Source organism: Pristiophorus japonicus, chromosome 5 (genome assembly GCF_044704955.1).
Source record: "Pristiophorus japonicus isolate sPriJap1 chromosome 5, sPriJap1.hap1, whole genome shotgun sequence".
NCBI classification, from domain to species: Eukaryota; Metazoa; Chordata; class Chondrichthyes; family Pristiophoridae; genus Pristiophorus; species Pristiophorus japonicus.
The window spans coordinates 4,289,374-4,411,269 of NC_091981.1; the positions used below are offsets into that span (position 1 = coordinate 4,289,374).

At 52.1% G+C, this 121,896-nt stretch overlaps 2 protein-coding genes across 3 annotated transcripts in view; both read left to right on the plus strand.

The window, feature by feature from the left end:
- lars2 (leucyl-tRNA synthetase 2, mitochondrial) overlaps positions 1–8,651 on the plus strand; it is a 123,212-nt gene extending 114,561 nt beyond the window's left edge. Inside the window, exon 21 of the mRNA XM_070880318.1 lies at positions 7,494–8,651. Within this exon, the coding sequence (XP_070736419.1) occupies positions 7,494–7,673 (180 nt within the window). The 3' untranslated portion in view covers positions 7,674–8,651. The remainder of the gene's footprint in view (positions 1–7,493) is intronic.
- A 35,493-nt stretch (positions 8,652–44,144) lies between these two features.
- On the plus strand, positions 44,145–115,357 carry limd1a (LIM domains containing 1a). Of its 2 annotated transcripts, XM_070880319.1 has the most exons (8): positions 44,145–46,405; positions 81,249–81,350; positions 90,340–90,407; positions 94,113–94,175; positions 96,747–96,877; positions 108,669–108,720; positions 112,597–112,665; positions 114,610–115,357. In XM_070880319.1, the coding sequence occupies exons 1-8, from the start codon at positions 44,713–44,715 to the stop codon at positions 114,742–114,744; spliced, it is 2,313 nt and encodes a 770-aa protein (XP_070736420.1). In that variant the 5' UTR covers positions 44,145–44,712; the 3' UTR covers positions 114,745–115,357. The 2 variants fall into 2 exon arrangements, 1 of the variants encoding a protein (XP_070736420.1); XR_011593294.1 differs by lacking the exon at positions 96,747–96,877 and having other exon boundaries at positions 114,610–114,640.
- The last annotated feature ends 6,539 nt before the right edge of the window (positions 115,358–121,896 follow it).

Genomic DNA, 121,896 nt, shown 5'->3' on the forward strand with positions numbered 1-121,896 from the left:
TCGACCTCAACTCCACTTTCCCGCCCGATCCCCATATCCCTCGATTCCCCGAGAGTCCAAAAATCTATCGATCTCAGTCTTGAATATACTCAACGACTCAGCATCCACAGCCCTCTGGGGCAGAGAATTCCAAAGATTCACATCCCTCTGAGTGAAGAAATTCCTCCTCATCTCAGTCCTAAATGGCCGACCCCTTATCCTGAGACTGTGACCCCTGGTTCTAGACTCCCCAGCCCGGGGGAAACAACCTCTCAGCATCTACCCTGTCAATCCCCCTCAGAATCTGGTATGTTTCACCTCTCACTCTTCTAAACTCCAGAGAGTATCGGCCCAATCTACTCAATCTCTCCTCATAGGACACCCCTCTCATCCCAGGGATCAGTCTGGTGAACTTTCGCTGCATCACCTCCAAGGCAAGTATATCCTTCCTTAGGTAAGGAGACCAAAACTGTGCACAGTACTCCAGGTGTGGTCTCACCAATACCCTGTACAATTGTGGCAAGACTTCCTTGCTTTTGTACTCCGACCCCTTTGCCATAAGAAGGGGAATGAGAGAAGATAATTTTCGAAAGGATATACTTGCTTTGGAGGCAGTTCAGAGAAGGTTCACTCGGTTGATTCCGGGGATGAGGGGGTTGACTTATGACGAAAGGTTGAGTCGGTTGGGCCTCTACTCATTGGAATTCAGAAGAATGAGAGGTGATCTTATCGAAACGTATAAGATTATCAGGGGGCTCGACAAGGTGGATGCAGAGAGGATGTTTCCACTGATGGGGGAGACTTGAACTAGGGGGTACGACCTTGGAATAAGGGGCTGCCCATTTAAAACTGAGATGAGGAGAAATTTCTTCTCTCTGAGGGTTGTAAATCTGTGGAATTCGCTGCCTCAGAGAGCTGTGGAAGCCGGGTCATTGGAATAAATTTAAGGCGCAGATAGATAGTTTTTTAAATGATGAGGGGTTATGGGAGCGGGCAGGGAAGTGGAGCTGAGTCCATGATCGGATCAGCCATGATCGTATTAAATGGCGGAGCAGGCTCGAGGGGCCGTATGGCCGACTCCTGCTCCTATTTCTTGTGTTCCTATGTTATAAAGGTGGACAGGGAGAGAGCGGTGGAGGATGGAGACGGACTGTGGGAAGGGCAGGGAAGCTGCCTCAGTGGGCTGCTATGTGGCAGAGTCTCTGAGTGAGAGAGATTAGATACCTTCCCTCCCTGAGGCCCTGACCCCAGGGGTGGGCAGGGAGATGGATTCTATCTCTTCTCCCCCCCCCGCCCTTCCACTTTGTGGGGGAATATGGTCACTCTACTCGACCCATATGTTCCGTTCCGCATCACCAACATCGCTGTCCTTGATGGGCAAGGAACGGGGCAAAAGGCTCAGAACAGTTGGCCTCACGAAAAAAAAAAAGGGCTGTTGCCATAAAACTCGTGTGTCTAATTCTAAAATGTTCCTCCCACTCAATCAAAGCACTTCCAAACTTTGACTCACCACTTGGCTCGGCCAGTGGTGTGTCCTCGCTCATGTAAAATCGCGAAGGTCTCGGATGCTTTTGTGGTCGGATATTTTCACGGTGCAAAGGCTTGCGCTGATGTAACGAGGTGAATTGCCTCTAATCCGACAGAAATGTTCAGCTTTGTGTGGGTTGGGTGAACCTTGTCTGTTCAAAAATGCGGAACTGACTCTACATTCGCAGCAGATCTGCCTTTTCAGCGTTGGCAACGTGATTTTTTTTTTAGGATAAGATGTTCCAGCTTGAACAATTCAAAGGCAGCTCCCGAGCTAAAAGCAACCACCCCACTCCTCCACTCCCTTTGTTTAAAAAACACACTAATATTCACCGTCTCGGGTCTGAGTGCCGCCTGCTCCCAGTGAGCCGAGCCTGGCCGGGGGCTGACATTCTGCTGGAGTTTGGGTGTGACTATTACTGTCTCTGCAAGTTCCGACTTGTCCAGAGAATTTCTGCTTTCCCTTCACTGTCAGCCCTCGGGACTGTTGAAAGCCGATAATGTTGTCCTTTCTTGAAACACACCTCTGACATTCCACACGGTGGGTGTGGATCTGACCCGAGACACCAGGACGGGCTTGTTGGTAAATGGCCTGTCTAGCCCTGTAGCCAAGTTCTGTGCCGCGCATACTATCAACTCTTCACCGCCTCGTACACGTTCAAATCTCACTCTCGGGTGACTCGGATAGGGAGCAAGACTGACGGACGTCTCAAAGCGCTTTATAACCAACAAAGTACTTTTTGAAGTGCAGTCACTGTTGTAATGTGGGAAACACAGCAGCCAATTTGCGCACAGCAAGCTCCCACACACAGCAACGTGAAAATGACCCAGATCAGATCATCTGGTTTTTTTTTTAGTGATGTTGATTTGAAGGATAAATATTTTAAGAGTGGAAGTAAGTCTTCCTTGATTCCGAGGGACTGCCTATGATGATGGGAAACTACCCTGCTTTTCTTCGAAATAGTGCCGTGGGATCTTTTACATCCACCCGAGAGAGCAGACGGGGCCTCGGTTTAACGTCTCACCCCAAAGTCGGCACCCTGAGTATTGCACTGGGAGCCTAGATTTTTGTGCTCAAGTCCCTGGAGTGGGAGTTGAACCCACAACCTTCTGACTCAGAGGCGAGAGTGCTGCCCACTGAGCCACAGCTCAATATAAACACAGGAACAGGAGGAGGCCACCCAGCCCCTGGAGCCTGTTACGCCATTCAATGACACCATGGGCGATCTGTGACCTAAATCCGAACACCCGCCTTTGCCCCATCAATCCACATCGCTGAATATGGATATCGATTCAATGCAGACCCTGCACCCTTAGCCACGCACACAGACTCGTGCCAAGAGCCACAGATCTCGTGCTGCGCAAATGTTTGAGAAATGCAAGTGTTGGAGCAGAACTTGCCTTCAGCTTGGTGCCGTTGTCTCAGGCTGGCGCTCGCTCTCTCGCTCGCTCCCCTTGTTAGTTCTGTAGGTAAACACCTGTCCAGACCAGAACAATCTAACTTCAATCCTCAACCTACACTGAGTTAGCTGGTCATAACTGGGGGCTGGGCCAGCAATTTACCTCAGTGCCCTGGATTTAGGGAGTGTTTGAACCTGCCAGGTGTCCTTTCCCCTTCATCATCATCGTAGGCAGTCCCTTATATCGAGGATGACTTGCTTCCACACCAAAAAGGGATGAGTTCACAGGTGTTTCAATGAAGGACCTAATGTTCCGGATCCCGAACTACATCCTGAAGGGTGGAAGATGCCTGTGGGTGGATTTTTTTAACGTGGGGTGACCGTTGCACACCAGCCACCACACGGGCTTGACAGAGCGAGGTCTTGGTCCAGTGGCAAGGGTTAACCAGGACGACTGGAGACCAGCTCTGCTGCACGGACCTAGTGCGCTCACATATCACAGTGTGGGCTGGGCCCGTGCTGCCCCTGGGCCCCTGGCCCCCTGGCCCCAAACTCCTTCCCCCTTGATTGTTGCGCTGACTCGCCGTGACGAGCGTGCGTGGGCTAAATTGGCGAAGGGCCAGGAGCAGAGTCTGTTGCCATTCCCTGGAGTTGAATAATCTGACGTTGATTGACAAATGAGGATTGGGCAGAGTCGGAACGGTCTTGCAGCATGAAACAAGCATCAGACGGGGGGGGGGAAACATTGTGTGAGAAGGAGTGGGAAGAGAATCCGAATGTGTGCAATTTGTCTCTGTTTTGTTTGACAACACAATGATGTCCCCAGGTGTTACACAGAAGCGATGATCAAACAAAATTTGACACTAAACCACATGAGGCAGGTGACCAGAAGCTTGGTTAGAGAGGTCGGTTTTAAGGAGGAAAGAGAGGTAGAGAGGTGGAGAGGTTTAGGGAGGGAGTTCCAGAGCTTGGGGCCCAGGCAATGGAAGGCACGGCCACCGATGGTGGAGCGATTATAATCAGGGATGCTCAGGAGGGCAGAATTAGAGGAGCGCAGACATCTCGGGGGGGTTGTGGGGCTGGAGGAGATTACAGAGATAGGGAGGGGCGAGGGCCATGGAGGGATTTGTAAACAAGGATGAGCATTTTAAAATTGAGGTGTTGCTTAACCGGGAACCAATGTAGGTCAGCGAGCACAGGGGGTGATGGGTGAGCGGGTCTCGGTGCGAGTTAGGACACGGGGCAGCGAGCACAGGGGGTGATGGGTGAGCAGGTCTCTGTGCGAGTTAGGACACGGGGTAGTGAGCACAGGGGGTGATGGGTGAGCGGGACTCGGTGCGAGTTAGGACACGGGGCAGTGAGCACAGGGGGTGATGGGTGAGCAGGACTTGGTGCGAGTTAGGACACGGGGCAGTGAGCACAGAGGGTGATGGGTGAGCGGGACTTGGTGCGAGTTAGGACACGGGGCAGCGAGCACAGGGGGTGATGGGTGAGCGGGACTTGGTGCGAGTTAGGACAGGGGGAAGCGCCCTGGGAGGTTTTACTACGTTAAAGCTGCTATATAAGTGCACAGTATAAGTGTGGTGGAGAACAGGATTTGCTGTGGTATGTTCAGAATCTGTGTGTGAGGATTTAATAATAGAATGTGCAGCTGCAGTATCAGGAGAATTGAAGGGTGAGTGTGAGCATGACCTCATCGGCCTCATTGCTGGTTCACTGTTAAATTCCACGGAGCTGTCAGTCTATTCTGATGCAGGTGACAAGTGAAGTGAAGTGAACCTGCGATGATGTGGGATGAGCAGCACGTTGGCCAGGGAACCCAGGAGCTCTGTTGGGGGAAAGTATAGAGTATAAAAGCAGAGAAGTCCTGCTACAACGGTACAGGGTATTGGTGAGGCCACACCTGGAGTACTGCGTACAGTTTTGGTCTCCGTATTTAAGGAAGGATATACTTGCATTGGAGGCTGTTCAGAGAAAGTTCACGAGGTCGATTCCTGAGATGAGGGGGTTGACTTATGAAGAAAGATTGAGTAGGTTGTACACATTAGAGTTCGGAAGACTGAGAGATGATCTTATTGAAACTTATAAGATAATGAGGGAGCTTAACAAGGTGGATGCAGAGAGGATGTTTCCACTGATGGGGGAGACTAGAACTAGGGGACATAATCTAGTCCATTTAAAACTGAGATGAGGAGAAATTTCTTCTGAGGGTTGTAAATCTGTGGAATTCTCTGCCCCAGAGAGCTGTGAGGGCTGGGTCATTGAATATATTTAAGACAGAAATAGACAGATTTTTGAGTGATAAGGGAGTAAAGGGTTATGGGGAGCGGGTGGGGAACATAAGAACATAAGAATTAGGAACAGGAGTAGGCCATCTAGCCCCTCGAGCCTGCTCCGCCATTCAACAAGATCATGGCTGATCTGGCCGTGGACTCAGCTCCACTTACCCGCCCGCTCCCCATAACCCTTAATTCCCTTATTGGTTAAAAATCTATCTATCTGTAACTTGAATACATTCAATAAGCTAGCCTCAACTGCTTCCTTGGGCAGAGAATTCCACAGATTCACAACCCTCTGGGAGAAGAAATTCCTTCTCAACTCGGTTTTAAATTGGCTCCCCCGTATTTAGAGGCTGTGCCCCCTAGTTCTAGTCTCCCTGACCAGTGGAAACAACCTCTCTGCCTCTATCTTGTCTATCCCTTTCATTATTTTAAATGTTTCTATAAGATCACCCCTCATCCTTCTGAACTCCAACGAGTAAAGACCCAGTTTACTCAATCTATCATCATAAGGTAATCCCCTCATCTCCGGAATCAGCCGAGTGAATCATCTCTGTACCCCCTCCAAAGCTAGTATATCCTTCCTTAAGTAAGGTGACCAAAACTGCACGCAGTATTCCAGGTGCGGCCTCACCAATACCCTATACAGTTGTTGCAGGACCTCCCTGCTTTTGTACTCCATCCCTCTCGCAATGAAGGCCAACATTCCATTCACCTTCCTGATTACCTGCTGCACCTGCAAACTAACTTTTTGGGATTCATGCACAAGGACCCCCAGGTCCCTCTGCAGCGCAGCAAGTGGAGCTGAGACCATGATCGGATCAGCATGATCTCATTGAATGGCGGAGCAGGCTCGAGGGGCCGAATGGCCGACTCCTGCTATTTTTTTATGTTCTTATGAAGCTCTGAGGATGACTGGAAGGGCTGCAGACAACGGAGCCGCATTGGAGCAGAGTTACAATACCGAGACCAAAGGCAAAACACTGCGGAGGCTGGTAATCTAAAGTAAAAACAGAAAATGCTGGAAACACTCAGCGGGTCGGGCAGCGTCTGTGGGGAGAGAAACAGAGTTAGCGTTTCGGGTCGGTGACCCTTCGTCAGAACTGGGAAAAGTTGGGGATGTGACCGGTTTTTAAGCGAGCGCGGGGGCAGGGAAAGGGGGGAGGGGAGGGAGGAACAAAAGGGAAGGTCTGTGATTGGGTGGAAGGCAGGAGAGATTAGAGAGACAAAAGGGATGGTGGTGTGAGGCAAAAGGAGATGGTAATGGGACAAGTTAAGGAACAAAAGGTGGGTCTAGAGGGGGTGTAAATGGGAATGGCAGAATCAGCAACAGCTGGCGTGGGAAAAAATGGGAGCAGAGGTTATGAACTGTCTTCTGGACCTATCGTTTGTTTGTTTTCTTTCCTGCCTCTGCACTTGATTGAAACCTGTCACGTCTCTAACTTTCCCAGTTCTGACGCAGGGTCACAGACCTGAAACGTTAACTCTGTTTCTCTCCCCACAGACGCTGCCCGACCCGCTGAGTATTTCCAGCATTTTCTGTTTATAATTCAGACCGAGGGGTACGGTAGCACAGTGGTTATATCACTGGACCAGTAATCCCGAGACCTGGACTAATGATCCGGAGACACACGTTCAAATCCCACCACGGGCAGCTGGGGAATTTAAATTGTTAATTAAATAAATCTGGAAATAAAAAGCCAGTGTCAGTAATGGTGACCATGAAACTACCGGATTGTCGTAAAAACCCGTTTGGTTCGCTAATGTCCTTTAGCGAAGGAAATCTGCCGCCCTTACCCGGTCTGGCCGATGTGTGACTCCAGACCCACAGCAACGTGGTTAGTTATTAACTGCCTACATTACAACAGTGACAACACACAAAGTATTGGCTGTAAAGCGCTTTGAGACGTCCGGTGGTCATGAAAGGCGCTATATAATTCCAGGTCTTTCTTTTGAAATGGCGCTATATAAATCCAAGTCTTTATTTCCTATAAAATGGCGGCTCACCCCCATCTTCTCCAGGGCAATTAGGGATGGGCAATAAATGCCAGCCTTGTCAGCGACGCCCACATTCCAGGAAAGAATTGTTTTTACAAAGATGCTGCCTGACCTGCTCAGTATTTGCAGCATTTTCTGTTTTTAGCACAATACCGAGGGTATCTTTGGGGATGCACGTTCAGTCGGCTGGTGTTAACGACCTGAGTATATAAAACTGGCTGTGTGATGTAAAAAATGTTGGCGACGAATATTGTCCAGTTCGGCTGTTGTGTCGCTCAGCTGTCTCCCATCTCTCTTTCTCCCCCGACAGATCAACAACAGAGTGTGTGGCTCGGTGAGCATGCCTCAACAAGCGGCCAGGAATACAGAGACAGTACAAGAGCTGATCCTCCAGAGCGAGCTGGGGGTCACGCAGTTACAGGGCCGGGTCATCAAGAAAGCCGTCCTCTCTCCCAGGACCGCCCTCATCAACTTCCTGGTGGAAGATTAAAAGAGCTGTTGACCTCTGTGGAATATTCCTGCTGCCTCGGGCGAGTGCTTCGGAGTGAAAGACCAAAGATTCTCGTGCCACGAGTGCGTGGATTTTAAATCATCGTTTCAAGCAGCGAGAGTAGGCCCCCAAGAGCTGCCCCCTCCAAGGCTCCCGATAAGTCATCACCATAGGTGGTCAATCGAACGAGGATGACTTGCTTCCACATGAGTTCATGGATGTTTCACTGAAGGACCTGATGTTCCAGTCCTGAGCTCTAGGGGTGGAAGATGCCTGTGCGTGGATTTTTTTAACGTGGGGTGACCGTTGCACACCAGCCACCACACGGGCTTGACAGAGCGAGGTCTTGGTCCAGTGGCAAGGGTTAACCAGGACGACTGGAGACCTGCTCTGCTGCACGGACCTAGTGCGCCCACATATCGCAGTGTGGGCTGGGCCCGTGCTGCCCCTGGGCCCTCGCCTCTCCTGGGCCCCGTACCCTCATTCACCGCACCCCCACCACGATCTCTCCCGGCACCAAACATTCGCCAAACCTCCGTCGCGATCACCCACCAAATCTCAGCCATGATCCCTCATCACTCCTCCGCCCCGATCACTCGTCGCAAGTCCATCCCGATAAGATGGAGCTGGTGGCTCCAGTTTAAACGTTGCTCCTTCCGCTGATGTGCGAACCCTTGCTTAGAGTCAGGAGCCACAGGGGCAGTGCACGCCCCATCTCTCCGACAGAGTGCCATTGACAAAGACATTGACCATTCAACCCTCCAGACTCGAACAAAGGGCGAGTGATGGGGGCTGGCCGGCAACGATGGAAAAGCAGGCGAGGTTATTGGGTCATGAAATCAAAGTGTTTTAGCCCCATCTGTGGTGCAGCTTAAAGAGATTGTTTCCAGGCTAACTTTCACGTTCCAGGCATCTTCAATGCACAATTAATAAGTTGCACATTAAATGCAATAAAATACTATTCATTTTAATAGAAAAGTAATGATGGAGGGAATTTTTAAATGTAATTTTACTAAAAATGCAATGTAATGCCTTGCTTGTTCATGCAGTAGGAAGATGAGCAAAATCAGGTTAGACCACACGGAGCACTGTGTACAGTTCTGGTAGCCATATTATAAAAAGGATATAGAGGCACTGGAGAGGGTCCAGAGAGGATTTACAAGGATGAGGGCTGAAATGCGAGGGTATAGAGACATAGAAAATAGGAGCAGTAGTAGGCCATTCGGCCCTTTTAGTCTGCACCGCCATTCAATATGATCATGGCTGATCCTCTATCTCAACACCATATTCCCGCTTTCTCCCCATACCCCTTGATGCCTTTTGTGTCTAGAAATCTATCTGTCTCCCTCTTAAATATATTCAGTGACTTGGCCCCCACAGCCTTCTGTGGTAGAGAATTCCACAGGTTCACCACCCTCTGAGTGAAAACATTTCTCCTCATCTCGCTCCTAAATTTCTTACCCTGTAGCCTGAGACTGTGACCCCTGGTTCTAGACTTCCTAGCCCCGGGGAAACATTCTCCCCGCATCCAGTCTGTCCAACCCCGTCAGAATTTTATACGTTTCAATGAGATCCCCTCTCATTCTTCTAAACTCTAGTGAATACAGGCCCAGTCGACCCAATCTCTCCTCATACGACAGTCCTGCCATCCCAGGAATCAGTCTGGTGAACCTTCGCTGCATTCCCTCTGTGACAAGTATATCCTTCCTTGGGTAAGGAGACCAAAACTGCTCACAATACTCCAGGTGCGGTCTCACCAAGGCCCTGTATAACTGGAGTAAGACGTCCTTGCTCCTGTACTCAAATCCTCTTGCAATGAAGGCCAACATACCACTTGCCTTCCTAACTGCTTGCTGCACTTGTATGTTTGCTTTCACTGACTGGTGCACAAGGACACCCAGGTCCCTCTGTACATCGACACTTTTTGTGTTTCATGCACAAGGGCCCCCAGGTCCCTCTGTACTGCAGCACTTTACAATTTTTCACCATTTAAATTATAATTTGCTTTTCTATTCTTTCTGTCAAAGTGGATAACCTCACATTTTCCCACATTATATTCCATCTGCCAAATTTTTGCCCACTCACTTTATTGAGTCTTGTGAACGTCACATGACTGGCTATGCTCAGAGTGTGCATACATTACAGGTAGCTCATTGTACCCTAGTAGTTCATTGCATCCTGCAACACAACCTTCACAAAACAAAAATATCACATTTACATGGTCAAGAAAGTGTTTGCATGTGCCCTCATCCTCTAATAATGAGATAGCAAGAATCCAGCAGTTGGTTTTTCTTCGTAAAGCTGACTGCAGTGCTTCAAGTTGTCTATATTTAATATTTCCTCGGTGTTCTTCACCAGTATTTGACTTGTTGATTCATTAATCTAGTGGTACGGTAGCATAGCGGTTAATTTATTGGACCAGTAATCCAGAGGCCCCGGACTAATGATCGGCAGACACAAGTTCAAATCCCACCACGGCAGCTGGGGAATTTAAATTCAGTTTATTAAATAAATCTGGAATAAAAAGCCAGTGTCAGTAATGGTGACCATAAAACTACCGGATTGTCGTAAAAACCCATCTGGTTCACTGATTCCCTTTAGGGAAGGAAATCTACCGCCCTTACCCGGTCTGGCCGATATGTGACTCCAGACCCACAGCAATGTGGTTGACTCTTAACTGCCCTCTGAAATGGCCCAGCGAGACACTCAGTTGTATTAAGGCGGCTCACCACCACCTTCTCAAGGGCAATTAGGGACAGGTAATAAATGCCAGCCTTGCCAGCGATGCCCACATCCCAGGAACGAATTTAAAAAGAAATGAATAGCTGTTACAAATTTCTCATCAGAAAAGCCTAAAGTTTTACACTGTTTGAGGTTCCTTCCTTTCCCCTCAATCAACAGAACAAACACACATTATCTGGGTCATTATCACATTGCTGTGTGTGGGAGCTTGCTGTGCTTGAATTAGCTGCCACGTTTCCTACATTACAACAGGGACTAGACTTCAGAAGTGCTTCGTTGGCTGTAAAGTGCTTTGAGACGACCCGTGGTCGTGCAGGGCGCTATGGAAATGCACATTTCTTCCCTCGGCCCAAAGTGTACTCAGCAAACTGGCTCCGTGCTTATTTCAGTAAAGTTGCAGAATTGCCGCAAAGCCTATTGCGGGTAACCCGAGCCATGCTGTTGGCTCCTCTGCGTAAGGCAGGGAGGCGATCAGTTTCTAAGTCTTATCAGTCTGCAAATTGGGCTGAAGTGTGAAATGCTGCAGGGAGCAGTCTCTGGGGGGAGTGAGGACTTGGATCACATTCCTTGGCCTGTTGCAGGAAACCCAGACCCTGTGGTTTGTAATCACCTCAGCACTCCCCCACGTACGCATTGTCTCCAGCTGCACACCCGCCAATAAACACAGCACGATCAAAAGGCCAGTATTCCTTCCGATGGCCAAACCCCCAAAATCTGACATTGCTTTTTGAAAGGGAATTGTTCAGCAAAAAAAAAGGAAAAACTTGCATTAATATAGTGCCTTTTGTGACCACCGGACATCTCAAAGCACTTTACAGCCAATGAATTACTTTTGAAATGTAGTCCCTGTTGTAATGTGGGAAATGCAGCAGCCAATTTGCTCACAGCAAGCTCCCACACAAAGCAACGTAATAATGACCAGATAATCTGTGAGTGATGTTGGTTGAGGGATAAATATTATCCAGGACACCGGAGAAAACTCCCCTGCTCTTCTTCAAAATAGTGCCATGAGATCTTTTACCTCCACCTGTGAGAGCAGGCCTCGGTTTAATGTCTCATCCGAAAGACGGCACCTCCGACAGTGCAGCACTCCTTCAGTACTGCCCCTCCGACAGTGCGGCACTCCCTCAGTACTGCCCCTCCAACAGTGCAGCACTCCCTTAGTACTGCCTCTCCGACGGTGCAGCACTCCCTCAATACTGCCCTATCAACGGTGCAGCACTCCCTCAGTGCGGTGCTCCCTCAGTACTGCCCCTCCGATAGTGCAGCACTCCCTCAATACTGCCCTATCAACGGTGCAGCACTCCCTCAGTGCGGTGCTCCCTCAGTACTGCCCCTCCGATAGTGCAGCGCTCCCTCAGTACTGCCCCTCTGACAGTGCGGCGCTCCCTCAGTACTGCCCCTCTGACAGTGCAGCGCTCCCTCAGTACTGCCCCTCCGACAGTGCAGCACTCCCTTAGTACTGCCCCTCCGACAGTGTAGCACTCCCTCAATACTGCCCTATCAACGGTGCAGCACTCCCTCAGTGCGGTGCTCCCTCAGTACTGCCCCTCCGATAGTGCAGCACTCCCTCAATACTGCCCTATCAACGGTGCAGCACTCCCTCAGTGCGGTGCTCCCTCAATACTGCCCCTCCGATAGTGCAGCGCTCCCTCAGTACCGCCCCTCCGACAGTGCGGCGCTCCCTCAGTACTGCCCCTCCGACAGTGCGGCACTCCCTCAGTACTGCCCCTCCGATAGTGCAGCGCTCTCTCAGTACTGCCCCTCTGACAGTGCGGCACTCCCTCAGCACTGCACTGGGAATGTCAGCCTAGATTTTTGTGGGACTTGAACGCACAACCTTCTGACTCAGAGGTGAGAGTGCTACCACTGAGCCATGGCTGACACATTCTGTATTCTGCAGCGGGTTTTATTTTCCCAGGTTTTATTTTGTTCAGAAGCTGTCATTGGGACGGCCAGATCCCACCAAAAAATAAATCCCCATTCCTCTTCACACTGCATCCGCCACGCAGCGTCGGAGTCTAACCTAGCTCGATAGGCTCTGCGAGGCCCCATTCTGAGCGTGGACATGTCATCGCGCTTTGTGGACAACTGGTCCAATAAGCGGTTTCCTCTCCATCATACAAAGCCCCAGGAGCTGAGGCTAAACAGAAGCCAACCGCTGAGGTCAGAACTTGTTTCTCAGCGGCAAATGCCTTTCTCCTGTCTTGTTACATTACAAACATTTTCCATGAGCGATGATGGTTTTCCTATTAATACCAGCATTGCTCACGGAAGCATGATTGTGAGGTTTAGCTGCAAACTTGGCCTGCCCATTAAAAGCCATAAAAAGAGAGAAAGATTTGCATTTATATAGCGCATTTCACGACCTCATGATGTTCCAAATCGCTTTACAACCAATTAAGGGGATTAAATGTAGTGTCTCCAAATTTGCGGATGACACTAAGTTAGGTGGCAGTGTGAGCTGCGAGGAGGATGCTATGAGGCTGCAGAGTGACTTGGATAGGTTAGGTGAGTGGGCAAATGCATGGCAGATGAAGTATAATGTGGATAAATGTGAGGTTATCCACTTTGGTGGTAAAAACAGAGAGGCAGACTATTATCTGAATGGTGACAGATTAGGAAAAGGGGAGGTGCAACAAGACCTGGGTGTCATGGTACATCAGTCATTGAAGGTTGGCATGTAGGTACAGCAGGCGGTTAAGAAAGCAAATGGCATGTTGGCCTTCATAGCGAGGGGATTTGAGTACAGGGGCAGGGAGGTGTTGCTACTGTTGTACAGGGCCTTGGTGAGGCCACACCTGGAGTATTGTGTACAGTTTTGGTCTCCTAACTTGAGGAAGGACATTCTTGTTATTGAGGGAGTGCAGCGAAGGTTCACCAGACTGATTCCCGGGATGGCGGGACTGACATATCAAGAAAGACTGGATCAACTGGGCTTGTATTCACTGGAGTTCAGAAGAATGAGAGGGGACCTCATAGAAACGTTTAAAATTCTGATGGGTTTAGACAGGTTAGAATCAGGAAGAATGTTCCCAATGTTGGGGAAGTCCAGAACCAGGGGTCACAGTCTAAGGATAAGGGGTAAGCCATTTAGGACCGAGATGAGGAGAAACTTCTTCACCCAGAGAGTGGTGAACCTGTGGAATTCTCTACCACAGAAAGTTGTTGAGGCTAATTCACTAAATATATTCAAAAAGGAGTTAGATGTAGTCCTTACTACTAGGGGGATCAAGGGGTATGGCAAGAAAGCAGGAATGGGGTACTGAAGTTGCATGTTCAGCCATGAACTCGTTGAATGGCGGTGCAGGCTCGAAGGGCCGAATGGCCTACTTCTGCACCTATTTTCTATGTTTCTAAGTACTTTTTGGAGTGTAGTCACTGTTGTAATGTAGGAAACAGGGCAGCCAATTTGCGCACAGCAAGCTCCCACAGACACAATGTGATAATGACCAGATAATGTGTTTTAGTGATGTTGATTGAGGGATAAATATTGGCCCAGGACACCGGGGAGAACTCCCCTGTTCTTTTACGTACACTTTGAGAGGGCCGACGCGGCCTCAGTTTAACATCTCAGCCAAAAGACAGTGCGGCACTCCCTCAGCACTGCCCCTCCGACAGTGCGGCGCTCCCTCAGCACTGCCCCTCCGACAGTGTGGCGCTCCCTCAGTACTGCCCCTCCGACAGTGTGGCGCTCCCTCAGTACTGCCCCTCCGACAATGCGGCGCTCGCTCAGTGCTACCCCTCCGACAGTGCGGCGCTCCCTCAGTACTGCCCCTCCGACAGTGCGGCGCTCCCTCAGTACTGTCCCTCCGACAGTGCGGCACTCCCTCAGTACTGCCCCTCCGACAGTGCGGCACTTCCTCAGTACTGCTCCTCCGACAGTGCGGCACTCCCTCAGTACTGCCCCTCCGACAGTGCAGCACTTCCTCAGTACTGCCCCTCCGACAGTGCGGCACTTCCTCAGTACTGCCCCTCCGACAGTGCAGCACTTCCTCAGTACTGCCCCTCCGACAGTGCGGCACTTCCTCAGTACTGCCCCTCCGACAGTGCAGCACTTCCTCAGTACTGCCCCTCCGACAGTGCAGCACTCCCTCAGTACTGCCCCTCCGACAGTGTGGCACTCCCTCAGTACTGCACTGGAGTGTCAGCCTAGATTTCTGTGCTCAAGTCCCTGGAATGGGGACTTGAACCCACAACCTGCGGACTCAGATGAGGTACTGTCCACTGAGCCATAAGAGTGCTAATATTCCCTGCTAGGAAGTAATCCCAATAGGTAAAACTAGGAAATTATCTAATTTTAAATTCCTACAGTTTGTAAGTTTTACAGTCAGAAGAAAATTGTGTAATGATTGGCATTTTTTGTCAAGTTTGTTTTGAATGTGTAACAAAATGCGGTACTTTGGACCATGACTGACACAAGGTATATGAGACATAGAATCATAGAAACGTACGGTTCAGAATGTGATCTTTTCTTTACATGACACAAACACAGACTACAAAATTGCTCGACAGGATCTTGGTCCTGTGACCTTGTCACGTGATCCTTTTATTGTATCAGCAGTTGCATTACCGTAGTATTCCACAAGGTGGAGCTCTATATTACACAGAAGGAGGCCATTTGGCCGCTCCGGTCTGTGTGGGCCAAAAATGAGCTATCCAACTTAACCCCGCTTTCCGGCTCTTAGTCTGTAGCCCTGTAGGTTACGGCACTTCAGGTGCACATCCAAGTACTTTTTAAATGTGGTGAGGGTTTCTGCCTCTACCACCCTTTCAGGCCGTGAGTTCCAGACCCCCACCACCCTCTGGGTGAAAAAAGTTCTCCTCAACTCCCCTCTAAACCTCCCCCCAATTACTTTAAATCTATTCCCCCTGGTTATTGACCTCTCTGCTAAGGGAAATAGGTCCTACCTATCCACTCTATCTAGGCCCCTCATAATTTTATACACCTCAATTAAATTTCTCCTCAGCCTCCTCTGTTCTAAAGAAAACAACCCCAGCCTATCCAATCTTTCCTCATCGCTAAAATTCTCCAGTTCAGGCAACATCCTGGTAAATCTCCTCTGTACCCTCTCCAGTGCAATCACATCTTTCCTGTAATGTGGTGACTAGAATTCCAGCTGTGGCCTAACTAGCATTTTATACAGTTCCGGCATAACCTCCTTGCTCTTATATTCTATGCCTCGGCTATTAAAGGAAAGCTATTCCATTTGGCTTCTTAACCACCTTATCTACCTGTCCTGCCACCCTCTGGGATCTGTGGTCATGCACAAATAGGTTCCTCTACACTTCTCAGTATCCTGCCATTTATATTGTTGATGGTGGATTTTTCTATATCCCTTTGCAATCTCTTTGCATCCTCCTCACAGCTTCCTTCCCACCTAGCTTTATATCATCAGTCCCCTTATCTAAGCCATTGATATAGATTGTGAATAGCTGGGGCCCAAACACTGATCCTTGCGACACCCCACTAGTTACAGCCTGTCAACCCCAAAATGACCTGTTTATTCCTACTTTCTGTTTTCTGTCGGTTAACATAGAAACATAGAAAATAGGTGCAGGAGTAGGCATTCTGCCCTTCGAGCCTGCACCACCATTCAATAAGATCATGGCTGATCATTCACCTCAGTACCCCTTTCCTGCTTTCTCTCCATACCCCTTGATCCCTTTAGCCGTAAGGGCCATATCTAACTCCCTCTTGAATATATTTAACGAACTGGCCTCAATAACTTTCTGTGGTAGAGAATTCCACAGGTTCACAATTCTCTGGGTGAAGAAGTTTCTCCTCATCTTGGTCCTAATTGGCTCACCCTTTATCCTTAGACTGTGTCCCCTGGTTCTGGACTTCCCCAACATCGGGAACATTCTTCCTGCATCTAACCTGTCCAGTTCCATCAGAATTTTATACGTTGCTATGAGATCCCCTCTCATTCTTCTGAATTCCAGTGAATATAAGCCTAGTCGATCCAGTCTTTCTTCAATCCTCAATCCATGCTGATATATTACCGCCAATTCTGTGAGCCCTAGGGCCCCAAATTCACCGTCCCCGGCTACCGCGGAGTTTGGGCGGTCAATCGAGGTGTCGCCGCGGTCGGGTACTTTTCCCTCCTCGAGCCATATTCAGCTTGGAGAGGATTTGATCGGTGTGCCCTTCCGCCGGAGTAAAGGAAGGTTTCCTGCGGAGAGGGAAGCAGCGTGCGGGCTGTTAGAAAGGGACTACCACAGCGACATTCGCCGAGGAAAAGGTAGGACTTTTCCCGGCAGTGCCCCCACAAGGTTTTCGATGTGGTGCTCGAACGCGACACTGCTGGGGCCCTTTGGTCGGTAAAAAGTTTTATTACTTATTAGTGTTTTTATTTCATTTTCCAGCATGCGCTGTATTTAGCTTTTCATATAATTTCATTAATTGTTTGGCTCCATTAAACCTGCTGAGTGCTGTCAGAGGTTTGCACATACCCCTGTACTTTTGAACAGTTTTCAGGTCTGACTCTTTAGTGGAGACCTGTGGGCTGCAGAGACCTGCTTGGCAGGGTTCACCCTGAGGATGGGAGGAGTGTTGGGAGGGCGACACCTGGTCAGAAGCAGGGCAGCACGCAGGAGAAGGCATCGCCATCAGCACCGTGCTGACGGGCAGCGGGCAAGGGAGGCAGCAGCCGTGATTCGTTCATTCTGCACCAGACCAGTGCGCCCGCCATCTTCACCGGCCCGAATCAGGCTTGTGATTGGCTGCTTGGGGACAAGGGATATCCCCTGTCCACTTGGCTGGTCACTCCGCTGCGGAACCCCAGGACAGCGCCAGAGCATGTGTACAATGATTCTCATTGTGCCACCAGGTGCATCATCGAGCAGTGCATAGGCATCCTTAAGCAGAGGTTCCGGTGCCTAGACCATTCTGGTGGCACCTTGCAGTACTCTCCTCAACGGGTCTCCATAATTGTCGTGGTCTGCTGCTGGCTGCACAATCTGGCCATCTTGAGGGGACAGTCGCTGGAGGTTGAGCCAGCAGTACCACCTGAGGAGGAGGAGGATCCCCGTCGCCCCAGAGCTAGGAGGCGTAGACCCATCACCACCCTGGAAGGGCCAGGTGCAGACTGGCCAGCACGCTCCTGGGAGGGTGAGTCCTCACACATATATGGAGGTGCCTGACACCTCCCCTGCAATCTCCCTCCATGCATTATGTACTGGCAGTCTGCCAGGTCTCCCCACATCAGGAAACAGTATTCTTCTTCTGTTCCCCCACACCCGTCCATCAGTGTCTCCAGCTCCCTATCAGTGAACCTGTTGGCTCTCCTTGCCCCTCTTACACCAGCCATCCTTCCAACCGCCTTCCCCCCTTAGGGCCTTGCTGCAAGCCAAGGCTTTTAAAAAGGTCAGGGAGCAGCAAGCTCATTAGAAACCCTTACCGGCATGCTGAATTTCTCAGTGGTGATAACACTCAAATTAAGACAGCCACACCACTGAAAAATCCATTTTGGAAGGGTTCGTTAGCGCTGGAACTCATTTGTTCACTTTTGGAGCTGAATATAGGGTGGCCCAGCCAGGAAACATTTCGGCGCTAATGGCCACAAAAAGCTTGGGGGAGCACCAGCTTTCCAGCGGGACTGAATTTTGGGCCCTAATCTTGTATAACAACCTCTTGTGGGGCACCTTGTTGAAGGTCTTCTGAAAGTGCAAATATACTACTTCTACCAGTTCCCCCTTATCTACCCTCAGAATCAAGGAAGACTTGCTTCCACTCTTAAAATGAGTCCTTAGGTGGCTGAACAGTCCAATACGAGAGCCACAGTCCCTGTCACAGGTGAGACAGATAGTCGTTGAGGGTAAGAGAGGGTGGGACAGATTTGCCGCACGCTCTTTTCACTGCCTGCGTTTGATTTCTGCATGCTCTCGGCGATGAGACTGACTCGAGGTGCTCAGCGCCCTCCCGGATGCACTTCCTCCACTTAGGGACTCCCAGGTGTCGGTGGGGATGTTGCATTTTATCAGGGAGGCTTTGAGGGTGTCCTTGTAACGTTTCCTCTGCCCACCTTTGGCTCGCTTGCCGTGAAGGAGTTCCGAGTAGAGCGCTTGCTTTGGGAGTCTCGTGTCTGGCATGTGGACAATGTGGCCTGCCCAACGGAACTGATCAAGTGTGATCAGTGCTTCGATGCTGGGGATGTTGGCCTGGTCGAGGACGCTGATGTTAGTGTGAGTGTCCTCCCAGGGGATTTGTAGGATCTTGCGGAGTCATCGTTGGTAATTTTTTCCAGCGACTTGAGGTGTCTACTGTACATGGTCCATGGCTGAGCCATACAGGAGGGCGGGTATTACTACAGCCCTGTAGACCATGAGCTTGGTGGTAGTTTTGAGGGCCTGGTCTTCGAACACTCTTTTCCTCAGGAGGCTGGAGGCGGTGTTGAATCTCGTTGTCAATGTCTGCTCTTGTTGATAAGAGGCTCCCGAGGGATGGGAAATGGTCCACTAACTGGCCTATAATTCCTCTTTCTCGCCTTCCTTTCTTGAATAACGGGTTTACATTTGCTACCTTCCAATCCACAGGCCTGTTCTAGGATCTAGGGATTTCTGGAAGATGACAACCAATGCACCCACTATCTCTGCAGCCACCACTTTTAGAACCCTAGGATGTGGATGTAGGCCGTCAGGTCCAGGGATTTATTGGCTTTTTGTCCCGTTCATTTCTCCAGTACTATTTCTTCACTACTATTAATTACTTTAAGTTACTTGCTCTCATTAGACACTTGGCTCCCTACAATTTCCGGTACGTTCTTTGTGTGATGGGAGAGACTAAATATTTTTTTAATGTCTCTGCCATTTCCTTATTGTTCATTATAATTTTTCCTGGCTCTGCCGAGATACGTCAAGATAAATTAAGGTATTGTGGAAGGAAATCTCCGAGAATAATTTGACCTCTGTTAGGGTTAAAGGTATTTGAAAATTGCCCGAGTGTTAATTCTTGGAGTGGATTTAATTTCTTCTGCCTTGTAATAAAAAAAAAACATAATTAATGTTAAGCAAACAGAGGCTGAAACAAAGTGAAGTTTAATTGTATGGACAAGGGAATTTTGCAGACTGAAAGGAGCTCATTAGAAGGATGAAAGTAGCCAGTGTTACGATGTTGGGCCGTTTTACTCTGTCGGAGGCAGGGGCAGATTTTCTCCGTGTGGAGTCTGCAATGCGATGTCTGGACCTGCCAATACACCATTTAAAAAATATTACCAGCAAAACCCCCAACCCGTGAAATTGCACATGGCACATCAGCAAACGTACTATTTTAAACAGGTAGAACATTATACCATACAGTAATGTACCTGAAGGAAAGAATATTGCCAGGCTACGGGGAACGGGCGGGGGAGTGGGACTGGCTGAAGTGCTCTTGCAGAGAGCCGGCATGGGCTCGACAGGCCGAATAGTCTCCCTCTGTGCCGTAACCGTTCTGTGGGGGTTGAAATTCATTATCGCCCCGGCTTGGGGGGGCCGGTAACATCTGGGAGGTACAAAAGCCCCGCCCCGTTCGATCAATATGGGTTACCGCTCCCGAAAGGAAAGTGGCGCGGTAACTGGGCGCGTGGGCTGGTTGGTAGGGCTTGCCTTCGTTGGCCGAGGCATGGGGTGCAGGGGCGGGGAGCGTGTGTAGGCCACTAGTTGGGCCATAGCGTGGGGTACAGGAGCGGGGAGGATGTGTAGGCCACTAGTTGGGCCATAGCGTGGGGTACAGGAGCGGGGAGGATGTGTAGGGCTCTAGTTGGGCCATAGCGTGGGGTACAGGAGCGGGGAGGATGTGTAGGGCTCTAGTTGGGCCATAGCGTGGGTACAGGAGCAGGGAGTGTGTGTAGGGCACTAGTTGGGCCATAGCGTGGGTACAGGAGCAGGGAGTGTGTGTAGGGCACTAGTTGGGCCATAGCGTGGGGTACAGGAGCAGGGAGTGTGTGTAGGGCACTAGTTGGGCCATAGCGTGGGGTGCAGGAACAGGGAGCATGTGTAGGGCACTAGTTGGGCCATGGCGTGGGGTACAGGAGCGGGGAGGATGTGTAGGGCACTAGTTGGGCCATAGCGTGGGTACAGGAACAGGGAGCATGTGTAGGGCACTAGTTGGGCCATAGCGTGGGGTACAGGAGCGGGGATCGCAGCCGTGACCCGGCGAAGAAACCGCATCAGGAGCGGCAACGAAAAGGTACTTTTTTTCCCCTGTACTCGGCCACCTCCCAGTTAATGTCGGCCCCGGTAACAGCCGGCCGCCCGATACATGAGCCCGGCAGCTGTCGGTGTTTTTCCCCGGTGCAGGGGTCGAAGGCCAATTTCGGGGCCGGGGCGACGCACGACTTCCGGGCACATGAATCAGGAAGGCCAATGGAATGTTGGCCTTTATTGCAAGGGGGATGGAGTATAAAAGCAGAGAAGTACAGGGTATTGGTGAGGCCACACCTGGAGTACTGCGTGCAGTTTTGGTCTCCATATTATTGGAGGCTGTTCAGAGAAGGTTCACTCGGCTGATTCCGGAGATGAGGGGGCTGTCTTATGAAGAAAGGTTGGACCTATACTCATTGGGTTTCAGAAGAATGAGAGGTGATCTTATTGAAATGTATAAGATTCTTAGGGGGCTTAACAGGGTTGATGTAGAGAGGATGTTTCCCCTCGTGGGGGAATCTAGAACTAGGGGGCATAGTCTCAAAAAGATGAGGAGGAATTTCTTCTCTCTCAGGGTCGTAAATCTGTGGAATTCTCTGCCCCAGAGAGCTGTGGAGGCTGGGTCATTGAATATATTTAAGGCGGAGATAGACAGATTTTTGAATGATAAGGGAGTAAAGGGTTATGGGGAGAGGGCGGGGAAGTGGAGCTGAGTCCATGATCAGATCAGCCATGATCTTATTGAATGGCGGAGCAGGCTCGAGGGGCCGTATGGCTGACTCCTGCTCCTATTCCTTATGTTGCCAGCGCTGTGTCCAGGCGGTAAGACATGTGCTCCCGTTAGAACGGGAGACGTTTATGCAACGAATTTTTAGCCCATGACGGCGGTACCACAGGTAATGGCAGAAGTATTGAATAACTACTTCACCCCAGTTTTTAAAGTAAAGAAGGTAATGAAATAGACACTTCACTAGACAAAACGCTTAAAAAGAATATCAATACAGCTGGGATAGAAAGGGAGAAAATAATTGACAAATTAGCAAAACTAAAAGAGGATAAATCCACATGCACTCCCGCATACTTAAAGAAATTAGGGAGAAGATAACAGAGGCCTTGTGTGTGTGTGTGTGTATATATATATTTTTTTGTATATGTGTGTATGTGTACATATATGTATATAATATGGATTGTGCCAGAGGACTGGGCGTCGTCTAATGTTGTTCCTATATACAAAAAGGGAGATAGAACAAAATCTGGGAACTGTAGGCCAACCAGCTTAACGTCCGTGATAGGATAGATCCTGGAATCTTTACTGAAAGAAGTGATAGAAGAGCATCTGGAGACAGAAAATATAATGAAAAATAGTCTGCATGGATTCTGAAAGGCCAAGTTATGCTTAACTAACCTGACCGAATTCTTTGAAGAGGTAATGGATCGAGTAGACAAGGGTAATGCAGTCGGTGTCACATACTTGGATTTTCAGAAGGCCTTTGATAAGTACTCCACGGTAGCCTCACAACAAAGCTAAGGGCATGTGGAGTTGGGACAAATAGCTGAATGGATAGCATGTGGCTAAAAAATAATAGAAAGCAGGGAGTAGGGCGAAGAGTAGTTATTCAGATTGGAGGAAGGGAGAAAGCGATATTGCACAAGGGTCGGTGTTGGGACCACTGTTTTTCATAACCACTGGAGCACATTAATTTAGGCTGACACTCCCAGTGCTGTGCTGAGGGAGTGCAGTGCAGAGGGAGTGCTGCACTGTCGGAGGGGCAGTACTGAGAGAGTGCTGCACTGTCGGAGGGGCAGTACTGAGGGAGTGCCGCACTGTCGGAGGGGTAGTACTGAGAGAGTGCTGCACTGTTGGAGGGGCAGTACTGAGGGAGTGCTGCACTGTCGGAGGGGCAGTACTGAGGGAGTGCCGCACTGTCGGAGGGGCAGTACTGAGGGAGCGCCGCACTGTCGGAGGGGCGGTACTGAGGGAGTGCTGCACTGTCGGAGGGGCGGTACTGAGGGAGTGCTGCACTGTCGGAGGGGCAGTACTGAGGGAGTGCTGCAATGTCGGAGGGGCAGTACTGAGGGAGCACCGCACTGTCGGAGGAGCGGTACTGAGGGAGTGCTGCACTGTCAGAGGGGCAGTACTGAGGGAGTGCTGCACTGTCGGAGGGGCAGTACTGAGGGAGCGCCGTACTGTCGGAGGGGCAGTACTGAGGGAGCACCGCACTGTCGGAGGTGCCATCTTTCGGATGAGACGTTAAACCGAGGCTCCGTCTGCTCTCTGAGGTGGACATAAAAGATCGCATGGCACTATTTCGAAGATGAGCAGGGGAGTTTTCCCCGGTGTCCTGGGGCCAATATCCTTCAATCACTAAAACAGATGATCTGGTCATTATCACATTGCTGTGTGTGGGAGCTTGCTGTGCGCAAATTGGCTGCTGTGTTTCCCACATTATAAAAGTGATTACTCTCCAAAAAGTACTTCATTGGTTGTAAAGCGCTTTGAGATGATTGGTGGTTGTGAAAGGCGCTGTATAAATGCAGGCCTTTTTCATAAGTTACATTAATGATTTGGACTTGGGAGCAAGTAACTCCACATCAAAATTTGCAGATGACACCAAACTGGGGGTATAGCTCACACTGAGGAAGAATACAACATAATGCAAGAACTCATTAGGAAACTTACAGACTGGGAAGCTAAATGGCAAATGAATGTAAACTTAGATAAATGTGGGGCGATGCACTTTGGTAGGAAAAATAAAACCATCGCCGACACCTTAGAAAATAAGAGACTAAATGGGGTAGAAGGGCAAAGGGATCGAGAGATACAGATGAACTGTTATGTCTGTAATGCACCTATGAATGACTCCACGAGACCTTGGTCCTTTATTCGTAACTCCAGAGTGAGGGACAAGCATGGTGGGCAGACTTTTATACTGGGCCCTGCACACCTATGCAGGTGACCCTCAGTTCTCCCACAGCAGTGCCCTCTGGTGGACAGCCTCTGCCACAGGGGCAGGAAACCCCGGTCTCCACCAGTTGCATCCTCTAGTGGTGCCAGCATAGTATATACACAGTGTAAACCTTATGGATAGTACATCAGGTAACAAGTCTCCATCTTATGCAACTATACAGTGACTACACAGAGAGTATATCTACAGTCTGCATATATAACATGAACTAATTATTAAAAGCACCACCTTGGAGGTGAAAAAATTCTATGTATCACTATCAATCATCATTTAGAAAGTCACGGATTAATCAAGGGATTAATTAGTCAACGGGGATTTGTTAAGGAAAGGTTGTGTCTGACTAACTCGTTTGAATTTTTTGGGGAGGTAACCAGGAGGGTCGATGAGGGCAGTGTGTATGATGTAGTGTATATAGATTTTAGCAAGGCTTTGACAAGGTCCCACATGGCAGGCTGGTCACGAAGGTTAAAGCCCATGGGATCCAGGGCAAAGTGGCAAGTTGGATCCAAAATTTGCTCAGAGGCAAGAAGCAGAGGGTAATGGTTGATGGGTGTTTTTGTGACTGGAAAGCTGTTTCCAGTGGGGTTCCGTAGGGTTCAGTGCTTGGTCCCTTGCTTTTTGTGGTATATATCAATGATTTGGACTTAAATGTTGGGGGTATGATTAAGAAGTTTGCAGATGATACTAAAATAGGCTGTGTGGGCGATAATGAAGAAAGCTGCGGACTGCAGGAAGATATTAATGTACTGGTTAGGTGGGCAGAACAGTGGCAAATGGGATTCAATCCGGATAAGTGTGAGGTAATGCCTTTGGGGAGGGCTAACAAGGCAAGGGAATACACATTAAATGGTAGGACACTGAGAAGTGTAGAGGAACAAAGGGATCTTGGAGTGCAGGTCCACAGATCCCTGAAGGTAGCAGGCCAGGTAGATAAGGTGGTTAAGAAGGCATACGGAATGCTTGCCTTTATTAGCCGAGGCATAGAATACAAGAGCAGGGGGATTATGCTATATAAAATACTGGTTAGGCCACAGCTGGAGTACTGCGTGCCGTTCTGGTCACCACATTACAGGAAAGATGTGATTGCACAGGAGAGGGTACAGAGGAGATTTATAAGAATGTTGCCTGGACTGGAGAATTTTAGCTATGAGGAAAGATTGGATAGGCTGGGGTTGTTTTCTTTGGAACAGAGGAGGCTGAGGGGAGATTTAATTGATGTGTATAAAATTATGAGGGGCCTGGATAGAGTGGATAGGATGGACCTATCTCCCTTGGCAGAGGGTCAACAACCAGGGGGCATAGATTTAAAGTAATTGATAGAAGGTTTAGAGGGGAGTTGAGGAGAACTTTCTTCACCCAGAGGGTGGGGGGGTCTGGAACTCGCTGCCTGAAAGGGTGGTAGAGGCAGAAAACCTCACCATGTTTAAAAAGTACTTGGATGTGCACTTGAAGTGCCGAAACCTACAGGGCTACGGACCGAGAGCTGGAAAGTGGGATTAGGCTGGGTAGCTCTTTGTCGGCCGGCAAGGACACGATGGGCCGAATGGCCTCCTTCCGTGGTGTAAATATCTATAATTCTAGACTCCGCTGTTGACAAAGGGCGTGCACTTCACATTGTAAATGCCAAAGATTGCTGTTGTGCTTATAACAAGGGCATGATTGAAATATCGAGCTATTTGTAGCCTGATTTCCAAAAGGCTGGCCTGGCCCATGTCGAAAGAGCAAATCAGTGGAATTGACATGGTTTCTAAGGGCTGTTGTCCATGGATAGACACAGATTGCTCAGACAGGGTGCGGTTCTCAAAGCACTAGTGTTTTCGAGCCGACAACTAGTAACCCTGAAATCCTATTGTGTGTTCCATTGTGCTGGTACATGAAGGCCCGTGTATAAATAAACCATATTCCTGCACCTACGAACAGTTCATTTGTGGTTTGACATATTGAATTGATCCCTGGAATGAGTGGGTTGTCCAATGAAAGAAAGATTTGGATTTATATAGCGCCTTTCACGACCACTGGACGTCTCAAAGCTCTTTGCAGCCAATGAAGTACTTTAGGGTAGATTGAGTCGATACTCTCTGGAGTTTAGAAGAATGAGAGGTGATCTCATTGAAACATACAAGACTCTGAGGGGGATTGACAGGGTAGATGCTGAGAGGATGTTTCCCCCGGGCTGGGGAGTCTCGAACCAGGGGTCACAGTCTCAGGATAAGGGGGCGGTCATTTAGGACTGAGATGAGGAGGAATTTCTTCACTCAGAGGGTGGTGAATCTTTGGAATTCTCTGCCCCAGAGGGCTGTGGATGCTGAGTCGTTGAGTATATTCAAGGCTGAGATCGATAGATTTTTGGACTCTCGGGGGATCGGGTGGGAAAGTGGAGTTGAGGTCGAAGATCAGCCGTGATCTTATTGAATGGCGGAGCAGGCTCGAGGGGCCGAATGGTCGACTCCTGCTCCTAATTCTCATGTTCTTAAAGAAGGTGCATTGTATTTCTTTGTGCAAGAGGCCTCCCAATTCATTGTCATAATGAACAGGTCATATGTACAAGTCCATGTGGGTGTATCTTTTGGAGAAGCTAAGCCACAGAACCACCCACACAAGTTTTTCCCTGATTTATTAAACTCAAAATTATAAAGAGCAGCAACCAGGATTTATGATCTCATTTCTGTCTCAAAACAAAAAAAGATTGTTTTAATTGAGTGCTTGTTTTTCTTTCAGTCTGATCTGACTGCGCTGAGCACCACTCCCTGTAGGCCAGCGCGTGATTTGCTGGATAAATAAGGGAGGAAAGGACATCTTGTGATCCGAATCTGGGATTGGACTCGATGGGGATGGATTTCTGCAGAAGTTCTCCCTAAACGCTGGCGTAGGAACTGAAAAAAATTCCCCACTGTGATATTATGGCACAAACGCTTGACTCATTCATATCGAATTCTGCGCTCCGCTATTCTAATGGAGCATTTACTCACTTGAAATAGCAGAGCGAAATCTGATGCAAGTGTGTTAAACGTCCCAGTGATATAGCCAACATTCAATTCCACCCTATAATGCTTACTCATGCTCCCAACACTGCAGCCCCAGGTTATCCTATCAAATTATACCATCTACAAGATGCACTGCAGCAACTCGCCAAGGCTTCTTCGGCAGCACCTCCCAAACCCGCGACCTCTACCACCTAGAAGGACAAGGGCAGCAGGTGCATGGGAACACCACCACCTCCACGTTCCCCTCCCAGTCACATACCATCCTGACTGGGAAATATATCGGCCGTTCCTTCATCGTCACTGGGTCACAATCCTGGAACTCCCTCCCTAACAGCACTGTGGGAGCACCTTCACCACACGGACTGCAGCGGTTCAAGAAGGCGGCTCACCACCACCTTCTCAAGGGGCAATTAGGGATGGGCAATAAATGCTGGTCTTGCTAGCGACGCCCACATCCCAGGAACTAATTAAAAAGTCAATCAAATCTAAAAAATTAACTGAAAAGAAGACATGCTCTCTCACTCCTTTTTGCTCCCTAAACATGAAGGTGATGACTTACCCTGGGGTTCCACTGGCAACAATGCCCCTCCAGTTAGTCACCAAAATGAGGCGCTCCCTCAGTACTGCCCCTCCGACAGAGCAGCACTCCCTCAGCACTGCCCCTCCGACAATGCGGTGCTCCCTCAGTACTGCCCCTCCGACAGTGCGACGCTCCCTCAGTACTGCCCCTCCGACAGTGCGGCACTCCCTCAGCACTGCCCCTCCGACAGTGCAATGCTCCCTCAATATTGCCCCTCCAACAGTGCGATGCTCCCTCAGTACTGCCCCTCCAACAGTGCAGCGCTCCCTCAGTACTGCACTGGGAGTGTCAGCCTAGATTTTTGTGCTCAAGTCCCTGAAGTGGGACTTGAACCCATAACCTTCTGACTCAGAGGCGAGGGTGCTGCCCACTGAGCCACGGCTGACACATAAGAAGATTAGCTGCAGGCACCGCTGGGATTGGAAGCCTGGATTCCATGATGACAAGGCCGGTGATTTAAACACTGAGTTTATGTGATGGTGATCTGCATGACCATGTTGTAACCCTATCCTCCCTATTCCTATGCATTTGATATGTCAGGTGGATCCCAGTTATGAGGCTCTTAGATGCACCGTAACCTTCAGGAAACACCTCGTGTTTACGGTTTTCTGAAACAAAGCCCCAGAAACATTCCTCACCCTTTGTAAGGCGGCCCTCTCCAAGATGCTTTGCGTCTTGTCTCTGATCACTGTTCTGTAACGCTGGCCTGCTCGCTGTCTCAGTAGGTGTGTGTTTTTTACATTACTGAGGGTAATAATTTTATAGTTAGCGTCATGTCAGCTGAACTATTAAACTCAGCACTCAGGAAGCAGACCGAATATTAAACCATTTTATCGAATTCCTTTGGACCTCGTCAACACTCAATTTCTCAAAGGCAATTATTGTGTCATCGGCAATTATTGCATTCTTTCCATTACTGGATCTTTACAGTAATGTTTAACGGGAACACTGCAGATTGACTTGTCTCACTGTCTCCTGCTTCTGTTCGGTATGATTCTGCGATTCTGTTGCCGGGATATGGGGGAAGAGCGGGGGAGTGGATTGCTCTTCGAAAGGACCGGCGCGGACTCGATGGGTTGAATGGCCTCCCTCTGTGCTGTACGATTCTAGGATTGTATTGTGTTGGAGTTGAATGAGAAATGCTGCTAGCAACTCAAGTGTCTACCACCAACGATGTCTCCGCAAGATCCTACAAATCCCCTGGGAGGACAGACGCACCAACATCAGTGTCCTCGACCAGGCCAACATCCCCAGCATCGAAGCACTGACCACACTCGACCAGCTCCGCTGGGCGGGCCACATTGTCCGCATGTCCCCCAGACACGAGACTCCCAAAGCAAGCGCTCTACTCGGAACTCCTACACGGCAAGCGAGCCCCAGGTGGGCAGAGGAAATGTTACAAGGGACCACCCTCAAAGCCTCCCTGATAAAGTGCAACATCCCCACCGACACCTGGGAGTCCCTGGCCAAAGACCGCCCTAAGTGGAGGAAGTGCATCCGGGAGGGCGCTGAGCACCTCGAGTCTCGTCGCCGAGAGCATGCAGAAACCAAGCGCAGGCAGCGGAAGGAGCGTGCGGCAAACCAGTCCCACCCTCCCCTTCCCTCAACCACTGTCTGTCCCACCTGTGACAGGGACTGTGGTTCTCGTATTGGGCTGTTCAGCCACCTGAGAACTCACTTTAAGAGTGGAAGCAAGTCTTCCTCGATTCCGAGGGACTGCCTGTGATGATGATAGTTGGAGACTGAACCTTTGGACAGTCACACTGCAGTAACACTGATAAACGGAGCGGTGAGTGGCGGGCGGGGTGATGTGGGACAGCCCCGGGAGACACTGGGATAGGGTGGACCAGAGCGTCCCCGACACCATCCTCATATCAGCGGGTATTTGATGTAGAACGTCGCCTGTACAAAGGTCCAGCCATAGACGTTATAAACTGGGAGAGTGGATTATGGGCTGACAACTGAGTCACAATCTCCGAGAGCGGGAACCCGATACAGTAGAGATTTTGAATAAGATGATGTTTGAGTCACTGAGGTTTCAAGCTTGGATCAGATAGCAATCATAATAACATAAGAAATAGGAGCAGGAGTCGGCCATTCGGCCCCTCGAGCCTGCTCTGCCATTCAATAAGATCACGGCTGATCTGATCATGGTCTCAACTCCACTTCCCCGCCCGCTCCCCATAACCCTCGACTCCCTTATCGTTCAAAAATCTGTCTATCTCCACCTTAAACATATTCAAGGCGTAGCTATTCATTAGAAGATGGGTTCTGCTCTTCCCATTATTCTGTAAACCTCTTTTCTCTCTTTCTTTCTCTTCTCTCCTCTAATTCACTGCCTTCCTCTTCTCTCTCTCTCTCTATCTCTGCCCCTCCCTGTGCCTTCTGCGCATGTGTGGATGACCCCTGACCTCCGAAACGCGGGAAAACCAGTCACCAAGAAAAACAAATCGCATGTGCAGAAGGCCGTTGCTAGGGAAGCATTTGCCTCCCACACCGCTGACCATTTGCTGGGCCCACATAACATTGCTGGCCATTTACTGGGCACCATGTAACATCGCTGACCGTTTACTGGCCCACATAACATCGCTGACCATTTACTGGCCCACATAACATCGCTGACCGTTTACTGGCCCACATAACATCGCTGACCATTTACTGGCCCACATAACATCGCTGACCATTTACTGGACCCACATAACATCGCTGACCGTTTACTGGGCCCACGTAACATCGCTGACCATTTACTGGCCCACATAACATCGCTGACCATTTACTGGCCCACATAACATCGCTGACCATTTACTGGACCCACATAACATCGCTGACCGTTTACTGGGCCCACGTAACATCGCTGACCATTTACTGGCCCACATAACATCGCTGACCATTTACTGGACCCACATAACATCGCTGACCGTTTACTGGGCCCACGTAACACCGCTGGCCATTTACTGGGCCCACGTAACACCGCTGACCATTTGCTGGGCCCACGTTACATCGCTGACGTTTTGCATCACCCATTTCACATCGCTGGCCTATCGCCGAGTGAAAAATCCCGATCCAAAAACTGGACGATGTTCCAGCGATCGATAAGGCTGACACATCGGCCGTCGCTGGAACATCGCCCATTTTTTGGATCGCAATAGCCAGCAAAAAGTGGAAAGTCTAGCCCATTGGTTTCGGCAGATATACGGCACAGATACAGGTCATTCGGCCCAACCAGTCCATGCTGGCGTTTATGCTCCACTCGAGCCTCCTCCCGTCTTTCCTCATCTAAATCTATCCGACATGTGCTTCCACAGACGGTGCAAAACAGTCAGTCACTTATATCAGTAACTCGTGATAACAGCACCAGAGAAACTCACTGAGATCAATTTAGCTCAACATCTGGTTTAAAATGTGTGAGGTCTGTGTCATTTCTTTTTTTTTTAAACTCACAGGAGTGCAAGTTCAAAAGTTATTGTAAATACTGGGAGAGGCGGCACTGTTAGACATCTGCCTGTAATTACATCTGTAGGCTTACATTCCAGCCGTACCGTACAGAGTGATGCCTTATATTTAAAATAACACACCCGAGCAATGCTCAGCGACTGAACTTGCTGCAACAGTTCATGCTTTGAAGACAACAGGGAGGCTGGAGAGGGAACGGTTAGTTTGCAAGGACAGAGGGGCCGAGAGCAATTTTCTCGCTAAGCTGCAAGGCCCACATGGCGTCTGGAGGTCCCGCGCAGGCTTTTATATGTCAGCCGTGGCTCAGTGGGCAGCAGCCCCGCCTCTGGGTCAGTAGGTTGTGGGTTCAAGTCCCACTCCAGGGACTGGAGCACAAAATTCTAGGTTGATACTCCAGGGCAGGGTTGAGGGAGCGCCGCACTGTCGGAGGGGCAGTACTGAGGGAGCGCCGCACTGTCGGAGGGGCAGTACTGAGGGAGCGCCGCACTGTCGGAGGGGCAGTACTGAGGGAGCGCCGCACTGTCGGAGGGGCAGTACTGAGGGAGCGCCGCACTGTCGGAGGGGCAGTACTGAGGGAGTGCCGCACTGTTGGAGGGGCGGTACTGAGGGAGCGCCGCACTGTCGGAGGGGCAGTACTGAGCGAGCACTCCACTGTCGGAGGGGCAGTACTGAGGGAGCACCGCATTGTCGGAGGGGCAGTACTGAGGGAGTACTGCACTGTCGGAGGGGCAGTACTGAGGGAGTGCTGCACTGTCGGAGAGGCAGTACTGAGGGAGTACTGCACTGTCGGAGGAGCAGTACTGAGGGAGCGCCGCACTGTCGGAGGGGCAGTACTGAGGGAGCACCGCATTGTCGGAGGGGCAGTGCTGAGCGAGTGCTGCACTGTCGGAGGGGCAGTACTGAGGGAGCACCGTATTGTCGGAGGGGCAGTACTGAGGGAGCGCCGCACTGTCGGAGGGGCAGTACTGAGGGAGCACTGCATTGTCGGAGGGGCAGTACTGAGGGAGCGCCGCACTGTCGGAGGGGCAGTACTGAGGGAGCGGCACACTGCCAGAAGTGCCGTCTTTCAGCTGAGACATTAATCCGAGGCCCCGTCTGCTCTCTCAGGTGGATGTAAAAGATCCCATGGCACTATTTTGAAGAAGAGCAGGGGAGTTCTCCCCGGTGTCCTGGGGCCAATATTTATCCCTCAACCAACATCACTAAAACAGATTATCTGCTCATTATCACATTGCTGTGTGTGGGAGCTTGCTGTGCGCAAATTGGCTGCTGCGTTTCCCACATTACAACAGTGACTTCAAAAAGTACTTCATTGGCTGTAAAGCGCTTTGGGACGCCCGATGGCCGTGAAAGGCGCTATATAAATGCAAGTCTTTCTTGAACTGCAAGAGCAAAGCTTGAGCACTTATGACTGGGTCTGTTGTAAAATGCTAGTTTTTAATCTGTCGTTGGGTTCTGTGTTGACACTGACAGTCTGCAGGTTCCGGGCCATCGTGTTGTATGAGAATCCTGTGGATCAAACCGGAAGCTCCAGAAATATCAGCTGCAACGAAACCGCTTTGATCACTTCGTGTCGGTGAATATATAACCCCTGGCCCCCCACCCGCTCACCCTCCCAAAAACACTGTGACTATTTGCAGTGCGTTTTTTCTGTGCCTGTGTCCTCTGGACTCCGCCAGACTCCTCGGACCCCAAACCGGACATGGAGCCCCGCCAAAATGTCCCATTGAAAAGCCGGTGATTGGTCTTCTAGAATTCTTTGAGGATGTAATTGGTAGAGTGGACAAGGGAGAACCAGTGGATGTGGTGTATTTGGACTTTCAAAAGGCTTTTGACAAGGTCCCACACAAGAGATTGGTGTGCAAAATTAAAGCACATGGTATTGGGGGTAATGTACTGACGTGGATAGAGAACTGGTTGGCAGACAGGAAGCAGAGAGTCGGGATAAACGGGTCCTTTTCAGAATGGCAGGCAGTGACTAGTGGGGTACCGCAAGGTTCAGTGCTGGGACCCCAGCTATTTACAACATATATTAATGATTTAGATGAGGGAATTGAGTGTAATATCTCCAAGTTTGCAGATGACACTAAGCTGGGTGGCGGTGTGAGCTGCGAGGAGGATGCTAAGAGGCTGCAGGGTGACTTGGACAGGTTAGGTGAGTGGGCAAATGCATGGCAGATGCAGTATAATGTAGATAAATATGAGGTTATCCACTTTGCTGACAAAAACAGGAAGGCAGAATATATTTGAATGGTGAAAAGGGGAGGTGCAACGAGACCTGGGTGTCATGGTACATCAGTCATTGAAAGTTGGCATGCAGGTACAGCAGGTGGTGAAGAAGGCAAGTGGTATGTTGGCCTTCATAGCTAGGGGATTTGAGTATACTGCAGTTGTACAGGGCCTTGGTGAGGCCACATCTTGAATATTGTGTACAGTTTTGGTCTCCTAATCTGAGGAAGGACATTCTTGCTATTGAGGGAGTGCAGTGAAGGTTCACCAGACTGATTCCTGGGATGGCAGGACTGACATATGAAGACAGACTGGATTGACTAGGCTTATATTCACTGGAGTTTAGAAGAATGAGAGGGGATCGCATAGAAATATATAATAAAATTCTGACTGGACAGGACAGGTTAGATGCAGGAAGAATGTTCCCGATGTTGGGGAAGTCCAGAACCAGGGATCACAGTCTAAGGATAAGGGGTAAGCCATTTAGGACCGAGATGAGGAGAAACTTCTTCACTCAGAGAATTGTGAACCTGTGGAATTCTCTACCACAGAAAGTTGTTGAGGCCAGTTTGTTAGAAATATTCAAAAGGGAGTTAGATGTGGCCCTTACGACTAAAGGGATCAAGGGGTATGGAGAGAAAGCAGGAAAAGGGTACTGAGGGAATGATCAGCCATGATCTTATTGAATGCTGGTGCAGGCTCGAAGGGCCGAATGGCCTACTCCTGCACCTATTTTCTATGTTTCTATGTCTGTGTGGGATCTCCAAATCCTCGCATGGGAACCAACAACTTGTATTTATATAGCGCCTTTAACGTAGTAAATCGTCCCAGGGCGCTTCACAGCAGTGTTATATGACAAAACAAATAAATTTAACACTGAACCACATTAGAAAAAATTAGCGCAGGTGACCAAAAGCTTGGTCAAAGAGGTCGGTTTTAAGGAGCGTGTTGAACGAGGTAGAGAGGCGGAGAGGTTTAGGGAGAGAGCTCCAGAGCTTGGGGCCCAGGTAACAGAAGGCACGGCCACCGATGGTGGAGTGATTATAATCAGGGATGGTCAGGAGGGCAGGATTTGAGGAAACATTCAGTGGAACTAACTGGATTACTCTCCAGAAGAACGGGCACAGACTCGATGGGCCGAATGGCCTCTTTCTGTGCTATTCTCTGATTCTATGCAGCTGACGCCTATTTTAAAAGACCAAATTCAATGTGACGGAAACAATGAGGTTCCTGTCTTGCTTTGTGAAACGCAGGATTAGCTCTGTGCTTGAAAATGCCTCGGATTAAAAGAAGATTCTTTTTTTAAACATGAATCTTATCTTTGTGCATAATTTGAATTACATTAGGTGCATGGCTGGGAGCGGCGGGGAGAGGGGAAAAAAGAGGCGTTTAGGGCAAGATGTGTCTTCTCCTTCAAAGCATTTTTGAGTTAAAGCGCTTGGAATGTCTTGGGAACCTCCCACTGTGTGTAGAAACATGCAGCTGTGACTGAACATCAGCGTACCTTCCTCATTCACTCATCCCTCAGACCTTGAAGTCTGCCATCCTCCTCGTGAGCTCTCTATGCTTCTCTTTGTCACTAAATTATAGTGTGTGGGTCCGAACTTGTCGGATCGCACCCAGCCCCATTTTAAATTACACTTGCATTTCAGGTGATGAGGGATTTAGCCAAACCCCATACTTTGCCAGATTTGCAGTGTAAGTTACTTTTTTTTTGTTGAAAATGTGTCGAGAGATTATACACACACGCACACACATGTATTTGTTTATCCCAGGTCCTGCTCGTGTGAATGTTCCTTTGCAGCCTGTTTACTAGATAGCTGCTGGCTCCGTCTCCAGCTGCTTGCCATTTTAACATACCGTGCGAAAGATAGGCATTGTGCCAGAGCCTTGCCAACAAACCGCTCACTGTCTGACACGCACTACAAAGCAGCAGAGGTCGTCAAAAAAATGTTTTTAATCGGGCTGCTGCAAACATTAGAATTAATTCACTTTAAGTCCAGCTCATGCAATCTGTAATCATAGGCAGCCCCTCGGAATCGAGGAAGACTTGCTTCCACTCTAAAAGTGAGTTCTCAGGTGACTGAACAGTCCAATAGGGGAACCACAGTCCCTGTCACAGGTGGGACAGACAGTGGTTGAAGGAAAGGGAGGGTGGGACAGGTTTGCCGCACGCTCCTTCCGCTGCCTGCGCTTGGTTTCTGCACGCTCTCGGCGATGAGAGTCTGTTATAATTCATTATTTGCCACATAGAATCATATCAGCCCATCGTGTCCCCACCGGCCGACCAAGAGCTACCCAGCCTAATCCCACTTTCCAGCTCTCAGTCCGTAGCCCTGTAGGTTACGGCACTTCAGTGCACATCCAGGTACTTTTTAAATGTGGTGAGGGTTTCTGCCTCTACCACCCTTTCAGGCAGTGAGTTCCAGACCCCCACCACCCTCTGGGTGAAGACATTTCCCCTCATATCTCCTCTAAACCTCCCCCCAATTACTTTAAATCTATGCTCACTGGTTGATGACAGGACATCATCTGTAATAATTCATTTATATTTCCATCTTCAGATTTGCTGTTTTATTTTATTCCTTTTAATTTTATGCGCATATTTTTTTTGGCCCTTTATTGTCGATATTCTCCTCTCTCCTGAATCCCTGGACTGACTAGACAGACAGACAGACTTACCTTGCTGTGGGATGGTTGCATGGCCACTCTCGGTGAAGTTTGAGGGTGAGAGTCAGCTGACTATTTGACTGCATGGGGCGTCACAGGCAAGCCCAATCCTGGTGAATTTTCACCTCCCCCGATCGAGGGCACTGAGGCCAATTGTTCAGGCTGGAGTTGAGACTCCAGCTAGGACACGGCTAACTGTCTGAGGAGTCCAGGAGTCGCGAGTGGGCCCCGGCTCGCCGAGTCCTTGGACCAGCTGTTCCTTCACTTAACCTGAAGGACTCTCATTGTAAAGTCTTACTGTCAATAAATCCTTGGATTTATTGGAATCTAAGGGAATCGAGGGACATGGGGGTCAGGCGGGAAAGTTAATATCTTTGCTGCTAACCTCCCCTGTCGGAGGGGCAGTACTGAGGGAGTGCCGCACTGTCGGAGGGGCAGTACTGAGGGAGTGCCGCACTGTCGGAGGGGCAGTACTGAGGGAGCGCCGCACTGTCGGAGGGGCAGTACTGAGGCAGCGCCGCACTGTCGGAGGGGCAGTACTGAGGGAGCGCCGCACTGTCGGAGGGGCAGTACTGAGGGAGTGCCGCACTGTCGGAGGGGCAGTACTGAGGGAGTGCCGCATTGTCAGAGGGGCAGTACTGAGGGAGTGCCGCACTGTCGGAGGGGCAGTACTGAGGGAGCGCCGCACTGTCGGAGGGGCAGTACTAAGGGAGCGCCGCATTGTCGGAGGGGCAGTACTAAGGGAGCGCCGCACTGTCGGAAAAATTTGGTCTTTTAAACAGATTATCTGGTCATTATCATGTTGCTGTGTATGGGAGCTTGCTGTGCACAAATTGGCTGCCGCGTTTCCCACATTCCAACAGTGACTACACTTCAAAAAGTACTTCATTGGCTGTAAAGCGCCTTGGGATGTCCGGTGGTTGTGAAAGGCGCTATAGAAATGCACGTCTTTCATAGAATAGAATCATACACTTTCAATATGGTAGTTGGTCATGATGAGCCCATGGCAACAGACAAGGAGGCAAGACACAAGTCCATGGGAAGGACCGTCGACATGAGAGAGACTCTAACTGGTCATTTCTTGCCTTGAGGGCAGTATCTGTTGTCTGTGTCTCAAATATGCAAGGAGAGTCATTCAGAGAAACTCATGTGACTGGTGTGTCTGATCAACATGTTCATGAACTGGTTCAAAGCTGCTGTGTTATTTGAACTGACTTCAATAACTTGCTGTGTAGAATACAAAGGGGCAGAGGTCATGTGTGAGCTATACAAAATAAAAACAGAAAATGCTGGAAATACTCAGTGGGTCGGGCAGCGTCCGTGGGGAGAGAAACAGAGTTAACGTTCCAGGTCTGTTATGTATGTAAACATTACCAATGTGTAAGTCTTGCCACCAGGGGGCGCACCTGTGGGAGACCCAAGGGTCAGCTGCACACTAGGCAAGCAGGTATAAAAGGCAGTCTACCATGCTGTCTCCTCACTCCGGAGTCACATTAAAGAGACCAAGGTCACAACAGTTTGAGCTTAAGATATACAGTCTTGTGGAGTTACTCTAAACGTAACAAGGTCGATGACCCTTTGTCAGAACTGGGAAAAGTCGGAGATGTGACCGGTTTTTAAGCGAGTGCGGGGGCAGGGAAAGGGGGGAGGGGAGGGAGGAACAAAAGGGAAGGGCTGTGATTGGGCGGAAGGCAGGAGAGCTTAAATGACAAAAGGGATGATGGTGCGGGGCAAAGGGAGATGGTAATGGGACAAGTGAAGGATCAAAAGGTGGGCCTAGAGGGGAATGGTAGAATCAACAACAGCTGCTGTGGGAAAGAGAAAAAGACAGGAAAAAAATAAAATAATTTGGGGCAGGGGTTATGGCCTGAAATTATTGAACGCGGTGTCGAGTCCCGACGGCTGTAAAGTGCCTCAACAAAAGGCAACATCTGGAGCACTGTGAGCAGTTCTGGGCCCCACACCTGGAGCACTGTGAGCAGTTCTGGGCCCCACACCTGGAGCACTGAGCAGTTCTGGGCCCCACACCTGGAGCACTGTGAGCAGTTCTGGGCCCCACACCTGGAGCACTGTGAGCAGTTCTGGCCCCACACCCAGAGCACTGTGAGCAGTTCTGGGCCCACACCTGGAGCACTGTGAGCAGTTCTGGGCCCCACACCTGGAGCACTGTGAGCAGTTCTGGGCCCACACCTGGAGCACTGTGAGCAGTTCTGGGCCCACACCTGGAGCACTGTGAGCAGTTCTGGGCCCACACCTGGAGCACTGTGAGCAGTTCTGGGCCCCACACCTGGAGCACTGTGAGCAGTTCTGGGCCCACACCTGGAGCACTGTGAGCAGTTCTGGGCCCACACCTGGAGCACTGTGAGCAGTTCTGGGCCCACACCTGGAGCACTGTGAGCAGTTCTGGGCCCACACCTGGAGCACTGTGAGCAGTTCTGGGCCCACACCTGGAGCACTGTGAGCAGTTCTGGGCCCACACTTGGAGCACTGTGAGCAGTTCTGGGCCCCACACCTGGAGCACTGTGAGCAGTTCTGGGCCCACACCTGGAGCACTGTGAGCAGTTCTGGGCCCACACCTTAGGGAGAATATATTGGTCTTGGAGGGAGAGCAGTGTGGGTTTACCAGAATGATACCCGGACTCCAAGGGTTAAATTACGAGGGGAGATTACACAAACTGGGTTGTATTCCCTGGGATTTCGAAGGTTAAGGGGTGATCTGATGGAAGTTTTCAGGGTATTACGGGGAACAGAGAGGGTAGACAGAGAGACACTGTTCCCGCTGGTTGGGGAGTCTGGGACTAGGGGGCAGAATCTAAACATTAGAGCCAGACCTTTCAGGAGTGAAATTAGGAAACACTTCTACACACAAAGGGTGGGAGAGGTTTGGAACTCTCTTCCACAAACGGCAATCGATGCTGGGTCAATTGTTAATATAAAATCTGAGATTGATAGATTTCTGTTAACCAAAGGTATTAAGGGATATGGGTGAGTAAATGCAGGTCAGCCACGATCTCATTGAATGGCGGAACAGGCTCGAGGGGCTGAATGGCCTCCTCCTGTTCCTGTGTTATCTTGTCTAGTAAATTGAGCCTGCGGATAAAAGTGTCTAGTGTATACTGATACTGCTCGTCTTCTCGAGAGATGTGGACACATAGAACAAATCCAGAAAGCAGCAAATGGGTTTAACGTTTGCCGCGGGCACTCTATCGCACATTAGTTTGCACACTGGCTCTGGCAGGGGCTCGGGCTTGTTGACGGGAAACGGCTGTCGTGACCGGCGCCAGAGAAAGTAGTTAACGAAACCTGAATCGTAAGGTGCTGGCAGAGAATGTGGAGAATAACATTTGATCCCAGCCAGCAACCGAAACAGACCGATTCAAACTGTATGTAGGTAAAAATACACAGGGCGTCACTTCTAAATCACGGTGTCACAAAACGCAAACCCCCCACAGATCACGCAGTGTCGGTGAATATATCTCCCCCTCCCCTCACGCCGCGCACCCTCCCAAACACACTCACTGCAGCTGGTATTGCCAATTTGTGACCGGTGGTTGTTTTGCAAACAAACTAACTGAGCTGAGAGGACATATCCGGTTGCGGAGTTCATGTCATCATGTTTGTCCAGATTCCAGTAATTCTTCACCTGTTAGTGCATAAATCTCCATTACTGTGAGAGTGTGAGTCTGTGTGAGCAAGTGTGTTTGTGCGTGTGCAGCGTGATAGAAAGAAAGACTTGCATTTCTATAGCGCCTTTCACAACCACCGGACGTCCCAAAGCGCTTTACAGCCAATGAAGTACTTTTTGGAGTGTAGTCACTGTTGTAATGTAGGAAACACAGCAGCCAATTTGCGCACAGCAAGCTCCCACACACAGCAATGTGATAATGACCAGATAATCTGTTTTAGTGATGTTGATTGAGGGATAAATATTGCCCCAGGACACCGGGGATAACTCCCCTGCTCTTCTTCCAAATAGTGTCATGAGATCTTTTATGAGCGAGTAGACGGGTCTCGGTTTAATGACCCAGCCGAAAGACGGCACCTCCGACACTGCGGCGCTCCCTCAGCACTGCCCCTCCGACACTGCGGCGCTCCCTCAGTACTGCCCCTCCGACACTGCGGCGCTCCCTCAGTACTGCCCCTCCGACAGTGCGGCGCTCCCTCAGTACTGCCCCTCCGACAGTGCGGCGCTCCCTCAGTACTGCCCCTCCGACAGTGCGGCGCACCCTCAGTACTGCCCCTCCGACAGTGCGGCGCTCCCTCAGTACTGCCCCTCCGACAGTGCGGCGCTCCCTCAGTACTGCCCCTCCGACAGTGCGGCGCACCCTCAGTACTGCCCCTCCGACAGTGCGGCGCTCCCTCAGTACTGCCCCTCCGACAGTGCGGCGCTCCCTCAGTACTGCCCCTCCGACAGTGCGGCGCTCCCTCAGTACTGCCCCTCCGACAGTGCGGCGCTCCCTCAGTACTGCCCCTCCGACAGTGCGGCGCTCCCTCAGTACTGCCCCTCCGACAGTGCAGCGCTCCCTCAGTACTGCCCTTCCAACAATGCGGCACTCCCTCAGCACTGCACTGGGAGTGTCAGCCTAGATTTATGTGCTGAAGTCCCTGGAGTGGGACTTGAACCCACAACATTCTGACTCAGAGGCGAGAGAGAGAGTGCTGCCCACTGAGCCACGGCTGACACATGTCGATCATGGGAAGTGTAGATTTACAGGACCATCTCCCCCACCCCACATACGCTTTATTCATGCCTATTACAAAATACCTTCCATAAGCGGCCCCTGCTGCTAATGAACCAAAACTTCACGTTACCCGTGCATTAAATGTCACGGTAATGTTGTGCAGTGTTACTGGCGAGTTGTGCAGAATGCCCACGTTCACCTCCTGATCGCGCAGGTGGCCAGGAAAACACGACACCGACAGAGCCCGCTGACCAGGACTGAACGACCAACAGCTTCTTGAAAGAGATGGTCAGAGAAGCGAGTTAAGACGGCAGATAAACTAGCAATATTACGCTCGGTGCTCATTGGGGCTTTAAAACTGTTTTCAGAGACCAAAACGAACACAATCGTCCGAGGAACTTTTATGACTGGTCTTGCACAATGTAGAGCTCGGTCTCACTGCAGTGACCACGGTACATTTGGTTGAATTAAATCGACCCAACAACCTAGTGTTGCCTCGACAGAAATGGTCTCGGCAGTTCTGGTATCTCAAAACAAAGAATCTTCTCTCACAAAGTAATGTTTTCTTTAGAAGAACCCATGGGTCCATTCTCAACAGGCAGGTAAGCAAATCATCAATTCATAATGTTTTATTTTATTCGTTCCTGGGATGTGGGCGTCGCTGACAAGGTCCAGCATTTATTGCCCATCCCTAATTGCCCCTTGAGAAGGTGGTGGTGAGCCGCCTTCTTGAACCGCTGCAGTCCGTGTGGTGACCACACTCGACCAGCTCCGCTGGGCAGGCCACATTGTTCGCGTGCCAGATACGAGATTCCCAAAGCAAGCGCTCTACTCGGAACTCCTTCACGGCAAACGAGCCAAAGTTGGGCAGAGGAAACGTTTCAAGGACACCCTCAAAACCTCTCTGATAAAGTGCAACATCTCCACTGGCATCTGGGAGTCCCTGGCCAAAGACCGCCCTAAGTGGAGGAAGTGAATCCGGGAGGGCGCTGAGCACCTCGAGTCTCGTCGCCGAGAGCATGCAGAAACCAAGCGCAGGCAGCGGAAGGAGCGTGCGGCAAACTAGTCCCACCCTCCCTTTCCCTCAATGACTATCTGCCCCACCTGTGACAGAGACTGTGGCTCTCATATTGGACTGTTCAGTCACCTAAGGACTCATTCTAAGAGTGGAAGCAAGTCTTCCTCGATTCTGAGGGACTGCCTATGATAATGATGATGAAGGTGCTCCCACAGTGCTGCTAGGGAGGGAGTTCCAGGATTGTGACCCAGCGACGATGAAGGAACGGCCGATATATTTCCAAGTCAGGATGGTGTGTGACTGGGAGGGGAACGTGGAGGTGATGGTGTTCCCATGCACCTGCTGCCCTTGTCCTTCTAGGTGGTAGAGGTCGCGGGTTTGCGAGGTGCTGCCGAAGAATTGAGGAATGGTTGAGGCGAGTAGCCTCGATGCAGTTAAGGGGAAGCTGGATAAATGTATGAGGGAGAAAGGATTGAAAAGATATGCTGAGAGGGTGAGATGAAGAGGGATGGGAGGGGCTCGTGTGGACCATAAACACGGCACGGAGCTGTTGGGTCAAATGGCCTGTTTCTGTGGTGTAAATGCTATTTTCTCAGCAGATCGAATATAAACCACTGTTTCACACACTCTCAGTTGATTACCAGCAATGTTCCCTTTAAGCTGTATGGTCACACATGGGGGTTGGGCAGGAAATAAATATCTTGGCTGCTAACCTCCCATTTATTCCTTCTTCTGATCATCTTAAAATTGTCTCATTCTTATCATATCGGTGATTAATGGAAACAATCTATCGCTATTTATCTTACCATAACTCTTCATCATCTTGTGGGTTGTGGGTTCAAGTCCCGCTACATAGACTTGAGCACATAAATCTAGGCTGACACTCCCAGTGCAGTACTGAGGGAGTGCTGCACTGTCGGAGGGGCAGTACTGAGGGAGTGCTGCACTGTCGGAGGGGCAGTACTGAGGGAGCATTGCACTGTCGGAGGGGCAGTACTGAGGGAGCATTGCACTGTCGGAGGGGCAGTACTGAGGGAGTGCTGCACTGTCGGAGGGGCAGTACTGAGGGAGCATTGCACTGTCGGAGGGGCAGTACTGAGGGAGTGCTGCACTGTCGGAGGGGCAGTACTGAGGGAGCGTTGCACTCTCGGAGGGGGCAGTACTGAGGGAGCACCGAACTGTCGGAGAGAGAGTGCTGCACTGTCAGAGTGCCGTCGTTCAGCTGAGACGTTAAACCGAGGGCCGGTCTGCTCTCTCAGGTGGATGTAAAGGATCCCACGGCACTATTTCGAAGAAGAGCAGGGGAGTTATCCCCGGTGTCCTGGGGCCAATATTTATCCCTCAATCAACATCACTAAAACAGATTATCTGGTCATTGTCACATCGCTGTGTGTGGGAGCTTGCTGTGCACAAATTGGCTGCTGCATTTCCTTCTTTATCCAGAGAACATAGAAACATAAAAACATAGAAAATAGGTGCAGGAGTAGGCCATTCGATCCTTCGAGCCTGCACCACCATTCAATAAGATCATGGCTGATCATTCACCTCAGTACCCCTTTCCTGCTTTCTCTCCATACCCCTTGATCTCTTTAGCTGTAAGGGCCATATCTAACTCCCTCTTGAATATATCCAATGAACTGGCATCAACAACTCTCTGCGGCAGGTAATTCCACAGGTTAACAACTCTCTGAGTGAAGAAGTTTCTCCTCATCTCAGTCCTAAATGGCCTACCCCTTATCCATAGACTGTGTCCACTAGTTCTGGACTTCTCCAACATCGGGAACATTCTACCCGCTTCTAATCTGTCCCGTCCCGTCGGAATCTTATATGTTTCTATGAGATCCTCTCTCATCCTTCTAAACCCCAATGTATAAAGGCCCAGTTGATCCAGTCTCTCCTCATATGTCAGTCCTGCCATCCCGGGAATCAGTCTGGTGAACCTTCGCTGCACTCCCTTCAATAGCAAGAACGCCCTTCCTCAGATTAGGATAACTAAAACTGAACACAATATTCCAGGTGAGGCCTCACCAAGGCCCTGTACAACTGCAGTAAGACCTCCCTGCTCCTGTACTCAAATCCCCTAGCTATGAAGGCCAACATGCCATTTGCCTTCTTCACCGCCTGCTGTACCTGCATGCCAACTTTCAATGACTGATGTACCATGACACCCAGGTCTCGTTGCACCTCCCCTTTTCCTAGTGTGCCGTGCACCTCCCCTTTTCCTAATCTGCCGGTGAGAATGTGGAACTCGCTGCCACAGGGAGGGGTTGAGGCGAATAGTATCGATGTATTTAAGGGGAGGTTGGACAGGGATATGAGGGAGAAGGGAATAGAGGGTTATGCTGATAGAGTTAGATGAGGAAAGACGGGAGGAGGCTCGAGTGGAGCATAAACGCCGGCACGGACTGGTTGGGCCGAATGGCCTGGTTTTGACAAAGGGTAATCGACCTGAAACGTTAACTCTGATTCTCTCCACAGACGCTGCCTGACCCGCTGAGATCTCCAGCATTCTCTGTTTATATTTTAGATTGCAGCAGCCGCAGTATTTTGCTTTTCTTTGTGTGGCCTGTATCGGTGTCCTATATCCTGCGTGATCCTCTGTGAAAACAGTGAGCACACTTCAAAAAATACTTCATTGACTGTAAAGCACTTTGGGATGTCCAGTGATCGTGAAAGGCGCTACAGAAATGCAAGTCTTTTTTTAAAACAGTGCACACTGCATGTTATACTAAATCTGGGATGTGTTTGCTATTCCCACTGTTTGCAAAAATGTGTGTGTGTGTGTGCCCATCCCAGCATTAACATCTTGACCCTGATGATTAAAACACTCCTTCCATGAAATGGAAAGATTTTTTTTAAACTTTAAATCAGGCAGTTGTAAAGTGGTGCTATAGCTTTAAGAGAATAGTTCCGGGGGTTGCGAGCCGGGCGCATTGATCTCCATTTGTTCGCGGTGTGTGCGCCTCCGCCGCATTCTGTAACATTTCATAGTCCCTCCCCCCCCCCTCCCCTCCCCTCCCAAAACTAGCTCAGACCCCGAGAATGTCCCGACATAGAGTCAGGGGGCACAGGGCGGGCTGCTTTTAGCTGTGAGCGCGAACTGGAACTTCTGCAGCTCGAAACGGAACTTTGGGCGAAACTTTTTTGAACTTTTGCAAATTTTTTTCAAAGTTGGAAAACTTCCGCATCGCGGCGCCATTGAGAGGCAGATGAGCTGCTGAGTCCGGGAGAGGCGAGCTGTGGTCCGGGGCACCGGGCAGAACAAGTCCTGGGGGACAGCTGGAGGTACCAGGGGGCAGTCGGTGACCATCCACCAGCCCCTCCCTCTCTCAAACCCACTCCGAGTAAGGCGCTAATCCTCCTCAATGGACTGATTCTGGCAATGGGAGCGATTGCTGCTCGCTGTGGGCTTGCACAGGACAAATCTGGGCTGGGTTCCAGTGTTGGGAATGGGCGGTGAGCTCTGAATGAGATCCTTCACCCCCCCAGAATTGCAAACTCTCTCCACTTTCCCTTGGACCTGTCTCCAGCACTGAGACCAGGCAGTTTGATTGGGGTTTGAAGCTCTCACCCCGCCAGAGCTGCCAGCCATGGACAAGTACGAAGATCTGGGCTTGGAGGCCAGCAAGTTCATCGAGGATTTGAACATGTACGAGGCGTCCAAAGACGGACTGTTCCGGGTTAACAAGGAGGCTTGCAAACCCGAGTTCGAGGAGACCAGGCGAGTCTTCGCCTCCAAGATGACCAAAATCCACCTGCAGAGGCAGCAAGAGGAACTGCTGATGACGGGGAACCAGCCGGCTACTCTGGGCCGAATGAATGGTGGTTACAGCCAGCAGGCCAGCGATTCTGAGGGTCTTCCCTGCCCGGATCGAGCCCGGGTTAACCACCGCTTCAGTGGGGAGATCACAGCCAAGCCACCAGTGTCTGGGGCGGGACCATCCAACCTACCGGCTCACCAAGGTCCTGTAGATTTCCACAGGTCCATACCATCCAACCAACCGGCTCACCAAGGTCCTGTAGATTTCCAAAGGTCTACACCATCCAACCAACCGGCTCACCAAGGTCCTGTAGATCTCCACAGGTCTACACCATCCAACCAACCTGCTCACCAAGGTCCTGTAGATCTCCACAGGTCCATACCATCCAATCAACCTGCTCACCAAGGTCCTGTAGATCTCCACAGGTCTACACCATCCAATCAACCTGCTCACCAAGGTCCTGTAGATTTCCACAGGTCTACACCATCCAACCAACCGGCTCACCAAGGTCCTGTAGATTTCCACAGGTCTACACCATCCAACCAACCTGCTCACCAAGGTCCTGTAGATCTCCACAGATCCATAGCATCCAATCTACCGGCTCACCAAGGTCCTGTAGATCTCCACAGATCCATAGCATCCAACCAACCTGCTCACCAAACTCCTGCAGATCTCCACAGGTCCATACCACCCAACCTACCGGCTCACCAAGGTCCTGTAGATCTCCACAGATCCGCGCCATCCAACCTACCGGCTCACCAAGGTCCTGCAGATCTCCACAGGTCCACACCATCCAACCGATACTCGCAGGACTCCACACCCAGGTCGAGCTATGGAAGTTATGAGAGCGACGGTGTTGGGACCAGATCTTCTGGACTTGACCACCATGGACCTCCCTTGAGCCCGGCCCGTCCCAGTGTGTCCGCTCAGTCCAGCCCCAGGTCCAGCTGGAACTACGAACCCATCTCCAGCCCCAGGACCAGCCTCGTCTCCTACGACCATGCCCCTTACAGTCCCACCAAAGGCAGCGGCTGCGACCAGCACCGTCTGAGGCCGAGCTCGGGCTCCAGCCCCAGTTCCAGCCTGGCCAGCCCCAGGTCCAGCCTCTTGCAATACGACCAGCTCACTGGGAGTCCCACCAGCACGCTCCAGGACACCCCGCCGGGCAGCCCCAGGGCCACTACTCCTGGTGGCTGTGACCCCGGTGGGTTGCGAGCCCTGGCCAAACCTCAGCACCAGCCGCAGAGCCAGAGGTCCCCGGAGTCGGAACGCTTCCTGAGCCAGCCCTTGGCCATGGGAGAGCCCCAGACCCAGACCCCGGGCCAGAGCCTCCTGTCCCGCTCCACCTTCAGCCAGCAGCCGGACTGCAGTCCCCAGGAGACCTCCTCCAGGGTCCGCCTGCCCTGCCAGACTGTCCTTATACAGCAGGAGCCCGGCCCCAGCACCGCCCAGTTAAAATTAGAAGCGATGACCAAGCTCCTGGAGCAAGAAATGGACGCACAGCCGAAGGCCGAGTACTTTGGTAAGAGTGTTTTATTTATTACTCGACTAATGATCTGGGAAAGCTGAAATCTGGGAGCTGGGGAATTTAAATAAATCTGGAATTAAAGCTAGTGTCAATAATGGTTGTAAAAAAATTGTTGTAAAAACCTCGCGAATGTCCTTTCACTTGCATTTCTATAGCACCTTTCACGACCACTGGACATCGCAAAGCGCTTCACAGCCAATGAAGTACTTTTTGAAGTGTAGTCACTGTTGTAATATGGGAAACGCAGCAGACAATTTGCGCACAGCAAGCTCCCACACACAGCAATGTGATAATGATCAGATAATCTGTTTTAGTGATGTTGGTTGAGGGATAAATATTGGCCCCGGGACACCGGGGAGAACTCCCCTGCTCTTCTTCAAAATAGTGCCGTGGGATCTTTTACGTCTCCTGAGAGAGCAGACGGGGCCTCGGTTTAACGTCTCATCCAAAAGACAGCACCCCCAACAGTGCGGCGCTCCCTCAGTACTGCCCCTCCGACAGTGCGGCACTCCCTCAGTACTGCCCCTCCGACAGTGCGGCGCTCCCTCAGTGCTGCCCCTCCGACAGTGCGGCACTCCCTCAGTACTGCCCCTCCGACAGTGCGGCGCTCCCTCAGTGCTGCCCCTCCGACAGTGCGGCGCTCCCTCAGTACTGCCCCTCCGACAGTGCAGCACTCCCTCAGTGCTGCCCCTCCAACAGTGCGGCGCTCCCTCAGCACCACACTGGAGTGTCAGCCGAGATTTTTGTGCTCAAGATCCTGAAGTGGGACTTGAACCCATAGCCCTCTGACCCAGAGCTGAAGGTGCTGTTGCCCACTGAGCCACGGTTGATACTTTAGGGAAGGAAATCTGCCGCCCTTACCCGGGCTGGCCGATATGTGACTCCAGACCCACAGCAATGGGTTGACTCTTCACTGCCCTCTGAAATGGCCCAGCAAGACACTCAGCTGTATTGAAGAAGGCGGCTCACCACCACCTGTTCGAGGGCAGTGATGGATTGGGCAATAAATGCCGGTCTTGCCAGCGTCGCCCACATCCCATGAGTGAATAAAAAGCAATTTAAAGAAAAGACTTGGTGGATGTTTAATAATCCAAGGCCCGTGGGCTGGTTTGTTGTGGGAATCCTACCCACTGTCGCTGGTTTGCAAGGTGGTGTTTTGTTCATTACAGGGTGTTGCTGGTAATTGATCAGCTCCTGGGATGCAGCGCCCTAATGGTAATGTATTTGGGGGCTGGGGGCAGTTCTGGGAGAGGTGGGGGATCTGGGGGAGGTGGATGGGAGAGGGGGTGGTTGGGGGAGGCGCGGGGGTCTGGGAGAGGTGGGGGGATCTGGGGGAGGTGGATGGGAGAGGGGGTGGTTGGGGGAGGCGCGGGGGGTTTGGGAGAGGTGGGGGGATCTGGGGGAGGTGGATGGGAGAGGGGGTGGTTGGGGGAGGCGCGGGGGGTCTGGGAGAGGTGGGGGGATCTGGGGGAGGTGGATGGGAGAGGGGGTGGTTGGGGGAGGCGCGGGGGGTCTGGGAGAGGTGGGGGGAAGAAGTTCCTGAGCTCATAGAATGAGAATACATCAGAAAAGCCGAAGGTCTGGCCGCAGAGACCTCGAGCTCGGTGCGGGATGTTTAGTTCGGGACCAGCAGCGAGCTTGTGTAAAATCAGCAGCTGTAATAGCATTTGTCAGACACCCCAAGTCGCCATCCATACGCCTTTGCGTTCGTGTTTCGAAGTTTACTGCTTCCTGTTTGAGAAATTTAATTCTGTCCCAAAGTGTAACATCTCGATGAACCTGTTAATAAGTATTGTGTCAGCTGTGCCTAAGTGGGCAGCACCCTCGCCTCTGAGTCAGAAGGTTGTGGGTTCAAGTCCCACTCAAGGGACTTGAGCACAAAAATCTAGGCTGACACGCCCAGTGCAGTACTGAGGGAGTGCTGCACCGTTGATAGGGCAGTACTGAGGGAGTGCTGCACTGTCGAAGGAGCAGTACTGAGGGAGTGCTGCACTGTCGGAGGGGCAGTACTGAGGGAGTGCTGCACTGTCGGAGGGGCAGTACTGAGGGAGCGCCGCACTGTCGGAGGGGCAGTACTGAGGGAGTGCCGCACTGTCGGTGGAGCAGTACTGAGGGAGCACTGCACTGTCGGAGAGTTAGTACTGAGAGAGCTCCGCACTGTTGGAGGTACCATCTTTCGGATGAGATGTTAAACCGAGGCCCCGTCTGCTCTCTCAGGTGAATGCAAAAGATCCCACGGCACTATTTTGAAGAAGAGCAGGGGAGTTTTCCCCGATGTCTTGGGACCAATATTTATCCCTCAACCAACATCACTAAAACAGATTATCTGGTCATTATCACATTGCTGTGTGTGGGAGCTTGCTGTGCACAAATTGTCTGCCGCGTTTCCCACATTAGAACAGTGACCACACTTCAGAGGGCGCTTCACTGGCTGTAAAGCTGTCCATTGCTGTGTGGTTACGGAGCATCAGCAACCAGTGTGTATCCGTCCCATCGCCGCCCTCCTCGCATCGCCCAGTCCACGTTTGGCGGTTTAACGCGATCACTGACATTTTACTAAAGCTCGGAGCAAACTCCATTGCAAGAAGTGCTGGACTGTGCCTCTGGTCCTCTCTCAGCCTGCTGCATGGTGACCTCATCCCTGCATGGTCCAGAGATGTGGTCATTCAAACTCAACGGTTACACAGATTATAGATAAAACTATTCAGATCTCCTCTCGGATAGGCTTTATAAAATGCTGTACAAATAGAGAATGTTAATCATAGAATGACACAGCCCGGAAGGAGGACATTCGGCCCATCTTGCCAGTACCAGCTCTTTGGTAGATCATCATCATAGGCAGTCCCTCGGATTCGAGGAAGACTTGCTTCCACTCTTAAAATGAGTTCTCAGGTGGCTGAAGAGTCCAATACGAGAGCCACAGTCCCTGTCACAGGTGGGACAGACAGTGGTTGAGGGAAGGGGTGGGTGGGACTGGTTTGCCGCACGCTCCTTCCGCTGCCTGCGCTTGGTTTCTGCATGCTCTCGGCGACGAGACTCGAGGTGCTCAGCGCCCTCCCGGATGCACTTCCTCCACTTAGGGCGGTCTTTGGCCAGGGACTCCCAGGTGTCGGTGGGGATGTTGCACTTTATCAGGGAGGCTTTGAGGGTGTCCCTGTAACGTTTCCTCTGCCCACCTTTGGCTCACTTGCCGTGAAGGAGTTCCGAGTAGAGTACTTGCTTTGGGAGTCTCATGTCTGGCATGTAGACAGTGTGGCCCGCCCAGAGCTGGGCAATTAATCCCCTTTCTTCCCCCCACTCCCCCCGCCAGCTCTTTTCCCCATAGCTCTGTATTTTTTTTCCCTTTGAGTATTTATCCAATTCCCTTTTGAAAGTCATTATTAAATCTGCTCCCACCGCCCTTTCGGGTAGCGCGTTCCAGACCATAACCTGTGGGGCTAAAAATTCGGTTGCTTTGCCGTCCTGTTAGCCTCCCTCCCGGGCGCTAACGAGCCGCTAAGCTCCGAGCGCTGCGCTGTCAGCGCCTCCCGGGAACGTCAGTCGAGGTTCACCGACGGCGCTCAGAGTTAGCGCTGTGCCCTCTAGCGCCACCTGCTGGATGAGGTAGGTGCGCGTACATCACCCCGTGGTGGCGAAATTCATTGGGTTCGCCGGCCTTTGCGCCGGGCACTGATCGCGACAGGGAAAGACGGCATTTCCCAAAACTCCCGGGACGATGAGGAGACGGCCGAGCGGGCGGGTATGCGCAAGTTGCGATCTTCGAATTCCCATTTAGTTATTGTGCACGTATTTATAGATATATCACCAACCATGTCTCCGCAAGATCCTGCAAATCCTCTGGGAGGACAGATGCACCAACATTAGCGTCCTCGCCCAGGCCAACATCCCCAGTATTGAAGCACTGACCACACTCAATCTCCGCTGGACAGGCCACATTGTCTGCATGCCAGATACGAGACTCCCAAAGCAAGCGCTCTACACAGAGCTCCTTCATAGCAAGCGAGCCCCAGGAGGGCAGAGGAAACGTTACAGGGACACCCTCAAAGCCTCCCTGATAAAGTGCAACATCCCCACCGACACCTGGGAGTCCCTGGCCAAAGACCGCCCTAAGTGGAGGAAGTGCATCCGGGAGGGTGTTGAGCACCTCGAGTCTCAACGCAAAGAGCGTGAAGAGGCCAAGCGCAGGCAGCAGAAGGAGCATGCGGCAAACCAGCCCCACCCTCCCCTTCCCTCGACGAATGTCTGTCCCACCTGTAACAGGGTCTGTTCAACCAACAAAGAACTCACTTTGGGAGTGGAAGCAAGTCTTCCTCGATTCCGAGGGACTGCCTATGATGATAGAAACCTAGAAAATAGGAGCAGGAGTAGGCCATTCGGCCCTTTGAGCTGCACCACCATTCAATATGATTATGGCTGATCCTTTATCTCAACACCATATTCCCGCTTTTTCCCCATACCCCTTGATGCCTTTTGTGTCTAGAAATCTATCTATCTCGCTCTTAAATATATTCAGTGACTTGGCCTCCACAGCCTTCTGTGGTAGAGAATTCCACAGGTTCACCACCCTCTGAGTGAGAACATTTCTGCTCATCTCAGTCCTAAATTTCCTACCCCGTATCCTGAGACTGTGACCCCTTGTTCTAGACTTCCCAGCCCCGGGGAAACATACTCCCCGCATCCAGTCTGTCCAACCCCGTCAGAATTTTATACGTTTCAATGAGATCCCCTTTCATTCTTCTAAACTGTAATGAATACAGGCCCAGTCGACCCAATCTCTCCTCATACGACAGTCCTGCCATCCCAGGAATCAGTCTGGTGAACCTTCGCTGCACTCCCTCTGTGGCAAGTATATCCTTCCTTAGGTAAGGAGACCAGAACTGCACACAATACTCCAGGTGTGGTCTCACCAAGGCCCTGTATAACTGCAGTAAGACATCCTTGCTCCTGTGATCGGTGGGCGACCGTCTGGCAAGGAGCTGGGGTCCATTTTGTTCCCAGCCTTCAGGTCGTCCCTCTGACCCTCCCCTCAGGCGCTGGGCTGCCGGTTTCTGAGCACCAAACCTTCCGTTGCGATGCTCCGCCATCGGCCCAGGAATCGGGGTGGGCAACACTTCCCTTCGCGCTCCACCTGCCTCCTGGGGCGCAGGAATTGAATATCCCGGTCGGAGGCGGTAAACATAGCCCGCCGCTAACGTTGGCAACCTGTTCAGTCGCCGATTCATTAATGAATTTTTAGCCCGTAGTATTTTTTTTATTCCTCGCGTCACTTCTGATTCTTTTGACAATCACTATGTCACTAAAAACAGAAAATGCTGGACATACTCAGCAGGTCGGGCAGCATCTGTGGAGAGAGAAACAGAGTTAACGTTTCAGGACGACGACCTTTCGAATCTGTGTCCTCGAGTTACCGACCCTTCTGCCAATGACAACAGTTTACGAACATAAGAACATAAGAAATAGGAGCAGGAGTAGGCTATACGGCCCCTCAAGCCTGCTCCGATCTGATCTGATCATGGACTCAGCTCCACTTCCCTGCCCACTCCCCATAACCCTTTACTCCCTTATCCCCTTATCGGTTAAGAAATTGTCTATTTCTGTCTTAAATTTATTCAATGTCCCAGCCTCTACAGCTCTCTGAGGCAGCGAATTCCACAGATTTATAACTCTCTGAGAGAAGAAATTTCTCCTCATCTCAGTTTTAAATGGGCGGCCCCTTATTCTAAGATCATGCCCCCTAGTTCTAATCTCCCCCATCAGTGGAAATATCCTCTCTACATCCACCTTGTCAAGCCCCCTCATAATCTTACACGTTTCGATAAGATCACCTCTCATTCTTCTGAATTCCAATGAGTAGAGGCCCAACCTACTCAACCTTTCCTCATAAGTCAACCTCCTCATCTCCGGAATCAACCGAGTGAACCTTCTCTGAACTGCCTCCAAAGCAAGTATATCCTTTCGTAAATACGGAGACCAAAACTGCACGCAGTATTCCAGGTGTGGCCTCACCAATACCCTGTATAAGTGTAGCAAGACTTCCCTGCTTTTATACTCCATCGTGTTTGCAACAAAGGCCAAGATACCATTGGCCTTCCTGATCACTTGCTGTACCTGCATACTATCCTTTTGTGTTTCATGCACAAGTACCCCCAGGTCCCGCTGTACTGCGGCACTTTGCAATCTTTCTCCATTTAAATAATAACTTGCTCTTTTGATTTTTTTCTGCAAAAGTGCATGACCTCACACTTTCTAACATTATACTCCATCTGCCAAATTTTTGCCTACTCACTTAGCCTGTCTATGCCCTTTTGCAGATTTTTTGTGTCCTCCTCACACATTGCTTTTGCCCCCATCTTTATATCGTCAGCAAACTTGGCTACGTTACACTCAGTCCCTTCTTCCAAGTCGTTAATATAGATTGTAAATAGTTGGGGTCCCAGCACTGATCCCTGCGGCACCCCACCAGTTACAGTTTGCCAACCAGAGAATGACCCATTCATCCCGACTCTCTGTTCCCTGTTCGTTAGCCAATCCTCTATCCATGCTAATATATTATCCCCAACTCCATGAACTTTTATCTTGTGCAGTAACCTTTTTTTCCTGATTTACTTAATCAATGGAGGCATGAACAAAATTGATTTAAAATAGTTACTGAGCCCAAGATTGCAATAGAAATGAATTAAGATAGGAAGCAATAGTTTATTGCTGAGTGAGCGATGCACTGTCGGAGGGGCAGTACAGAGGGACAATGTCAAATACGAGGTCTATGGAGTGTCCTCCTCCGTTTTGGATGCCCCCAAAAGTTTGTCACCATCCTCTGCCTGCTCCACGACGACATGCGGGCCGTGATCCTTCCCAACGGATCCATTACAGACCCAATCCACGTCCGGACCGGGGTCAAACAGGGCTGCGACATCGCTCCAACCCTCTTCTCAATCTTCCTCACCACCATGCTCCACCTCAGTCAACAAGCTCCCCGCTGGAGTGGAACTAAACTACAGAACCAGTGGGAACCTGTTCAACCTTCGCCGCCTCCAGGCCAGGTCCAAGACCACCCCAACCTCTGTCGTCGAGCTACAGTACGTGGATGACGCCTGCGTCAGCGCACACAGAGGCCGCACTCCAGGACATAGTCGACGTATTTACTGAGGCAGCTAAATATCCGTAAGACAAAGGTCCTCCACCAAACTGTCCTCACCGCACAGCACTCCTCCCCCTGATGCATGGCGCGGCCCTGGACACCGTGGACCACTTCCCATATCTCAGGGGCCTCCTATCAACAAGAGCAGGCATCGACGACGAGATCTAACACCGCCTCCAGTGCGCCAGCGCAGCCTTCGGCCGCCTGAGGAAAAGAGTGTTTGAAGACCAGGTCCTCAATTCTGCCACTAAGCTCATGGTCTACAGGGCTGTAGTGATACCCACCCTCCTGTATGGCTCAGAGACATGGACCATGTACAGTAGACACATCAAGTCGCTGGAGAAATACCACCAACGATGTCTCCACACAATCCTACAAATCCCCTGGGAGGACAGACGCACCAACGTTAGCGTCCTCGACCAGGCCAACATCCCCAGCATCGAAGCACTGACCACACTCGACCAGCTCCGCTGGGCAGGCCACATTGTCCGCATGCCAGACACGAGACTCCCAAAGCAAGCGCTCTACTCGGAACTCCTACACAGCAAACGAGACAAAGGTGGGCAGCAGAAACGTTACAAGGACACCCTCAAAGCCTCCCTGATAAAGTGCAACATCCCCACCGACACCTGGGAGTCCCTGGCCAAAGATCGCCCTAAGTGGAGGAAGTGCATCCGGGAGGGCACTGAGCACCTCGAGTCTCATCGCCGAGAGCATGGCCACGGAAGGAGTGTGCGGCAAACCAGTCCCACCCACCCTTTCCTTCAACCACTGTCTGTCCCACCTGTGACGGGGACTGTGGCTCTCGTATTGGACTGTTCAGCCACCAAAGAACTCACTTCAGGAGTTCTTCCTCGATTCCGAGGGACTGCCTATGATGACTGAGGGAGCGCCGCACTGTCGGAGGGGCAGTACTGAGGGAGTGCTGCACTGTCGGAGGTGCCGTCTTTCAGATGCGATGTTAAACCGAGGCCCCGTCTGCTCTCTCAGGTGGATGTAAAAGATCCCAAGGCACTATTTCGAAGAAGAGCAGGGGAGTTCTCCCCGGTGTCCTGGGGCCAATATTTATCCCTCAATCAACATAACAAAAAAACAGATTATCTGGTCATTATCACATTGCTGTGTGTGGGAGCTTGCTGTGCACAAATTGGCTGCCGCGTTTCCCACATTACAACAGTGACTACACTCCAAAAAGTACTTCATTGGCTGCAAAGTGCTTTGGGACGTCCGGTGGTCGTGAAAGGCGCTATAGAAATGCACGTCTTTTTTTTACTATTTATTAATTATAATCTACATGCTTTCCCTTGCAAGGCGAGATTCTGAATCTGCTCCAAGCCCGTGCCTCTAACTCGGTCATCATAAACAGCTTACTTCCCGACCCAACTCTCTCCTGGAAGTTTTAGCTAAAGCCGCCGGGCAGAGACAATTGAATATTCAGCTCTACCCACGGCCTCTGTTGTGAAGGTCCTCTCTGAAATTCCGAGCCCGGCCCCTTCTGATCACCTCGGCCGAGGATAGACCCCCCCCACCCCCCACCCCCTGTACACAAAGTTTGCTTTTGTTGCGTCCGACCACGTTTTTTTTTTAATGCTTTAAAAATGTTGAACAAGGGCGTATTGTGAGTGGCAGAGCGTCCTGTCCAGGTGACTGAGCTGCAACGTTACAGGATCGGGTGACACAGGAGCACATCCATGACCGATCTTTACTGTCGCGGGAAACCTCAGACCGACGCCTCTCCCCACCAATGGTGCCTAAATATACCGCCTTTTCAGGCCACTCCAGTGTATAACATGGAGCCTTCTGAATCACGAGTAAAGTTGAAATACATGCAGCTCGAGCGGCAGAGATGAACACATCTTGGTGTTCTGATTTATGACTTATCCCAGCAACCAGGCAACAGCTCGAACAGCCCTTTTCAACAAGGATTCTGTCAAACCGGAAAAACCAGCTCATACCAGTATAAGTGCAAATAGGACCGAGTCTTCTAGGTCGGATGCCAGAGTTCAGAGGTCACGAATGACCAGAATCTCTTTGGCCGGCTGCAACCTCCCACCTGATTTGCCCAATCGGGTTTGTTGGCACTGAGTGGCATTGACCAGGCGAGCTCCCAACTTTGATTCCTGCTCCATGAGGACCTGGGCCTGTGTGCGACAATTGTGTGTCAGCCGTGGCTCTTGAGTCAGAAGGTTGTGGGTTCAAATCCCACTCCAGGGACTCGAACACAAAAATCTAGGCTGATACTCCCAGTGCAATACTGAGGGAGTGCCGCACTGTCGGAGGGGCAGGACTGAGGGAGAGCTGCACTGTCGGAGGGGCAGTACTGAGGGAGCGCCGCACTGTGGGAGGGACAATACTGAGGGAGCGCTGCACTGTCGGAGGGGCAGTACTGAGGGAGCGCCGCACTGTCGGAGGGGCAGTACTGAGGGAGCGCCGCACTGTGGGAGGGACAATACTGAGGGAGCGCTGCACTGTCGGAGGGGCAGTACTGAGGGAGCACTGCACTGTCGGAGGAGCAGTACTGAGGGAGCGCCGCACTGTCGGAGGGGCTGTGCTGAGAGAGCGCCGCACTGTGGGAGGGACAATACTGAGGGAGCGCTGCACTGTCGGAGGGGCAGGACTGAGGGAGTGCCGCACTGTCGGAGGGGCTGTGCTGAGGGAGCGCTGCACTATCAGAGGTGTTATCTTTTGGGTGAGACGTTAAACCGAGGTCCCGTCTGCTCTCTCAGGTGGATGTAAAAGATCCCACGGCACTATTTCGAAGAAGAGCAGGGGAGTTCTCCCCGGTGTCCTGGGGCCAATATTTATCCCTTAATCAACATCACTAAAACAGATTATCTGGTCATTATCACATTGCTGTGTGTGGGAGCTTGCTGTGCGCAAATTGGCTGCCGTGTTTCCCACATCATAACAGTGACTATACTTCAAAAAGTACTTCATTGGTTGTAAAGTGCTTTGGGACGTCTGGTGGTCGTGAAAGGCGCTATTGAAATGCAAGTCTTTCTTTCACTAGCAGTGGGTCATTGAATATATTTAAGGTGGAGATAGACAGATTTTTGAACAATAATGGAGTCGAGGGTTATGGGGAGCGGGCGGGGAAGTGGAGCTGAGTCCATGATCAGATCAGCCATGATCTTATTGAATGGCGGCGCAGGCTCGAGGGGCCGTATGGCCGACTCCTGCTCCTATTTCTTATATCTGAGAAAAGAACATAAGAAATAGGAGCAGGAGTCGGCCATTTGGCCCCTTGAGTCTGCTCCGCCATTCAATAAGATCATGGCTGATCTGATCATGGACTCAGCTCCACTTCCCCGCCCGCTCCCCATAACCCTTCACTCCATTATCGCTCAAAGATCTGTCTATCTCCGCCTTAAATATATTCAATGTCCCAGCCTCCACAGCTCTCTGGGGCAGAGAATTCCACAGATTTACAACCCTCTGAGAGAAGAAATTCCTCCTCATCTCAGTTTTAAATGGGCGACCCCTTATTCTGAAACTATGCCCCCTAGTTCTAGTTTCCCCCACGAGGGGAAACATCCTCTCTGCATCCACCCTGTCGAGCCCCCTCAGAATCTTACACATTTCAATAAGATCACCTCCCATTCTTCTAACTCCAATGAGTATAGGCCCAACCTGCTCAACCTTTCTTCACATGACAAGCCCTTCATCTCAGGAATCAAGCTGGTGAACCTAAGGAAAGGTCAACAGGGGTTACTACACCAATCAAGATCAGAAGATTAAGACAAGCAAGGTCATTTGTATTTTACCCGTGTTTCTTAAAATCATTCCAGAAATGTTAAGCTCCTGTCTTGCTAATGTCTATTCAAGACGTTAATCACTTTGTGTGAAGAAGCACCACCTAATATCAGTCTGAAATTTGCTTTGAAATTTTTAAAATTCTCATCCGTGTTTACAAATCTCTCCATGGCCCGCGCCCCTTCCCTATCTCTGTAATCTTCTCCAGCCCCACAACCTCCCCGAGATGCCTGCGCTCCTCTAATTCTGCCCTCCTGACCATCCCTGATTATAATCGCTCCATCATCGGTGGCCGTGCCTTCTGTTGCCTGGGCCCCAAGCTCTGGAACTCCCTCCCTAAACCTCTCAGCCTCTCTACCTCTCTTTCCTCCTTCAAGATGTTCCTTAAAACCGACCTCGTTGACCACCTGCACTAATTATTTCTCCTGTGGCTCGGTGTCAAATTTTGTTTTATAACACACCTGTGAAGCATCCTGGGACGTTTTACTGCGTTAAAGGGGCTATATAAATCAAGTTGTTGTTGTAATAAGCTCGAGTGTAAGGTTCATGTGAACAAACTCCTAAAGTAAACTTTTCATTTGCGAGAAACGTGCTACAAATCTAATTATAAACTTGGTTTTAATACAAACCATTGTATTATAAGTTATCTCATTGTTGTAGCCATAACTCAAAGTTTTTCTAGTGACGTAAGGGGTTGAATGGGCAAATGCCAGCACGAGGATACTTCTCACCTTTCTGTGGCTCTCTATCTCCTAAGAACTCGGAGCAGGAGTCGGCCATTCGTTCCCTCGAGCCTGCTCCTCCATTCAATAAGATCATGGCTGATCTTCGACCTCAACTCCACTTTCCCGCCCGATCCCCATATCCCTCGATTCCCCGAGAGTCCAAAAATCTATCGGACTCAGCCTTGAATATACTCAACGACATCATAGGCAGTCCCTCAGAATCGAGGAAGACTTGCTTCCACTCTTAAAATGAGTCATTAGGTGGCTGAACAGTCCAATACGAGAACCACAGTCCCCGTCACAGGTGGGACAGACAGTGGTTGAGGGAAAGGGAGAGTGGGACTGGTTTGCCGCACGCTCCTTCCGCTGCCTGCGCTTGGTTTCTGCATGTTCTCGGCGACGAGACTCGAGGTGCTCAGCGCCCTCCCGGATGCACTTCCTCCACTTAGGGCGGTCTTTGGCCAGGGACTCCCAGGTGTCGGTGGGGATGTTGCACTTTATCAGGGAGGCTTTGAGGGTGTCCTTGAAACGCTTGCTCTGTCCACCATTGGCTCGTTTGCCATGAAGGAGTTCCGAGTAGGGTGCTTGCTTTGGGAGTCTAGTTGAGCATACTCAACAACTCAGCATCCACAGCCCTCTGGGGCAGAGAATTCCAAAGATTCACCCCCCTTAGTGAAAAAATTCTCATCTCAGTCCTAAATGACCGACCCCTTACCCTGAGACTGCGACCCCTGGTTCTAGACTCTCCAGCCCGGGGGGAAACATCCTCTCAGCATCTACCCTGTCAATCCCCCTCAGAATCTTGTATGTTTCAATGCGATCACCTCTCATTCTTCTAAACTCCAGAGAGTATCGGCTCAGTCTCGGATCACCAACCTAATTCTTTTCTCAAGCAAAGCATCTGTGGTTTATTTTCGTAGTGTCTCATTTGTTCAGGAACTACTTACATATATTGTTGTGTAGCTGAACCTTGCTGCAGAGCTCCCGTGATTTCACAGGCTCTCATTCCAACGGGCTATCTTGGCACTCGATTGTGCCTACTCAAGCCAACAGATCTTATTAGCGTTTCGCTTCCTGCTGTAATAAAAAAATCCTGTGTCTCAGTGATCCTTAATTAGAAACAGCACAAATCGCCCATGTAATGAGGGTTACTTGTGCAATAAGAGGCTTTTGAAAGGGAGTTGGATAAGTACCTGAAGGAAAAAGCTTTGCAGGGCTACAGGGAAAGGGCGGGGGGAGTGGGACTAGAAGCACTGACCACACTCGACCAGCTCCGCTGGGCAGGCCACATTGTCCGCATGCCCGACACGAGACTCCCAAAGCAAGCGCTCTACTCGGAACTCCTTCACGGCAAATGAGCCAAAGGTGGGCAGAGGAAACGTTACAGGGACACCCTCAAAGCCTCCCTGATAAAGTGCAACATCCCCACTGACACCTGGGAGTCCCTGGCCAAAGACCGCCCGAAGTGGAGGAAGTGCATCCGGGAGGGCGCTGAGCACCTCGAGTCTCGTCGCCGAGAGCATGCAGAAACCAAGCGCAGGCAGCGGAAGGAGCGTGCGGCAAACCAGTCCCACCCTCCCTTTCCCTCAACCACTATCTGTCCCACCTGTGACAGGGACTGTAATTCCAGTATTGGACTGTTCAGCCACCTGAGAACTCACTTTTAGAGTGGAAGCAAGTCTTCCTTGATTTCGAGGAACTGCCTATGATGATGATGAGAATCACAGAACAGTTACAGCACAGAAGGAGGCCATTCGGCCCATTGAGCCCGTGCCGGCTCTCTGCAAGAGCACCTCAGCCAGTCCTACTCCCCCGCCCTTTCCCCGTAGCCCCGCACATTTATTCCCTTCAGGTACTTATCCAACTCCCTTTTGAAAGCCACGATTGAGTCTGCCTCCACCACCCTCTCGGGCAGCGCATTCCAGATCCTAACCACTCGCTGCGTAAAAACGTTTTCCCTCATGAATCTTCTGCCTTGCTTTTGACTAGCGGAGGTGTTGTTGCAGAGAGCCAGCATGGGCTGGATGGGCCTAATGGCCTCCTGTGCTGTGACCGTTCTCGGAGTCCATGATGTGATTTCTAGCCTTGTGTACAAGAAGTAAAGAGCTGGATCGGGAATTCACAGCAGTGCATGAAACATATCTCAAAATCATAATTGCTGCTACATAAATTAAATGAATGAACTGTCTGGTCAAATTTTGAGATTTGTAATTCACCTAAAATTTATCTAGTTGAATAATTTAAAGAAAGGAAGAAAGATTTGCATTTCTATAGCGCCTTTCACTATCACCAGACGTCCCAAAGCACTTTACAGCCAATGAAATACTTTTTGGAGTGTAGTCACTGTTGTAATGTGGGAAAAGCAGCAGCCAATTTGTGCACAGCAAGCTCCCACACACAGCAATGTGATAATGACCAGATAATCTGATTTAGTGATGTTGATTGAGGGATAAATATTGGCCCCAGGACACCGGGGAGAACTCCCCTGCTCTTCTTCAAAATAGTGCCGTGGGATCTTATACATCCACCTGAGAGAGCAGATGGGGCCTCGGTTTAATGTCTCATCTGAAAGACGGCACCTCCGACAGTGTATCACTTCCTCAGTACTGGCCCTCCGACAGTGCAGCGCTCCCTCAATCATCATCATCATCATAGTCCCTCGGGATCGAGGAAGACTTGCTTCCACTCTAAAAGTGAGTTCTCAGGTGGCTGAACAGTCCAATACAGGAATTACAGTCTCTGTCACAGGTGGGACAGACAGTGGTTGAAGGAAAGGGAGGGTGGGACTGGTTTGCCGCACGCTCCTTCCGCTGCCTGCGCTTGGTTTCTGCATGTTCTCGGCGATGATGCTCGGTGCTCAGCGCCCTCCCGGAGTACTGCCCCTCTGACAGTGTTGCACTCGCTGAGCACTGCCCTTCCGACAGTGCAGCGATCCCTCAGCACTGCCCCTCCGATAGTGCAGCGCTCCCTCAGTACTGCCCCTCCGACAGTGCGGTGCTCCCTCAGTACTGCCCCTCCGACAATGCGGCACTCACTCAGTACTGCCCCTCCGACAGTGCAGTGCTCCCTCAGTACTGCCCCTCCGACAGTGCAGTGCTCCCTCAGCACTACCCCTCCGACAGTGCAGCACTCCCTCAGTACTGCCCCTCCGACAGTGCAGCACTCCCTCAGTACTGCCCCTCCGACAGTGCGGCGCTCCCTCAGCACTGCCCCTCTGACACTGCAGCGCTCCCTCAGTACTGCCCCTCCGACAGTGCGGCGCTCCCTCAGCACTGCCCCTCTGACAGTGCAGCGCTCCCTCAGTACTGCACTGGGAGTGTCAGCCTAGATTTTTGTGCTCAAGTCTCTGGAGTGGGACCTGAACCCACAACCTTCTGACTCAGAGGCGAGGGTGCTGCTCACTCCGGGCACCTCCGGGCATCCAATTCAGGATGGAACCGGTTTGTCGGGAGGAGGTTGTGGTTGGGCTTGCCTTGACGCTATTGTGTAGCTCAGTGAGACTTGGGAGAGGAATGTTTGGGGTTTGCCTTCAATTAGCATTGACAATGGTGTGGGTGGGAACCCGGGCTTAATATCTGTACAAAACCATTATAGCTTGCTTCAACATCAACAACTGAGGACTCTGCCTCTTTCACAAGCCTGATTTCAGGTTGTTACTGGATTGTGTTGCACCTATTGTCCGCCTGGACCACCTCCAGCTGAGATGCAGCGCTGATTTAAATGCAAAGTCGAACTTCCTGCAATTTGTCGGAACAATGGGTAGTGTTTAACCTTTTGCTTGTGATGCGTGGAGGAGGGTAAATTCTCTTGCTTCTTGAGCAGGTTGGGCCTCTACTCATTGGAGTTTAGAAGAATGAGAGGTGATCTTATTGAAACATATAAGATTCTGAGGGGGCTCGACAGGGTGGGTGCAGAGAGAATGTTTCCCCTCGTGGGGGTATCTAGAACTAGGGGCCATTGTTTCAGAATAAGGGGTAGTTCATTTAAGACGAAGATGAGGAGAAATTTCTTCTCTCAGAGGGTTGTAAATCTGTGGAATTCTCTGCCCCAGAGAGCTGTGGAGGCTGGGTCATTGAATATATTTAAGGTGGAGAGAGACAGATTTTTGAAGGATAAGGGAGTAAAGGGTTATGGGGAGTGGGCGGGGAAGTGGAGCTGAGTCCATGATCAGATCAGCCTCATCATCATAGGCAGTCCCTCGGAATCAAGGAAGACTTGCTTCTACTCTTAAAATAAGTTCTCAGGTGGCTGAACAGTCCAATACGAGAGCCACAGTCCCTGTCACAGGTGGGACAGACAGTGGTTGAGGGAAAGGGAGGGTGGGACTGGTTTGCCGCACGCTCCTTCCGCTGCCTGCGCTTGGTTTCTGCATGCTCTCGGCGACGAGACTCGAGGTGCTCAGCGCCTCCCGGATGCACTTCCTCCACTTAGGGCGGTCTTTGGCCAGGGACTCCCAGGTGTCGGTGGGGATGTCGCACTTTATCAGGGAGGCTTTGAGGGTGTCCTTATAATGTTTCTTCTGCCCACCTTTGGCTCGCTTGCCGTGAAGGAGTTCCGAGTAGAGCGCTTGCTTTGGGAGTCTCATGTCTGACATGCGGACAATGTGGCCCGCCCAGCGGAGCTGATCGAGTGTGGTCAGTGCTTCAATGCTGGGGATGTTGGCTAACGTTGGTGCGTCTGTCCTCCCAGGGGATTTGCAGGATCTTGCGGAGACATCGTTGGTGGTATTTCTCCAGCGACTCGAGGTGTCGACTATACATGGTCCATCAGATCAGCCATGATCTTATTGAATGGCGGAACAGGCTTGTGGGGCCAAATGGCCGACTCCTGCTCCTAATTCTTATGTTTTAACCCAACCTCAAAAACAGCAGATGCAAAAATAGAAAATGCTGGAAACGCGGAGTGGATCCGATCAGATCAGTCAGAATCTGCAGAGCGAGTGGACCCGACCTTAACGGAGCAACGCCTACATTCCCATGACCTTTCCCCTCCCTGGCTCCGTGGCCCTGTGAGTGGTGTCCTCTCCGTCAGTCACACCCTGAGCTCACTGCACTCGGGAGCCTTACCGACAATTGGGAGAGTGAAAGATGGGAGTTTTCCCGCTCCGTTACCTCTGGTGTCCCCCCAGGATCTGTCCTTGGCCCCTCCTATTTCTCATCTACATGTTGTCCCTCGGTGACATCATCCGGAAACACAGCGCCAGTTCCCACATGTACACTGATAACACCCAGCTCTACCTCACCCCCACTGCTCTCGACCCCCTCCAGGGTCTCTAAATTGTCAGACGGCTTGTCCCACATCCAGTTCTGGTTGAGCAGAAATATTCTGCAATTGAATATTGGGAAGACCTGTCCCATTGTTTTCGGTCCCCGCCACAAACTCCGTTCCCCAGACACTGACTCCATCCCTCTCCCCAACTCCTGTCTGAGGCTGAACCAGACTGTTCGCAACCTTGGTGTGGTATTTGACCCTGAAATGAGCTTTCGACCACATATCCGCAGCATAACTAAAACCGCCTATTTCCACCTCCGTAACATCGCCCGTCTCCGCCCCTGTCTCAGCTCATCCACTGCTGAAGCCCTCATCCGTGCCTTTGTTACCTCTACACTTGACTATTCCAACGCACTCCTGGCTGGCCTCCCACATTCTACCCTACGTAAACTAGAGGTGATTCAAAACTCGGCTGCCTGTGTCCTAACTCGCACCAAGTCCCGCTCACCCATCACCCCCTGTGCTCGCTGCCCCGTGTCCTAACTCGCACCGAGTCCCGCTCACCCATCACCCCCTGTGCTCGCTGCCCCGTGTCCTAACTCGCACCGAGTCCCGCTCACCCAGCACCCCCCGTGCTCGCTGCCCCGTGTCCTAACTCGCACCGAGTCCCGCTCACCCATCACCCCCTGTGCTCGCTGCGCCGTGTCCTAACTCGCACCGAGTCCCGCTCACCCATCACCCGCTGTGCTCGCTGCCCCGTGTCCTAACTCGCACCCAGTCCCGCTCACCCATCACCCCCTGTGCTCGCTGCCCCGTGTCCTAACTCGTACCAAGTCCCGATCACCCATCACCCCCTGTGCTCACTGCCCCGTGTCCTAACTCGCACCGAGTCCCACTCACCCATCACCCACTGTGCTCGCTGCCCCGTGTCCTAACTCGCACCGAGTCCCGCTCACCCATCACCCCCTGTGCTCACTGCCCCGTGTCCTAACTCGCACTGAGTCCCGCTCACCCATCACCCCCAATACTCGCTGTCCCGCTATCGGAGGGGCAGTACTGAGAGAGTGCTGCACTGTCGGAGGGGCAGTACTGAGGGAGCGCCGCACTGTCGGAGGGGTAGCACTGAGGGAGCGCCGCACTGTCGGAGGGGCAGCACTGAGGGAGTGCTGCACTGTTGGAGGGGCAGCACTGAGGGAGCGCCGCACTGTCGGAGGGGCAGCACTGAGGGAGCCCCGCACTGTCGGAGGGGCAGCACTGAGGGAGCCCCGCACTGTCGGAGGGGCAGCACTGAGGGAGTGTCGGAGAGGCAGTACTGAGGGAGCGAGGGAGTGTCGGAGGGCAGTACTGAGGGAGCGCCGCACTGTCGGAGGGGCAGTACTGAGGGAGCGCCGCACTGTCGGAGGGGCAATACTGAGGGAGCGGCGCACTGTCGGAGGGGCAGCACTGAGGGAGTGTCGGAGAGGCAGTACTGAGGGAGCGAGGGAGTGTCGGAGGCGCAGTACTGAGGGAGCGCCGCACTGTCGGAGGGGCAGTACTGAGGGAGCGCCGCACTGTTGGAGGGGCTGTACTGAGGGAGCGCCGCACTGCCGGAGGGGCAGTACTGAGGGAGCGCCGCACTGTTGGAGGGGCAGCACTGAGGGAGCCCCGCACTGTCGGAGGGGCAGCACTGAGGGAGCGCTGCACTGTTGGAGGGGCCGTACTGAGGGAGCGCTGCACTGTTGGAGGGGCCGTACTGAGGGAGCGCCGCACTGCCGGAGGGGCAGTACTGAGGGAGCGCCGCACTGTTGGAGGGGCAGCACTGAGGGAGCCCCGCACTGTCGGAGGGGCAGTACTGAGGGAGCGCTGCACTGTCGGAGGGGCAGCACTGAGGGAGTGTCGGAGGGGAAGCACAGAGGGAGTGTCGGAGGGGCAGTACTGAGGGAGCGCCGCACTGTCGGAGGGGCAGCACTGAGGGAGTGCCGCAGTGTCGGAGGGGCAGTACTGAGGGAGCGAGGGAGTGTCGGAGGGGCAGTACTGAGGGAGCGCCGCACTGTCGGAGGGGCAGCGCTGAGGGAGCCCCGCACTGTTGGAGGGGCAGCGCTGAGGGAGTGCCGCACTGTTGGAGGGGCAGCACTGAGGGAGCCCCGCACTGTTGGAGGGGCAGCGCTGAGGGAGCGCTACACTGTCAGAGGGGCAGCACTGAGGGAACGCTGCACTGTCGGAGGGGCAGCACTGAGGGAGTGTCGGAGGGGCAGCACTGAGGGAGTGCCGCACTGTCGGAGGGGCAGTACTGAGGGAGTGCTGCACTGTCGGAGGGGCAGTACTGAGGGAGTGCTGCAATGTCGGAGGGGCAGTACTGAGGGAGTGCTGCACTGTTGGAGGTGCCATCTTTTGTATGACACGTTAAACCGAGGCCCCGTCTGCTCTCGCAGTTGGACATGACAGATCCCATAGCAGTGTTTCAAAGAAGAGTAGGGATGGGAGGGTTGTCCTCTGAGGAGAGATTGAGCAGATTGGACCAATACTCTCTGGAGTTTAGAAGAATGAGAGGTGATCTCATTGAAACATCCAAGATTCTGAGGGGGATTGACAGGGTAGATGCTGAGAGGATGTTTCCCCCGGGGCTGGAGAGTCTAGAACCAGGGGTCACAGTCTCAGGATAAGGGGTCGGCCATTTAGGACTGAGATGAGGAGGAATTTCTTTACTCAGAGGGTGGTGAATCTTTGGAATTCTCTGCCCCAGAGGGCTGTGGATGCTGAGTCGTTGAGTATATTCAAGGCTGAGATCGATAGATTTTTGGACTCTCGGGGAATCGAGGGATATGGGGATCGGGCGGGAAAGTGGAGTTGAGGCCGAAGATCAGCCGTGATCTTATTGAATGGCGGAGCAGGCTCGAGGGGCCGAATGGCCGACTCCTGCTCCTAATTCTTATGTTCTTAATAGCGGTGTTCTCCAAGGTGTCCTGGGGCCAATATTTATCCCTCAATCAACGTAATGAAAAAAAAATGATGATCTGGGTCATTATCACATTACTGTTTGTGGGAGCTTGCTGTGCGCAAATTGGCTGCCGCGTTACAACGGTAACTACACTTTTTTAAAAAAGTACTTCATTGGCTGTAAAGCACTTTGAGACGTCCAGTGGTCGTGAAAGGCGCTATATAAATGCAAGTCTGTCTTTTTTCTTTTTTTTTTCCGACTTTGTAATCATTATTTTTGGGAAGTGAATGCTGGCCACCCCCACTCTTGGGCTGCGTCCAAACAAGGGGTGTTACCCTTTAAATAGAATTAGCACAGCCTTGTAAATGCTGGTGAGACGTGAGTTAAGTCGGAAAGTATTTTGGCAGGGAGCAGCGGTACGAGTTGGCCGCGTGTGAAATCGCTGAGTGGGGGTGGGCCCCCCGAGCTGTTTAGCAACGGAAAGGCAAGCAGAGGGACCTCTTCCAGTTGATGAATTTTTTTCCGCCGTTAGTTTGAGCCTTGGGGTGGAGTGTGAGGTCGCTGTTGTCTCAAGACATAAACGTGTAGTTGAGACCTCGCTGTGCAGGAGCTTGAAGGAGTTGCTTGCGGCCTTTGAAGAGGAGGCGATGCAGGTTCCCAGCCGAGCTGATCGTCCTTTGCCGGTGTTTTCCCCGGGGAGTTTAATGCTGCCTTGGCTCGGGATGGGCCACAGCTGGTGTCACATCTGGTGCAGAGAAAGTTAAAACTGAATGTAAAACAAATCCTAACCAGACCGACTTAAACCACCCATCGCACGATTAACTCTTCCTTCTTACAAGTTCTATTTATAGAGCGCCTTTAACGTCGTGAAGCGTCTCACTTGAGCATGACCAAACAAAATTTGACACCGAGCCGCATAATTAGATGTTAGATAGATGCAACGGTCACCCCACGTTCAGACAATCCACGAACAGGCATCTTCCACCCTTCAGGATGTAGTTCGGGATCTGGAATATCAGGTCCTTCACTGAAACACCTGTGAACTCATCCCTTTTTGGCCTGGAAGCAAGTCATCCTCGTTTCGAGGGACTGCCTCCGATGATGATGACATATTAGGGCAGGTGACCAAAAGCTTGGTCAAAGAGGTCGGTTTTAAGGAGCGTCTTGAAGGAGGAGAGAGAGGCGGGGAGGTTTAGGGAGGGAGTTCCAGAGCTTGGGGCCCAGGCAACAGAAGGCACGGCCACCGATGGTGGAGCGATTATAATCAGGGATGCTCAAGAGGGCAGAATTAGAGGAGTGCAGAGATCTCGGGAGTTTGTGGGACTGGAGGAGATTACAGAGATAGGGAGGGGAGAAGGGCCATGGAGGGATTTGAATACAAGGATGAGAATTTTGAAATCGAGGCGTTGCTTAACCGGGAGGTCAGTGAGCACAGAGGGTGATGGGTGAGCGGGACTCGGTGCGAGTTAGGACACGGGGGCAGTGAGCACAGTGGGTGATGGGTGAGCGGGACTCGGTGTGAGTTAGGACGCGGGGCAGTGAGCACAGGGGGTGATGGGTGAGCGGGACTCGGTGCGAGTTAGGACATGGGGCAGTGAGCACAGGGGGTGATGGGTGAGCGGGACTCGGTGCGAGTTAGGACACGGGGCAGTGAGCACAGGGGGTGATGGGTGAGCGGGACTCGGTGCGAGTTAGGACACAGGGCAGTGAGCACAGGGGGTGATGGGTGAGCGGGACTCGGTGCGAGTTAGGACCCGGGGGCACCCGAGTTTTGGATCACCTCCAGTTTACGTAGGGTACAATGTGGGAGGCCAGCAAGGAGTGCGTTGGAATAGTCAAGTCTGGAGGTAAGAAATAGCAAAAGTATTTGACGGGGTGCTTTACCTACATGATCACACTGGGGCTTAACAGCATGTTTATGTAACATTGGAAATCCTTGAGGGAATCTGGTTGGGGAGGGACAGGCAGATCTGAGGAGTGGGTCTCGATGGTTTCAAAGACCAACACTGTGATCTGGGAAAACACCCTGAATGCAGGAAGGGGCGGGACTTTCGGCTTTGCTGATTTTGGGCGGTAAAGTTTGCACCCGGGAACAGTTTGTGCCTCAATCAGCAAAATTGGGAGGCGGGGCGCTAAGGGAGGCGTTACACACCTCTCTCGGGGCGCTAGGCCGGCTGAGCGACTGAGAATCCCCCGAGTTAAACAGCCAAGCTCGGAGCGTCCCGAGAGCGGCCTCGTGGGGTGGGGGCGGGGGGAAGGGGGGGGGGGGCGTGGGTGGTGGGACCTGATTTTTTAAAAAAACAACAAAAACACCCCCAATAAATAACACGCCACTGCAATATAAATCGCAAAAGAAAAATTTAAATAAAAACCAATCAATCTTACCCGAGATCGACATTCCTTCCCTCACTGCGGCCGTTACAGCTCGGACCGCCCGCTCTCCCAGGCGGTCCCACCAGGGGGCGCTACAGCTCGGACCGCCCGCTCTCCCAGGCGGTCCAACCAGGGGGCGTTACAGCTCGGACCGCCCGCTCTCCCAGGCGGTCCCACCAGGGGGCGCTACAGCTCGGACCGCCCGCTCTCCCAGGCGGTCCCAACAGGGGGCGTTACAGCTCGGACCGCCTGCTCTCCCAGGCGGTCCCACCAGGGGGCGCGCTTGGCGGGGCGCTACGGGTCGGGCGGGAGCCAAGTATCGAGCCAGTGTCGCAAACACGGGGGCGTGACACACTGACTCGCCTCCCCCGGGCTAAAATGCTCTGCGCCCCCTCGATACCGGCCCCTAATGTCCCGGCGGTGGTCTGGGAGCTGGCCGCCTGCCCCCAGAGTGCTTACCGCCGCCATTGTCGCCCCTCTGGCTAACGGGGGGGCAACGGACTGAAAATCTGAGCTCCGTACTGACTATTTAGATTAGGAGCCCCCTCCTCCCTCACCCTCACTCTGACTGCAGGGTGGGGGGTGGGGGGGGGGAGCGATGTCTGGCTCGCTGGTCAGCTGCGAATCCCCAGCAGAGGATCCCCACGACAAGCCGTGCCGCTGCCGCAGGGTCGCTGACCCACGCCCTCCGACCGGAAACCCTTGCCAATCTCCCCGGGGCACGATTTCAGCCAAGCAAGTATTGTTGCTGACAGGCGAGCCCCATCGTGCGGGGGGAAAGGGTTCCTGTACAGCCCAGTGATCGAGGAATCCACATCACTGTCTGTCTGTCCTGGTGCACTGAGCGGCAAGTGCGGAGGAACAGAGGGACCTTGGAGTGCAGGTCCACTGAGTACTGCCCCTCCGACAGCCCAGCACTCCCTCAGTACTGCCCCTCCGACAGTGCGGCACTCCCTCAGTACTGCCCCTCCGACAGTGCGGCACTCCCTCAGTACTGCCCCTCCGACAGTGCGGCACTCCCTCAGTACTGCCCCTCCGACAGTGCAGCACTCCCTCAGTACTGCCCCTCCGACAGTGCGGCACTCCCTCAGTACTGCCCCTCCGACAGTGCGGCACTCCCTCAGTACTGCCCCTCCGACAGTGCGGCACTCCCTCAGTACTGCCCCTCCGACAGTGCGGCGCTCCCTCAGTACTGCCCCTCCGACAGTGCAGCACTCCCTCAGTACTGCCCCTCCGACAGTGCGGGGCTCCCTCAGTACTGCCCCTCCGACAGTGCGGGGCTCCCTCAGTACTGCCCCTCCGACAGTGCGGGGCTCCCTCAGTACTGCCCCTCCGACAGTGCGGGGCTCCCTCAGTACTGCCCCTCCGACAGTGCGGGGCTCCCTCAGTACTGCCCCTCCGACAGTGCGGGGCTCCCTCAGTACTGCCCCTCTGACAGTGCGGGGCTCCCTCAGTACTGCGCTTGAGTGTCAGCCTGGAGTAAATTCACGGTGCTGTCGAGCAGCATGGTGCTGTGGGTGTCTGGGGAATGGGGGACGCGCTGACATTTGGAGTATGGATCCGCTTCTATTGGGGCTTTGGCCTTTTTTTCTTCCTCCTACAGAACCACAGATTATTTCCATCATTCTCTATTGTAATCTCTGATGCCCCCCCACCATTCCCCATCTGTTATTTCTAGATTGAACTGTTTTTTTTTAAAGATTCTTCATTTTACCGTTTGTCCAGGTATTCTGCCCTCCTGACCATCCCTGATTATAATCGCTCCACCATCGGTGGCCGTGCCTTCTGTTGCCTGGGCCCCGAGCTCTGGAACTCCCTCCCTAAACCTCTCCACCTCTCTACCTCTCTCCTCCATTAAGACGCTCCTTAAAACCTCCCCCTGTGACCAAGCTTTTGGTCACCTGCCCTAATTTCTACTTGTGCGGCTCGGAGTCAGATTGTGTTTGATAACCGCTCCCGCGAAGCGGCTCGGGACGTTTTACAACGTTACAGGCACTAGATAAATGCAGATTGCTGTTGTAATATGCAAAGTGTTGTGGTACAGTGGGGGGAGGTGTTTGCAGCCGGGGACTAAGTATTTCTGCACTTGGCCGGAGAAACTCGGGACGGAGGTAGAATAGACCTGGTCAGGAAGTCAATGAATGTCCAAATGCTTTTTTAAAAAACCCAAAAATGTGCACATCGGGCTACTTAAGGTTAAATAAGCAACCGAGTACTGGATTTTTCAGGCAAATGTTTGAGGATAAGCTCACTGTGGGGTTGTAACTTGGAAACATTCCCTTAAAAGTACATCATTCATTCATAGGCGGTCCCTCGACCGAGGATGACTTGCTTCTACATGGGTTTACAGATGTTTCAATGAAGGACCCGATGTTCCAGTCCTGAACTCCAGTTGAGGGGGTGGAAGATGCCTGTGGGTGGATTGTTTTAATGTGGGGTGACCGTTGCACACCAGCCACCACACGGGGCTTGGATTGAGTGCCGTAAACATTAAATGGGCACCAGAGGAATGTTCAAAACTAAAAGAAGTGTGAGCAATTCTTCGCTGTGTGGGCCTGGTTTGCGTAGAATGAGTTTTAATCTCGCCGCAAACCTGCTCCTGCAATGGGGCGTGAGGGTGACTGGGCCGATGACGTGCGTCGAATTCACCCAAATTCAATCTTTTTTTTTTTAGTATCGGTTTGAAATCTATCTTTTGTGTATTTGACGCTCGGTATTTGTGACGTTTGGCTTTCCTCTCGAAGGTCAGGTGGTGTTTGAATATGTGAGTTGCGCTCAGTCTGCCACCTGGGAACAAGAACAAAGCCTTTCCTGTGTACATATTTGGTAACGCGATAACGCACCAACGCGCGGCACATTCTGCTCCTCCTCATCATCATCACAGGCAGTCCCTCGGAATCGAGGAAGACTTGCTTCCACTCTAAAAATGAGTCCTTAGGTGGCTGAACAGTCCAATACAAGAGCCACAGTCTCTGTCACAGGTGGGACAGACAGTGGTTGAGGGAAGGGGAGGGTGGGACTAGTTTGCCGCACGCTCCTTCCGCTGCCTGCGCTTGGTTTCTGCATGCTCTCGGCAACGAGACTCGAGGTGCTCAGCGCCCTCCCGGATGCTCTTCCTCCAGTTAGGGCGGTCTTTGGCCAGGGACTCCCAGGGGTCAGTGGGGATGTTGCACTTTATCAGGGAGGCTTTGAGGGTGTCCTTGTAACGTTTCCTCTGCCCAGCTGGGGCTCGCTTGCCGTGAAGGAGTTCTGAGTAGAGCGCTTGCTTTGGGAGTCTCGTGTCTGGCATGTGGACAATGTGGCCTGCCCAGCAGAGCTGGTCGAGTGTGGTCAGTGCTTCGATGCTGGGGATGTTGGCCTGGTCGAGGACGCTAACCAGGGGATTTGCAGGATCCTGCGGAGGCAGCGTTGGTGGTATTTCTCCAACGATTTGAGGTGTCTACTGTATATGGTCTTTTGTGTAAGGCACTTGTCCAGTGTGACTTTTGATACGTCCTTACTACACAGTATAAATGCACACGAGGCCCATGCTTGAGAAAAGGTCAGTCTGTGACCTGTCCTTTATTCCTTAGCACTCAAGTGATGAAGGTGGGTGGAGCTTCCCCTTTTATACCTGAAGGTTCAGGTTAGGAGTGTCTCCCATCTAGTGGTCAGTGTTCTCACGGTGTACAACTTAGGTCAGTTTATACATGGGTTACAATGCTGGTTGAATACATGACATCACATCCCCCCCCAAAGTCTTATTGGGATCACAGGTTAAGTCTCTCTGGTGGTTTACGCTCCCTTGTAGAGCGCCTGAGTTGGGGCTCCGGTTGTTGGGCGCTGGCCTGAGTGTCTGCTGTTTGCGGTGCCTTAGGCCTGTCCGGACTGCCCACAGTGACTGGGCTCTCCTCCCTTTGGTTCCGGTGTTCGGTCACCTGTGGTGGAGTGAACTCTACATCATGTTCTTCCTCTGCTTCTTCTATGGGATTGCTGAACCTCCTTTTTGTTTGATCCACATGTTTGCGGCAGATTTGTCCATTGGTAAGTTTAACTACCAGAATCCTATTTCCCTCTTTGGCAACCACAGTGCCTGCGAGCCATTTGGGCCCTGCAGCGTAGTTGAGGACAAAAACAGGATCATTTACATCAATACATCGCGCCTCGCATTCCTGTCATGGTAGTCATATTGTGACTGGCGCCTGCTCTCGACAATTTCTTTCATGGTGGGGTGTATAAGGGATAATCGGGTTTTGAGCGTCCTTTTCATTAGTAGCTCTGCGGATGGAACCCCTGTGAGCGAGTGTGGTCGGGATCTATTGGCCAACAGGAGGCGTGATAAGCGGGTTTGTAGGGAACCCCCTTGGATTCTGAGCATCCCCTGTTTGATTATCTGCACTGCTCGTTCTGCCTGGCCATTTGAGGCTGGCTTGAACGGTGCCGTTCTAACATGGTTAATTCCATTGCCTGCCATGAAGTCCTGGAATTCAGTGCTTGTGAAGCACGGGCCATTGTCGCTGACCAAGATGTCCGGTAGACCGTGGGCGGCGAACATTGCCCGTAGACTTTCTACCGTGGCAGAGGATGTGCTTGAATTTAAAATGTCACACTCGATCCATTTGGAGTAGGCGTCTACTACAACCAAAAACATTTTTCCCATGAAAGGACCTGCGTAGTCCACATGGATGCGTGACCAAGGCTTGGCGGGCCATGGCCAGGGGCTAAGGGGGGCTTCCCTGGGCGCATGGCCCAGCTGGGCACACGTGTTGCACCTGCGAACACAAAGTTCCAGATCTGCGTCTATCCCTGGCCACCAAACGTGTGACCTGGCAATTGCCTTCATCGTGACAATGCCCGGGTGCCCATTGTGGAGTTCTCTGATGAACACCTCTCTGCCCATCTGGGGCATGACTACGCGGTTTTCCCACAGTAGGCAATCGGCCTGAATCGAGAGTTCGTCCTTGCGCCTGTGAAATGGTTTAAATTTCTCTCGGCATGCCCTGTACGTGGCTGCCCAGTCCCCATTCAGGACACATTTCTTGACTAGAGACAATAGCGGGTCTCTATTTGTCCAGACTTTATTCTGACGGGCTGTCACGGGTGAGCCTTCGCTTCCGAAAGCTTCAACAGCCATGACCATCTCAGCACCATGTTCAGTAGCCCCCTCAGTGGTGGCTAGTGGGAGCCTGCTGAGTGCATCGGCTCAGTTTTCGGTGCCCGGTCTATGCCGAATTGTGTAGTCATAGGCAGCTAACGTGAGTGCCCACCTCTGTATGCGGGCCGATGCGTTTGCATTTATGGCCTTGTTGTCGGCCAAAAGGGACGTTAGGGGTTTGTGATCTGTCTCCAGCTCAAATTTCCTGCCAAACAGGTACTGGTGCATTTTCTTTACCGCATATACACATGCGAGCGCCTCCTTTTCTACCATCCCGTAGCCCCTTTCTGCCTGGGACAGACTCCTGGAGGCATAAGCTACCGGCTGTAACTGACCCTTGGCATTGACATGCTGCAACACACACCCGACACCATAGGACGACGCATCGCATGTTAACACAAGTTTCTTACATGGGTCATATAGTGTTAACAGATTGTTGGAACATAACAATTTGCGTGCTCTATTAAAAGCCCTTTCCTGGCTGTCCCCCCAGACCCATTCGCGACCTTTGCGTAGGAGCACGTGTAGCGGCTCTAGCAGCGTGCTCAATTTGGGAAGGAAGTTACCAAAATAGTTCAGGAGCCCCAGGAATGAACGCAGCTCCGTCGTGTTACGGGGTCTGGGTGCTCTCTGGATCGCTTCCGTCTTGGACACAGTAGGTCTGATCCCGTCTGCTGCTACCCTCATCCCCAGGAATTCTACCTCTGGAGCTAGGAAGACGCACTTCGCCTTTTTCAGTCGCAGACCTACCCGGTCCAGTCTGCGTAGCACCTGCTCCAGGTTGTGGAGGTGTTCTTCAGTATCGCAACCCGTGATGAGGATGTCGTCTTGAAAAACCACCGTCCTTGGAATTGACTTGAGGAGGCTTTCCATGTTTTGTTGAAAGATCGCGGCGGCCGAGCGAATCCCGAACGGACATCTGTTGTACTCAAACAACCCCTTGTGTGTCGTGATGGTGGTCAGCTTCTTCGACTCACTCGCCAGCTCCTGGGTCATGTAAGCTGAGGTCAGGTCCAATTTTGAAAAAAGTTTGCCACCGGATAGCGTCGCAAAGAGGTCCTCCGCTCTCGGTAGCAGGTACTGGTCTTGGAGTGACACCCGATTGATGGTGGCCTTGTAATCACCACATATCCTGACCGACCCATCCGCCTTGAGCACCGGCACAATCGGGCTCGCCCAGTCACTGAATTCGACTGGCGAGATGATGCCTTCCCTCAGCAGGCGGTCCAATTCGCCTTCTATCTTTTCCCGCATCATGTACGGCACCGCTCTGGCCTTGTGGTGTACTGGTCTGGCGACCGGGTTTATGTGAATCACTACCTTGGCCCCCATGAAAGTGCCAATGCCGGGTTGAAATAATGAGTCAAATTTGTCCAGGATCTGTGAGCATGATACTCGCTCCACAGAGGAAATTGCATTGACATCGCCCCATTTCCAGTTCATGACAGCAAGCCAACTCCTCCCCAGTAGTGCGGGACCATCCCCCGGGACAACCCAGAGTGGCAACCTGTTCTCCGAATCTTTGTGGGTCACGACTACCGTGGCGCTGCCTCGCACCGGAATGATCTGCTTTGTGTAAGTCTGTAGCTGTGCGTCAATCGGCGATAATTTTGGCCTCCTGGCCTTGGATGCCCACAACTTTTCAAACTGTTTGATACCCATCAGGGACTGGCTGGCCCCTGTGTCTAGCTCCATTGATACTGGGATGCCATTGAGGAGCACTTTCATCATTATCGGTGGCGTCCTGGTGTATGAACTGTATACGTGCTCCACATGAACTCGCTGAACTTCAGCTTCCAGCGATTTCCCCCAGCGTTCATTTCTGCAATTTCTGCAGGTATTTTGCTCATCTCTGCAAACTCCGACTGAGTGTATGCCTCCACGCCTCCAGCATGGGTTGCGGTTTGAAACAAAAGGTCCCTTGCCAGTCGACCGTTCCTGACTGCCCCTGTTATTGTCCTTGAGTGCACCATTAACAGGTGTTGATGGCCCCATTACTGGTCGCATTGTCCCTTGCAATGACGTGAATCGCTGTTCAGCTTGCCATTGTCTCTGTCGAACTCCCCCTCTGGGTTCAACTACATGTTGGGGCATGCCCGACTGCCCTTGTCTGCCTGGAGAACTGTGTGCTGCTTTAACAATGTTGAATCTCTGTCCCAACCATTCCTTAACACAGTACCTCTCGTCTGTTCTGCTAGTGGCCATGCTCGCGTGGTTTAAATCCCAGTTTCTTGTCGCCATTGATACGTCCTTACTACACAGTATAAATGCACACGAGGCCCATGCTTGAGAGAAGGTCAGTCTGTGACCTGTCCTTTATTCCTTAGCACTCAAGTGATGAAGGTGGGTGGAGCTTCCCCTTTTATACCTGAAGGTCCAGGTTAGGAGTGTCTCCCACCTAGTGGTCAGTGTTCTCACGGTGTACAACTTAGGTCAGTTTATACATGGGTTACAATGCTGGTTGAATACATGACAACTTTGAAGACCAACATTTTGCCAGGAGTTGTCATGTACGGCAGGATTTCTGTTGTACTTCGACTAACTTGAATAAGACCAATCTAGCACAAACAACACCTTTAACAGCAAATGTCCTAAGGCGCTTCATAGGAGCGTTATCAAACAGAATTTTACACCGAGCCACATAGAGATATTAGGATAGGTGACCAAAAGCTTGGTCAAAGAGCAAGGTTTGAGGACCGTCTTGAAAGAGGGTAGAGAAGTTTAGGGAGGGATTCCAGAGCTTCGGGCCCAGATGATTAAAATCGGGGGATGCACAGGGCCTGAATTAGAGGAGCGCCAATATCTTGTGGGGGAGGGTTGTGGGGCTGGAGGAGATTACAGAGATAGGGAGGGGCGAGGGCCATGGAGGGATTTGAAAACAAGGATGTGAATTTTGAAATCGAGGCATTGCTTAATCGGGAGCCAATATAGGTCAGCGAGCACAAGGGTTGATGGGTGAGTGGGACTCGGTGCGAGTTAGGACACGGGTCAGCGAGCACAGGGGGTGATGGGTGAGCGGGACTCGGTGCGAGTTAGGACACGGGACAGCGAGCACAAGGGTTGATGGGTGAGCGGGACTCGGTGCGAGTTAGGACACGGGGCAGTGAGCACAGGGGGTGATGGGTGAGTGGGATTCGGTGCGAGTTAGGACATGGGTCAGCGAGCACAGGGGGTGATGGGTCAGCGGGACTCGGTGCGAGTTAGGACATGGGTCAGCGAGCACAGGGGGCGATGGGTGAGCGGGACTCGGTGCGAGTTAGGACATGGGGCAGTGAGCACAGGGGGTGATGGGTGAGCGGGACTCGGTGCGAGTTAGGACACGGGTCAGCGAGCACAGGGGGCGATGGGTGAGCGGAACTCGGTGTGAGTTAGGACATGAGCTTTAGATCACCTCTAGTTTACGTAAGGTAGAATGTGGGAGGCCTGCCAGGAGTGTTTTGGAATAGTCAAGTTTGGAGGTAACAAAGGCATGGATGAGGGCTTCAGCAGCGGATGAGCTGTGAGAGTGGGGTTGGGCAGGGCTTTAAGGAGGCGGTTGGCAGTGGAGGAACGAAGCCAAGGGATATCTTTACATTCCAGGGTGGCCCTGGAGCAGTGAGTGCAGGACCTGATGGTGCTTAATGAGGTCCAGCCAGATGTGCCGCTGAACGGCTGAACCAGTTGTCGTCATCATAGGCGGTCCCTCGAATTGAGGATGACTTGCTTCCAGGCCAAAAAAGGATGAGTTCACAGGTGTTTCAATGAAGGACCTAATATTCCGGATCCCGAACTACATCCTGAAGGGTGGAAGATGCCTGTGGGTGGATTGTTTTAACGTGGGGTGACCGTTGCACACCAGCCACCACACGGGGCTTGACAGAGCGAGGTCTTGGTCCAGTGGCAAGGGTTAACCAGGACGACTGGAGACCAGCTCTGCTGCACAGACCTAGTGCGCTCACATATCGCAGTGTGGGCTGGGCCCGTGCTGCCCCTGGGCCCTCGCCTCTCCTGGGCCCCGATCACGTCCCTCCACAATCTCTCGCCGCTCCTTCGCCCCGACCTCGCCGCTCCTGCTGTACCTGCCCACGCTCAAATCACCGACCTGGACCTTGATGACGTCACTCTTCGCTGATGACGTCACTCTTCGCTGCCGTCGCCCTCTTGCACCGGCTCGCGCTGCTCGCTGTTGCGCAGTCGTGTCCCGTACACGGTGACGTTGGTGTCTCTCCGACTTTCGGGAGTGGCGATGGGGGCTGTCCCAGGAAGGGAGTCGCCAGGGTGGGAGACTGTCAGGTTTATTATTGGGAGACAAGAGCATCAAAAGGTGGAGCGGAGGGTGCGATTGAGGAGATTGACAGCTGCAAGCGGAGGGCTAAAGGCCCGAGAGTTGAGGGAGGGTGAAAGTTCCACCTCCAGTGACTGCTGCCGCCAAGCCACATATTTCCCAATGCTTGCTCAAGGCTCATTTTGCCACATTTGTAACTCCTGTTTTTCACAGTCCGGACGGTCGGAGGACGCTGCTGTCACTCGCCGATTGTGCTGGACGGAAATTCCTTCGGGGCAGTGATGGGATTGGGAATCATTGACCCGCGTCATGTCGGCCTTGCTCGCTCGCGGGTCATTCCAGGACAGCATCGTATTGGCAAATGTACACAGCAGGGCTGCAGCGATTCCCGGCCTGTTGTTGGGCTTATTGACGTGTGCTGCTTTGTGGAGGAAGTCGGTGAAAGGGCAAACTAAAAGATAACTTGGGTTTCTACAGCGCCCATCGTGACCACCGGACATCCCAAAGCACTTTACTTTTGAAGTGTAGACACTGTTGTAATGTACGAAACACAGCAGCTAATTGCGCACAGCAAGCTCCCAAAAACAGCAATGTGATAATGACCAGGTCATCTATTTTTTTGTTATGTTGATTGAGGGATAAATATTGGCCCCAGGACACTCCCTCAGTACTGCCCCTCCGACAGTGCGGCGCTCCCTCAGTACTGCCCCTCCGACAGTGCGGCGCTCCCTCAGTACTGCCCCTCCGACAGTGCAGCGCTCCCTCAGTACTGCCCCTCCGACAGTGCGGCGCTCCCTCAGTACTGCCCCTCCGACAGTGCAGCGCTCCCTCAGTACTGCCCCTCCGACAGTGCGGCGCTCCCTCAGCACTGCCCCTACGACAGTGCGGCGCTCCCTCAATACTGCCCCTCCGACAGTGCGGCGCTCCCTCAGCACTGCCCCTCCGACAGTGCTGCGCTCCCTCAGTACTGCCCCTCTGACAGTGCGACACTCCCTCAGTACTGCCCCTCCGACACTCCCTCAATACTGCCCCTCCGACAGTGCAGCACTCCCTCAGCACTGCCCCTCCGACAGTGCTGCGCTCCCTCAATACTGCCCCTCCGACAGTGCGGCGCTCCCTCAGCACTGCCCCTACGACAGTGCGGCGCTCCCTCAATACTGCCCCTCCGACAGTGCAGCACTCCCTCAGCACTGCCCCTCTGACAGTGCAGCGCTCCCTCAGTACTGCACTGGGAGTGTCAGCCTAGATTTTTGTGCTCAAGTTTCTGGAGTGGGACTTGAACCCACAACCTTCTGACTCAGAGGCGAGAGTGCTGCCCACTGAGCCCCGGCTGACACTGGTGTAAAACATTGTGGGCAGCATTGGTAAAACTGGTGATGATAAATGTCTTTGTCAAAGCCGCTGGTCAAAGTACCTGTTTGTCTCGCCTTTACTTGAAGTTGTTTGTTCATTCTGCCTCTTTACAGTTTGAGGCAATTATGGTTTGCACAAGACATTTTGTTCCTTTTCAAACAGACCATTCGGCCCAACCAGTCCATGCCGGTGTTTATGCTCCACTCGAGCCTCCTCCCGTCTTTCCTCATCTAAATCTATCGGCATAACCCTCTGTTCCCTTCTCCCCCATATACTTGTCCAGCCTCCCCTTAAATACATCGATACTATTCCCCTCAACCCCTCCCTGTGGCAGAGAGTTCCACATTCTCACCCCGCTCTGGGTAAAGAAGTTTCTCCTGAATTCCACATTGGGTTTCTTGGTGACTATCTTATATTGATGGCCTCTAGTTATGCTCTTCCCCACAAGTGGAAACACTCTCTCTGTATCCACTCTATCCAAACCTTTCATCATTTTAAAGACCTCTATTAGGTCACCCCTCAGACTTCTCTCTTCGCGACTTTTAGTTTTTTGTGTATTTGTATCCGTGTATTTGTTTATCTGTGTTGAAATATGCCGATCCTTATTCTGGAGGATATTTATTTGTATTCTTGCATTACTTTGTGCTTTTCAAGGTGAGGAGTGACGGGACCGGGGTATGGAGCACTTTCTAATTTGGGAATCATAGAATCATAGAGACTTACGGCAAGGAAGGAGGCCATTCGGCCCATCGTGTCCGTGCCGGCCGACAAAGAGCTACCCAGCCTAATCCCACTTTCCCGCTCTCGGTCCGTAGCCCTGTAGGTTACGGCACTTCAGGAGCACATCCAAGTACTTTTTAAATGTGGTGAGGGTTTCTGCCTCTACCACCCTTTCAGGACGTGAGTTCCAGACCCCCACCACCCTCTGGGTGAAGAAAGTATCTCTCAGCTCCCCTCTAACCCTCCCCCCAATTACTTTAAATCTACGTCCCCTGGTTATTGACCCCTCTGCTAAAGGAAACAGGTCCTTCCTATCCACTCTATCCAGGCCCCTCATAATTTTATACACCTCAATTAAATCTCCCCTCAGCCTCCTCTGTTCAGTCTGAGATGCATTCGTGGGTCAGGCATAGTAGTGTTTTGAGGTTATGATACTCAATAAAATTAATACAATGTTGTCCGCACCCAGTTAAATGTGTGCCAGAGGGGAAGTTTGAATGAACTTCTGTCATTGGAGAAGTATTTTAGCAAACTAGCAAACTTTCTTTTTTCCATTTGTTTGTGAAACGTGAAAACCGAAGCACAAGATCCGTTGTGATATATCGCGGTGCAGACATATGTTCTGAGTTCTGTGTGAGGAGGGTTCTCTGCGGGCGGCTCGCTCCTGAAGCCGCCCGTTGTTTTGTTTGACTGCAGCCCTTGTTGTTAACGGAGTCGAGGAAGACTTGCTTCCACTCTCAAAGTGAGTTCTCAGGTGGCTGAACAGTCCAATACGGGAATTACAGTCTCTGTCACAGGTGGGACAGACAGTGGTTGAGGGAAAGGGAGGGTGGGACTGGTTTGCCGCACGCTCCTTCCGCTGCCTGCGCTTGGTTTCTGCATGCTCTCGGCGACGAGACTCGAGGTGCTCAGCGCCCTCCCGGATGCACTTCCTCCACTTAGGGCGGTCTTTGGCCAGGGACTCCCAGGTGTCGGTGGGGATGTTGCACTTTATCAGAGAGGCTTTGAGGGTGTCCTTGAAACGTTTTCTCTGCCGACCTGGGGCTCGCTTGCTGTGAAGAAGTTCTGAGTAGAGCGTTTGCTTTGAGAGTCTCGTGTTGGGCATGCGGACAATGTGGCCCGCCCAGCGGAGCTGGTCGAGTGTGGTCAGTGCTTCGATGCTGGGGATGTTGGCCTGGTCGAGGACGCTAATGTTGGTGTACTTTCACAGGGACTAACTCGAGCATTTCCTGTTCTTTTTTTCTTCCAGGAACGTGCGTGAAGTGCAGCAAAGCGGTGTATGGAGCACAGCAGGCCTGCCAGGCTATGGGAAACCTATACCACGATGCCTGCTTCACATGCAGTGCCTGCAGTGAGTGATACTTCGCCAGCGATGCTCGCTTGCTTTGTGTTCTTGGTTCGCGGGATGTGGCGGTTCGCGGGATGTGGCTGTTATGGAGATAGGTCGCAGATCAGCCCTGATCTCGCTGAACGGGTGGGCAGGCTCAAGGGGCTGAATGGCCTCCTCCCGATCCTGTGTTCCTGTTTCAGAGGGCAGTTGAGAGTCAACCACATTGCTATGAGGTGGGTCTTTAATGACGGGGCCTCGGTTCAGCATCTCAGCCAAAAGACGGCACCTCCAACAGTGCGGCACTCCCTCAGTGCTGCTCCTCCGACAATGCGGTGCTCCTTCAATACTGTACCACCGACGGTGCGGCACTCCCTCAGTACTGCCCTTCCGACAGTGCAGCGCTCCCTCAGTACTGCCCCTCCGACAGTGCAGCGCACCCTCAGTACTGCACTGGGAGTGTCAGCCTAGACTTTTTATGTGCTCAAGATAAGGTTGAGAGGAGACCTCATTGAGGTGTACAAAATATTGAGGGGCCTGGATAGTAAGGGCCTATTTCCATTGGGTGCATTGTTTTCAGGAGGTTGGTGGAAGGTTGAGAGGGGATTTGAGGGGGGGCTTCTTTACGCAGAGGGTTGTGGGTATCTGGAACTCGCTGCCTGGAAGAGTGGTGGATGCAAAAGATCCCATGGCACTATTTTGAAGAAGAGCAGGGGAGTTCTCCCCGGTGTCCTGGGGCCAATATTTATCCCTCAACCAACATCACTGAAACAGATTATCTGGTCATTATCACATTGCTGTGTGTGGGAGCTTGCTGTGCGCAAATTGGCTCCCGGGTTTCCCACATTACAACAGTGACTACACTCGAAAAAGTACTTCATTGGCTGTAAAGTGCTTTGTGACATCCGCTTGTCCTGAAAGGCGCTATAGAAATGCAAGACTTTTTGTTTCATTTCATAAGGTCAGGTAATTGTGATGTTGAGGGAGAGCGATGGGTGTGATTTATGATGCAGAGATGGATTTGACATCTGGAGGATTAGAGCATGTTGGTGATGATGGGTGCAGGAGATCAGGTCGGCTGTCTGGGGGATTATTTGGTGTGAGGAAGCTGGTTTTGTTGGTGTGGCTGTACTAAATCCTGAATGGAATAATTGTCCGCTGACTAATGCATGAGCTGGTCTGGTGATTTTTTTTTTTGAGTTCGTACGAAGTTAACTTTCTCCTGAAAGGCTCAACACATTTGATTATTCCCGTAAGAGCAGCAGAATTCTATTTATAAAACTCTGATTTAACACGACGCCTTTGTGCAGCAGCCCGGGCTCTGGGTTCGATGTGCTGAAGGGTATGGCACTAAAGGAAAGGCAGTGTTGGTTTTAGTCTCTGAGTGTTATATTTACACAGCTCCCACTCTGAGCGTAAACAGGCACACACTGACTTGCTTCAGTAGAAAGAAAAGGAAGACTTGCATTTATATAGAGCGGTTCAGGACCACCGGACGTCTCAACGCTCTTTCCAACCGGAGTGCAGTCATTGTTGTAATGTGGGAAACGCAGCAGCCAATTTGCGCACAGCAAGCTCCCACACACAGCAATTTGATAATGATCAGAAAATCTGTTTTAATGATGTTGGTTGAAGGATAAATAATGGCCCCAGGACACCGGGGAGAACTCCCCTGCTCTTCTTCAAAATAGTGACCATGGGATCTTTTACATCCACCTGAGAGAGCAGACGGGGCCTCGGTTTAATGTCTCATCCAAATGACGGCATCTCCGACAGTGCGGCGCTCCCTCAGTACTGCCCCTCCGACAGTGCGGCACTCCCTCAGTACTGCCCCTCCGACAGTGCGGCACTCCCTCAGCACTGCCCCTCCGACAGTGCGCCGCTCCCTCAGTATTGCCCCTCCGACAGTGCGGCACTCCCTCACTATTGCCCCTCCGACAGTGCAGCGTTCCCTCCGTACTGCCCCTCCGACAGTGCGGCGCTCTTTCAGTACTGCCCCTCCGACAGTGCGCCTCTCCCTAAGTACTGCCCCTCCGACAGTGCGCCTCTCCCTAAGTACTGCCCCTCTGACAGTGCGCCTCTCCCTAAGTACTGCCCCTCTGACAGTGCGGCACTTCCTCAGTACTGCCCCTCCGACAGTGTGGCACTCCCTCAGTACTGCCCCTCCGACAGTGCAGCATTCCCTCAGTACTGCCCCTCCGACAGTGCGGCACTCCCTCAGTACTGCCCCTCCGACAGTGCGGCACTTCCTCAGTACTGCCCCTCCGACAGTGTGGCACTCCCTCAGTACTGCCCCTCCGACAGTGCGGCACTCCCTCAGTACTGCCCCTCCGACAGTGCGGCACTCCCTCAGTACTGCCCCTCCGACAGTGCGGCACTCCCTCAGTACTGCACTGATGTTTGAACTTAGATTTTTGAGCTCGAGTCCCTGGAGTGGGACTTGAACCCACAACCTTCTGACTCTGAGGCGAGGGTGCTGCCCATTGAGCCACGGCTGGCACTGCGTGAGTGCAGGCCGATGATGGACATTGGTGTTCTGTAGTTCTGCGCTTGCTGTGTGGAGCGGCTCGGTGGTGACCATCATGGACAGGAGTGTTGAGGACTATTGGCGTATTAACTAATGGCTCGTCTACTTATTACACTCCTTCGTACGCTTGGCTTATTGTACTGCATCGTCCCAAATCCGGAATCCTCTGGACCGAGGCCGTTCCGGATTCCGCGTTTTTCCGTACTTTGGATCGTCTTCCTGACGTCATGAATCCGGAAACACTCGAACCCAGGTTTGGGAATTTACAGATTTCTGAACGGCAGAAAGTGGGGCATTTATTGGTGGTGTCATCGGCGGCCGGTGAGGGGGCCCCGAGGTTCGGGGCAGCGGGGGAAGGGCAGCGGCGGGGGAAGGGCAGCGGCGGGGCCCTGGGGTCCGGTCAGTGGGTCCGGATTCCGGAACATTTTACGGATTCCGGAACTCTGGATTTTGGACGCTTTCCCATCCACTGAATCAAGATCTTGTGGATTATAAGCCGAGACATTCACTAGTTGGTCCTGGCGGTAAATAGCCCACGGACAAACGTATTTCTTTATTCACGGGATGCGGGCATCGCTGGTCTGTCCAGCGTTTATTGCCCTCGAGAAGGTGGGGAGCCGCTGCCTTAATTGCAATGCAGTGGCTTGCCAGGTCTTTCCACGGGTACAGTAGCCCAGTGGCATGTCACTGGGCCAGTAATCCCGAGACCTGGACTCATGATCCAGGGATCGTGAGTTCAAATCCCACCACGGCAGCTGCGGAAATTTAAATTCAGTTAATTAACTAAATCTTCAGTAAAAAAAAAACCTCGTGTCAGTAATGGTGGCCATGAAACTACTGGATAAGAACATAAGAAATAGGAGCAGGAGTCGGCCATACGGCCCCTCGAGCCTGCTCCGCCATTCAATAAGGTCATGGCTGAACTGATCATGGACTTAGCTCCACAACCCCGCCCACTCCCCATAACCCTTCACTCCCTTATCGCTCAAAAATCTGTCTATCTCCGCCTTAAATATATTCAATGTCCCAGCTTCCACAGCTCTCTGGGGCAGAGAATTCCACAGATTTACAACCCTCTGAGAGAAGAAATTCCTCCTCATCTCAGTTTTAAAATGGGCGGCCCCTTATTCTGAGACTATGCCCTCGAGTTTTAGTTTCCCCTATGAGTGGAAACATCCTCTCTGCATCCACCTTGTCGAGCCCCCTCATTATCTTGTATGCTTCGATAAGATCACCTCTCATTCTTCAGATTGTCGTTAAAAACCCATCCAGACCCACGGTTGACTACTGCCCTCTGAAATGGCCCAGTGAGCCACTCGGTTAGGGGCAATTAGGGACGGGCACTAAATGCTGGCTTTGCCAGCTTTGCTCACATCCCGTGAATCAATTTAAAAAAAAAGGTTAAGTCTGGAGTCACATACCGGCCAGACCGGGTAAGGGCGGCAGATTTCCTTCCCTAAAGGGCATCAGTGACACAGACGGGTTTTTACGACAATCCGGTAGTTTCACAGTCACCATTACTGACACTAGCTTTTTAATCCAAATTTATTGAATTAACTGAATTTAAATTCCCCAGCTGCCCGTGGTGGGATATGAACCCATGTCTCCGGATCATGAGTGCAGGTCTCTGGGTTACTGGTCCAGTGACATCAGCACGAGGCTCCCGTCCCCTTCAGTGGCTGGTGGTAAAGCAGTCTCAGTCATGCTGTAATGTGCTTTAATCTTTTGAACACGGTGGTAATGTGTCTAAATATAACCAAGTGACTCGGATTTTTAGTGTTTCTGGTGCCACAATCTGTCCACCATCCACCTTGCTGCCCCTCGGAGACTGGATTATTATCCGTGATTCAGTGCATTGCTCTGAGCGTGTCTGGTCAGTGTCAGCCGTGGCTCAGTGGGCAGCACCCTCGCTTCGAAGTCAGGAGGTTGTGAGTTCGAGTCCCACTCCAGGAACTTGAGCACATAAATCTAGGCTGACACTCCCCGTGCAGTACTGAGGGAGCGCCGCACTGTCGGAGGGGCAGTACTGAGGGAGTGCCGCACTGTCGGAGGGGCAGTACTGAGGGAGTGGCACACTGTCGGAGGGGCAGTACTGAGGGAGCGCTGCACTGTCGGAGGGGCAGTACTGAGGGAGTGGCACACTGTCGGAGGGGCAGTACTGAGGGAGTGCCGCACTGTCGGAGGGGCAGTACTGAGGGAGTGCCGCACTGTCGGAGGGGCAGTACTGAGGGAGTGCCGCACTGTCGGAGGGGCAGTACTGAGGGAGTGCCGCACTGTCGGAGGGGCAGTACAGAGGGAGTGCCGCACTGTCGGAGGAGCAGTACTGAGGGAGTGCCGCACTGTCGGAGGGGCAGTACTGAGGGAGTGCCGCACTGTCGGAGGGGCAGTACTGAGGGAGTGCCGCACTGTCGGAGGGGCAGTACAGAGGGAGTGCCGCACTGTCGGAGGGGCAGTACTGAGGGAGTGCCGCACTGTCGGAGGGGCAGTACTGAGGGAGTGCCGCACTGTCGGAGGGGCAGTACTGAGGGAGCGCTGCACTGTCAGAGGGGCAGTCGTTTGGATGAGACGTTAAACCGAGGCCCCGTCTGCTCTCTCGGATGCACGTAAAAGATCCCACGGCACTATTTCGAAGAAGAGCAGCTGAGTTATCCCCGGTGTCCTGGGGCCAATATTTATCCCTGAAAAAACAGATTATATGGCCATTATCACATTGCTGTGTGTGGGAGCTTGCTGTGCGCAAATTAGCTGCCGCGTTTCCCACATTACAACAGTGACTGCACTCCAAAAAGTACTTCATTGGCTGTAAAGCGCTTTGGGACGTCCGGTGGTCGTGAAAGGCGCTATAGATATGCAGGTCCTTTTTAAAATGTGCTTAGAATTGTGCAGGTTCGGTTACAGTTCAGTTTTCCTCTGAAATGCATTTGCGTCATCACAAAAGTAAATTCTTCCATGAGCCAGCTCAAGTCGTCAACGAAATAGAATGTAATCGTTCCTTATTTTTTTCTCTTGCCAGTACAAAGTATCCCTCAGTGCATGACCTTTAATTAACATCGCTGAAATTGGTTTATCCGCGCGAGCGAGCATTTTAATCAGATGTCCATTCCTCCGTCTGTGGGTGACCCGATCTAACATCACTGAAAATGGCTTAAAGAAAGGAAGACTTGCAGTTATATAGTGCCGTGTATTCGGGCCCTGCCTGTATCGCTGCACTCTCAGCCGGCCTGTGCTGGGCAGACAGAAATCTGGGCCCCTACAGTAAATCATCGTCATCAGAGGCAGTCCCTCGGAATCGAGGAAGACTTGCTTCCACTCTAAAAGTGAGTTCTCAGGTGACTGAACAGTCCAATACGGGAACCACAGTCCCTGTCACAGGTGGGACAGACAGTGGTTGAGGGAAAGGGAGGGTGGGACTGGTTTGCCGCACGCTCCTTCCGCTGCCTGCGCTTGGTTTCTGCATGCTCTCGGCGACGAGACTCGAGGTGCTCAGCGCCCTCCCGGATGCACTTCCTCCACTTAGGGCGGACTGGTCTTTGGCCAGGGACCCCCAGGTGTCGGTGGGGATTTTGCACTTTATCAGGGAGGCTTTGAGGGTGTCCTTGTAACGTTTCCTCTGCCCACCTGGGGCTCGCTTGCCGTGAAGGTGTTACGAGTAGAGCGCTCGCTTTGGGAGTCTCGTGTCTGGGACATGCGGACAATGTGGCCCGCCCAGCGGAGCTGGTCGAGTGTGGTCAGTGCTTCGATGCTGGGGATGTTGGCCTGGTCGAGGACGTTAACGTTGGTGCGTCTGTCCTCCCAGGGGATTTGCAGGATCTTGCCGTCAACTGTAGCGGGAGATAAGTCCGGGCGGCTTGGGACAGAATGTGACTGGGGTGGTGGGGTGGGGTGGGGTGGGCCGGGGGGGGGGGGGGGTGGGTAATGGCGGTGATGCCAGTGTCCCGGCACTGAGCAGATCCGTCGATGGCTCCGCGCGCAGGCTGACACGCGGTCTCGCCGCTCCCAGAGGCTCGGCCCGCACACACTCCGCCCGGCCTGTGTTGTTGCAGTGCAGGCAGCTGCATTTCTTTGTGTGTAACAGCAACCCCCCCCCTCCCCTCCCCCCGCCCACACAACACGTTCGGAATGTTCTGGAATGTTATCACAAAGGATGTGAAAGAAGTTGCTGTGGTCGACTGCGGACGAGATTAACCGTTCTTTCTTTTTGGGTTAAAAATAGTAGCGACACTCCTGTCTGGGCGGGAAGCTGCTTTTCATGTATAAAGCACTGGGCCTGAGCCCAGAGCTCTGTGGAATGTCAGTCGTTTGCATCCTGATCCACACACATTCTCAGAATCGTCGGGGTTTAGCGAGCAGCTTCAAACTTCAGCCGCTGGTTACTTTAGTTGTGCTGATATTCACTGAGGTCTCTGTCCCTCCGGCGCTCTCCCTCACTCCCTCACCCCCTCGCTTTCTCCTTTCTCTTGCTTCTCTCCCTCTCCATCTGTTCCACCCTTCTATCTCTCCTCCCTTCCCTCAAAGCCCCTTGACATCTTTCTCGCTCGCCCCCGGGCTCGCGCTCCCCACGCCTTACCCCGGCACCCGCTCTTCCCCACCCCAGCCCCTGCCCACCTGCTCTCTCTGGCCATAAGAATCAGTAATGGAAAAAGTTGACCCAGTAAAGTGTGACAGACACCTAGTGAGAGGCTGTCAAGCTGTACAGACAGGAAGCGTGCGAGGACATGAGCTTTTAATGACCATATCTGTTCTATAAATCTAATCTAATAAAGATCCGTTTGTGATTTTAACAGAAATGTAAGGAAAGCAGAAGCACACCTTCTTAGGAAAGCTGTATCATATTTAGAACATAACATAAGAAATAGGAGCAGGAGTCGGCCATACGGCCCCTCGAGCCTGCTCCACCATTCAATACGATCATGGCTGATCCGATCATGGACTCAGCTCGCCCGCCCCCCATAACCCCTTATCCCCTTATCAGTTAAGAAACTATTTCTGTCTTAAATGTATTCAATGTCCCAGCTTCCACAGAGGCAGAGAATTCCACAGATTTACAACCCTCTGAGAGAAGAAATTTCTCCTCATCTCAGTTTTAAATGTGTGGCCCCTTATTTACAGCGGATAAAAGTAACCCTTCGCAAGCTCCGTCGACAATTGTCCGACACAAGCTCTGCTATGGGAGAGAGTGCTCCCACCAACGTTGCCCTTATGCTGTGTGGCCGAGCAGTGCTCTAGAGGTCCCGCGCAGCTTGCCGGCTTCACAACGGAAACACGCGCATGTGCAGCAATTGGAATGGGCTCTTAAAGGGGCCACGCACTCGAAATAATTAGAGTGAACATCGACACCCATATTTTCATTCTACTAGTTCTTATGAAAGATTGTAACGCCATCACTTTTCACAGCAATGTGCAATGGGTTTCTGCCGTTAAACTTTCATTGAGCGCTGTTACAAAATTGATTTTGACATAATATTCTCTGGGCAGAAACACAGAGCATTTTGGATTTTAATAAATCCAGCTACAAGTAAGCATTAAAAGGACAGGACAGGAAATAAACAATTGCAAATCAATGCTGGCTTCATAAAGGTATACCAACAATAACAACACAGGCATTTATAACAAAGACTTGCATTTCTATAGCGCCTTTCACGACCACTGGCCATCCCAAAGCGCTTTACAGCCAATGAAGTACTTTTTGAGTGTAGTCACTGTTGTAATGTGGGAAATGCAGCAGCCAATTTGCGCACAGCAAGCTCCCACACACAGCAATGTGATAATGACCAGATAATCTGTTTTAGTGATGTTGGTTGCAGGATAAATATTGGCCTCAGGACACCGGAGAGAACTCCCCTGCTCTTCTTCGAAATAGTGCCATGGGATCTTTTACATCCACCTGAGAGAGCAGACGGGGCCTCGGTTTAACATCTTATCCAAAAGACCGCACCTCCGACAGTGCGGCACTCCCTCAGTACTGCCCCTCCGACAGTGCGTCGCTCCCTCAGTACTGCCCCTCCGACAGTGCAGCACTCCCTCAGCACTGCCCCTCTGACAGTGCGGCGCTCCCTCAGTACTGCCCCTCCGACAGTGCGGCGCTCCCTCAGCACCGCCCCTCCGACAATGCGGCTCTCCCTCAGCACCGCCCCTCCGACAATGCGGCTCTCCCTCAGCACCGCCCCTCCGACAGTGCGGTGCTCCCTCAGTACTGCCCCTCCGACAGTGTGGTGCTCCCTCAGTATTGCCCCTCCGACAGTGCGGTGCTCCCTCAGTACTCAGCCTAGATTTTTGTGCTGGAGTGAGACTTGGACCCACAACCTTCCGAGGTGAGAGAGAGAGTGCTGCCCACTGAGCCACAGCTGAACGTAAACCTATCTTTCTCTTTCCGATACTGGTCCCATTTCTAGCACTTTCTCTGTTTTTTTCAATTTCAAACACCCAGTATTTGTGTTTCTTACTTTTTAAAATCACTGATCCCTTTTATTTCACCTTTCTCCGTAGGCAGAAGATTGCGAGGGAAAGCCTTCTACTTCGTCAACGGGAGAGTGTACTGCGAAGAGGATTTCCTGGTGAGTCTCGCCTCCGTGTGGATGCCTATTGTGGGCAACAGCATGCTGAACGAGGCCACTCCGTCCCCGTGTATTCACTGATGCTCGGGACACTGTGTACTCCCAGTCATCTCATTGGCTGGAAACAGAGAAATTTACGGCACAGAAGGAGGCCATTCGGCCCATCGTGTCCGTACCGGCCGACCAAGAGCTACCCAGCCTAATCCCACTTTCCCGCTCTCGGTCCGTAGCCCTGTAGATTACGGCACTTCAGGTGCACATCCAGGTACTTTTTAAATGTGGTGAGGGTTTCTGCCTCTACCACCCTTTCAGGCCGTGAGTTCCAGACCCACACCACCCTCTGGGTGAAGAAAGTTCCCCTCAACTCCCCTCTAAACCTCCTACCAATTACTTAAAATCTATGCCCCCTGGTTGTTGACCCCTCTGCTAAGGGAAACAGGTCCTTCCTATCCACTCTATCCAGGCCCCTCATAATTTTGTACACCTCAATTAAATCTCCCCTCAGCCTCCTCTGTTCCAAAGAAAACAACCCCAGCCTATCCAATCTTTCCTCATCGCTAAAATTCTCCAGTCCAGGCAACATCCTCGTAAATCTCCTCTGTACCCTCTCCTGTAATGTGACCAGAACTGCACGCAGTACTCCAGCTGTGGCCTAACCAGTCTTTTGTACAGTTCAAGCATAACCTCCTTGCTCTTGTATTCTGTGCCTCGGCTAATAAAGGCAAGCATTCCGTATGCCGCCTTAACCACCTTATCCACCTGGCCTGCTACCTTCAGGGATCTGTGGACCTGCACTCCAAGGTCCCTCTGTTCCTCTACACATTCTCCAGTCCTGGTGATTGAGAAGGAGGAACACTTTTGCTGCTAGAAGACAAAAACGGGCCGATTTTTAACTCTCTCCGCCCAGCCTAAACAGGGCAGTGGTGCCCGAGCAAGACACTGACTCGCGTGCCAGCCGCCGCCATCTTGGGCGCAGTCCGGAGATGGGTGGCCGGAGCAACTGCCCGTCCTGTGTGGACGGCCCCCTTGTATTATGATAAGCCTCCGGCGTGAATCAGACCTTCGATTGCGTGTTCGAGGTGTACTAGAGCTCCACCTAGTGCACTACTGATGTAATAACAATAAAAGCTCATGTGTCATGGTCATGTGATGAGCGTTCTTGTTGAGGGCCATTTTGTCACGTGCGTGCGTGCTTGTGCGGTGGTGTCTAAACGATGTCACGTGAGGTACTAGTGGGTGGGGTGTGTGCCTTGCTCCCGAGGGGGTGGGGGGAGGAGGGCCGCAGGCCGATCCGACCACCGAACCGGAAATGTGGGTTCGAGAGAGAATGACTGGCAGCCTGTCGGAGGGTCTGCCCTTCACACAAACCCCCCCACCCCCCACCTCACCCCAAGCTCTCGGACGCCTCAGCCAGCTGATTCCCCACAATCCCGGAGGGGGGGCGGTGCACTGGGAAACCAAGTCTCCCCCACCCCCCCCGATGATCGGAACCTCACGGTCTGACTCCACCGACCACCTGCCCCTCCCCCACCCAATACGCCTTGAGCTGGATTTTTGGTTGGGGGCTCCTGGGGGGTGGGGGGGGGGCTAATGGCCGGCGGGGTGGTAAACCTTGTGCCGGAAAAATGTTTGCCGACGGCAGCCAAAAAAAATTCAGTGGTTGCTTGGGCCCTGAGTGTGGGGCGGTGCGCGGAAGGGAGGCGTCACACACCTCTCTCGGGGCTCTAGGCCGGCTGAGCAAGTGGGAATCCCCCGAGCTAACGTGCCGGTCTCGGAGCGCCCGAGAGAGGGGGCCTCCCTGGGGGGAGAGGGGGGAGGGGGGAGGGGAATATCGGCACAAAAAATATTGCCGATAAAAGTCCTCCCCAAATAAATCGCTAAACGAAACACGAAGAAGTGTCAATCAGACTTGACTTTTGCAATCGTTCCTTCCTCGAGTGCCTCGGGACCGCTCTGCCCCCAGCTCTCTCGGGGGTCGCGGGGGGGGGGGGTGGGGGTCTCGCTGTGGGGTGCCGCGTCGAGCACAATCTGCATCGCTGTCGATATTGGCGGGGGGGGGGGGGGCAAGGCACATGGCAGCTCCTGGGCGGGACAGCCCCCTCCCTCTCTCCTCTCTCCTCCCCCCCTCCCCTCTCTCCTCCCTCTCTCCTCTCTCCTCCCCCTCCCCTCTCTCCTCCCCCCTCCCCTCTCTCCTCTCCCCCCCTCTCTCTCTCCCCCTCCCCTCCTCCCCCCCCTCCTCTCTCTCCTCCCCCTCCCCTCTCTCCTCCCCTCTCCCTCTCTCCTCCCCCCTCCCTCTCTCCTCCCCCCTCCCCTCTCTCTCTCCCCCCTCCTCTCTCTCCTCCTCCCCCTCTCTCTCTCGCCGCCCCCCCCCCTCTCTTCCTCCCCTCTCTCCTCTCTCCTCCCCCCTCCCTCTCTCTCCCTCCCCCCTCCCCTCTCTCCTCCCCCCTCTCTCTCTCCTCCCCCCTCCTCTCTCTCCTCCCCCCTCCTCTCTCTCCTCCCCCCTCCCCTCTCTCCTCCCCCTCTCTCTCTCCTCCCCCTCCCCTCTCTCCTCCCCCTCCTCTCTCTCCTCCCCCTCCCCTCTCTCCTCCCCCCTCCCCTCTCTCCTCCCCCTCCCCTCTCTCCTCCCCCCTCCTCTCTCTCCTCCCCCCTCCCCTCTCTCCTCCCCCTCCTCTCTCCTCCCCCCTCCCCTCTCTCCTCCCCCCTCCTCTCTCTCCTCCCCCCTCCCCTCTCTCCTCCCCCCTCCTCCCTCTCTCCTCCCCCCTCCTCTCTCTCCTCCCCCCCCCTCCCCTCTCTCCTCCCCCCTCCCCTCTCTCCTCCCCCCTCCCCTCTCTCCTCCCCCCTCCCCTCTCTCCTCCCCCCTCCTCTCTCTCCTCCCCCCTCCCCTCTCTCCTCCCCCCTCCCCTCTCTCCTCCACCCCTCTCTCCTCCCCCCTCCTCTCTCTCTCCTCTCCCCCCTCCTCTCTCTCCTCCCCTCCCCCCTCTCTCCTCTCTCCTCCCCTCCCCTCTCTCCTCCCCCCTCCTCTCTCTCCTCCCCCCTCCCCTCTCTCCCCCCCCCCTCCCCTCTCTCCTCCCCCCTCCCCTCACTCCTCCCCCCTCCCCTCTCTCCTCCCCCTCCCCTCTCTCCTCCCCCCTCCCCTCTCTCCTCCCCCCTCCCCTCTCTCCTCCCCCCTCCCCTCTCTCTCTCTCTCTCTCCCCCCACTCCCACACCCCGCTCCAGCGAAACCGCCACCAAATTTGCTGGTCGGATGCTAAACATTAGCCGACCTGTTACCACCACTCCGGGGAAGGGGGGTGTGTGTGTAACAGGCATAATCCGAAGGAAAATCTGCTTTAGGAAAAGGAGGAATTTCTTCACTCAGAGGGTGGTGAATCTTTGGAATTCTCTGCCCCAGAGGGCTGTGGATGCTGAGTTGTTGAGTATATTCAAGGCTGAGATCGATAGATTTTTGGACTCTCGGGGAATCGAGGGATATGGGGATCGGGCGGGAAAGTGGAGTTGAGGTCGAAGATCAGCCGTGATCTTATTGAATGGCGGAGCAGGCTCGAGGGGCCGAATGGCCGACTCCTGCTCCTAATTCTTTTAGAAATGGAAATGGGGTTTGCGATAAGAACTTGCAGGCCGTATCCTGTCCTCCCGCTACGAGTGGGATACTATTGCACAACCCGATAACTCGCAGTGATTGATCCTCGCTCTCTCTCCCAACAGTATTCGGGCTTCCAGCAATCGGCCGATAAATGCTTTGCTTGTGGCCACCTGATCATGGACATGGTGAGTTAATAGACAGACTTACATTTCTATAACATCTTTCACGACCACCGGATATCCCAAAGCGCTTTACAGCCAATGAAGTACTTTTTGAAGTGTAGTCACTGTTGTAATGTGGGAAATGCGGCAGCCAATTTGCGCACAGCAAGCTCCCACACACAGCAATGTGATAATGACCAGATAATCTGTTTTAGTGATGTTGGTTGAGAGATAAATATTGGCCCCAGGACACCGGGGAGAACTCCCCTGCTCTTCTTCGAAATAGTGCCATGGGATCTTTTACATCCACCTGAGAGAGCAGACGGGGCCTCGGTTTAACGTCTCATCTAGAAGATGGGACATCCGACAGTGCGGTGCTCCCTCAGTACTGCCCCTCTGACAGTGCGGCACTCCCTCAGTACTGCCCCTCTGACAGTGCGGCGCTCCCTCAGTACTGCCCCTCTGACAGTGCGGCGCTCCCTCAGTACTGCACCTCCGACAGTGCGGCGCTCCCTCAGTACTGCCCCTCCGACAGTGCGGCACTCCCTCAGTACTGCCCCTCTGACAGTGCGGCGCTCCCTCAGTACTGCCCCTCTGACAGTGCGGCACTCCCTCAGTACTGCCCCTCTGACAGTGCGGCACTCCCTCAGTACTACCCCTCTGACAGTGCGGCACTCCCTCAGTACTGCCCCTCTGACAGTGCGGCACTCCCTCAGTACTGCCCCTCTGACAGTGCGGCACTCCCTCAGCACTGCCCCTCTGACAGTGCGGCACTCCCTCAGTACTGCCCCTCTGACAGTGCGGCACTCCCTCAGCACTGCCCCTCTGACAGTGCGGCACTCCCTCAGTACTGCCCCTCTGACAGTGCAGCACTCCCTCAGTACTGCCCCTCTGACAGTGCAGCACTCCCTCAGTACTGCACTGGGAGTGTCAGCCTAGATTTCTGCGCTCAAGTCCTTGGAGTGGGTCTTGAACCCACGACCTTCTGTATCCGGGGCGGTGGTGCTGACACTGAGATTGACTGACACCGTTCGCTGCTGGGAATGATAGCGCTGCTCAATCTGAGTTGCTTACATTCCAACATTGGTGACTGTGCCTCTAGTTGCAGTCCCAATGCTGTTCCCTTCCCTTCCCCCACCAGGCTACATCTAGTTTGTTTTATGGTGGAATTTCTCTGATCGCTGATCGATTACTCGATATCTGCTCTGAGCCTCTTCAGTGGTGACTCACCGAGAAAGCTGCAACCTTCGGACACGGACAGTTAGCAAAGGGATTTTTCCAGGTGTTTTCAAACTGTTTTCAAACAGAAACCTAATGAGAACATAAGAATTAGGAGCAGGAGTCGGCCATTCGGCCCCTCGAGCCTGCTCCACCATTCAATAAGATCACGGCTGATCTTCGACCTCAACTCCACTTTCCCGCCCGATCCCCATATCCCTCGATTCCCCGAGAGTCCAAAAATCTATCGATCTCAGCCTTGAATATACTCAACGACTCAGCATCCACAGCCCTCTGGGGCAGAGAATTCCAAAGATTCACCACCCTCTGAGTGAAGAAATTCCTCCTCATCTCAGTCCTAAATGGCCGACCCCTTATCCTGAGACTGTGACCCCTGGTTCTCGACTCTCCAGCCCGGGGGAACACCCTCTCAGCATCTACCCTGTCAATCCCCCTCAGAATCTTGTATGTTTCAATGAGATCACCTCTCATTCTTCTAAACTCCAGAGAGTATCGGCCCAATCTGCTCAATCTCTCCTCATAGGACAACCCTCCCGTCCCAGGGATCAGTCTGGTGAACCTTCGTTGCATCACCTCCAAGGCGAGTATATCCTTCCTCAGACCAAAACTGTGCACAGTACTCGCTGTGGTCTCGCCAATCCCTGTATAATTGTAGTAAGTCTTCCTTCCTCTTATACTCCAACCCCCTTGCAATATTAGACTATTAATGGATTTTTTTTAAATTATGAAGACTGTTCTGTTATATTTGCGTTGGATATGGTTGAGGGTACGGGAGCCTAGCGGTGATGTTACTGGACCGGTAATCCAGAGGCCCCGGACTAATGATGCAGAGACACAAGTTCAAATCCCACCACGGCAGCTGGGGAATTTAAATTCAGTTCATTAAATAAATCTGGAATAAAAAGCCGGTGTCAGTAATGGTGACCATGAAACTACCGGATTGTCGTAAAAACCCGTCTGGTTCACTAATGTCCTTTAGGGAAGGAAATCTGCCGCCCTTACCCGGTCTGGCCGGTATGTGACTCCAGACCCACAGCAATGTGGTTGACTCTTAACTGCCCTCTGAAATGACCCAGCGAGACACTCAGTTATACCAAGCTGCCATGAGAGGTTCAAGAAGGCGGCTCACCACCTTCTCAAAGGCATTTAGGGATGGGCAATAAATGCCGGCCTTACCACAGCCTGTGAATGGAATTTTAAAAAAAACACATGATGTTCTGACATGGAAAGCAATTTGAAACCATAATGTCAAGGTACAGCTTCATCTGCTCGAAGGGAAAATGCAGCCCTTCCCATTTCCCCTGTGGAGGAGCCGAGTCTGTTTCTCATCAGCGGCGTGTGTTGTGTGTGTGTTAGATCCTACAGGCCTTGGGCAAATCATACCACCCGGGATGTTTCCGATGCATCATCTGTAATGAGTGCCTAGATGGAGTCCCATTCACTGTCGACACCGAGAACAAGATCTACTGCATCAGAGACTACCACAAGTAAGGGCGGCGATCATAAGAATTAGTCTGCCATTCAATAAGATCATAGTTGATCTGATCATGGACTCAACTCCACTTCCCCGCCCGCTCCCCATAACCCTCGACTCTCTTATCGCTCAAAAATCTGTCTATCTCCACCTTAAATATCTTCAACTCCACTTTCCCCATACCCCTCGCTTCCCCGAGAGTCCAAAAATCTATCGATCTCAGCCTTGAATATACTCAACGACTCAGCATCCACAGCCCTCTGGGGCAGAGAATTACAAAGATTCACCCCCCTCTGAGTGAAGAAATTGTTCCATGTTAGAGTACTGTGATAAATAATCTCCGCTCTCTCGTCTTGCCATAATGAGCATCTCTGCTTCCTTCCATCATTACACAGGATACATCGGATATACGGCCCAGAACCAGGCCATTGGGTCCAACCAGTCCATGCCAGCGTTTATGCTCCACTCGAGCCTCCTCCCGTCTTTCCTCATCTAAATCTATCAGCATAACCCTCTATTCCCTTCTCCCCCATATGCTTGTCCAGACCCCCCTTAAATACATCGATACTATTCCCCTCAACCCCTCCCTGTGGCAGCGAGTTCCACATTCTCACCCCTCTCTGGGTAAAGGAGTTTCTCCTGAATTCCCCATTGGATTTCTGGGTGATTATCTTATATTGATGGCCTCTAGTTATACTCTTCCCCACAAGTGGAAACATTCTCTCTGTATCCACTCAATCAAAACTTTTCATCATTTTAAAGACCTCTATTAGGTCACCCCTCAGCCTTTTTTCAAGAGAAAAGAGACCCAGCCTGTTCATCCTTTCCTGATATGTATACCCTCGCATTTCTGGTATCATCCTTGTAAATCTTCTCTGCACCCTCTCCAGTGCCTCTATATCCTTTTTATAATATGGTGACCAGAACTGTACGCAGTGCTCCAAGTGTGGTCTAACCAAGGTTCGATACAGGTTTAGCATAACTTCCCGACTTCTCAATTCTATCCCTCTAGAAATAAACCCTAGTTCTGGGTTTGCTTTTTTACGGCCTTGCTAACCCGTGTGGCAACATTTAGTGATTTGTGATCTTTATCAAACTGTCTCCCTTTGAAGGTATTAACTCGGGTGACCTTGCCAACATTTCCCCATGAAGCAGAGCGATCCTGTTGCCTGCTGTGCATCGTGAGAGTATTGGAGTCTCCATCCTCCGGCCCATTACCGGGAATTCTCGGCCCAGGGTCAGGCCGGGAACACTGAGCATTTCCCCGTGGGTGGGCCCCAGTTTGTTCCTCCTCCGTTGTTGCACTTTGTCTGGTTTTCGATGCCGCCATTGACAGAGGCTCCTCCCGCGCCCCCCTTCCCTTCACTCCATTGCAGCAGAGCGATCTGGCTGGGCCGGCGGGCTGAACCGTCACCGCGCACCATCTCGGTGAAATTGGTGCTGCTGCGTTCAATGGTTTATAAAAAAAAATAGATGGAGGGATTCCCTCCGCCGTTTTAATTCGGTCAGTCTTTGCGTAGATAAGTGCAGCGGTGGAATGCGATGCTCTGATACACGCCTACCGCTCCGCGATAGATGGACGCTGTGTAGCAACCGATAGATGGGTCGCGGGGGCGGGCAGGGGGGTGGGGGGTCGTGGTGCCCGTGGGCGTACGCGGGGGGCGATGGGGGGGGTGTCTATGCCTGCTGCGGGAGGGGGTCGTGGGGCCCCTGGGCGTACGTGGGGGGCGATGGGGGGGGGGTCCGTGCCCGCTGCGGGAGGGGGGTCGTGGGGCCCCTGGGCGTGTGGGGGGGGTGCGGAGGGGGTCCGTGCCCACTGCGGCAGGGGGTTGTGGGTCCGTTGGGACTGTTAGAGGTGCGTTACATCGATGACTAAATTAGCTTCAATACTGGACCGTAATTCTTTTGAGTGGGGAGTATATCTCCCTCATGGGCTCTCTCTCTCTGTCCTTTCACAATGTCCCAAAGTGCTTTACAGCCAATGAAGTATTGTTACTGATGTAATGTGGGAAATGCAGCAGCCAATTTGCGCACAGCAAGCTCCCACACACAGCAATGTGACAATGACCAGATAATTTGTTTTTAGTGATGTTGGTTGAGGGATAAATATTGGCCCCAGGACACTGGGGAGAACTCCCCTGCTCTTCTTCAAAATAGTGTCTTGGGATCTTTTACGTGCAGCTGAGAGAGCAGACGGGGCCTCGGTTTAATGTCTCATCCGAAAGACGACACTTCCGACAGTGCAGTGCTCCCTCAGTACTGCCCCTCCGACAGTGCAGCGCTCCCTCAGTACTGCCCCTCCGACAGTGCAGCGCTCCCTCAGTATTGCCCCTCCGACAGTGCGGCACTCCCTCAGTACTGCCCCTCCGACAGTGCAGCGCTCCCTCAGTACTGCCCCTCCGACAGTGCAGCACTCCCTCAGTACTGCCCCTCCGACAGTGCAGCACTGCCTCAGTACTGCCCCTCCGACAGTGCAGCACTCCCTCAGTACTGTCCCTCCGACAGTGCAGCACTCCCTCAGTACTGCCCCTCCGACAGTGCAGCACTCCCTCAGTACTGCCCCTCCGACAGTGCAGCACTCCCTCAGTACTGCCCCTCCGACAGTGCAGCACTCCCTCAGTACTGCCCCTCCGACAGTGCAGCACTCCCTCAGTACTGCCCATCCGACAGTGCAGCACTCCCTCAGTACAGTACTGGAGTGTCAGCCATAATTTCTGTGCTCAAGTCTCTGGAGTTGGTCTTGAACCCACAACCTACTGACTCGGAGGCGAGGGAGAGGGTCCTGCCCACTGAGCCACCGCTGGTCTCGACTGGAGTTTGGGATGATGTAGCTGGGGTGTTGAGGGAGGGGTTTGGTGACTTGGCCAGAACAGGCCGATATGAAGTCAGCAGCATGCGAGACACAGCTGCTAAACGGGTTGGAAGGAAGTGCCTCAAACAGTTAGCATGGCGCGCGACATCAGGTGTGACCACACTGGGACTCGGGGAAATGGTGACGGAGGCCGTGTGCACAATATGCAGGAGTTTGGATACTGGGACAATGGAACACAGCTCCCAGGACGGACCTTGGCCCAGCGGGGGGAGAGGGAGGGGGGTGGGGGAGGGGCAGACGGATGGCGGGGGAGGGGCGGACGGACAGTTGGGGAGGGGCACCAGGGGAAAATGCTGCCCAGCCGGCCTGGTCCAACGACGGGCTGTACCTGCCCTCGGTCACTAGCGGTGAACACTAACTTTTACACAGCTAGATTTACATTTTAGACTTTTTTAATCAATTTTTAATTAACTCTTGATCTATTTATTAAACCTTCAATCAACCTGTGTAACTTTTTATTTAATTTGGAAATACTTTTTAAACTCTGAAACTTTTAAAACAACTTGGAAACTTTTGGGGAAATGTTTAACCTTGGAAGAAACTTTCCAAAACTTCTCTCGGAACCCCAGAGGACCACTGGCCCAACCCCCCCCCCCCCCCAATGCCTGCCCCCCCCAATCAAACCTTGGACCATCTACCACAATGGCACTACCCAGGGCCGAGCCAGCGGCCAACACCTCGCTGTAGGCAATTCGGCTCACACAGTGGTGCCTGGTCTCCAGTCGTCTTGGCTCCCCTTGCCACTGGACCAAGACCTCGCTCAGCTAAGTCCGTGTGGTTGCTGGTGTGCAACGACCACCCCACGTTAAAAGAACTCACACACAGGTCATCTTCACTGCTCTAACATTAAGTTCGGGACCTGGAACATCAGGACCCTCATGGACAGCCCCAACAGCGACAGGCCGGAACGCCGCACCGCCATAGTTGCCCGGGAACTTAAGACGTTTTGACATCGACATCGCCGCCCTAAGCGAGACCCGGCGGGCAGGGGAAGGCCAGCTCAAGGAACAAGGTGGAGGTTTTACCTTCTTCTGGAAAGGGAAACCGGAGGCAGAACGCCGCCTTCACGGAGTTGGCTTTGCCGTCAAAAATGAACTGGTCGACCGCTTGAAAGACTCCGCCTGTGGGGTCAACGAACGCCTCATGACTCTTCGACTTACCCTATCCCAGAACCAATGTGCCACAGTCATCAGTGCGTACGCCCCAACACTCGATGCAACGGATGAGGCTAAAGAGGGTTTTTATTCCAACCTCGCAAAATCCCTGTCCCGTGTCCCTGCAGACGACAAATTGATCCTCCTCGGTGACTTCAAAACCAGGGTCTGCAAAGACACAGCCCTCTAGGGACGTGTGATTGTCAGAGAGGGGGTAAGGAAAGCCAACTCCAGCGGTACCCTACTCCTGACAAAATGTCTAGAACATGAACTCCTCATCACCAACACCCTGTTCCGCCAGAGGGACAAATACAAGGCATCGTGGCAACACCCTCGCTCCAAACACTGGCACCTGCTCGACTATATCATCGTCCGATCCAGGGATTGTAAGGATGTGCGCATCACCCGCGCCATGACAGGAGCTGATGACTGCTGGATGGACCATCGCCTAATCAGATCCATCATCGACATCGACATAGCCCCAAAGCAGAGGGGACAGCAGAAGCAGTACCGCAAAAAAGTTAATGCTGGGGCATTTAAAGACCCAGCTAAGAGAGCCCTACACAGTGAAAGCCTCACAGCTAATCTGGGCCTTGATGCCCCCGAGACCCAGAATGCCCAAAGCGCTTGGTCTGCGCTCCAGGCCTCCATAACCAGTGCCTGTGAAGAGACACTTGGTCACTCAACCAGGAAACACCAGGACTGGTTTGATGAAAATGATCAGGAGATCCAAGAGCTAATAGATCGCAAGCGCAGAGTATTTCTGAGCCTTAAACAACAATCCAACTCGGGAGCAGCAAAGCAGCATTACAGACAGCTCAAGGCTGAGGTCCAACAAAAATCCTGGGACCTAAAGAACAGGTGGTGGATGGAGAAAGCACAGGAGATACAACAGCTGGCCGACAGCCAAGGATTCTTCATCGCAGTCAAGGCCACCTACGGTCCAAACACATAAGGCCTCACTCCACTGCTGGCCAAGAACGGGGAATCACTCATCACGGACACTGAGGCTGTCAGGGCCCGCTGGAAGGAGCACTTTGAAGATCTCCTCAATCGAGGCTCTGCCTTTGACTCGAGTGTTCTCGACTCCATCCCGCAGCATGCGACCCGCCATCACCTCAGTGAGACCCCAACACTGCACGAGGTAGGGAAAACCATAAAACAGCTCAAGAACAACAAGGCTACGGGTGCGGATAGAATCCCTGCTGAGGTGCTAAAGTATGGCGGAGAGGCACTGTTGGCACGGATACATGACCTTATCTCTCTCATCTGGAGGGAGGAGAGCATCCCGGGAGATCTCAGAGATGCAGTCATCGTGACCATCTTTAAAAAAGGGGACAAGTCCGACTGCAGCAACTACAGAAGAATCTCCCTGTGGCCAAGGAGCTCCTCCCGGAATCACAATGCGGATTTCATCCCCTACGGGGCACAACGGACATGATCTTTGCAGCACAACAGCTGCAGGAAAAATGCAGGGAGCAGCGCCAGCCCTTATACATGGCCTTCGATCTTACAAAGGCCTTTGACACTGTGAGGGTCTATGGAGCGTCCTCCTCCGTTTTGGATGCACCCAAAAGTTCGTCAACATCCTTCGCCTGCTCCACGATGACATGCGGGCCGTGATCCTTACCGACGGATCCACCATAGACCCAATCCACGTCCAGACCGGGGTCAAACAGGGCTGTGTCATCGCCCCAACCCTCTTCTCAACCGTCCTCGCTGCCATGCTCCACCTCACAGTCAACAAGCTTCCCGCTGGAGTGGAACTAAACTACAGAACCAGTGGGAACCTGTTCAACCTACGCCTCCTCCAGGCCAGATCCAAGATCACCCCAACCTCTGTCGTCGAGCTACAGTACGCGGACGACGCCTGCGTCTGTGTACACACAGAGGCTGAACTCCAGGATATAGTCGATGTATTCATCGAGGCGTACAAAAGCTTGGGCCTTAGGCTTAACATCCGTAAGACAAAGGTCCTCCACCAGCCTGTCCTCGCCGCACAGCACTGCCCCCCCCAGTCATCAAGATCCACGGCGCGGCCCTGGACACCGTGGACCATTTCCCATACCTCGGGAGTCTCTTATCAACAAAGGCAGACATTGATGCAGAGATTCAACACCACCTCCAGTGCGCCAGTGCAGCCTTCGGCCACCTGAGGAAAAGAATGTTCGAAGACCAGGCCCTCAAATCTACCACCAAGCTCATGGTCTCCAGGGCTGTAGTAATACCCGCCCTCCTGTATGGCTCAGAGACATGGACCATGTACAGTAGACACCTCAAGTCGCTGGAGAAATATCACCAACGATGTCTCCGCAAGATCCTGCAAATCCCCTGGGAGGACAGACGCACCAACGTTAGCGTCCTCGACCAGGCCAACATCCCCAGCATCGAAGCACTGACCACACTCGACCAGCTCCGCTGGGCAGGCCACATTGTTCACATGTCCGACACGAGACTCCCAAAGCAAGCGCTCTACTCGGAACTCCTTCATGGCAAACGAGCCCCAGGTGGACAGAGGAAACGTTACAGGGACACCCTCAAAGCCTCCCTGATAAAGTGCAACATCCCCACTGACACCTGGGAGTCCCTGGCCAAAGACCGCCCTAAGTGGAGGAAGTGCATCCGGGAGGGCGCTGAGCACCTCGAGTCTCGTCGCCGAGAGCATGCAGAAACCAAGCGCAGGCAGCGGAAGGAGCGTGCAGCAAACCAGACGCACCCCGACAAATGTCTGTCCCACATGTGACAGGGACTGTGGATCGGACTGTTCAGCCACCAAAGAACTCACTTTGGGAGTGGAAGCAAGTCTTCCTCGATTCCGAGGGACTGCCTGTGACGATGATGATGATGCTGTCCATGATGGATGGGAAACACTGTGACCCCCCGTGACCTCTGTGGCCAGATGTGCGCTCATCGGTGTCCAGGATTCCCACCTGGACCACGACTTTGTGAAGTTTACCCGAGAGCCTGCTTTGTGACTGAAGACCATCTCTCCGGGAGTTTCCGATTGATGCGATTCTCAGCTGATTACATGTCTGTGACCACATGGATTGCCTTGATGTGGTAATATTGTGACTGGAGCTTTAAACATGGGGGAGACCCTTCAATGAGCCTCCCCCTGTATTTGCTGCTTTAAATGCCGGTGACGGTCGGAGTAGACGCGATGTGAGAACTCGATGGAAGTGGGGAGGCTGTTTAAATTCCCTGCGAGCGAGGACGGGTTCAGCGAGTTTGTCATGAAGCACCAAGCTGACAGTCCTGGCCTGGCCACGTGCGGCTCTGATTCGGGAACCACTGCGGCTGCAAAGCATTTTTATGACTTTTTCAACGCCGTTAACTTTCTAACAAAGTTACGGCCAGGATTTTTATTCTACATCCCAACGGTGAGCTTATTAATCACAGTGCCAGCGCTTGTAGATTCCAGCACAGATCTGGCCGTCACGGGTTCCGCGTTATCGGGGGGGGCGCGTGAAAACCGATAATGGAATGATTCTAATTGTGTGTGTGTGCGCGTGTGTGTGTGTCTCTCTGTCTGTGTCTCTCTCTGTCTGTGTGTGTCTCTCTCTGTCTCTCTGTCTGTGTCTCTCTCTGTCTGTGTCTTTCTCTCTCTGTCTGTGTCTCTCTCTGCCTGTGTGTCTCTCTGCCTGTGTGTCTCTCTGCCTGTGTGTCTCTCTCTGCCTGTGTGTCTCTCCATCTGTGTGTCTCTCTGTCTGTGTGTGTCTCTCTCTGTCTGTGTCTCTCTCTGCCTGTGTGTCTCTCTGCCTGTGTGTCTCTCCGTCTGTGTGTCTCTCTCTCTCTGTCTGTGTCTCTCTCTGTCTGTGTCTCTCTCTGTCTGTGTGTCTCTCTGCCTGTGTGTGTCTCTCTCTGCCTGTGTGTGTCTCTCTCTGCCTGTGTGTGTCTCTCTCTGTCTGTGTCTCTCTCTGCCTGTGTGTCTCTCTGTCTGTGTGTCTCTCTCTGCCTGTGTGTATCTCTCTCTGCCTGTGTCTCTCTCTGCCTGTGTGTCTCTCTCTGCCTGTGTGTGTCTCTCTCTGTCTGTGTGTCTCTCTGCCTGTGTGTGTCTCTCTGCCTGTGTGTGTCTCTCTGCCTGTGTGTGTCTCTCTCTGTCTGTGTGTCTCTCTGCCTGTGTGTGTCTCTCTCTGTCTGTGTCTCTCTCTGTCTGTGTGTCTCTCTGCCTGTGTGTCTCTCTCTGTCTCTCTGTCTGTGTCGCTCTCTCTCTCTCTCTCTCTCTCTCTGTGTCTCTCTTTCTCTCTCTCTCTCTCTCTCTCTCTGTGTCTCTCTCTCTCTCTGTGTGTGTGTGTGTGTGTCTCTCTCTCTCTCTCTGTCTATGTTTGTCTGTCTGTGTCTGTGCGTGTGTCTTTCTGTCTGCGTGTGTGTCTGTGTGTCTCTCTCTCTCTGCGCTCTGCATGTCTCTCTCTCTGTCTCTCTCGCTGCGTCTCTCTCTGTCTCTCTCGCTGCGTGTCTCTCTCTGCGTGTGTCTCTTCTTTCGTTAAACAGAAAATGTGCTACAAGTGTTTTATAAATAGCTTGTGCAGTGGTTAGTAGAACAATATGATAAATGTGAAGCTAATTCTAACCCACTTAGGACATTGTCAGATGTGATTAATCTGATCCTGCCTATTTGGGTAATTTATTGCAGTGTCCGGCTGATCTAACCTCCCTTTATTGAGGGACCGGACAATCGGGGAAATTGAATGTTGGGTATTACAGGAATTATTAATGAATAATCTGGTAAATGTAATGTCGGTCGCACTGGGTCAGAATTCCTTGTGTCGGTGCTGTTCCAGCCCCGGGAGTGGCCGAGGGGGATCGCGCAGTCGGTCACAGCACAAGGTGCCGTCGGTTCAGAGACTGATCACGGCACAGCCGTTCCCGCTTACAGTTTGCGAAATGCGGGTTTCCCGCTTGCTGTGGTTTTAGGGGTTCGATCCCCGGCCTGGGCGAGGGTGGGGCATCTTGGTATAGAAAGAAAGAAAGATTTGCATTTATATAGCACCTTTCACGACCACCGGACATCTCAAAGCGCTTTACAGCCAGGGCCTGATGGACTGCATCCCAGAGTACTTAAGGAGGTGGCCTTGGAAATAGTGGATGCATTGACAGTCATTTTCCAACATTCCATTGACTCTGGATCAGTTCCTATGGAGTGGAGGGTAGCCAATGTAACCCCACTTTTTAAAAAAGGAGGGAGAGAGAAAACAGAGAATTATAGACCGGTCAGCCTGACCTCAGTAATGGGTAAAATGATGGAATCAATTATTAATGATGTCATAGCAGCACATTTGGAAAGAGGTGACATGATAGGTCCAAGTCAGCATGGATTTGTGAAAGGGAAATCATGCTTGACAAATCTTCTGGAATTTTTTGAGGATGTTTCCAGTAGAGTGGACAAGGGAGAACCAGTTGATGTGGTATATTTGGACTTTCAGAAGGCTTTCGACAAGGTCCCACACAAGAGATTAATGTGCAAAGTTAAAGCACATGGGATTGGGGGTAGTGTGCTGACATGGATTGAGAACTGGTTGTCAGACAGGCAGCAAAGAGTAGGAGTAAATGGGTACTTTTCAAAATGGCAGGCAGTGACTAGTGGGATACCACAAGGTTCTGTGCTGGGGCCCCAGCTGTTTACACTGTACATTAATGATTTAGACGAGGGGATTAAATGTAGTATCTCCAAATTTGCGGATGACACTAAGTTGGGTGGCAGTGTGAGCTGCGAGGAGGATGCTGTGAGGCTGCAGAGCGACTTGGATAGGTTAGGTGAGTGGGCAAATGCATGGCAGATGAAGTATAATGTGGATAAATGTGAGGTTATCCACTTTGGTGGTAAAAACAGAGAGACAGACTATTATCTGAATGGTGACAGATTAGGAAAAGGGGAGGTGCAAAGAGACCTGGGTGTCATGGTACATCAGTCATTGAAGGTTGGCATGCAGGTACAGCAGGCGGTTAAGAAAGCAAATGGCATGTTGGCCTTCATAGCAAGGGGATTTGAGTACAGGGGCAGGGAGGTGTTGCTACAGTTGTACAGGGCATTGGTGAGGCCACACCTGGAGTATTGTGTTCAGTTTTGGTCTCCTAACCTGAGGAAGGACATTCTTGCTATTGAGGGAGTGCAGCGAAGATTCACCAGACTGATTCCCGGGATGGCGGGACAGATATATGAAGAAAGACTGGATCAACTGGGCTTGTATTCATGAGTTCAGAAGAATGAGAGGGGACCTCATAGAAACATTTAAAATTCTGACGGGGTTAGACAGGTTAGATGCAGGAAGAATGTTCCCAATGTTGGGGAAGTCCAGAACCAGAGGTCACAGTCTAAGGATAAGGGGTAAGCCATTTAGGACCGAGATGCGGAGGAACTTCTTCACCCAGAGAGTGGTGAACCTGTGGAATTCTCTACCACAGAAAGTAGTTGAGGCCAATTCACTAAATATATTCAAAAAGGAGTTAGATGAGGTCCTTACTACTCGGGGGATCAAGGGGTATGGCGAGAAAGCAGGAATGGGGTACTGAAGTTGAATGTTCAGCCATGAACTCATTGAATGGCGGTGCAGGCTAGAAGGGCCGAATGGCCTGCTCCTGCACCTATTTTCAATGTCTATGTTTCTAAGTACTTTTGGAGTGTAGTCACTGTTGTAATGTGGGAAACACAGCAGCCAATTTGCGCACAGCAAGCTCCCACACACAGCAATGTGATAATGACCAGATAATCTGTTTTAGTGATGTTGATTGCGGGATAAATATTGGTCCCAGGACACCGGGGAGAACTCCCCTGCTCTTCTTCAAAATAGTGCCATGGAATCTTTTACATCCACCTGAGAGAGCAGACGGGGCCTCGGTTTAACGTCTCATCCGAAAGACAGCACTCCCTGAGTACTGCCCTTCCGACAGTGCAGCACTCCCTCAGTACTGCCCCTCCGACAGTGCGGCGCTCCCTCAGTACTGCCCCTCCGACAGTGCGGTGCCCCCTCAGTACTGCCCCTCCGACAGTGCAGCGCTCCCTCAGCACTGACCCTCCGACAGTGCGGCACTCCCTCAGTACCGCCCCTCCGACAGTGCGGCGCTCCCTCAGTACTGCCCCTCCGACAGTGCGGCACTCCCTCAGTACCGCCCCTCCGACAGTGCGGCGCTCCCTCAGTACTGCCCCTCCGACAGTGCGACGCTCTCTCAGTACTGCCCCTCCGACAGTGCAGCACTCCCCCAGCACCGCCCCTCCGACAGTGCGGCGCTCCCTCAGTACTGCCCCTCCGACAGTGCGGCACTCCCTCAGTACTGCCCCTCTGACAGTGCGGCGCTCCCTCAGTACTGCCCCTCCGACAGTGCAGCACTCCCTCAGTACTGCCCCTCCGACAGTGCGGCGCTCCCTCAGTACTGCCCCTCCGACAGTGCGACGCTCTCTCAGTACTGCCCCTCCAACAGTGCAGCACTCCCTCAGTACTGCCCCTCCGACAGTGCAGCATTCCCTCAGTACTGCCCCTCCGACAGTGCGACGCTCTCTCAGTACTGCCCCTCCGACAGTGCGGCACTCCCCCAGCACTGCACTGGGAGTGTCAGACTAGATTTTTGGGCTCATGTTTCTGGAGTGGGACTTAAACCCACAATCTTCTGACTCCGAGGCGAGGGTGCTGCCCACTGAGCCACGGCTGATACTAGGACAGGAGAGCAAGCAGGCACGATAACTCTGGTATAAGGTGGGCTGTGAATACAGCGCTGGGATAAACAGCTAACTCCCTGTGTTTGTGTGTGGTCTTTGATATATCTGCTCTTTCTGCCTCTTTCAGAGTGTTGGCTCCGAAGTGTGCAGCCTGTGGCCAAGCCATCCTGCCAGCAGAGGTCAGTATTGGATAGAAAAATGTTTCATTTGGTTTTGGTAAGATCTGTAACCCAGGGCAGGTGATGAAGATGAGTTAAAAGAAGACTTGCATTTCTATAGCTCCTTTCACGACCACCGGACGTCTCAAAGCGCTTTACAGCCAATGAAGTACTTTTTGAAGTGTAGTCACTGTTGTAATGTGGGAAACGCAGCAGCCAATTTGCGCACAGCAAGCTCCCACACACAGCAATGTGATAATGACCAGATAATCTGTTTTAGTGCTGTTGGTTGAGGGATAAATATTGTCCCCAGGACACCGGGGAGAACTCCCCTGCTCTTCTTCCAAATAGTGCCATGGGATCTTTTACATCCGCCTGAGAGAGCAGGCGGGGCCTCGGTTTAACGTCTCATCCGAAAGAGTGCAGCACTCCCTCAGTACTCCCCCTCCGACAGTGCGGCGCTCCCTCAGTACTGCCCCTCCGACAGTGCGGCGCTCCCTCAGTACTGCCCCTCCGACAGTGCAGCACTCCCTCAGTACTGCCCCTCCGACAGCGCGGCGCTCCCTCAGTACTGCCCCTCCGACAGTGCGGCGCTCCCTCAGCACTGCCCCTCCGACAGTGCGGCGCTCCCTCAGTACTGCCCCTCCGACAGTGCGGCACTCCCTCAGCACTGCCCCTCCGACAGTGCAGCAGTCCCTCAGTACTGCCCCTCTGACAGTGCGGCACTCTCTCAGTACTGCCCCTCCGACAGTGCGGCGCTCCCTCAATACTGCCCCTCCGACAGTGCAGCACTCCCTCAGTACTGCCCCTCCGACAGCGCGGCGCTCCCTCAGTACTGCCCCTCCGACAGTGCGGCGCTCCCTCAGCACTGCCCCTCCGACAGTGCGGCGCTCCCTCAGTACTGCCCCTCCGACAGTGCGGCACTCCCTCAGTACTGACCCTCTGACAGTGCGGCACTCCCTCAGTACTCCACTGGGAGTGTCAGCCTAGATTTCTGTGCTGAAGTCCCTGGAGTGGGACTTGAACCCACAACCTGCTGACTGAGAGGCGCGGGTGCTGCCCACTGAGCCACGGCTGACAGTTAGAGCAGGTTTATGTCCCTTTTTACTCATTAATTTCCCTTGCGCCCAACACCGCAGCATCAGGGCTCATTCTCCTAAATGAACGGCTCTATTGACCATCCACCTTTCACTCACTGACTGATTTTAGTCCCTCCCTCCCCTACACTGGGAAACTTTTACAATTATTTGTTCCTGGGATGTGGGCGTCGCTGGCAAGGCCGGCATTTATTGCCCATCCCTAATTGCCCCTTGAGAAGGTGGTGGTGAGCCGCCTTCTTGAACCGCTGCAGTCCGTGTGGTGAAGGTGCTCCCACAGTGCTGTTAGGGAGGGAGTTCCAGGATTGTGACCCAGCGACGATGAAGGAACGGCCGATATATTTCCAAGTCGGGATGGTGTGTGACTGGGAGGGGAACGTGGAGGTGGTGGTGTTCCCATGCACCTGCTGCCCTTGTCCTTCTAGGTGGTAGAGGTCGCGGGTTTGGGAGGTGCTGTTGGGGGTAGAGGTGGCGGGTTTGGGAGGTGCTGCTGATGAACGGCCTCAATAGTTCTCCATGTCTTGATGACCCATCCAAGGCTAAGGGACTTGGCCACGTGTTCCATGTCAATATATTGCGTTCCAAGATAGACTTTTTGCAAACTTCAGTTTAAGGTGGATCCCCATGTTAACAGCATTCATTTACAATTCTAACAACCGGAATTTAAATTCAGTGAATTAAATAAATCTGGAATTTAAACCCAAGTGTCAGTAATGGTGACCATGTAACTACCGCATTGTTGTAAAAACCCGTCTGGTTCACTAATGTCCTTCAGGGAAGGAAATCTGCCGCCCTTACCCGGTCTGGCCGATGTGTGACTCCAGACCCACAACCACATGATTGGTTCTTAACTGCCCTCTGAAATGGCCCAGCGAGACACTCGGTTGTCCCAAACCGCGACAGTAAATTCAGCACTGTGGGAGCACCTTCGCCACACGGACTGCAGCGGTTCAAGAAGGCGGCTCACCACCACCTTCTCAAGGGGCAATTGGGGATGGGCAATAAATGCCGGCCTGGCCAGCGACGCCCAAGAAATAATGTTTTTAAACTGCTGGGTCCCTTATTGAAGTGGCTGTGTTTGTGGGTTCGAGCACAGATCTGGCCTTTCACAGGAGCGTGTGGGGGAAACCAGTAATGGAATTATTCTACCTCGTGATGTGCGCGCGAGCGAGCGAGCGTGGATCCAGTGTAAATTAAAACCATGTGCCAGCGAATATTTGATGTCCGTCACTTGTGCAACTTACCAGACCAAGCCTTGGGTCTGGCTCCTCCCGGTGGCGAGGAGAGAGGTGTGCAGCTCATCGCACAGGCCGGGCGTTGGAGCCTCGGTGTGCGCGGTGTGTGCCGGTCTCGGCGGGCGATAGCGCCGCGTGGCCACAATGGTGCTGCCGGTGTTCCCAGGAGCGGGCCAGTGAGTGAGCGGCTGACCAAGGAACTAGCTCGGAGACTGCTACTGACGCAAGCAGATCTCGAGCGCATCCTCACGGGGCAGGACTGGTGTGCAATAAAATGAAATACTTGCATTTCTATAGCGCCTTTCACAACCACCAGACATCCCAAAGCGCTTTACAGCCAATGAAGTACTTTATGGAGTGTAATCACTGTTGTAATGTGGAAAACACAGCAGGCAATTTGCGCACAGCAAGCTCCCACACACAGCAATGTGATAATGACCAGATAATCTGTTTTAGTGATGTTGATTGAGGGATAAATATTGGCCCCAGGACACCGGGGAGAACTCCCCTGCTCTTCTTCGAAATAGTGCTCTGGAATCTTTTACATCCACCTGAGAGAGCAGACGGGGCCTCGGTTTAACGTCTCATCCGAAAGACGGCACCTTCAACAGTGCAGCACTCTCTCAGCACTGCCCCTCCGACAGTGCAGCACTCCCTCAGTACTGCCCCTCCGACAGTGCAGCACTCCCTCAGTACTGCCCCTCCGACAGTGCAGCACTCCCTCAGTACTGCCCCTCCGACAGTGCGGCACTCCCTCAGTACTGCCCCTCCGACAGTGCAGCACTCCCTCAGCACTGCCCCTCCGACAGTGCAGCACTCCCTCAGTACTGCCCCTCCGACAGTGCAGCACTCCCTGAGTACTGCCCCTCCGACAGTGCAGCGCTCCCTCAGTACTGCCCCTCCGACAGTGCAGCGCTCCCTCAGTACTGCCCCTCCGACAGTGCAGCGCTCCCTCAGTACTGCCCCTCCGACAGTGCAGCGCTCCCTCAGTACTGCCCCTCCGACAGTGCCGCACTCCCTCAGCACTGCCCCTCCGACAGTGCGACAGTGCGACGCTCCCTCAGCACAGCCCCTCCGACAGTGCAGCGCTCCCTCAGCACTGCCCCTCCGACAGTGCAGCACTCCCTGAGTACTGCCCCTCCGACAGTGCAGCGCTCCCTCAGTACTGCCCCTCCGACAGTGCAGCGCTCCCTCAGTACTGCCCCTCCGACAGTGCAGCGCTCCCTCAGTACTGCCCCTCCGACAGTGCAGCGCTCCCTCAGTACTGCCCCTCCGACAGTGCCGCACTCCCTCAGCACTGCCCCTCCGACAGTGCGACGCTCCCTCAGCACAGCCCCTCCGACAGTGCAGCGCTCCCTCAGCACTGCCCCTCCGACAGTGGCGCACTCCCTTAGCACTGTGGGACTTGAACCCACCACCTCCTGACTCCAAGACGAGGGTGTTGCCCACTGAGCCATACTGACGTATACGGGAAGACAATAGGCGAAGTTTATAGAAGAGGAAAGGCGAGGAGGGTAACAAAATTACTTAAAAAGTATATAACGTACATGTTTATATATCCCCAGGGCTCCGATGAGACAATTCGTGTTGTTTCCATGGATAAGGATTACCATGTGGATTGCTATCAGTGTGAGGTACGTGTATCTGACGTCAAGTGACAAACCCAGTATTAAAAACAGCGAATGCTGGAAACACTCAGCGGGTCGGGCAGCATCTGTGAAGAGAGAAACAGAGTTAGCGTTTCGGGTCTGTGACCCTTCGTCAGAACTGGAGAAAGTTTGAAATGTGACGGGTTCTTAAGGAGCACTGAAAGAACAAAAGGGAATCTGTTCTTTTCCGACTTCTCCCAGTTCTGACGCAGGGTCATCGACCTGAAACATTAACTCTGTTTCTCTCCCCACAGACGCTGCCCGACCCGCTGAGTGTTTCCAGCATTTTCTGTTTTTTAATTTTAGATTTCCAGTGTCCGCAGTATTTTGTTACCAGTATTAACAAATGCCGGGCAATAAAGAGCAGTTTTACACCAACCTGTTCGAAGGCTGAGCTTGTATTTCTCTGCTATAACGCACACGCAATCTTTCCATAACTTCTTTGAGAGTAGTGTCACCATGCGATTCGGGAGATTTACGTTTGGATGTTGCCAACAGCATCTCCTTCCGTAGCCAACCAGCTCCCTCAACTAAGGATTCTTCACCGTGCGTACAGTCGCAGTATTGTAGTGCAGTGATTATGTCACATGGCCCCTCGAGCCTGCTCCGCCATTCAATAAGATCACGGCTGATCTTCGACCTCAACTCCACTTTCCCGCCCGATCCCCATATCCCTCGATTCCCCGAGAGTCCAAAAATCTATCGATCGCAGCCTTGAATATACTCAACGACTCAACATCCACAGCCCTCTGGGGCAGAGAATTCCAAAGATTCACCACCCTCTGAGTGAAGAAATTCCTCCTCATCTCAGTCCTAAATGGCCGACCCCTTATCCTGAGACTGTGACCCCTGGTTCTAGACTCTCCAGCCCGGGGGAAACATCCTCTCAGCATCTACCCTGTCAATCCCCCTCAGAATCTTGTATGTTTCAGTGAGATCACCTCTCATTCTTCTAAACTCCAGAGTGTATCGGCCCAATCTACTCAATCTCTCCTCATAGGACAACCCAGGGATCAGTCTGGTGAATCTTCGTTGCACCACCTCCAAGGCAAGTATATCCTTCCCCTGATAAGAGAGTCAAGGGTTATGGGGAGCGGGCGGGGAAATGGAGTTGAGGCCAAGATTAGATCAGCCATGATCGTATTGAATGGCGGAGCAGGCTCGAGGAGCCGTATGGCCAACTCCTGCTCCGATTTCTTATGTTCTTATGATGAGGATTTGAGTACAGGAGCAAGGATGTCTTACTCCAGTTATACAGGGCCCTGGTGAGACCACACCTGGAGTATTGTGTGCAGTTTTGGTCTCCTTACCTAAGGAAGGATATACTTGCCACAGAGGGAGTGCAGCGAAGGTTCACCAGACTGATTCCTGGGATGGGGGGACTGTGGTATGAGGAGAGATTGGGTCGACTGGGCCTGTATTCACTAAAGTTTAGAAGAAGGAGAGGGGATCTCATTGAAAGGTATAAAATTCTGACGGGGTTGGACAGACTGGATGTGGGGAGGATGTTTCCCCGGGACTGGGAAGTCTAGAACAAGGGGTCACAGTCTCAGAATACGGGGTAGGAAATTTAGGACCGAGATGAGGAGAAATGTTTTCACTCAGAGGGTGGTGAACCTGTGGAATTCTCTACCACAGAAGGCTGTGGAGGCCAAGTCACTGAATATATTTAAGAGGGAGACAGATAGATTTCTAGACACAAAAGGCATCAAGGGGTATGGGGAGAAAGCGGGAATATGGTGTTGAGATAAAGGATCAGCCATGATCATATTGAATGGCGGTGCAGGCTCGAGGGGCCGAATGGCCTACTACTGCTCCTATTGTCTATGTTTCTATGAGACCAATACTGTGCACAGTACTCCTGCCCCATGAGTGATCGTCCTTCCAGTCTAAGCTCACGTCAGTGCTTGCTCTCCCCTCCGTTTCTAGGACTGCGGCATGGAGCTGAATGATGAGGAGGAACACCGCTGCTACCCACTGGATGGACACTTGCTCTGTCACGCCTGCCACCTGAAACACATCGAGAGCGGGGCCCCAGGCTCCACCTACCAGCCCAAATACTAGGCCCCGCGACCAGGCGGCTCGCTGCCAGCCAGGATCAGAGCGACATCGGAGCGTCGGGACTCCCAGCGCAAAGGCGGTCCACAGGATGGGGGGGGGGGGCTCTCCAAGACAAAGTGCTTTGCTCCGTGGGAGAGGGACAAATCCACAGCAGAGGACTCCCTTTGGCTTTCAATCAGCGTGTTTACGTTTTTCCAGATACTTTTATTCCAAAAACAAGAGGATGTGAATGATCTGAACGGCCGAGCTACGACAAAGCTTTGTTTTAGTGGACTGGAGTGCTCCCAAACCGCGAGACCCATTTTTGCCCCATCTCCTGTTTAAACGCGGTTTGCACGGATGTTCCAAAGCACGCGCATCTTCAAGAGAGATTTCACACGTTTGAAGCTGAGAATTTGTCGGGCAATGAATTTGAGCGGGCGGGAAGGGGTCGGTCTGGGCGATCGGGTAATCCCGTGACCGAGACAGAACTTTTCCCATGTTCTGCCTTCATTGTCGGGTGCTGTGATTTCTGCCGTTTCTTGGGACTGTTTCCCAGGCAAATGTATTTCGCTCGATAATAACCTCTGTTACATACCTTCTCAACTCTCGATAATAACCTCTGTTACATACCTTCTCAACTCTCGATAATAATCTCTGTTACATACTTTCTCAACTCTCGATAATAACCTCTGTTACATACTTTCTCAACTCTCGATAATAACCTCTGTTACATACTTTCTCAACTCTCGATAATAACCTCTGTTACATACCTTCTCAACTCTCCTGATTCAGTCAGGGCATTACAGATTTACTGGTTTAATTCCAACCATTTCTTCCTCTTCCAGTTTCTGATTGCGGTCTGTGTGTGTCCTTGTGTGTGCGTGTGTGTGTGTCTTTGTCTGTGTGTCCCTGTGTGTGTGGGTCCCTGTGTGTCTGTCTGTCTGTGTGTGTGTGTGTGTGTGTGTCTTTGCCTGTATGTCCCTGTGTGTGTGGGTCCCTGTGTGTCTGTCTGTGTTTGTGTGTGTCCTCCAAACTGCCCCTTGAAACTTCCTGTGCATTGTCTAATTGTCTGCTGCACTGTAGAATAACAGCAGCAACTCTCATTGGAGTTGTTTGTTAAAAAAGTGATGCTGTTGGTCCGAGGGGGACTTTTTTTGTTGTTGAGTGTTTGAGGGATAAATTCTGGAATGTGCTTAAATTGTATTTTTCACAATTCTCAAATCCGAGATCTATGACCCCTTTGCCTGTAACGTTCCCCCTAATTTTCTCTTTTTTGGGGTCCCTTTAATGGGCTGTGCACCGCACGGTAATTTCTACGCGGTAGAGCCGTAAGATCGGTGATCGGTGCACGGATCCGTGGGGTCGGTGCGGGGGGATTGGTGCGGGGTGGGGGTTCGGTGCGGGGGGGGATCGGTGCAGAGACTCCCGGGGTCGGGGCATGGCCCCGGGGCTCGAAGGGAGCGTTGCCGTATGTTTCCACGTTCAATACTTTAATCGGGCTGAACTCATTCCGGACCGAAGAATCTCCGGAGACGTGGAAAGGTGAACAAATTAAGCTCGTTCTCGGTCAAAAGCCCCTTTAAATTAAAGAACTTTTTGTCGGAAGGTGCTTTTAATTATTTTTAAATTCTCCCAAAATTTCAATCGATAGACTTTAATAAAAAAAAATGTTAAATTGCCAACCCACTTCCAAAATGTACTGGGCTCTGGTTTTATGGGAAGGCTGTCACTCCGGCAGCCAAATTCCTCTGAACAAAAAAGATGGGATAATGACATTCTCCGAAATGTTTCTGTACATATTGGCCCTGTTTGTATTTGATGGAACCCTAGCAAAGTATTAAACTCATTAGAAGCAGATCCATGGCGTATAACCTTAAGGACAAAAACAACATGAATAATAGGATTAAAAAATAAAGCAAATATTACATTATTTAAATATCCATGGCACAACATGCAGTAATTATGGTGTCCCTGGTTTGGGCTACTTCGACCTGTTATAATTTTAAGGAAAGCGTTCACAAGTGCGGGGTGGGTGATTTAATCTCCTAGAATCTGAATTCAAATTCAACCCAAACTATGGAACACTCTCCACTTGCCTGGATGAGTTGCAGCTCCAACAACACTCAAGAAGCTCGACACCATCCAGGACAAAGCAGCCCGCTTGATCGACACGCTACCCACCACCTTCAACATTCACTCCCTCCACCACCGGCGCACCGTGGCTGCAGTGTGCACCATCTACAAGATGCACTGCAGCAACTCGCCAAGGCTTCTTCGGCAGCACCTCCCAAACCCGCGACCTCTTCCACCTAGAAGGACAAGGGCAGCAGGTACATGGGAACACCACCACCTCCACGTTCCCCTCCCAGTCACACACCATCCTGACTTGGAAATATATCGGCCGTTCCTTCATCGTCGCTGGGTCACAATCCTGGAACTCCCTCCCGAACAGCACTGTGGGAGCACCTTCACCACACGGACTGCAGCGGTTCAAGAAGGCGGCTCACCACCACCTTCTCAAGGGGCAATTAGGGATGGGCAATAAATGCCGGCCCTGCCAGCGACGCCCACATCCCAGGCACAAATCTTTTAAAAAACAGATGGAATGGAAGTCCCTTTGTTTGGTCTAAGAGTTCTGTGTGAAGGCTATTTACAATCTATATTAATGACTTGGATGAAGGGACCGAGTGTAATGTAGCCAAGTTTGCTGATGATACAAAGATGGATGGGAAAGCAAATTGTGAGATGGACACAAAGAATCTGCAAAGGGATTCAAACAGGCTCAGTGAGTGGGCAAAAATTTAGCAGAAGGACTATAAGGTGGGAAAATGTGAGGTTATCCACATTGGTAGGAAAAATAGAAACACAAATTATTATTTAAGTGCGGCGCTGTGGTACAGAGGGATCTGGGGGTCCTTGTACATAAAACACAAAAAGTTAGTATGCAGGTACAGCAAGTGATCATGAAGGCAATTGGAATGTTGGCCTTTATTGCAAGGGGGATGGAGTATAAAAGCAGAGAAGTCCTGCTACAACTGTACAGGGTATTGATGAGACCACACCTGGAGTACTGCGTGCAGTTTTGGTCTCCTTTTTACGGAGGGATATACTTGCATTGGAGGCAGTTCAGAGAAGGTTCGTGAGCTTGATTCCTGAGATGAAAGGGCTGACTTATGAAGAAAGGTTGAGCCTGTACTCATTGGAGTTTAGAAGAATGAAAGGTGATCTTACTGAAACATATAAGATTCTGAGGGGGCTGGACAGGGTTGATGCAGAGAGGATGTTTCCCCTCATGAGGGAATCTAGAACTAGGGGGCATAGTCTCAGAATAAGGGGTCGCCCATTTAAAACTGAGATGAGGAGGAATTTCTTCTCTGAGGTTGTGAATCTTTGGAATTCTCTGCCCCAGAGAGCTGTGGAGGCTGGGTCATTGAATATATTTAAGGAGGAGATCGACAGATTTTTGAACGATAAAGGAGTCAAGGGTTATGCGGATCGGGCAGGGAAGTGGAGCTGAGTCCATGATCAGATCAGCCATGATATTGAATGGCGGAGCAGGCTCGAGGGGCCGAATGGCTGACCCCTGCTCCTATATCATGTTCCAGGGATGAGGGACTTCAGTTACGGGGATAGACTGGAGAAGCTGGGGTTGTTCTCCTTGGAGCAGAGAAGATTGAGAGGAGATTTGATCGAGGCGTTCAAAATCATGAGGGGTCTGGACAGAGTAGATCGAGAGAAACTGTTCCCATTGGTGGAAGGGTGGAGAACCAGAGGACACAGATTTAAGGCGATTGACAGAAGAACCAAAGGCGACATGAGGGAAAACGTTTTTACGCAGCAAGTGGTTAGGATCTGGAATGCGCTGCCTGAGAGGGTGGTGGAGGCAGACTCAATCGCGGCTTTCAAAAGGGAGTTGGATAAGTACCTGAAGGAAAGAATATTGCAGGGGTACGGGGAAAGGGCGGGGGAGGGGGACTGGCTGAGGGGCTCTTGCAGAGAGCCGGCACGGGCTCGACGGGCCGAATGGCGGCCTCCTGTGCTGTAACCGTTCTGTGATTCTATGGAATGAAGTTAGACAATATTCTGATGGATGCAATCCTACACCGTGAATGTTGCAACTAGAAGGACTGATCGAGTCTCGTCGCCGAGAGCATGCAGAAACCAAGCGGAAGGAGCGTGCGGCAAACCAGTCCCACCCACCCTTTCCTTCATCCACTGTCTGTCCCACCTGTGACAGAGACTGTAATTCCTGTATTGGACTGTACAGCTACCTGAGAACTCACTTTTGGAATGGAAGCAAGTCTTCCTCGACTCTGAGGGACTGCCTATGATGATGATGTACATATATGAGCCATCCATCAAGTGTGGTTGGAGTTGATTGTCTAAATTTGGGCGACAGCATGTTACTGGGAACTTTCCACTTGGCATGTCATTTTTCTGTTATACAGCAGTGTTTTTTTTCTGGAGCAGTGCATGGGAAAACATTACTGGCAAGAGATTGCATTTTTATCCTTGTCCACAACCTCCGATAGGGAATCTGAGAGGGGTTGGGAGACCAATACACAGTATTCCTGGCGTCTTTCCCAATTTTCCCCTGTGGTTTGAGGACTTGCAATCAACGAAAAGGATAAATTGCAGAAAATAGCTGCTGTTGTGATTATAGAGGTTACATGTTTGCTACAAATTTAAATTTTAAAAGATTATATATAAATATTTTATTCGAACACCAACGTTATATTGAAAAAGATTAAATGAGAGAGTACGGATCTTTGGGGCTTTCTGGAGCATTTTTTAAATTTAAGCTTCAAACAATCCTAATAAGACGTAAGGATTTTGAGACCAGGATTTCTCCATAGACGCCATTAATGGCACTTAATTACTGACTGACTAATATAGGCGTGTCATATATACACAAGAATCAGGAGCAGGAGTCAGCCACATGGCCCTCTCGAACCTGCCCCACCGTTCAATAAGATCACGGCTGATCTTCGACCTCAACTCCACTTTCCCGCCCGATCCCCATATCCCTCGATTCCCCGAGAGTCCAAAAATCTATCGATCTCAGCCTTGAATATACTCAACGACTCAGCATCCACAGCCCTCTGGGGCAGAGAATTCCAAAGATTCACCACCCTCTGAGTGAAGAAATTCCTCCTCATCTCAGTCCTAAATGGCCAACCCCTTATCCTGAGACTGTGAGCCCTGGTTCTAGACTCTCCAGCCCGGGGGAAACATCCTCTCAGCATCTACTCTGTCAAGCGATGGCACTGAGCACCACTGGCATAGGCAACAGGATGGTGCGTTTTCCCACCCGGACCTCATCCCATCTGGGGAGCCACCGTCGGTTATCCGAGGCCCTTTTGTCTACACAGTCTTACCCCCCCCCCCCCCCCAACCTCCGGAGGAGCAGTTACGCAGTGCGCATTGAACCACCTAACCTCCACAGGCAACATGGAATGTCTACCAGGAACACCTGGACCTGGATGATGTCACTCTTCGCTGCCGTCGCCCTCCTGCACCAGCTTGCGCTGCTCCCTGGAGTAGTACGCCTCCATGTGATTGGAGCGTGGGCAGATACAGCAGGAGCGGCGAGAGATGTGGAACGATGTGATCGGGGCCCAGGGGAGGCGAGGGCCCAGGTTCCAGGAGAGACGAGGGGCCCAGGGGCAGCACGGGCCCAGCCCACACTGCGATATGTGGGCGCACTGGGTCCGTGCAGCAGAGAAGGTCTCCAGTCATCCTGGTTAACCCTTGCCACTGGACCAAGACCTCGCTCTGTCAAGCCCCGTGTGGTGGCTGGTGTCCAACGGTCACCCCACGTTAAAAAAATCCACGCACAGGCATCTTCCACCCTTCAGGATGTAGTTCGGGATCTGGAATATTAGGTCCTTCATTGAAACACCTGAGAACTCATCCCTTTTTTTAGTGTGGAAGCAGATCATCCTCGCTTCGAGTAACCGCCTGCGAAGATGATGACCAGGTCCTTCACCCACTCCACTGCCACCAATGATACTGTGACTTCCACTTGACACTGCCCTGCAACAGCGCAGCGAAGGTTGGTAACTGAGTGAGTGGTGGATTGTACGCAAGTCCCAGGGCTCCCTCACACCGTACTTTGGTGCTTCAACGTGCTGTGACGTCACCGAGAAATCCGATGGGGAATTCAGAAGAAACTTCTTTCCCCAGAGAGGGGTGAGAATGTGGAACTTGCTGCCACAGGGAGGGGTTGAGGCGAATAGTATCGATGTATTTAAGGGGAGGCTGGACAAGCCAATGGAGGAGAAGGGAATAGAGGGTTATGGTGATAGATTTAGATGGGGAAAGACGGGAGGAGGCTGGAGTGCGGCATAGATGCCGGCACGGACTGGTTGGGCCCAGTGGCCTGTTTCTGGGCCGTATATCCCGTGCATTGCCACCATCTCCTGCCTTGGCAGAAAGATTTGTGACATCAAATACTGGTCGACCATGAAGGACCCACCTTCTGGACGTAGATTGATTTGAGGGTTGCCCGGTTGAAGAACGATGGAGCAACAAGAACTTAAATTTATATAGTGCCTTTAATGTGGAAAAATGTCCCAAGGTGCTTCAGAGAGTCACAATCATTATGCAGGGCTAGGGTCACAAGAGTGCAAATGTAATTTTTTGCAGTTGATTCCAAGTCAGTCCCACTGGTATTCCAAATTGCAATTAGGCACTTTTTCTAAAGGGCCGTGAATGTAAAAAATTGGTTTCCAATTAACGAACAGCTCCATGTGAATTGAAGTTAAACTGCCACAGATAACGGGATGCAAGTTTCACTACACCCTGTCTTGGAAGCACTTAACTTCCTTACCTCGCTCAGGCTCTGTGGCACCTGCATTCTGGATCACTGTGCAAAGTTTTGGTCTCTGCATCTGAGGAAAGATATACTTAAAGATAGTGCACGGAGGTTCACTGGATTGGTTCCTGAGATCAGAGGGGTGTCCTATGAGCAGAGATTGAGTAGATTGGGCCGATACTCTCTGGAGTTTAGAAGAATGAGAGGTGACCTCATTGAAACATACAAGATTCTGAGGGGGATTGACAGGATAGATGCTGAGAGGATGTTTCCCCCCGGGCTGGAGAGTCTAGAACCAGGGGTCACAGTCTCAGGATAAGGGCTCGGCCATTTAGGACTGAGATGAGGAGGAATTT

What these genes read in the sequence shown, in the direction of transcription:
- limd1a (XM_070880319.1), top strand. Translation starts at nt 44,713, where the DNA reads ATGGACAAGTACGAAGATCTGGGCTTGGAGGCCAGCAAGTTCATCGAG. An exon ending in GCCGAAGGCCGAGTACTTTG is followed by an intron (nt 46,406 to 81,248) that starts GTAAGAGTGTTT and finishes TTTTTCTTCCAG; the next exon opens with GAACGTGCGTGAAGTGCAGC. An exon ending in GCCACCTGATCATGGACATG is followed by an intron (nt 94,176 to 96,746) that starts GTGAGTTAATAG and finishes TGTGTGTGTTAG; the next exon opens with ATCCTACAGGCCTTGGGCAA.